Source organism: Anopheles aquasalis, chromosome Y, assembly GCF_943734665.1.
Source record: "Anopheles aquasalis chromosome Y, idAnoAquaMG_Q_19, whole genome shotgun sequence".
Taxonomy (NCBI): Eukaryota; Metazoa; Arthropoda; class Insecta; order Diptera; family Culicidae; genus Anopheles; species Anopheles aquasalis.
In genome coordinates, this window is record NC_064879.1 from 1,223,106 (window position 1) to 1,363,334 (window position 140,229).

General features: G+C 49.4%; 9 protein-coding genes across 14 annotated transcripts in view; 5 read left to right on the forward strand and 4 right to left on the reverse strand.

The window, feature by feature from the left end:
* The window catches only part of LOC126579651 (branched-chain-amino-acid aminotransferase, cytosolic), a 6,651-nt gene extending 4,404 nt beyond the window's left edge, over positions 1-2,247 (forward strand). The window contains exons 7-8 of the mRNA XM_050243154.1: positions 32-186; positions 282-2,247. Coding sequence (XP_050099111.1) covers positions 32-186; positions 282-470 — 344 coding nt within the window. The 3' untranslated portion in view covers positions 471-2,247. The remainder of the gene's footprint in view (positions 1-31; positions 187-281) is intronic.
* A 63-nt stretch (positions 2,248-2,310) lies between these two features.
* On the reverse strand, positions 2,311-5,686 carry LOC126579654 (ethanolamine kinase). The gene is made up of 5 exons (XM_050243159.1): positions 5,371-5,686; positions 5,041-5,261; positions 3,677-4,140; positions 3,116-3,586; positions 2,311-3,030 (listed from the first exon to the last, which is right to left on the reverse strand). Exons 2-5 carry the CDS (start codon positions 5,158-5,160, stop codon positions 2,958-2,960), a joined length of 1,128 nt encoding a protein of 375 aa, XP_050099116.1. The 5' UTR covers positions 5,161-5,261; positions 5,371-5,686; the 3' UTR covers positions 2,311-2,957.
* A 918-nt stretch (positions 5,687-6,604) lies between these two features.
* On the forward strand, positions 6,605-14,620 carry LOC126579646 (AF4/FMR2 family member lilli). Its single transcript, XM_050243143.1, has 4 exons — positions 6,605-6,661; positions 7,993-8,656; positions 8,886-9,025; positions 9,261-14,620. Exon 4 carries the CDS (start codon positions 9,456-9,458, stop codon positions 12,633-12,635), a length of 3,180 nt encoding a protein of 1,059 aa, XP_050099100.1. The 5' UTR covers positions 6,605-6,661; positions 7,993-8,656; positions 8,886-9,025; positions 9,261-9,455; the 3' UTR covers positions 12,636-14,620.
* A 10,767-nt stretch (positions 14,621-25,387) lies between these two features.
* LOC126579647 (neuronal acetylcholine receptor subunit alpha-7-like) lies at positions 25,388-65,532 on the reverse strand. Of its 2 annotated transcripts, none has more exons than XM_050243145.1 (14): positions 65,517-65,532; positions 61,661-64,399; positions 60,405-60,892; positions 49,341-49,480; positions 48,525-48,569; positions 35,804-35,913; positions 33,239-33,419; positions 33,025-33,100; positions 32,699-32,893; positions 31,979-32,065; positions 31,772-31,881; positions 29,824-29,957; positions 29,409-29,748; positions 25,388-29,238 (listed from the first exon to the last, which is right to left on the reverse strand). In XM_050243145.1, the coding sequence occupies exons 3-14, from the start codon at positions 60,838-60,840 to the stop codon at positions 29,086-29,088; spliced, it is 2,007 nt and encodes a 668-aa protein (XP_050099102.1). In that variant the 5' UTR covers positions 60,841-60,892; positions 61,661-64,399; positions 65,517-65,532; the 3' UTR covers positions 25,388-29,085. The 2 variants fall into 2 exon arrangements, with proteins under 2 accessions (XP_050099102.1, XP_050099101.1); XM_050243144.1 differs by having other exon boundaries at positions 25,388-29,241.
* Positions 65,533-68,985: 3,453 nt separating this feature from the next.
* On the reverse strand, positions 68,986-69,687 carry LOC126579659 (uncharacterized). The gene is made up of 3 exons (XM_050243166.1): positions 69,556-69,687; positions 69,328-69,451; positions 68,986-69,206 (listed from the first exon to the last, which is right to left on the reverse strand). Exons 1-3 carry the CDS (start codon positions 69,685-69,687, stop codon positions 68,986-68,988), a joined length of 477 nt encoding a protein of 158 aa, XP_050099123.1.
* A 1,649-nt stretch (positions 69,688-71,336) lies between these two features.
* On the forward strand, positions 71,337-73,974 carry LOC126579657 (E3 ubiquitin-protein ligase MARCHF5-like). 2 transcript variants are annotated; one of them, XM_050243162.1, is made up of 4 exons: positions 71,337-71,376; positions 71,684-72,068; positions 72,200-73,017; positions 73,124-73,974. In XM_050243162.1, exons 3-4 carry the CDS (start codon positions 72,278-72,280, stop codon positions 73,566-73,568), a joined length of 1,185 nt encoding a protein of 394 aa, XP_050099119.1. In that variant the 5' UTR covers positions 71,337-71,376; positions 71,684-72,068; positions 72,200-72,277; the 3' UTR covers positions 73,569-73,974. The 2 variants fall into 2 exon arrangements, with proteins under 2 accessions (XP_050099119.1, XP_050099120.1); XM_050243163.1 differs by lacking the exon at positions 71,337-71,376 and having other exon boundaries at positions 71,577-71,939; positions 72,029-72,068.
* A 19-nt stretch (positions 73,975-73,993) lies between these two features.
* On the reverse strand, positions 73,994-75,252 carry LOC126579658 (neuferricin homolog). The gene is made up of 2 exons (XM_050243164.1): positions 74,859-75,252; positions 73,994-74,770 (listed from the first exon to the last, which is right to left on the reverse strand). Exons 1-2 carry the CDS (start codon positions 75,142-75,144, stop codon positions 74,262-74,264), a joined length of 795 nt encoding a protein of 264 aa, XP_050099121.1. The 5' UTR covers positions 75,145-75,252; the 3' UTR covers positions 73,994-74,261.
* Positions 75,253-75,808: 556 nt separating this feature from the next.
* On the forward strand, positions 75,809-89,102 carry LOC126579660 (tumor necrosis factor receptor superfamily member wengen). Of its 2 annotated transcripts, XR_007608458.1 has the most exons (6): positions 75,809-76,222; positions 79,819-80,315; positions 80,415-80,604; positions 83,287-83,442; positions 87,282-87,636; positions 88,865-89,102. XR_007608458.1 is itself a non-coding variant. In XM_050243167.1 (5 exons), exons 2-5 carry the CDS (start codon positions 79,905-79,907, stop codon positions 87,488-87,490), a joined length of 966 nt encoding a protein of 321 aa, XP_050099124.1. In that variant the 5' UTR covers positions 75,809-76,222; positions 79,819-79,904; the 3' UTR covers positions 87,491-89,102. The 2 variants fall into 2 exon arrangements, 1 of the variants encoding a protein (XP_050099124.1); XM_050243167.1 differs by having other exon boundaries at positions 87,282-89,102.
* Positions 89,103-97,437: 8,335 nt separating this feature from the next.
* LOC126579661 (uncharacterized) lies at positions 97,438-114,570 on the forward strand. Of its 3 annotated transcripts, none has more exons than XM_050243169.1 (5): positions 97,438-97,965; positions 97,996-98,043; positions 110,961-111,421; positions 111,529-111,654; positions 113,738-114,570. In XM_050243169.1, exons 3-5 carry the CDS (start codon positions 110,961-110,963, stop codon positions 114,288-114,290), a joined length of 1,140 nt encoding a protein of 379 aa, XP_050099126.1. In that variant the 5' UTR covers positions 97,438-97,965; positions 97,996-98,043; the 3' UTR covers positions 114,291-114,570. The 3 variants fall into 3 exon arrangements, with proteins under 3 accessions (XP_050099126.1, XP_050099127.1, XP_050099125.1); XM_050243170.1 differs by having other exon boundaries at positions 97,438-97,876; positions 97,944-98,043; XM_050243168.1 differs by having other exon boundaries at positions 97,438-98,043.
* The last annotated feature ends 25,659 nt before the right edge of the window (positions 114,571-140,229 follow it).

The window sequence follows — 140,229 nt, forward strand, 5'->3', positions numbered from 1 at the left end:
ATTGCATTATCCCTATTCCATTCGTATTTAGAGCGCGAGCTGCTGACGCCTCCGTTGGATGGGATGATCCTGCCCGGTATAACGCGCGACTCCATCATCCAGCTGTGCCACCAGTGGGGTGAGTTTTCGGTACGTGAGGAAAAGTTCACCATGTCCATGGTGAAAAAGTTGTCGGAAGAGGGCCGGGTAAGTGTGGTGCGCTTTCCATCGTTTAGCCCAGCCGCCAATAGCTCTAATAACTCATTCACCCTCTCCTCCCCCCGGGTCATTCGTCCTTGTAGCTGCTGGAGATGTTTGGCGCTGGCACAGCGGCCGTCATCAGCCCGATCGAGTGTATCGCCTACATGGGCGACGAGATCTTCATGCCGACGGAAACGCACGATAATCCGGTCTACCGGCGACTCTACACCACACTCACCGACATCCAGTACGGCAAGCTGCAACATCCGTGGGCCTACGTCATAGACTAGAACGGCATGCCGAAGAGTGTTCTGGGCCTGTTCCGGTCCGTGCACTGTGCATGCCTTGTCCGTTCAGTTCAGTTTCAGGGCACAGCACCCCAAAACCCTACTAGGAGGCCGGGACAGAAGGACTGGAAAGTCACTTCTTCAGCCACCGTGTCACCATGGTTGGATCCTTGGTCGATCCTTCATATCCAGCATTCCATCATCAGCAGCTCCATCTTGATGTTGCGCCCTACCTCTACTCCATTTCCACACACACACACATTCACTAACCCCTTAACTCCCTCCCCCTATTTTATACAGCGAAAGTACGATTGGAAAAGGAATCGTTTGTACGATAGGTGGATCCTGCCGCTCTGGCGCAAGCCCGTAGTACTGAGTATGCGTGTGCATATGATGGGCATGATGAGGAGATGTGATACCTTCGCGGGTGGTGGAAGTGGTAGTAGTAGAGGGCCAAGCGCCAACTTCGAACCGTATGCCACACGGGGTATGGAACGCAGCGCAGCGATCCATGAACGACTCCATGAATGTAATTTAATTTTCTCTTTGTTTTGAACTTGCCATTCAACAGAGCGCCAACTCTTTGCCAAAACCCCTTATTCTCGTGCTCGCCACTCCTCTTGGATGGCGACTTTAAAAGACATCGAACTTAGGTTAAAATAGACGCTAGAGCGTTTTTAGACAAGTTTCCGTTAGATCGTTATCGTACTGTGGCTGAACGTGCATTTACTAGTATCTAAGGCTTAAGGACGGTTCGGACGGGGGGTGGGACATGGCGGCTCGAAGAAGCCGATTTGCCATATTTTCGATTTTCAAGCTCTCCGTTTTTCTCTCTCTCTCTCTCTCTTTCTCTTTTCCTCTCTCTTTTTATTCCTCTTTGTCTTGTATTTGATCATCCTAGTGGCAGGGAGAAACCTAGTGGCAAATCCAGGAGGGAATTTCTCTTTCACAAAGCATAAATCGTGATAGATTGTTGCTGTATTGTTGGCGGCTGTAAAATGTATTAGATTCTAAATATTCCGCAACATTCCAAGCCTATCTTCGTTCAATATGATTGCTGGAGTCGGATTTTGATTGGAAGTGCGATCGCAAAATGAAAATTTGTATCACTTACTAATTACATATGTGCAACTACTCCTACCGCCGGTCTCTGCCCCGTTTTAGCTGTTGCTTTCCGTCTTGTGATTTATAGGCCCTCCCTAGTTGTATAAACTAGTTCACCTTCTCCTACATTTGGCTTCCCCAGAAGATAAGAAAAAGAAACCAAACTGCCCCTGCCCCCTGATATCGGTGTATACATTAAAAATGTTTTCTCTAGTTCACGTACCTTCACTGGTTTCATCATCCTACTTTTGATTGGGTGTGAGCGTTGAGAGTTTATTTTTTTTATTAGTAATAATTTCATCTCTACTTTCCTTTGTTCTGAGAGAACAATGTTGTGTCGTACAAAGCAAGAAGAAAGTGCATTTCCTCCCAATTTGATGTATCTCTTTTGTACATATAGTGAAAGAGACAGGCTAGTGGCTGGTAGTTGTGAAAGTTGCTGTTAATGCTGCTGCTGCTGCTGCTACTACTGCTGTGTCGTGTTCGACAGATTACGCATATGTACAGTAGAAGGTGGTGACTGCAGCATATTATCCTATTTAGGCGTCACTAGATGCCTTTAGTGACCTAAGTTAATTTAAGCGTATGTGTCATAAATGTTGCTGCGCGTGAAATTGCGTTAAATAGGCAGCGGATGTGTCATAAATCATGATGAAAATAAATTACGGAAACCTAAGTCTCGCAACCTTGCCCTTTTACACCCTCGATGACGACGAACAGAGCTAATTCACAGAGTGCATCGGATTTGTAACAAATGCGTTATTGCAAGTTTATTCAACATATCTTGCGCTGCGTGTTTTCATATTTTCTCTAACAATATCGCGTATTTTCTCGTCTTTTTTGTGATTGACAGATAGGCACGAGAGCCCCTTATAACCAGTGCTGTGCGATAATTCAAATGCTCTCGGAGCCAGTGGCTCATTTCGTCCTCGATTAGACGAATGGTAGTGTCGACCGGACCGAGTACGCTATATTTTTCTTCGCGACACGAAACATAGGAATAAAGGAAAACAAATTTGTCGAGTAGAATAAAATAATCAACGATCGTTTAAAATTTCCTTTTTGACGGAATGGTTGGAATATCGCACGAGAAAACCGGACACGGTGCACACGGAACAAATAGTAGGCTCTAGCATTAAATTGGAATTGGAATTAGAGTTATGTTGGAATTGTGTTGTGGCCAAAACAAGCAACAAGGAGAATGAAAAGGCACCGTTAGGAGTTGCCTGTTGGAATTCTAAAAGCAAAAACAAAACTAAGACCCAGCTGGTATGTGGTTGACAACAAAAAAAAAACAAAAAAAAAACAAAACAAATTGAGGAATGAGTTTCAATACGCTGCCTGTTGCTGCTGCTAGCAGGCAGAACACCGACCCAGGGCGCCACCCTACTCCGGGAGGGTTAGTCGGAGAAATTCGTCCTTCTTTCGGCGGTACTCAAGAAATCGGGTCGCGCCAAACCTGCAAAAGAAGCAACAAGATAGATGAGCGCGATCGCGTAATGAGATTGGCGTGGCGCAGACGCAGACGCCGAATTTATACGCACCGCACAAAATCGAAATCGATGGTCGAATGTTCCGCCTGCACGAGTGCCCACACGGCCCACAGAAAATGCGACGCCAGGGCGTACTGGTTCACCTGCACGTACAGGCGTTCCACCGCGCTCACGGTGACACTGGGGGATGGTGGTGGTGCGTCATCAGTCGCACCGTACTCCAGCAGGTACTCGCGCAACCAACGCTGCTGGAATTCCCGCGACGGATAGCGCTCGTAGTCGATCTCGTCGACACCGGCGAACTCGGTAAAGTGGTTGCCGATATCGAACGCCTGATGATTCAGTGCCGCATACTCGTAGTCGATAAAGGTCACCTTCGCATGCGCCTCGTTGTAGATCACGTTCCCGAGCAACAGATCGTTATGGCAGAACACGAGCGGGCTGCCGAGCGCGAGGAGCCGTGCATAGAGCGCATCGAACTCGGCCCGGAGTTCGCTTGCACGTGGAAACGTCTGCCATACCCTAGCATGTTAGAAAAGACAGACAGTCAGCCAGATCAGAGATAATTTGGACGCAGCGCAGGTCGTCACGGCTGCATTTTCACCGACTAACCGATCGTTGATGGTGGGATCGCTGAACCGCTCCGGTACCAGCTGGAGGAACTGATGCACCTTCGCCGGCAACGCTGGCCCCGGGTTGGCCGGTTCGGTCGGACGCACCTTGTGGATCTGCGCCATACGGCGGGCCACCAGTGGCCAGACGCGCTCCTCCTGGCAGGTTACCGGCGTCAATGTTACTCCCGCCTCATACGCATACGCCAGCCCGTTGTCAAAGGTCGCGTACAGGGCCGGTGCGTAACCGTGCTGGTGGAGGAGCAGTATGTTCTCAACCTCCTTGCGCCGATCGATCAGCAAATCCGTCTTGTTGCCGTACACACGCACCAGCACGACATCCTTGTCTAGGGTCGCATCTACGGGGCTGCCTTTGTTTTGCTTGGAGGGCGCTTGGCCATTGTCGTTTTGATTGGGTTGATTGAAGCATCCGACCAGCTTGTTCGTGATACCGTCTGTGAATAGCTGTAGCAAATCGTTTGGCGTTAATAATAATAATAGAAATCCTTCAAAGACGACCAATCAGGGTGCTGATCAGTGTAAGCCAATTGAAGGAACGCATGATTCCACGACGATGACGGTGTTCGTCGAATTGGAGCCAGCCCGCAAGCAAGCAAAGTATCACACATCACATCACACCACCACCTCCACTCTCTGCTTTTGCCAATCGTGTAGATCATGTCAGATCATGCGAGCAGAGTGGAAGCCGCCACCGTAATCGCAATCTGGCAACCCGAACGCGATTCGGAGCCCTCGGCTCGGCGACAAGGCGCTCGCTATTTACATGTTCAATTTTGTCTCATTATCATCATTACCTCAGCCGGTTATCGCTTGACAGCAGTGTGACTATTGTCGGTTGCCGCGTAATGTGCACACTACTATCGCGAGTCTTTTGCTGCGGTTTCATCCTTTTTTGTCTCGAGGAAAAAACAAAACAAATATTTTTACTAAAAAGAAGACAATCTAGCAAGATTAGAGACTGGTGCTGGTGCTGGTGCTGGTGTAGAGGCCACATGGCGTTCCCCGGGATGTGCACATTGGAGATACACGTTGTGGAGCGATAAGTTCCATTCAACCGTTCATTGTCCAGTGCTACATGTTTGGTCTCCGGCAATAATCATGTCAAGATAACGTCTTACTGAGCCGCCCGTGAGCGACAGATCGCTGTCTTGAGATAGCTTCCCTTCCTCATAGCGCCTGCCAGACGCTTTTCGCTTGAAGCAAAATTGGAGAAATTGGGATGCACAAGCGAACGTCCAATACACTCTTCACATGACTGCTGCCGATAAACTTTCCCTTACCGTTTGCCAATCGCATGGGTTTACCTTGACGCTTATGGGGCCTACTTAAAACGGTTTTACTCACCTTAAAACGAACATCGCTGGTGTGCCAGTTCGGTCTGATAACCTTCAGTATCTCGAGGGCGCCTTCGTTGACCGAATGCTCACCAATCGACAGCGATAGGTGCGGTACCGCATTGGCCATCCTCTTTCGCTGTTCACACGTACTATTTTGAGCAAAGTAGTGGCGCTGCGCTCCAAGCTGGGCAGGCTGGGCTAAAACATTCACGAAACAAACGGGTCAACCTGCAAAACAGAAAACGATCGACGGTTGAAATTTCGAAGGCACTACCGGTCACCGCAGGGCTGATTGATGCCTTTGCCCAGCACGAGCGGGGCTGAACGATGAGCGTACCACAAAGGAAAGCAAGCACACGTCTGCTCGCCCCACTCTAGAGAATCGAAGACGGATGGGTTGCTGCGAAGCGGTTGAAGCAGTTCAACCAGATAGAATGGCTCGAGGACGGAAACTGCGATAACCGGTTAAATGGTTCGATGGCCCAGCCGATGCGTGCGGATGTGTGCGTCATGCGTGCACTTGTGTGCACCTTTTGGTTTGTGGAACACTAATAATCGCTTACCAGGTAGCTTAAGACTAATCACTGGCTAACTTGTATTGCTTTTAAATAATTCCAGCCGAAAATTTGGGCTGAAAAAAGAATCCGCTGGGATCGGTAGCGATGGTTTCTCAATCCATAACAAGCTTCCTAGAATGCGGTTATATGGCTAACAGGGGTGTCAACGGAACAAGCTCGAATTAGAGGTTTTTCGCATTTTTTTCATTCGGAGCTCGAAGGACCATTCGCGATTTTCGACATTTTCAAATATGTGCGCGGGCAATTGGCAGGCAGGTCAGGCGTAATTACCTTTTTCCCTCAAAACGTATGACTTGCCGCTTAAACCCTACTCATTACCTCAGCCGGTTGACCATCACTACTGTCTCCCATCAGAGAGCACAAAACGGAGTTTTTTATGTTTAGGTGAAATTTAAATTTCCTAAAATAAAAACAAAAAAACTATAAAAACTAATTGCCGTTTATTAGATTTCATCAAAGTAAAACGTGTTAGGATGTGGTTGCTAAATTGCGTAAACAAAGTTGGCGTCGTGGACGAGCATCGGAAATAACGTGTTTTTTTGTTGTTATTGATATTACTGGCGGTGCCGTATTTATTCGGAAAGATATAAAGGGAAGAACAAAGTAGAGAGAGCAGGATTTCCTCGTGCCCTGGAACCGTTATACTGGGGGGACTCGGTGAAATGACGTTTTGCTCAACTCACCGGTGAAGTGATGCAAAAAAAAGATCGGATGTGCTTTATTCTGCGATTTTATATTTTCTGATTTTATTTTTCCAAAATGTCTGGGTCCGGATGGTGTGCGATTGTTTGTGTCTAGCGAGAATCACAACAAAACAAATATAATTCCTCGTTCAATACAGCGAGCCAACGGTGATTATTGTCTGGCGCAATTTGAATAGGTCTGCTCGAAAGTTTGTCGACCGCGCGCGCACTACACGCAATTCGAACATTGGATTCTGCTGACGAGGCAAGTCTCGTTGGTTGTGTACGGCGTGTGGGTGTCATTATGCTGCAAACGCCCGTTGGATGCGGCAGCATTTTCTGCCGTTGGTCCTGTCGCGTTGGTCTAGTAAGTACATATTTCTCCCGTTCTCTCTCCACACCTCGCTTGTCCCCCCCTACCCCCGCCCTGGCCATCAGCATCAGAATTACGTGTAAATGTGTTGTGTGTACCCGTGTAGTGCAAGTGCGCGCGCGTACACTGTCGGTTTTCGTGTTTGTATCGTCCCCACACGAGACAGAGAGAGAGGGAGAGAGAGATACGCTGCCATGGTTGGTCCGCTCTGTGTGGGGAAGGGGGCAGGAATGGAATTGGTACGAAAGTTCAATAGCCACCACCGTCCGCCGTCCGTCCCAGATGTGCGGAAAAATGCATTCGCCGCCGGAACCGCGCGCGTTACTCGTTGGCTGACCGTTGCCGATGGAAGCTAATCGCGCGAACCACCGCATCCTGGTGGTGGAGAAAAACCTGGGGTATTTTTTGGGTGTTTCTTTTATTGCGCACCTTCCCATTTCTCCTTTCCTCGTGCGCACTTGACGCGTATATCAGGTTCAGGCGGCGGCGGCGGCGGCGTCGCGTCGCGTTCGCCTGCTCCAACCTACGCCTACCGCCCCAGCAGGACAGCATCCGCGCACCACGTTACTGTGTAATCGCGTGACGCCATTTTGTAGTCGGTCGATGTTGTTGGTTTGTTGGTCGGTCAATTCATCGCCTCTTGTTCTTTGCGCAAAAAAGAAACTCTTCCTGGCGCGGAGTTGTTGGTAGTTCGGAACACCGTTGGCGAGCAGCGTTTCCCAGAAGTACGCCGTTTTGTTTTCTTTGTTGTTCGCTCCCGGCTCTCGGTTCGCCCAGCCGCCACGCCAGACGGCGGCGCCAGCGATAGCCACTAGCAGCTGCCACTTGCTTCCCTCTAATCTATTGTCCATCGCTGTGGCGCAACACACATACATACAGATACACATGCGCCATCGTCATTGCTGGCAACGCGGCAGCAGCCTTTTTTTCTTCTTGTTCTTTGTATGCGTACACGTTGCTCCCGTCCTTCTCCTCCTTTTCCTCTCGTCTTCTGCATCTTCCCGTTATCCTTCCCACCGCTGTGGTGGTTAGTTTCCGTTCGTGCTCACATGGATGTGTGTGTGTGCGTAAAGTATGCGTGAGCTGTGACAAGAGGAAAACGGGTTTTCGTCGCGGTTTGTGTGTAGGTGTAGCTAATGTTGCTGGCGGTGAAAGCTATGCAAGCACACTAATACCACCGCAATGATGCTCTGATTGCCGTTCGGTGGAGGTGCTGATGCTGCTGGCTATATCGTTCCCGGCAGAGAGGCGCCTGTTGTGTGTCGCACCGTCTCGCGATCGCCGTTTAAGCTGTGTTTTAACTGTTTGTCTTTTCTTACTTCTAGTCGCTCGTCGTTCGATGTACGCGCGTCGCGTCTATACAACAACCCCCGTTGGCCCTCGTGACATGATTGGGCGACCGTGCGATTTGATGTGAGCGATGACGAAGACGACGACGTCGAACTGATAAAGAGTGGTCGTCGCGATTACCGACCACCGACCGCCGTCGCCGCGTATATGCTGAGTGGTGCGCGAGCAAGTGTTGAGAGTGTGTTGGGAAAATTGTGATTGTAAAGGCGACGTGGGGAAGGCGAAGTGCACTAACGAAAGAAAAAGAAGAAACGAAACGAAAAGAAAAAAACGCCAAAAGAAAAGACCAATCTGAAAAGAAGACTCCAGTGAATCCGCGTGCGTGCGTGTGAGTCTCTGTGTGTACGTGTGTGTCGCAGTGTGTGTTTGCGTCAGGCGACCTAACATACTGAATCGTAGGACGGCGGTCCTCTTCACTCTTCTGTCAGCAAGCCAAATGCAGCTCAACTCCCGATCAACATCAATCACACCACGGCAAACCGTACGCTCCACTATCTGACGACCCCCAAACCTCCCACTGACGGCAATTCCTTGTGTCCATCCACCGCCATACCGGGGAACAGGCAACATTATCCGAAACACGGCGGCGACAGCAGCAGCAGCAGCGTCCTCATCAACCCGTCGATCGATTGTGCCCGGGTAAGTGAAGTGGTCACCTGGGGCGGGAGTGAAGGGGAACAGGCCGTACAGGACAGTAGAACTCCAGCACTTTTATTCCACACACAAACACAGACACAGCCAAGCACACACTCGAGCGCGCACGCAAACACATAAACGCACACATTCAGAAGCACGCGCACACGCACTGATTCATCTCTTTTTCGTTCTCTCTTCCTCTTTTTTGGTTTTTTTTCGGTTGGTCCCTCAGCTATGCCCGTACCGTCGCCCGTAATATTATACACACCCGGTGGTTGGTGAAGAAGGACACAGGGCTCTAACCACCGCCACACCGGTGCTTCTGCGCTGCCACTGCTGAGCATCATCTCGAGATCTCGAGATAGAGAAAAAGTACGTACCCAATACTGTGCATGTGCACGTACGGCTTGGGGGAAGTTGGGGTTTGCCTAGCGTGAGGAGGAGCAGAAGGAAGGTGAAAAAAGTAGAGCAAAATGGTGGGCCTTGCTGGCCCTGCCTGGCACCTGCTCCTGCTGCTGCCGCCCATAACCGAGAGTCTCGCTGCCTGGGATGTTTCTAATCGGAGCTGGTTGGATGTTTGTTTGTTTTTTTTCTTTGTGTTTTTTAGATTGTTCTTTTGCGAGGCCTAGCTCTGGTCGCTAGCCATCATCCGGATGGGTCTACGCTTTCGTGCGAGGCACTTCAGTCCAGCAGCTTGTATTGCCGACGTAACCAGCTTCCCGGTAGTGCATATGCAGCGTCCCCGCCGAACGCTCACGTCCCGTCCTGACAGCCCGATTGCGTCCTGTTTGCCATTGCCGCCATGCGAAAGCTAAGCCTTAGCACCGGCACCGGAATGTCACGACCCTCGAAAGCAGTACCGCAGATGAAGAAGGTGATGCCCCCCGCCGTCCCAGAGATTTACGGAAAGGAGCGAAACTTGAACGGCGTCGGTTGCGTCGGTACGGGCGACACGGGCGACCGGGATCCGGTTGCGGAAATCCTTCCAGCGGCAGTGGCCGGCAGCGATCTAACGGTGATCGACGGTGGTCCTGCGCTCGGCGCCCGAAATGTGTCACAGCAAGCAGGGGCCGGGACCGGCACCACCAGTATACCGAACTCGGTCGGCCACGGACACGGAGGACGGCACGGGACCAGCGACGGTTCCATCACGACACCGACACCGGCCGCGACGGCAACACCGTCCAGCTTGGTGCTGCGCTGCACATCGGATGCCTCGGGGGTGCTGGATTACGCCCTGGACGACCAGGGCATCGATTTAACGCAATCGCCCGGCCGGGACAGCCCGGTATCCCTGTCCGGTTCGGCCGGATCGGGCTCACGTCATTCCACTGCCAGCCTGGATTCGGGGCGTGCCTCCTCCTACCTGACCGGAGCCTCGAACCTCTCGAACCGTAGTGTGAGCGGCGTCGGTAGCTACGGTGTGCTGTCTTCGCCCCGCTGCTCGGTCAGCTCCTGCTCGATCGGTTCCGGCAGTGGTGGTGGTAGTGGTAGCAGCAGTGGCGCCGGTGGCGGCGGCAGCCATCGCCTGAGCAACCACTCGAACCGCTGCGATCATGACATCATCTCCGAGTGGCTGATGGAGGTGCACTTTCACGAGTACACGTACCTCTTCCTGGACGCCGGTTACGATCTGGCGACGATTGCACGCATGACACCGGAGGATCTAACCGCGATCGGCATCCGAAAGCCGAACCACCGTGAACGACTGAAGCGGCACATCGACGCACTCAAGCTGCCCGACTCGCTGCCCAGCTTCGTACCGGGCTCGATCGAAGAATGGTTGCGGCTGCTGCGGCTGGAGGAGTACGTGCAGCCGCTGCTCGCCCAGGGCTACCAGACGGTGCACGACGTAACGCAGCTCACCTGGGAGGATCTGGAGGACATCGGTATCGTGAAGCTCGGTCACCAGAAGAAGATCCTGCTGGCGATCAAGCGGGTAAAGGATATTATCAGCGGAAAGATGATGCAGCAGCAGCAGCAGCTTCCGTATTACGCTCTGGCGGCGAGTGGTGGCGGGTCGCCCACGTCCACCACTGCTGCCATAGCGACCAGGGCACCGCCCCCGCTGCCTGGCACCGTTGGTGTACGGTGCGCACACTACACCGACGACACCGGTATCGGGTTGCGGTCCGATTCCGCGCTCGGCCTTCCTGGGCATCAGCAACACATTCCATCTGCAAGCGCCACAACTGGTGGTGTGGTTTGCGGCAACTACAGTACATTCCTACGACAGCATCAGCACCAACAACAACCACCAATCGCCCGGGGACCGGAAGACGACTCGGGTTCCGAAGTGGTCTATTACGCCCAGCAGCAGCAGCATCATCATCTTGCCCAACGCAGCAACGCGCCTCGTCAGCAGCAACTGCAACAGATGATCACCTATCCGCATGTGCATTTCGATGGCACGCAAGCCGTTTACCGGCGCAGTTCGTTCGACGACAGTGACATCACGCCGACGAACGACGACCTTTCGCATGCGATTATACCGCATCATCATCATCAGCATCAACACCATCACCTGCACCACGATCAGCAGCAGCAGCAGCAGCAGAATTGGCTACATTCCCAACACCAGCAGCAACAGCAACAGCAGCAGTACTTCCAGGGCGGTGGAACGCTACCACGACAGTACCAACGCGGCAGTTACGGTACCCGGTTAGCGTTTCTCGGTCCTTGCGCCACCGCTGGTGTGCCCGGGGGCCCGGTAGCTCCACCGCAGGGACGCCAACGCCCCATCGCCAAGATAGTCGCCAACAATCTGAAGCTGCCTGGTACGGTAGCAGCACCCACTGACACCGCGGTGGCGGATTCGGCGTCCTCTTCGGCGTCACCTTCCGCTTTGTGCTTCCCAGCGGGTGCCACTGGACTGCCCGCCTCCTTGCTGGGGCACATCGAGAACGTCGAGATGGCGACGGCCGCCCTGGATGCAATGCATTTCTCCAATTACAGTAGCGCAGCAGCTGCCTACACGACAGCCGCTCAGTCACCTCAGCAGCTCCTAAAGTACGGCATGAAACCGGGCGTGGTCGGATCATCCCAGATCGAGCCTAATGCGGCGATTTCACAACTAATATCGGGCTCTGGTGGAGAGGCTAGTCAACAGCAGCAGCAGCAGCAGCAGCCGATATATCATAATCAATTGATATTGCAACAGTCGTCAGGCCATGGTGGCAATAATTATCATCACCTCGGCCCTCAGCAGCAGCAGCAGCAGCAGCACGGTTTTACATCATCGACGCAATCCACACCTTCTCCACCGAACCAGCATCATCATCCGCTCGGTGGTGGTTCCATTCCATTCGTTGGCAGCTGCTTTACCGCCTGCCATACGCACCAGACCACCGTCGAGGTGCACAAAGTATCGACGCAGCAGCACGACAACAAATCCAACTCGAGCCTTGAATCCATCGATCAGATACCGTTCGCGAACGAGAATGCCGGCACGATTAAGCAGCGTTCGTCGCTCAATCGCCCGAGCGACTATCATCATCATCATCAGCAGCAGCAGCAGCAGCAGCAGCACCACCACCATCATCATCCAGCATTGCTTGTCACTCTATCATCGTCCTCCGCTTCATCGTCGTCTTCCTCCTCGGCGTCGACTGGATCGATCACGACGACAGCAACGACTTCGGGCGTCCTACAGAAGCAACAACAATCCTCTCCGTCGTCGTCGTCATCCATAGCCGAGAGCATCGCCAGCCCCAATAGCTTTTCGAATGACCAGACCAGCAGCTCCACTGTGCTAACAGTGGCCGCTGGTAGTACCGGTGGCGGAACAAGCGCCAAAGACGAACACCGCCAGTCGGAGGTAGCCGGGAGTGGCCAGGAGTTGACGGTGGCGACTGGTGGCGACGGTGACATTTACGGCACCAATGTGCTCAATGACATCGGCCATATGCTGGCCAATCTGACCGACGAGCTGGACGCCATGCTGGAGGATGAAAAATGCGCCGGTATCAGCGACGCGGACTGAAGGAACGTAATGCAACGCAACGGTCGTTCCTGTACCCGTTGAATGGCTCATCGTGAAAAGGGTGGGAACGAGACGGCTCCTGTTGGATCGTCCGCCCGGTAATCTCGTCTTCTCTCCGTGATCGCGATCTGCTGCACGTGAGGTCCAAATCCATTGATTGATAGAGCATTTGTTTCCCAGCGCGCGTGTTATATACCATTGTGATAATGATAATGCAAGAAAGCAATGAGAGCAAACATGGCTTTCGGGAGTTAATCGAGAGAGAGAAAGAGATGGCAGGTTGAAGGCAAAGAAGTGGCAGCTTTTATGGCGAATAGTTTAGACCCTTTTTTTAGGATGTAGTAGAATGTGTAGAATAACTCCATACATGACCGGAGGATGTTTGGACTGTTCCGTTTGTCGCTGTTTCAGGCGTTTCATTCCGTTACGTCTCCGGAGAGGGGAAATTGAAGGGAAAGCGAGGTGTGTGGGAAAGGGGAATTAATGCCGCAATGTTTTTGGGGTGCGCGTGTACGCGTCGCTAATGCTGTGACACGATCGTAGGTAGTCTCGCCTACATTTTGCATACCAATACCATTTTATTCTTCTTTTCTTTTTTTTCCCCCGAACGTTATTCTATTCGGAACATTATTCATTATTCCGTTTGAATTTTAGTCGATGAATTTTTTACGCTACGTTTTTATACTTAAGCCCAGGCTTGTCGTGGGGGCACAACAGGAACTTGTTCAGGCCATTTTTTTTTGTTTATCATTTGGATTTCTGGCAAAATGTTCACTGTCAATCTAATTTTGTCTGTCACTTTCTATTTTTCTTGTTTACTACACTTTCTATTTTTCTTTCTGTATATGGTACATACATACATGGTATTTCGCAAAGTAATCAGGACTTGTTGCATAGGAAAAATTCTGGTGACACTATCTTATCGTTGGTTTTTTTGTTTGAAAAATGCATCCTTTAGGGACTTTCAGTCCAAATTTCATGGCATGGGCATGGTCTGGTACAAGCCTTCTGAACGGCCATAAAGCAAGTATCAAGCACGTTATGCTGACATTTTGGCCATTTAGAAGGCTTGTACCGACCGCCAACCCAACATACTGTCGCTTCATGATCCATAACTTCCAGTGGACCAAATGCTATGAAATTTGGACTGAAAGTCCCTATCTTTCTTTCAAACAAAAATATCCAAATTAAGATAGCGTGACCAAAAATTTTTCTATGCAAAAAGTCCGGCTTACTTTGCGATAGACCATGTCAAAAGGAATGAAGTAGAAAAACCAAAACCCAAAACAATACACTACACTAAGGGAAAAAAAACGGATTATATGATAATTTTATGTAAGGCAATGTTTAGATGAGCGGCAGCAACAATTTCGTATGTTTTGGATGACCGTTCAATAAACACCGAGGGTTTACACCAGATTTCTCATTAAATGGAAACATTTCGCAGAAACACCGCTTCCCCCTCTGGTTTCCCTTTTGTTTTGGGAGCCGCGCCCTCTCCTCTGGTCATGTACTCTCGTGTGTGAGCACACTCGCTTACCTCTTCTCAGCCATTAATATAGATAGCTTCTGCTACGGCTGGTAGCAGGCTAATTAATAGTTCCGTAACTCCAAGTGGGATTAGATTCGGTAATCTAAATGTGAATGAGGAGCCCAGAAAATGGAAGAAAATGGGAGGATAGAAGCAGAAAGGTTTTAGAGGATACTTCTCGCTGCGGATTTGCAACGGTTGACTGTAGGAAAATGTAAAACCGTGTAGGTAGGACGTAAACCGCCACAGGAAAGCGCCCCTGGTAAGGATGCGAGATAATATTGTAATCGCGATTATGAAAACAGAAAGAAAAGAAAACAGAAAGAAAACAGAAGCGAAATGGTAACAAAACACCTCCGGGGATTTTGACAACAAAAAAATAAATGCTGCTTGGTTCTGTTTCATTGTATAATATATTGAACCATAACGTAATAAACATTGATTACAAAACTGACGAGTACTTGTCTGACTCCCTTCGTTTTACTTTTATTCGTTACTTTTATTGGTATCCGTTATTGTTTCCGTGCATTTTCTTTTTGCATTTTCCTCTATCAACGGCAGAAGCGCGTGAGCTTTTAGGGGGGGGGGGTCTGACCTGTTTTTTTGTCATACTAAACTACAACTTATCAAGAACATTTGGTTGTATATTGAGGACGATTGTGGGAAGTAAACTTCACTAACGGCTTCAAGTTTTAAGGCATGCTGGATCACTTGTAATACATGTAAAATTTGCTATTCCTTGGATAGATTATAAGTTTATACAGGTAGTCCCGTCGAGTTTTGGTTGAATTTTCCATATCAATCTTTTTGTAAACCTGGCTCATCAGGAAAATGCAAATCAACATTCTTTTCATAGATAATAAGTTTATCCAGGTATGAATTTAAAGTTTTCGATTTTAAATTTCGAGAATTTTGAAGTTGAAAAAACGAAGCTTTTTTCGAGTATACCGTAAAAATCCACGTTTTATATAATTACTTAAAAAACACATTTTCACGAAAACTCGAAGGGGTACCGGGGTAAATAGTGTCCGGATAACGCATAGTGCCGCGTATGGTGTGCGGATTTTCAAAAAGCTGTATCTTTGCCAGTTTCTGTTAAATTAATAGAAAAAAATGCACAACACTCTTGAACTGTTTTGGCATTAATGGAAAAATGTATAAAACAAATGTCACAATAAAAATTACATTCCCTTGAGCCCCCCCCCCGAAGCCATGTGACATCGAAATGGGGCCTGCGGCGGTGATGAGGGGTTTTCGGATACATGGGTGTGCCCGCGCTACGCTGTAGGACGAATGCCAGAAGAGGGAAGAGCAGTTGTGAAAATGATTGAATAAATTTATTTCGAACGATAATTATTCGTCTCGTCTTGTAAGTAGTGTCGTCTTCGCCCTTCGCTATCGTGCATGTTCGCGCGATCACTTTGCTTTTCTGTTGTGTCAGTTTGCGTATATATATATGTGTGTGGGTGTATGTGTGTATGTGTATGTATGTCTGGTTCACTTTTAGTTTATTTATTCGAAATTCAATTTAAATCCATTCATTTAACTTCACCACATCTTTTCCATTCCTCGATCCTGTCGGCCTGTTTTGCTTCTCTCTCTCTCTCTCTCTCTCTCTCTCTCTCTCTCTCTCTCCCTCCCTCTCTCTCTCTCCCTCTCTTTCTCGCTCTCTCTCTTTCTCTCTCTCTCTTTCTCTCTCTCTCTCTCTCTCTCTCTCTCTCTTTCTCTCTCTGTGTAGTCTACTTTTATACTTTTCATTTAACTTCAACCGTTTGTGGTTCCGGTTAGGTTTATGCTGTTTTTTTGTTGTTTAATGATAGTTATTAGTTTTCGGTTATGTTTTTTGTTGTGTTTGTTTAATTATCCTAATTGGAAAACAAATACGTTACAACCATTATTGAACGACTTCGAAACGCAATGATTGATTGTTGCTCTCACTAGATTTCCTCTATTTTTTTTCCTCTTCTTATTTGCTATTAATTTCCTATTCGCGCTCCCCTCCCCACCCCCGCACAACCAACACCGCTGTGATCAACCGAACAAATTGTAATTACGCCGACCATCCTCCGCTTTCCCGTTTATCGCCACTAGCAACACTGGGTTAGTTCGCAAATTGTTTGTGGGTTGCTTTCCACCGGGCACGCGCTCGCGCAAACTGTAAGATATATTTTGTTTTTTAGTATTCGTCTTCCGAAAACGTGGGAATAACAGTACTATAATTAGAAGGAAAACTTCAAAAAAGTAGCGCATATTGATAGTATTGTTGTTTATGATAACTGCTTTGCTTTGCTTTGCCGCTGTCGCTGTTTGCGGCTGGTTCCACCGAGCGCTAAAAATCGAGACAACATCACAGCGGAGAGGACACTGGAAGCGTAGCGATGCCCTGTTCTCAAAACTCAACGAAACCAAACGAACGAAGAGGAAGAAGGAGGCGCACAGGTGCCTACACCCCGCGGGGGGAATCCATAACCATCTCCTCCCTTCTTCCCCTCTACCAAACCCCCTCCCGACCCATTTCCCTCCCTCGTGCCAATTTCTTGTTCCAGCCAACTGCCTGGCTGGCCTCACTCTCCACCCTCAGTCCCACCCCACCCCCGCAATGCGTGCGGGTTTCGCTGAACGCGCCGCGATCAGTTTTGCAGCGGGAAGACTAGTAGTGTATGTGTATGTTTTTTTTATTCTTTTGCGGGGGTGGGAAAGGACACAGGAGGTGGAACTGAGGCGGTGCCGGCGATGGATTCGCGGCTCTTTGAGCGATAGCGTTGGGGACTCGCTTCAGTAGGCTGACGCTAGGTAGCTAGCTGCTGCTAAATGCATTTTCGTGCAAGCATCAAGGGTGCGCACAACTATGCTGCCCGATCGTTGAGTAGTGTGTGTTTTAATGCTGTTGAAACAAACAATATGGCTCCTAATACAATCAGCAACCCTTTTCATGGGATAAAGTCTTGTAATTCCGACAGAGGACGCATTATAATGGTTTTCCACATTTGTTCTTGTCGCAGCAACGGGTGCAGCTGTTTTAGACGAATGAAAGCTCGGCATAAGGGTACCGTTTTTCGTGCCTATTTTTTTTTTTGGGCATGGAAATCATCATCCTTTTGTGATCCATAAAAAAAGCATTGCAACAGCAAAGTGTAGGAAACTCAATCAATCATAGTGCGTTGGCGCTGATTACTGCTGGAGCGTTTCAATTGCCACCACACCCATCTACAACCCCTTTCATCTCGACAGAAAGAGGGATACAGAGAGACAGGGGGAGGGAGGTGGGGGGATGGGGCTGGGAACCATTTAAACACAACTCTACTCTCTCAACACCCCCTTCCCAAAAACCCTCTCAACCATGCTTGCTAACCTAGGGCTTTAGTCATTTGATTATTCCATTGAGCCAACGATCAGTTTCTTTTGTCACGGTGAAGGTTCACCGATCGTTGTTGAGGTTGTTCCGTGTGCCTCTTTTGCTTTTGGCCTCCTCCTGCTGCTGCTGCTGCTGCTGCTGCTGCTACTCCTCCTCTGTAGCTGCTATGTGGAAATGCTTGCTAAGCGTGCTTAGATCCTTCTTTCATTGTGTTCGCACTGTGGTTAGGCGTTTTTTTCTTGTTCTTCTTTTAAGTATGCGTTTGTATTGGCTTTTTTTACCTGTTTGCTGTCTGGTATGTGTTTGAAATTGATTCTTTGTCGTCGGTTTTATATTACTTTTTTTGGTTTGCTTTTACTTTTTGACTTTACTGTTGAACTTTTAAGCTTTAAATTTCACAATACATGGGCTGACGCTTTGCTACGCTGCGTAACTTTTTACTGTCGCTGTACTGCATCGCTGTGGCATTCCGACGTCGCTTACAAAACTAGCGCAGTAACGCTACCGCTGGTTTATTGTTTTCGAGTTCTCTCTGTTCTCTCTCTCTCTCTCTCTCTTTCTTTCTCTCTCTCTTCCTATCTTACCCCATCTTAACACCTATTGGCCGCCTTTTCCCTGTTCGTCGTTACATTCTTGCTGCGTACTTTGCTGCACCACTTCGGTGACACAACGCGCCGTAACGGAGGTGCAGGGGATTTTTTGTTAGGGTGGGTGGTGGGGGTGGGAGGGGGCTAGTGGCAGCGAGCTGCGGCTGTTGCTACCATAGTTACAGGCTACTGCTACTGTTTCGAAAGTTGTTTTTTTTTTGGTTTTTTTTTGGCGGAATACGTATAAAAATGTAACAACAGTTGTCAATTGATTCCGGCAGCTCCCGGAGGCTACCCATTATGTTGCATAGCTGGTGTATCTAAATAGATTTATGTATATCTTCCTAGGTCACTTCAGCTGCCCGTGCCATCCTTCCTCTGCTGCCTGTCAAACCCGCAAGCCCGCCCCCCCCTCCCCCACGCCACAAAAGCGCGTCAATACGCCCCATCTCCAAATGCAAATAGTTGATTCATTCATACTCCGCTACCACCCCCCCCTCCCCCCTCCCCCCTCGAGTCGATCATGCGGTGGAAGGAAAGGAAGGGAGAGGCGGTGGCAGGGTGACAGGATGGCTGCCCGTTTTGCAACCAATGGATTGCCTGGCCTACCTCCTGGCCTATCTATCGCTCCTGTTAACCGCGCGTGCATGGCTCGCTTCGCTCTCCACCTGCATCGCTGCTCCTTGATTGTATCTGCATGCTGTTTTCGTGTATTGTTTTTTTATCCTTTTAGTTTCTTACTTCAAATGTTTTTATGCTTCTCCGTCTTGTATTTCGTTTTTACTTATCATCGCCTTCTTCTTCTTCTTCTTTTTCTCTTCTTTAATGTACGTTTCGTTTTAAAAACATTTATTCCATAACAATTAACTTCAGTTTTAGCGTTTTGTTTTGATTTTTTTCTTCTTGTGTTTAATTTGCAGTTAATCAGTATTGTTATTATTAATATTATTATTATTAGTATTATTATTATTACTAGTATTATTATTACAGGAGCGCGCACCGATGAGGGGTATAGAGCTATAGTAGTAGTGGTAGTCATACTAACAATCATAATAATAACCGAACTAATAGTGATAATGATAAAAATAGGTGTTAAAAAGATATGAATTACGTTCTCCCTATTCGTGTGCGTCAGGGCGGAAGTGTGTCGTTCGCAATTTTGCGTGCGTGCGTGTCTGTGTATGTGTGTGTGTGTGTGTGACAATGTTGTGGTTTTTTTTCTTCTTCTTTATCACAGCATATGCGTGTGTTCTATTCGTTTACTGTTTCTTTCCGTGTTCTTGCTCTTTTGTCCGCAAACGAATCGTAGACCCCATTTGCACGAGTTAACTCCGCTGCTGCAACCTGAGCCGTGCGGCATCTCTTACCTCCTTCCTTCCCCCATTCCCAATTCCTCGACAATGTGTAGCAATAAGAACAGTCTGTTAGAGACCCTCATCAGGAACGGTCACCCGTGTCTAGTAAATAAAAAAAATATAAAAAACAACTTAAGTAGATGTTTTAACTGGCGCCCGAAAGCGAGGACCCACTCCTACAAAACGTCATCAGTGTACAGTATACAGTAAAAGAAAAAAACTGTACTAGTGACTTTTGTGAAGTAAAGTGCATCACTGCAGACCTGTCGACATATCTCCAGAGGAGCGGCTGAGGACCCTTAGTAGGCAACTGAACGGGAAATCTCCAAAGCAGCAACGCGGTGACCGGCACGATTCGATACCTGGACAATGTGGCTACTGTTCCTGTGAGTTTTAAGTTAATTTAGGCAATTTTTTTTTAAAGTGAAATTACGTACTACTTATATATCAAGTTAGTTAGTGAAGCGTTAGAAAATAGAAAGTGTTAGAAAGTGATTTAGTGAAGATATCGAAGAATTGAATTTGTTTTGGTAATTTAAAATTCACATTTTTGAATCAGCTTAATCACTTAATAATTATCAAAAAAACATACATTTCAATTTTTTAGAAAAAAAACATTCCCATTTTAATGCTACAACCTTCAAAACTACAAAAAATGAATCATCAAGAGTTTATTGAAGTTGGAAAGGTGCCGGACTATGTAAAGGAATTGCCCATTTTTGAGGGGCATGCTCCCAGTCTGAGTCGATGGATTTTAGAAGTCGAAAGCGTTTTAAAGCTTTACGAACGCCTACCGAAACCATCGCTCGAATATTCAATTTTGGAAGGCACTATTAGAAGGAAAATAAAAGGTGAGGCAGCAGACGTGCTAAATTCCAATTGCGTCACGGGTGATTGGAACACAATCAAAAGAACTCTTCTCCTTTATTACAAGGATAAAAGAGATCTTAAGACACTTGATTATGAATTAACAATAATCAAGAAAAAGCCGTCTGAGTCACTTAGTTGTTATTTTAGCAGGGTTAACGACTTGCAAACAGCTATCGTGACGCAAATTCACGCCGATCCTAAATATGCCAGTAATTATGTAGTGCACATAAATTATTTCAGAGAAAAGGCTTTGGATAGTTTTATTCGTGGTCTAGATAAACCACTCAACTTTTTATTAAAAAATTACAACCCCAGCTCCATCAGTGATGCTTTTAATTACTGTTTGGAATTTTGTAACATGGATGCGCGATCCGCTCCATTCCATGACAAGCCTTATCAAAACATCCCTAAGCCGAGGGATTTACAGCAACAACCTCATCAACAAAAATATAAAATAAACATTGGTCAAACAAATCCTAACTATGTACACAACAAGCCAGGGCCATCTCAACATCAACATTTCTCCAACCCGAATGCATATCAACAAAAATCTTGGAACCAGAAAACAAAACAGCAAACATCTTGGAACCCTCCAGGCAATAACGGCCCGGTTCCTATGGAAGTGGATCCGTCTATGAGATCAAATTTCAATCCACAGCACGGTCCGCAATTCAGTGCAAAACGGCCTCGGCCATCATCGTCACAACAACGATATCCACAGCAATGCCATGCTGTTGACGATAACAATATTTTTCAACCGCTCGACGCATATGCTGACAGTAGTTTTCAACCGCAAAACACATACGTTGACAATAATATGCAACCGCCCAGCGCATATGCTCACACTGGTTTCCAACAACCAAATAAACATTCTCAAGCTAATTTTCAACACCCTGACAACAATCGGTTACATTATGTGCCATGTTCAAATCCCTTGAACGAAACACATATAAGTGGGCAAGAATATTTTAATGTTCAGCCTAATCAATCCGAAACACATTTTTTAGATTGGAACGCAAATTGGTAAAACCATTCCTCCCCTATATCAATTTGCAAACAACAAAGGGAGAATTTCCATTTGTAATTGATACCGGTTCCAACATAAATATCATTTCAACGAAACTCGCACATAACTACATTTTAGCTAAACCGTATCCAATTTCGCCACATAAAATAGGAAGTGCAAGTGGCAATTTTAATGCCAATACTGCTATAGACATAAAATTTTTTGCACCAAAATGCATACAGTCGTTCCAGTTTATAGTTCACGATTTTCATCCATTTTTTGTGGGCATAATCGGAACAACCATCTTAAACAGTTTAGATGCCGATATTTCATTTCTGAATAATACAATGAAAATTACGACAGATAATGGAACACCATTGATAATCCCTCTAAAAAAATATGAAAAGGGAAACCAAAACAATATCTTAGATTTTCGAACTGATCACCTTGCAGACACTACTAAGGATAGGTTAATAAAGGTTTTAAATGAAAACAAATCTGTTTTTCATGAACCTAACGCACAATTGACGTGTGCAACAAACATAGAATGTAGAATTAATACTACTGATGATATTCCCATACATCAGCGAGTGTATCCATACCCTGCAGCATTCGTAGATGAAGTTAACCTTCAAATAAAGCAGATGCTACAGGATGGAATAATAAGACCATCTAGATCTCCCTGGACGTCACCTGTATGGGTCGTGCCAAAGAAAAACGATGCGTCCGGCAAGCCTAAATTTAGATTAGTTATGGATTATAAAAAACTTAATGAAAAGACAATAAGTGATCGATACCCGATCCCAGAAATCGAATATGTCTTAGAACAATTAAAAGGGCAAACATATTTTTCAACCTTAGATCTCGCATCAGGTTTCCACCAAATAAAGATGCATGAACGAGATATCGAAAAAACCGCTTTCTCAGTGAACAACGGTAAATACGAGTTCACACGAATGCCTTTCGGTTTAAAGAATGCTCCGGCAGTGTTCCAAAGAGCATTAGACGATATACTTAGGAAACATATTGGTAAAATATGTTATATTTACATGGACGATGTAATCGTGTTCGGAAAAACGATTGACGAGCATCTTAACAATCTACATGTGATTCTAAAGACACTCAATTCAGCAAATCTGAAGGTTCAGCTGGATAAGTCAGAATTCATGCATAAGGAAGTAGAATATCTTGGGCATATAGTATCCCACGAAGGAATAAAACCCAACCCCAAGAAGATAGAGAAAATTAAACAATTTCCTATCCCAGTAAGTATAAAAAAATTAAGGTCATTCTTAGGAATGATGAATTACTATAGGAAATTTATTAGGGACTATGCTAAAATAGCGAAACCCTTGACAAACCTTTTAAAGGGAGAAAACATTCCATCTAGCAAAAAAATTTCACTTTCGTCAGATGAGATTAAATGCTTTGAAAAATTAAAATCCATATTATGTTCATCAGATATTTTAATATATCCTGATCATAGTGAACCTTTTATTTTGACGACAGACGCTTCAAATTATGCGATAGGAGCAGTACTATCGCAGGGACAAATTGGAAGCGATCGACCGATACATTTTGCATCCCGCACATTGGATAAAGCGGAAGAATCTTATTCAGTCCCTGAAAAAGAGATGTTAGCCATCATTTGGGCTTTGAAAACATTTCGAAACTATTTATACGGGGCAAAATTTAAAATATTAACTGACCATCAACCACTGACTTTTACTCTCTCAGCTAAAAACACAAATGCGAAATTGAAAAGATGGAAGTCTTATTTGGAAGAGCATGATTACGAAATCATATACAAACCAGGAAAAACTAATGTAGTAGCCGACGCTTTAAGCCGCATAGTTTTGTCTATGACTGCTACTCAACATTCAGCTGAGGATAGCGATTCTTTTTTTATACCATCAACCGAAGCACCTATTAACGCTTTTCGGAACCAAGTCGTCTTGGAGGAGGGAGAGGACGCTGTACTTGTCACTCATCCATTTCCATTGTACAAACGGGTGCATATTAAAATTCAAGACACTAGTCCTCAAAATCTTTTGCATATTTTAAAAACGCATTTTGATCCATCAAAATTAAATGGACTATTCACCAGTGAGTCTTTGATGGGTAAAATTCAAGAAGTATATAAACAAAACTTCAGTCAGCAAAATATTTTGAAAATTCGATTCACTCAAAAAATGCTAGAAGATGTTGAATCCTCATCTGATCAAATGGATCTTATAGCCAAAGAGCATAACAGAGCACATAGAGGCGTCGAAGAAAACAAACAACAAATTATAAAAAGGTTCTATTTCCCAAAGTTGACCTCAAAATTGAAAGGATTTATAAAACATTGCCAGATATGTAACGAATGTAAATACGATAGAAAACCTATCGATTATCCATTGCAAAAAACACCGCTCCCGAAACAACCTTTCGAGATAGCACATATCGACATTATGTTTTTGGAAAACCACTATTTTTTGACTTATGTCGATAAATTTTCGAAGTTTGCACAAGTGAAAGAAATTAATTCACGTGCCACTGTAGATGTCCTTCCGGCTTTATCGGACATTATTTTAAAAAATAAACCACCCGACATATTAGTCATGGATGGAGAAAAAGCTTTTAGCTCGGGAGAAATTATCGATTTTTTCAATCGTTACGGAATTAAACCGTATGTAACGGCCACTGGAAGAAGTGAAATGAATGGAGTTGTTGAAAGGTTCCATTCTACTTTATTGGAACTTTATAGGATTACAAAAACAGAAAATCCAGACAAAGGGGTAATTGACCTAATCAACATATCGGTGCACAAATACAACACATCGATACACTCTTGCACAAGATTCACTCCTTTGGAAATAATTACACCTTCTGCAAATACTACTTCAATTCTTCAGCAAGTCACTTTAAACTTAAAAAAGAAACAAGAGAAGGATATAGGATTTCACAATAAAGATAAAAAACCTGCTACAATATCGAATGACGCCGAAGCGTTTATGAAAACAAAACGTAGGTTAAAACAGGCAAAACCCTATAAGAAGGTAGAAATTAGAGAAATTAATAAGACTACTGTAACTACCAATCATGGAAAGAAGATTCATAAGAACGATTTAAAAGTAAAATAATAATTGAATATATTTTACAGATACCTTCCCATCGTCATAGGCCAAAACATAACGATAACCAGCGTTAACAGAACACCTATCCTTGCTTTTGACAAGGGAGAAGGTAGGATTTGTATAGGAAAAACATATTATTTACACCATTTTGGAATAGGTGACATTCAAAATGCCATTAAAACACTACTCTTAGAATTTGAATCATTTGAAGAAACACAGTTTACCTACTTAATTAAAGAAGAGTTTTATAATGCTAATCAACTACTAAAATCAACCATACCAAGCTACAGAAGTAAACGATGGGACACATTAGGTACCGTATGGAAATTTATTGCCGGTACTCCCGATGCGAATGATTTGAAAATAATAAATTCAACGATGAATGACCTAATTTCTGGAAATAACGGTCAAGTTATAATTAATAAGGATCTTACGAAAAGGGTTAATCAAAATCTCGCAAACGTACGAAATGCTATAGCTTTGTTTAATAGTACGTCTGTTGAATTACATGCACTAAATATACTTCTAAACTTAAAATATGTAACAGAAAAATTAAATATTATCATAGACAGCATCAGCTTAGCTAGGTCGTCGATAACCAACCCGAGAATATTAAGTAAAGAGGAAACGAACATAATACTAAATGATCTTAAGGAAAATAAGATTTTCGTTCACAGTACAGTTGAGGCATTCCAATACACATCAACTAAGGTCGCCGTCAATAAAGACGAATTGATCTTAATCACAAGCGTTCCAAAGTTAAACAATGATGTTTACAGGAAAGTCCAGGTTTATGCAATAAGGAATAATAATAAGAAGATTCATGTCCCCAATCCTTATTACCTTTCCTCTACTTCCCAAAAATGGATCGTGACGACGCTTGATAAATATGTATACGACACAACGGAGATTCAGCCCGACGAGTCATTGTGCATACCGAAGCTCCTGGAGAAACAATCTGCAATATGCGACCATGTGCTAAATCCCGCGAAACTCGAGATTATTTCTCTAAACAATGACCATGTGTTAATCAACACGGACGAATGGTTTCTGCTGAATGGAACTTGTGGCATCGCCCAAAGAAACTTAACTGGATCGTTTCTGATATCGTACAAGAATTGTCAACTTTCGGTCAACAGCACTCCGATTACTAATGAAGAAAAAACCATGCCAGGCACAATGATCCACTTGCCGTTGTATGGCGTACCGATATCAAACAGATACAACATAAGTAACTTAAGCTTGGAGCATTTGCATGATCTACATGCCGATCTAAGAAAGCAAATCAACCACATTAATTTGCAAACCAAAAGTATAACGTGGTCTTGGACCTGGTCACTAAGCAATATGATCGGCACACCAATTATTGTCATCATCGTGTTCGTCGTTGGTGCATTCTGGCTTAGAAGAAGAACCACCATAAACATAAACGCACCGGCACCTACACCTGAAACACAACAGCCCTCGTTCGAGTTACCAACGATCTCGGACGCATTTCGGACGGAGCCTCAACAATAGAGGGGGGCAAGTTAACTCCGCTGCTGCAACCTGAGCCGTGCGGCATCTCTTACCTCCTTCCTTCCCCCATTCCCAATTCCTCGACAATGTGTAGCAATAAGAACAGTCTGTTAGAGACCCTCATCAGGAACGGTCACCCGTGTCTAGTAAATAAAAAAAATATAAAAAACAACTTAAGTAGATGTTTTAACTCACGCACATTGGGCATCGGCATGCGCTCCGTTTCATCTTCTTGGTTGCGTGTGGTGTGTCTGTATGTGTCTGTGTTTGTGTGTGGTATGTTTGATGTGGCAGGCGCTTCGATCGCATCGCAAAAAAACCCCCCCAGTTCGCCGCCCAGTGTCGTCATTTAAATCTATGGTACAAAATCTAAAGCCCGTAGCGCCGTATGTCCTCTCAACCTTCTCGACCTCCTTTTCCCTCCCACCACCCCTTTTCACGCGCTGGCTGGCTGGGCTGGCTGGTTGGCTGTCTTGTTTTGAATATGTACTCTGTTAACTATCTACGGAGCTGACGCACCCGACGGAAATGGGATCTGCGAGAGAAAGGGGGGTCGAGAGGAGGTGGGGGACTTGGGTTTTGAGGGGGGGGGGGGGGGATGAATCAGGAAAACGAGAAGGGAAACGGAGGGGGCAGGGGTCGTAGAGTTGGCTAACTGGGTTGCTTGCCAGTGTTGAGATGCCATCTTGTGACACACCGCTTTTGGGACAGATCCGATCAGTTCCAGGCGTAGCGAGTGCCCCCTTCCCCATCCCCTTTCTACCTAGTGTGTGTTTTGGGGAGATGTGTGGCTTTTGTGTGGGTGTGTTTGGCGTGCTTGGTTTGGAGTATGATTTTATTGCAATGCATAATAATAATAGTAAACTGTCTATTCTAGGTCTATATTCTATGCCGTAATTGATTCCTTCGCTACATCACATCCAAACACTTCCTTCCAACTTCAACCTCAACCCCTCTACCTCCACTAAACAGCACTAACATGAAAATGGGCTACAACGCAAAAACAGTACCCGTAACGTACGTAATAACGAAACACACCTCTTCTCTTTCGCTGTGTTCTTGTTGTTTTTTTTTTTTTAGAGTTTCCATATGTGTTACTGTCACTTCTGCTTTGCTCCTACTGTTCCTCCGTTCTTCCGTCTTGTTTTTTTTGTTTCTCTAATATTTTCTTCTTCATCTGCCGGTTTTTTCTTCTGCATCGCTTACAAATTATTCTCACTCGCGCTCGTCGCTGCTAGAATCAACTGTTTCACTACGGTTTTTTTTCGTTCTACGCTACAACTGGGCTACACGTCTTTCTTTCCCACGACACGACTCCTTCCCAACGCTACAACTGGGCTACACGTCTTTCTTTCCCACGACACGACTCCTTCCCAACCCATACTTTTCTCTTCTTCTTCTACTTCTTATTCGTGTTTTCTCATATGCTCCCTTCCTTCGTTCACTTTCGCTTTCTCTTCCTTTTTATCTAAAACATCTGCTGGTCTGCTCGGAGCAATCGCGCGAGTCGTATCGCCTGTCTCGTGTCGACAGCGCGCGGTAATTACGCCGTTTGAGCCATTTCGGGCGGTGCAATGCAATGCAAGTTGAGTTGTTGCCGCTGTAGTAGGGGTTTTAAGTGTTGGTTTGAGGCTGAGTAGTGTTTTTGATAGGTAGTTAGTTAGCAGTTTGAGTAACTAGACTTAGCTGCCATTAACGGCGTTAAACAAGTGGTTAGTAAGTTTGCCCCGTGACAGTGTTGTTAGTAGTTTGTTGTTATAGTAGTGGTAGTGGTAGTAGTAGCAGTACTTGTTGTTTGCAGTTTTAGTAGTGGTTGTAGTAGTTTTAGTGTTATTTGTTGCTGTGGTTTTTGTAGTGGTAATCGTGTTTAGTTAGTTCCTCTCGAAATCCAACCTGCTGGCAACGACAAGGTGAGTGCCGCCAGTCTGTCTGTCTGTCTGTGTAGGAAAACGTCACGATGGTACACTTAAGCCACCGCTAGCGCTGCTCCCTTTAACGACCTTTTCCTCACGTTGCCTTCTCTCATCTCGCAATCGCTTCTCTTTCACCCATTCCTTCACTCTCTCTCTTTCTCTCTGTCTTTTTATCTTTCTCTCTCTCTCTCTCTCTGCTTCTCTCTCTCTCACTCTCAGGAATAAGAAATAGAGTTTGATGAAGATTATCGCCTTCATCATTGGGTTTTCGACCGGGATTCATTAGACGAGCGTGTGTCTCGTGGGCGTGTGCTACTAGTATGTGTCGTATTGTTTCTCGTCTTGTGCTCCTTATTTTGCTTCTTCTTCTTTTTCTTCTTCTTCTTCTTCTCGTCTTCTTCTTCTTCTTCTTCTTCTATGTATTATGTTTTTATTCCCTTACGTTACGGTACGTAACGCTCTTCGCTTATTGCTTTACTAGTGTATATCAGTGCGTAAGTGTATGTGTGTGTTGTGTTGCCTTTCGCGTGGCGTTAAAAACGAGTTCTAATAGTTAAACCAAACCCGCCAGACCGGGTCAGACAGAGCCGAGCGAATTTTCGCGCAGCTTCAGGTGCTTCAGTTTTCTTTTATTCTTCGTTACCGTTGTTCAGAGAAAGCGTAACCCAACGATTCGATCAATCGAGCTGCACCATTTAAGCCGTTTCTTGTATCCGCGCTCTCCGGGTCTGGCTGTTGGATATGATTTGTGCAGCGTACGGTGTACAGCTGTTGGTTGGGACGCTGACGGCTTTTCATCTGGCGCCTAGCCCCGACCGAGCACGGTGTCGAGTAAAATTAGTGAGCAGTCTCGTGAAGTGCGCGCGCTTCGGTTCTATTGCTTCTGTCACCTCGCCGACGCCGAGGCAGAGCGCCTGCTCTGGATGCTGCTGCGTGTTGGCCACCGCGATCCACAGTAAGAGTAGTGTAAGAAGAAACAGTAGTAGTAGTAGTAGTAGTAGTGGTAATAGTAGTACTTGTTGTAGTTTTGGCTGTAGTAACTAGTAGAAGTGGTAGTAGTAGTAGTAGTAGTAGTAGGAGTAGTAGCAACGCCACTGGTAACAGCAGGCAGTCAGCAGACAACTGTGCTCTTGTTGCCGTCGCCCATCTCGTCTCACCCCCGCCGGCCCCGGCTGCAGCGTTTTCGCCGATGGTTGTTATGAAACGATAAAGTGCGGCGCAGAGAACAGCACGGCAAGGGTGGCGATGATCGTGAAGAGGGTGAATATGATAAGGCACAGACGATCGACGACCATGGCGGCAAACTTCCATTCCCGCGTTACCTCTCCGCTCTCGTCCTCCTTGCGCAGCTGCTTAAGGAAGGGCGTTCAGGTTCAGCAAAGACAGTGGAGCAGAGAGAGAAAGAGAGAGAGAGAAAGAAAGAAAGAGAAAGAGAGAGCATTAGCTGTAACGGCTGATAAGGCTGGCGTGTGCTGGGTGTAATCGTCGGCGAGCCGGAAGTTCGTTTTCGAGTGGCTACCTGGTCGGTAATGTAGCGCAGTTCCTTGAGGATCAGAGCCAGCTCGTACTCGGCGGACGAGCTGAGGCAGGTGTGCGACGAGACGGTCTCGTGTAGGCGGCCACCGCCGCCGCCGCCGCCGACAACGCCACCACCGCCACCGGCCGTAATCGTACCGAGACCAGCGCCGGCGCTCCGGCCGATCGTATCCGTGGCACCGATCGGTCCGACCGACCCATCCTCGCCCTGACGGTACATCGTCCGGTAGTAGGTGGGGTTGTGGGGCAGTGTGCTGCACCGATGGTTGCACCGAAAGTCGTCATCGATGTCGAGTACGTTCGCTAGCAGCGACTTGGACGATCTGCAAAAAAGGGAACGATCGAATGAAGGGCATGCTGTAGCAGGGAAGCAGCAACCAGGACGCGACTCGACTTACCGCTCCCGCATCTCCACCTCCTGCAGCTGCTTGTTCTTCTCGTCGACCGTTGGGCGGCAGGGATGAGGATACGGTTCGCCGGGCCGGCTCATACGCAGGATGAACGGTAGCCACACCAGGAACACCACGCGAATCTATGGCCACAGAGAGAAAAGAGAGAGAGAGAGAGACAGACAGAGAGACAGAGGGTTCAAAGGGAGGCTAAGGATGTTTCCCATTTCTTCTTTTTATCCCATTTTAGTTTGAGCATTTTTTCACGAATTCCGAATGCCTTTCCACAAATTCCTATTGTGTAAAATCTCCGCCTCTGTGCCTTTAAGCTAGCATTTGCAATTTTTTTTTAGTAAGAGCATATCCACCATAAGCTAAAAACCTTAATTTTTAGAAGCTGTTTTCTTGAAATGAAAAAAAGTTTTTAAAACTTCCCGCAAAATGGACTTTTCCGAGCCAAAACTCGACATTTTCCACTCGAGAAAAAAATATGTGATAGTTAATATTAGGAGCAGTTATTTATTGCATTTTAAAGGTATTTAGTTATATTTTAAAACGACATAACGGACCCTGTAAACATTCCCCAAACAAAAAGGCGGTATTTTGATTTTGAATCGAAAGAACTATGTCCACCAGGTTATCAAAGTCCCGGGTGCCCATCGTAGCATAAACACTACTAGTCTGGTCGATTGTGAAATTTTGAACACATAATCGGTACACTATTTGCCAAGTAGCCCCTTTGAATTTTCACAAAAAATGTTGATATTTTTTTTTAAATAATTATGTCTTCTTCTTGATTATTAATAATAATTAATAATTATGTGAAATCTGTGTTTTAAGGTATAATCGATAGAAAAGCATTTTTTAACAACTTCAAAACGGCTGCCAAAAATCGAAAAATTGTAAACTAAACAAAAACTCAATAAATAACCTTATCTCTCTCTCTCTCTCTCTCTCTCTCTCTCTCTCTCTCTCTCTCTCTCTTATGGTCTCTGGATAGAATGTTGATTTGCATAGTTCTGTGGCATACATGTACCATAATGTACAGAGATAAATATATATCACGCACATGTATACCAATCTCCAAGCCATCCCACAACAATGCAATAATGCAACAGGATTATTACAAAGTATCACATCGCATAAATTCAAACCGTAGGGCAACATAAACCAAAATTGATTATCGATGAGCGATACGCGATGCTGCGCTAAGCCAAGCGTCAAGTGTCGCAATCCAAACATACACAACAAAGTATATCAACAAGCAGAACAGAACAGAATGAGAGAGAAATCATAATCAATCCAAAAAGTTAATCTCATTCTCGCTCACAGGAACTTAGATTAAACAAATCTGTAATTCAGTATAAAAAGGCGATGAGCGCCAAATAAAGTATGATTCTTGATCTGGACTTTCATCGGAATACTTTTCCTTTGGTCCTCGCTGGTGATAACCTTCCCGGTTCACCATAGCTTGGATACCAATTGTCGAAAGAAAAGGTTGACAAATCCACTCAAGCCGGTCCGGTAAATCGCGCGTCCACCAATGCCGGGAACAAATATCACAGTTCAGATGACCCATTCCACCGCTACGATGGGCAGCGTTGTTTGGTCCGAAACAAAAGATTTGGCCCGTTGAAGCGACGAACCCGGTTTGATCAATCCGTCTCCTGTTACCATCAAGTGTGTGATCATTTTTTCAACTTCAAAATGCTGCCAAAAAAATGCTGCTCAAAATTGATGGCATTAATGATTTTTTTTTAACAAATCTTCATCTCAAACTACCTCCAAATGTCACGTTGAAAGCTTATAGTTGAATATGACATTCAGTTGGAAAAATAAAACGGAATGACTTATTCTTACAAAAAAAAAAAACACCGTCAAACCATGAACCATTCTTTGACCCGAATTAAACTTAGCTTGAGCGAAACGGATTCGAATGCGGCACGGTTATACTTACCCATTCGGACATCTCGTGCGTGTCGGAGTTGCGGTGATGGTAGTTCAGGATCAGGATGGTCGACACCACCGATGATGCCACCATGAACATGATGCAGTTGAAGTACGTGCCTGGTGAAGGTGAAGGCGGCCCGGTTAGGTTAGGTTAGCCAGCGGTGGTTGACGCAAGTGTGCGCCATAATAACACCGCCGCTCCTTCCTTACTTACCCAGCAGTGGTACGGCATCCGACGTTGCCGGCATCGTTTCGGCCACCATGTTTAGGAAGACGGTGAGTGACAGCAGGATCGTTACACCTGTGCGATCAAGAAAGAGAAACGGGGAAAGGGTTTTTTTTTGTTCTTAAATGTGTTGCTTGGGTTTTTAACTTGCTGTATCCGTCCAAGGGAGGAAAGTAGTTCGTTAGTTATGATGAAATGATCCGATTCGTTATCCGATAAGTTACCTGGGGAGCTTTTAGTTTTAAAATAACGAATAGTTGCTTTTTTTTAAATAATGCTTACACAGTTTTGTGGACAAAAATGGAATATTTTAACAAATAAACAAAAATATGCGTACTTTCCCACCCATCCGGTGGGTGGGCTCTTTTCTGTGGATTTTCAGCTACATGAACCGATTACTTTTGCAAATCTTCTTCTTTTTCGTCGGGGCCAGTCGTTGGCGGGGGTCAAACAAACTCAATTAACCAACAAACACCCATCATAACAGAATAGAAGATGGACGTTGGGCGACAAGGACTAGTCTTTACAGGCAGTGACCGCACGTGTCGTCAGAGAGGCGTCAGCTGGGCACACTAATCGAGATCATTACCACCTCGCGAAGTTTGCCGCGAGTCATCGTCATTGATTGCCCTCCGCGACCACCACGAGTCCCGGGAGAGAGAGTGTGAGAGAGTCCTTGAAAGAAAGAGGGTGGGGGGGGGCACCTACCGAGGGAAAGCTTTTCACCGGAATCGGGTGGTAGCGTGAAGCCCAGTAGCGCCATCGACGCAATCAGCACGCACGGTACGATGAGGTTGAAGAAGTAGTACAGCGTCTTCCGACGGATCAGGATGGCGAAGGTGATGTCGATGTACGGTTCCGGGCAGCAGTTGTAGTAAATCTCGTTCCGCTTCCCCGGCACACCTGCACAACAGCGTGGAGAGAGCACAAAAAAGAGAGAGAGAGAGAGAGAGAGAGAGAGAGAGAGAGAAAATATTGGGATTCCTCGTCAAAAGATAGGAGACGCAGCAGCGGCGGCGGCGGCGTCAACTTACCCAGCAACTCCCATTCGCCGTTGGTGATAAAGCTGCTAATGTCACCACCACCCTCATCCTGTAGCTGTAGATCAAGCTGATGTTGTTGTTTGGTGAAAGGATTCGATACCAAAAAAAAAAAGAGGAAACGAAAAAGAGAAAGAAATGGAAAGTTGAATAACGTTAAAGGTGACGTGAGTTGAGTGTAACTGGGAGGCATTGGTGGAAACTTTACCTGGAAACCGTCGTACGTCCAGGAGCCGAACTTCATCTCGCAGCGCTGATCGTCGAACGGGAACCAGGTGATGTCGATCTTGCACGTCGACTTGAAGATACCGGGCGGTACGTACAGGCACGAACCATTGTTGCGCACCACCACGTTGGTCGGGTACGTGCCATCGAACCCTTCGTCCGCGCTGCAAGGTGTCGATGTGTTTGTGTGGACGAGAAAAGCGAGTGAGTCACAAGCAGTTATTCCCAGTAGCAAAAGCAGCAGCAGCAGCAGCCCAAAGGACGTCCCCAAAAACCTCCACCCCCCCGTCCCCCTTTACCATGAACCCGTCCATGTTCTGCCTGCCCCCCCGAGACTTCAGCCACCGCCACTCTCATATAGCCTCATAGAAACCATCGCTTATCTTGCGAGCTTTCCGGTTTTTTCAACACAATGTGGACAACAAAGACGACGGAACTAGAAGCGGTAGATAGAGGGTAGCCAGGGAGTAGATTATGGCTAGCAGATTGGATTTCAGCCCCGGGCACAGCTTGCCGATCTCTATATAGTTATATATTGGGTTGGGAAGAAAGTAATCCATTTTTTTTAGTAGTAGTAGAACACTTTACTGTTAGATATATTGTTTAAGTTTTTGGAACGCTTAGCTTCCAATAAAAATGCTAAGCTTCGGTCCCTTTTTGCCCATCCTGCGTCCGTGTCATTTTCAATGTTCAACATGCATCTTATGCCGGCTTAAAACTCCGAATGACGAAAATAGGAATAGTCTAGCGCTTGTAAGGCACACCTAGGGTTTCGATGAAATCTTCCGATGCATCGGAATTTTTGCACAATTAAGGCACTGAATGTTTGCCATCCCATTAGCACATAGCAATTCTGTCTTGATAGCAAGAAACTGGAATAAAAACAAATTCTGTGGTTTAAAAAATTTAAAGTAGTGATATTGATGTGAGAACCAAACACCGAATTGAATTTGTTGCAAGTCATCAAATTGCCGGCCTTGTTGGCCAAAACGGTTATTAATGACCATTAAAAGCAACAATTAGTCAATTTTGACCGAGACTTGTGGGAAAAATCAACCAAAATATCAAAAACGACAAAATTGTCCTATTTTGCTGCCCCAATATCGCCCAAGGACACGGTAAAAGCCACAATTGGTAACAATTACCACTTGCGGCTAACTCACCAGTCTTGACTCTATCAGATGAACATTCACTTGCATCGTTAGGACAGGTAATGGTGAGCCAGCGTTTCCTATTTTACGAGCATATGAAAAAATGGATGGGTTTAAAAAAAATGGTACAGATTGGTGGTTTTTTTGGCAAGGCATCCAACAATTGTCTAAGATATTGTTCAAACGTGTTGCTAACGATTGCCATTACTTTGGAGAATAATTTTTGCTCCATTTTCCATGAATAAGCGTTTCTTTCGCAAAACAAAAAGCACAGTTTCATAGCGCATACACCTGGTAATCAATGCATTGAACTTCACCCAAAAAACTAATGGATTACTGTCCCCACAACCCAATATATTGGGCGAAGAATCGAGTTTAGACGGTTGAAGATGGTTATGGGTCCATCGATGGTTGAAGATGGTTATGGTGGAACCGAGCAGGGGGGGATTTTTGGATTTTCGGGTCGGATTGGAAAGCCTGGCCCGTGGCGTTCCGGAGTCTGCGGAGAGGGGACAGCAATATACACCCGCTGTGGCACACCTGCTCGTAGCCATTTAATTATTCAGCTCCCTTCTCTAAAAACATCCCCCACATACACACACACATACTCGAGCAGCACAAAAATCCAACCACCACCACCACCACCACCACCTCCTGAGCCCATTGCCGCATACGGTTCTCCGGCCCCGTCCGGGGGCTTACCCGGACACAACCGGTCCGGTTCGTTCGATTATTTACTCGGGGGTTCTAGGGGGAACAGGGGCTCGAAGGGGGGCGAATGGAGACATAAACATCCGCCCTTTATCCTCATCGACAACGGTGTATCGGATTACACACAAAAAAGAGAAGAAATCGCGGACTTCAAATGGGTTTTGAGGGCGCGAGCGTGCGCGCGAGAAAGAGAGAGAGAGAGAGAGAGAGAGAGAGAGAGAGAGAGAGAGAGAAGCGAATTGGAAACTGATAGAGCTTATCCACAAACACATACACAGTAAAGAGGGTAAAGCTTCTGTTTCTGGTGCAAGGATTACACCACACCGCAACAGCCCAATGACCCAATGGTCAATCGGTCGTTGGGTACCGGACATTCAATAATTCGTTCGGAAATGGACCATTTCCTTACGTCCGGATGCCGGACGAGTGGCCCCAAGAGGAGGTGTGACAGAGAGACAGAGAGAGAGACCGTCGAGAAGGTCCAGTGTCCGGTCAAGGCACGTTAGTAGACGTTAACTCAATACTCTACGAGTAGACGCACATCGCCTGCCCACTCCCTAATGAAGTGATAATTGGAGGTGTAGATGGTGGAACCCAGGGACCATCGGTTGGGGGTCAGTGACCTCATAAAAAAAACGCCTGGTGGTGCTGCCTGCTGCGGCCCTTTTCTTCTCTCCAACACTTACCTGTTGTACATCAGGACATCCGGTTTCCAGAGGCGATGCGGCGGTATCCGGAGGTCACGTACACCACCGTACTCGGTCGAGTTCCATCGGACGTTCATGTCGTTCCACTCCTGTTGGCGACAAAGTAAGTGGAAAAAAAAACACAAGTCAGTCACAGGAACACCCCTTCAATGTACTCCTCGCTGTGAATAAGTTGTGTATGTAAGTGTGCACTGAGTGAGATGATGAGTAGGTCCCTATGGGTCCCTGGTGGAAAGGGAACTCCAGGTCAGTCCGTGCGCATAACGCTTGGAACACCTTAACATTTGGCCGCATTCTTTTACTCACTGTAGCGCTCCTAGTGGTCGCTTTGCTTCTCTGTTTGTGTTTTTACTTTACTTGTCATAGTCTTTTCTTTCGGTGATAAAAAAATGGCCATAATCGAACTATACCTCCAAAAGTTATCGCCAATAACTTCAAAAGTAAGTTAAGATCGCCGATGGAACAAGAAAAGGCCGTGCGAATAATTGTTGACCGAATTTGAACAAAAAGCATCACTTTGTCAACTTTAAAAATCTGCCAAAAATAGGAAACTCAACAAAAACTCAACGGCGCTGCCTGGATAAACTTATAATCTTTCAAACGAATATCGATTTGAATTTTTCTGATGACCCATCGCGCAGCTACGATGGGCACCGGAAAAAGTATTTTTTCAAAGACACGACTGCCTAAATTTGATACCACGGATGAAGCTCTTATTAAATCTTTCCCAAAATAGAACTAAATATTCATCAAAAGTTGTAGTTTAATAGGCCATTCATTTGAAAAACTAAAGTAGAATGGTACGTCACAAAAAATCGTCCTAATGATCCTTGTTTTGGTGAAAAATTACCGAAGCCCCCTCCCTTGAGAAACATTTTTTTTCCGGAAGTTCCGTTTTTGTTTTGTTCAGGTCGTCGGCCGGAAATTGAACCAAATGCACAAATCACTGGAGAAATTTTTAAAACTTTGGAGAAGCTCGAAAAACGACTGTTCACTCTCGCGTTTGTCACCCAAGTCCACTAGGTGGTTCATGGAATCTTCTAGATTCCTTCCTCTACTCCTCTACTCCGCATAGATAGAGCTGGTTCTGCCTGGCGTGTGTCCCTGATAACCGTTTTCACCGGTAGAGAGGTATCTAATTCTTATCCAACAGCAAGGCTTTATTAGCAAATAAAAAAAAGGATAAATTTGATCATAGTGGACTGCACTCTTGTCGCCAGCTGAGCTGAGTTGTTTTTAGGGTACCCATTTTTTCCTATTCGTCGCAGCTGCCATTGATATTTTATTCATAGTTCATACAGTTCATGCCGAGTTTTTTCAACACTTGTAAACCAGTTCAACGTTATTGACAGACAGACTCTGGGAAAAGGGGCCCATTTTGGGTTATTATAGAATCAAAACTAAAGAAAAAGTGTAAAATGATTAAAAATCCAGCTGTAATGTACTAATGGTGGGGAAAAAAATGGCCAATTAGATCTCTTTCACTATTGTGCAGCAAATGATGTGTCGCTTAAAACCAAAATGCGTACGTAAATTCATACGCAACTTGGCCCAATAATTTAATCGCTATTTAATATATACAGCTAGATAAAACACCTACAAAATGACACCGTTTTCCATGTGTTTCTAGCTTATTTCTGGCGGCCAAATATGAAGTGTTCCAAGCTTGTGTCTCGGACTGCAGGGCCACACAGCATGAAAAAATGATAACGAAGCGAATGATCCTGCTGCATCGATGCACAATCGTGAGCATCGTTGGTGGAAGTAGGAAAGCGTCAGCGGCGCCCACTTCTACTGCTGCTGCTGCTGCTGCTGCCCCGAGGAACGCGAACTGCGCTTTAACGAGAGTCCAATCGGAACAATCGGGGTGTGTGTGTGTGTTTTTGACACTTTGAGGATGAAGGTTTAGCTTGTTAACTGCACGCGAGAGCCTCGAAAGCTTTCGAGAGGTTACGGTCGTGTACAGCCAACGGTGACGGGTGACGGCTATGTCAACGGATCGTCACCAGTCGTCACCAGTCCGGCCACCGGCGCCCATTGCAATAATGTGTGTGTGCGCACGTGTGTATGTGTGTGGAGCTGTCAAATACAGTTTCGGGTGGCCGGGAAGCCGGGAAGGCGAGCCAAGTAGGCGCTGCCACATTTCATTATTTAATCTTAACCACCCCCCACCAACCCCTCACCCCCTTTCAATCCCACACACACACACGTTGTAAGCCTCCACCAGAGTGACAGAGTTGACGAGGTGATGGGGGTGTGTGTGGCTCCATGCGACCACCCCCCTCCCTTTCCGATACACTATTCTGCTCGATTGTTTGAACGACGACGACGACGACGACGACGTGGCCCATGGCAACCGCAATCCCTATCTCGGGTTGGTTGGCGGGGCTTTCTGACCTTCATCCCCCCCCCCCCCCCTCCACCACCCGTTGTAAAGCAATTATGACGTGTATGGGGTTGACGGAGCGCTGCTTATGCGTCATACGTCACTTCCGATGGCGGAGCCCCCAAGGGGGGGGGGGGTCCGGAAGGGGGGGGGGGGGGGGGGGGGTGCTTATTGTCTCTTAATGTGTATGTAGTCGGATCAGTAACCAAGGACTCGAACCGGCAGCAGGCTCTTGCCGTTCTTGGTTCTTGTTGCGTTTCGCGCAACGCGCTACGCTCGAGCGCCATTTTGAGCGCGTGCCGGGACGCTCCCCTTCCTCCTTCACATCCTTTTGGCCCCGCTGGAGACCGTTGCGGGACTGCCCTGTGGTCCCGTTGGACGGAACTTTGATTTACGATTGGATCCGGGACGTCGTCGTCCTCGTTCAGCATTTGGGCGCCTCTTCTCTGCAGGCAACTGCAACCATTGTGTGCACGCTCGTGTGTGTTTGTGTGTGTGTCGATGTCTGTAAGCCAAAGCGTAGTCCGGCGTAGCGATCTCCGGCCGCCGATATGCCGGTGATAATTCAATCCGGAACCTCCCCTTGGGGAGGGGCCCACTCTTGTGCCCGTTGTGCCTTTTGCTGTATATAGATATATATATAAATACAAATACATGTGTGTGCGCGCGCGTGTGTGTGCACGGAAATGTTGGTCCCCAAACAGGTCCCTGGACCCGGCGCCCATTGCCAATGCTCACTGCGGCACGGTACCTCGTCTTTACTTCCCGGTTTTTCCTTCTATACTTTTTCCCCCTCATTTTACTCGCTTTTTCTTCGATCGGAACTTTCGACCATAATACCGTACAGACACATACACGCACATACACTAACAAGAGACACAAGAGACAAAAGAGACAGAGTTTTGCAGAACGGCAGCGCAGTCTATAAAAGCACAAGCAAGGCTTTACCAGCAGCATCCAGAGCTCAGAGCTAGAGCACCGCCAGAACGGACGAAATTTGCTCTCTCGCTTCCTTTCTCTCTCTGCCTCTCTCTCTCTCTCTCTCTCTCTCTTTCTCTGTCGGCTTCTCGTTCTGTTTCTCTGTCCCACTGTCTTCAGCGGAGACCCACTCAGGAGGGTCTCTCGAGTACACCCTGTTCCTTTTTTCCATCCCCCCCCCCCTTCCAATTTTCCAACCCACCCGGCTCGGGGAAGGCAGGAATGTTATTACTTTTCCGCATGCTGGCTTGCCGGGGGGGGGGGGGGGGGAGGTTGCCGCTTTTCTAGGAGCGGGGTGGGGGTGGGGGTGGTTCGTGTGGGAGGGCTCGGGGTGACTCGGTCGGTACGGTACGGTACGGAGCCGCAGTGCCGCACCGGAAACTGGTGCGCAAATGGTGCGAATGGTAAATCTAGCGGAACTAATATATACGGCGCTGGTCGCGGCCCCGGGTGGCTGGCTGGCTGGCACCCCTTGGAATGTGCGCCGCTTCCCCCCCTGTGGGCCACCCTTCCGAACTTGCCGTGTGCGGGGTGTGGTGGTACAACTTTTGGACAACTCGCCACTCCGGAAGATTCGCTGCTGGTGCTGCTGCTGCTGCCGTTCGTGGCTTTTGCTCGGTGCACGACCACAAGCGGGTGTTTGGGTGTGTGTGTGTGTGTGTGAGGGTGGTTGCTGCGTGTCCTTTTCTAATGAAATTCCTCCATTTTGGTCACATTCGGCAGAAAAACCACCCCATCTGGGGTGTTAGGGGTGAGTTGCATCGGGAAGTTGGCACCAACCGCGCACCGCACCCACTTGAACCCCACACGTCACCCGCGTCATCCCTTGCACCGTTCCTCATCCCCTCACATCCAGTAGCTTGCGCACTGGCCGCAGAAAAGCTTGCAGGAAGCATTAACCATTGATAGTGACACAAAGAGAGAGAGAGAGAGAGAGAGAGAGAGAGAGAGAAAGAGAGAGAGAGAGAGAGCTCTCAGAGTATGTGAGCGTTTTTTTTGGGACGCGTTGCAGTTCGAGGTTGCTGCATACGGTCGCTACTGCTGCTGCTGCTGCTGGTGCTGCTGCTGGTGCGGCTGACCACTGACCATGTTGGCGTGCGATGATTAATGATCCACTACCACCTAAGCTGGCTTACTGCCACACCTTCATCACACACATGCACGCGCAGACACACTCGCGCGCGGCGTGATGATGATGATTTATTGGGAGCACCGGAGCGAGCGATTTGTCATCGCGGCCATCGTCCCAGGTCCCAGCCCAGATTGACCGATGGCAAACTCAAACCAAACAGTGTGTATGAGTGGCGCAGCGACGGGCCCTAGCCCTTTGAGGCGACCATCTATGACTTTCGAAATGATTCGCCGCCTTGAATTTGCTTCAATTGAGCTTTCGACGTGGAATTGATCCTCCATCTTTTAGTGGCGTTTGGCGTGGCGTGGTGTGGCGTTTGGATCGTGTGCACAAGTCTAGAGCGCTGTGGCGCGTTCAGTTTGACGCCGTTTGAGCCTCCTGGGGGACCAAACCCAGCTAATCCTCGGTTATAACATTCATTTCCCGTTTTTCGTGGCGCGATCCGTCCGGAGTGGCAGTGGCCATCAGGTCAGTTGGCCAGTTTAATTTCCGACGCTCGAGACGTTTCTGCGGGAAATTCCGTCCAACTGAATCCGGAGCCGCAGTTCCGTTTTTGGGGGGGGAAGTTTTTTTTCGCCCAGTTTCTGATACTTCAGTCTGTGCCATTTTAAAAATGGATCACTTCACGTTAAAAGAGTGGACTGAAATTGTCACACTTTACATTGAAAATAATCATTCAATAGTGGAAACTGCGGTCGTGCAATGGATAATGAAATAAATGGTGATTTCCTCCTTTGCCTATTGGAGCTGAAATTGCCAAAATAACTTCCTAAATGTTGTCAACCACAATGCAAAATGCCCGAAAAAGGGCCGCTTTTTGTATGACGACTGAAGGCGGTCATTTGATTGATATCACATTTTGAGCATGGCACAATAAATAGCACAAAAACCTTAATAAAACTGGTTTATTTTCTAAAATCGGTAGAAAAATGACAGAGTTATTAAACGTTCAAATAGGGTACCGCCTGATGGCGCACCCTGTATTTTGGAGACGATTTATCAAAAACTTCATACATGGCATTAACTTTAGAGTTTTTTTGTAATTTGTTCTCGAAAAACTACATTTTATGGGGGGGGGGGGTGTTTAATTTTTAATGTGACACATATTTTTCACATTTCCCCTGAATGCTGATCCTTTCACGAACATTTTTGAAAATTCGCGCTGCATAAAACGCTTCATGTAGCTCGCTACTTTGAAGAGCGTTTCCCTAAACCAACGTTTTGAAAGGTATCGGAGCCCATCGTACCGTAAAAACTACTGGAGTGATTGTTTTGAAATTTTTAACACATAATCTGTACACTCTTTGCCAGGTAGCCCCGTAGAGATATCATGAAAATTGTTTATATACTTTTCCCGGTGCCTATATACTTTTTTTTTAAAAAATTCTTTAAAAATCCTGTTTTTAGGCAAAATGACAAAAAGCATCACTTTTCCAACTTCAAAAGTCTGCCAAAAATTGAAAAAAAGGAAATTTAATAAAAACTCGATGGGGCTAGCTGGATAAACTTATAATCTTTCAAACGAGTATCGATTTGTATTTTTCTGATCACCCATCACGCAGCTACGATGGGCACCGGGAAAAGTACCTTTTCGGCGACACACTTTCCTAAATTTGATGCCATGGATGAAGTTTTTAACAATTCTTCCCCAAAATAGAACTTAATATTCTTCAAAAGATGTAGTTTAATATGCCATGCATTTGGAAAAATAAAGTTGAATCATTAGGTCATAAAAAAATCCTTATGGATGATGAGGATGCTGGTGAGATGCGGATTTCGTTCAGGGTTTTCGCAGAATAAAAAAAAAGCCAAAAGATCTAGGACTAGGGCGGATATGCCAGAATGAAGAGAAAAAAATAACTCACACAACAACACCGAAACACATATTTACCATCGATTAACCCCCGGTCGAATCGGTATTTAAAACTTTAGGGTAATTACTTATGAAACAACGCCTAAAACCGCTTTTTATAGGCTAATGCGTTGATGTACAGTCACCTCACTCTCCCCTAAGTTGAGGGCGTGTGTGCCCTGTGATGGCCCCTTTTGGGAACACGCAACGAACAACAACCGACGACGACGACGATTGTTGCGCTGTCGTGGCGCATCAGGCCGCCACAGCGAGGTGATCTTCCGCTTCGTAATTGATTTTGTGAGGAAGGCGCCTAGGGCCAGTTCGTCGAGACATGAGCAGCAACATCATCATCATCATCGTCATCATAACCATGCTTCGCTTCATCACCCCATGAACATCTTAACATCACAACATCATTGTGATCATCGTCGCGGGCATCGCATCTTCTCGCGAGGTGAGTAATTAATGCTGCGCGCGCGTGTAAAAGCCCTCGCCGGGCAAAGGCAAGCGCAAGTCATCGCGCGTCCCACCAAAAGCCCCAACAATAGTATCTGCGCTTGGTGGAACAGTGGAGGTGAAGCGATACCTTGAGCATGGGCATGCTGCTGCTTTGTTGCGTTCCTACGTTGTGTGTTCTGCATTTTCCTAGCTGGCTCGCATTCATTTCGTTTCATTCTTTTCTGTTTTCCCACATTCTGCTCTTAAAGAAAACAAAAAAAAAACGGCAGTTTCAGAAGAAGCAGGGGTGCTTCGTTTACTACCCCCCTCCCTCGCTATATCATGCCGCGGTCATGATGGGGGCGAGGGTGGCAATGTCAAACAATCCCGTTCGCTCCGTTTCGTGGAGGAGGGGGAAGGGGGAGGGGGGTGGTGGGACTCCTCGAACTGTTAACTGAAACCCATCCCCTCTCCCACACACATAACACCGCACTTTTGCAGTCAAAAATGGCGGCGAATGGAGAATGGTTGCCTCCCGGTATGTGTGTGTATTGGTGGGAGTTAGTGGGTGGTGCCATGGTGGCATGGTCTTAGCGCCGGAGAGTTGTGGGAGTTCTTCAGCGGATTATTTATGATACTGTGCGGGCTCGCGCACCACCACCGGGGTGGGTAACCGCGGGGAGGGGTAGCGGAGTTTTGCCGGTGCTGCCGGCATGCCGTCCATGGTGGGTCGTCCGGCGTAAGAAATCGAGCATTTTTTGGGGAAGCCTCTTGGGTGATAGGGAGGGAAAAGGGGGGGGTGGGTTTGGTTAGGGGTAGCGATGAGAGTGCTAGGCGCTGCTGGCGTAATGCTGTAAGTGCCGCAAGCGGTGGGCGGGCACGAAAGCATTTGCTGAAATACGCGCTGGCGTCCGGAAAGCGATCTTCTTGGGTATCAACGGGGCAGAAAGAGAGGGAGAGAGAGAGAGCCCTGCCCTACCTTTCCACCCTGTGTTCCACCTTCCTTTTTTCCACTCGCAATTCGCGCTCGCGCGCGCTAGCATCGAGAGGATAATTCTAAATAATGAATACCGGGACCAAAATACCGGGCTCCTCCGTGTCTTCCCCCTCGTCAGCGTCTGGTGTTTCACGCCACCACCAGGGGAGGGTACTCATTGACCAAAAAGTGGAAAAGTTTGACCTGACAGTGAAGGCACCACGGGCTCGGTGGCTGACACACGGGGCACAAAACAAACCAACCATCCAAGCCTGGTTAGTAGACAGCAGGAAAACGTTTCCCTGCTTGACACCTCACCCCTCCATCCCTTTTCCACCTTTCTCTTCTTCTGAGAGCTCGACTCAGCTTTTGGGACCCCGTCCCGTCCCCGTGTTCCCTGGTAATACCCTGTCCCTGGTAATGTGTTTGTGTTGATCTCTCTCTCTCTCTCTGTCACCGTGTTGGTGGCGCGATTGTCGATAGTTGTCCTCGTTGTTCGCTTACTGCCTGCCTGTAAAATCCTTGGTTTATATTTCATCATTCTCAGGACCCTTCCATCACTCCCACCCTTATCTTCATCCCCGCAGGCAGTACGGGTGCCATCAGCGGATTTCATGCATTTTTTAAAGGGCCCCCAGGTTGACGCCCGGCTCCGCGGTGCCCAGCGTGATGCTAGGTGGCGCGCGTGGCCAATTGGCCTTCCCTACCCCTTTCCCGGTTTCCCATTGTGCTTCCCATTGCGTGCGCACGGCCGCTACGCGAATGGATAAAAAATTCCACTTTTAATTAACAGAAACAAAACAGAAAACAAAAAACCAGAAGAAAAAAAAACACCAGGATTGGGTGTGTGTGTGTGTGGCTAGCGCGGGTGTCACAGGATGATGACGATTGGCCTCATCGGCCTCTCCAGCACCCCCCCCTCCCCGGGACCTCGTTCTGGGCCGATTTAATCGAGTGAATTTGAGGACGAAGCAAAATTGGTCGCAAGCCGAGCCGAGGACGCGAAATCCGGAAAATAGGATATAAGCGTGCGTGCGTATGTGTGTGTGTGTGTGTGTGAATTGGAGCATTTCGGTTGGAGCGCCAGAAGCCAGATCAATAAAAGCCAACCGTGGCCACCAGCGGCTTGAGCGTCGCCACCCTCACCCTAGCATCGGCTCGGCCTTTAATTAATCGAATACATTTTCCGGAACTAATTTCATCCCTGCCTGGCCCTGCCTCACGTCCACCATCAACACGTCGAATACACCATCGGTCTCGGAGGACTCGGGATGCTGCCGCCTGGGTGGACGATAATGAGGAGCGTTTTCTCGGGAAATGAGCTGCCCATCCGACCAGGGAACAAGTTAAGGATTGGAAGGTATGATGGGGCTGGTGGGGGAATTATTGTTGTTTTGGATGAACGCCCCCTGGAACGAACCGACCGGTCGAACGAAGGCAAACGAAGCAAAGCGTTCACTGAGATATGAATCTGGGTGGGTTGGCAAGTGAAGTGCGCCACTTGAGATTGGCCACTTTTCCCCCGTCCCCTCGCACCCTTCCGGTGACACTTACAAACACACACGCACACATAGATACAGGCGCACGTCGCACAGAGGGATATTTTTAGCCAAAAGCTGACCAAAACCCCAAAAATTCTGTTATTTGTTATAAATATGATTGATATTCGATGTACACCTTAACAAAATGTTTACTAGCAATTCCAGCACAAATGAGCAAGAAAAGGTTTTTTTTGTCATGAATCTGCTCTTCTCTTACTTCTCTAATATCTGTAATTTCTCTTGGGGGGTCGCCCATTTTATTGTGTTTACCTTATGCAAAAAATCAAATTCACTCTAGATTGCAACCATTTATCATTGGCAACGTTGAAATCATCCAGTTGGTATCGGAATAATTGCTTTGAATCTCCAAATTCGCTTGAAATTTGCTTTGAATCTCCGAATTTCCTTTCAAACAATCTTCATTTTGTCGGCCTCTGACGGTTACTCCAAAAGTTGTGCTAATTTCTTCTCAGAATATTGAAGCATGTCATCCATAAACTTCTTGAGGCATTTGTCAAATATCTCTCACAAAAATATCACCGTGAAACAGCTGAAGAATAAAACGCAAGTACAACAATTGGACGAAAATGTTCTGAAAACCCCATATTTTACAAAAACATGAAAAAATCGGTGAAAAGGAACCGAGAGGAGGAATCATTTTGGCAAGTTTTATATTCTAGAGACATTACTCTTTCAAATGCTACCTAAAGTTTTGCGCGAGCATTGACGGACTTTTGAGAAAACTGAAGCTGAAATTGTCACTTTTTCATACGATTTTGGAGAGGTTCAGGTTTTTGATAAAAAGCTGTGATTGTTTTTAAACTTCACTGCAAAATACTCTACTAACCTCGTAGATGTTTGTGCATACCAAAAACAGGCTGTTATCTTGAGAGTAACTACTTTTTTTTTTACAAGAATCGCGTTTATTTAAGAACGCACCTATTTCAGCTATTTGTATTCTTCCACTTCACAGCTAATATTGATAATAGTAAGGCAATGTAAAAGATTATTAGTAAGATAATGTTTGAAAACACAAAAAGATCATACTCAGGAGTTTTGACCAGCTTTTGGATCAAATAGCCCTCCGTGCGTCGGCTCGCTTTTGCTGTCAACGAACGTAGCAACGATTCTGCCTCAAATGAAACTCAAAAGGATAATACGAGAGCGAGAGAGAGAGAGAGAGAGAGAGCCGAGTTGATACGAGAGTCAGTCAGCCGACATCCCCCCCTCCTCCCTGGGCTGCGTCAAGGGTGCCTTGATTTAGATTTTTCCACATTTTTGGCATTTGGCGCTCCGGTAAGCTAGTGTGTATGTGCGTTGGAATGAATGGAATGTCTGTGCCGGTGCGTGCCACTGGATCAAACCACCAATCAATCGGGCACAGCACCAGCGTGTGTGTTCCGCTCGCTTTCCCCAGTGTTCCAGGACGAGACGACACCGTTGCCCACCTTTTGTGCGAACGATTGGTCAGGCAGAGAGAGATAGAGGGAGAGAGAGAGAGAGAGAGAAAGAGAGAGAGAGAGAGAGAGAGAGAGAAAGAAAGAGAGCGAGAGAAAGAGAGAGCCAAGAGCGACACGGAACCCACAGCGCCTCTCGCCTCTTTGTTAAATGCCCGGCCGCACCGGCTTCCAATCCCTAAACCACCGCCCCCCTCGCTATCCCCTTGCTTTGTCGAAAGAAGAAGAAGAAGAAGAAAACGAATGAAAGGACCCCAGCCCAGCCGAAATGCTTGGAATGCCCTCCCAGCGTGCTGGTGGCCCTTGGGTTTGCGCCAGCGAATTGAATACCTCATCATCGTCATCTTCGTTGACGGTCATGCTAGGCGGTGGTGGGGTAGGGGGTTGGTCGATGATGCGCCACGGTGAAGAAGGGAGACTCTAAATTATTGGCCTCCGGGCTCCCGGGAATGTTGGGTAGCCTTCCGGCATCAGACCGAACCCGGGAGGCCAGACCGGGACCGGGTTTGTGATCAGCTCTCTCTCTCTCTCTCTCTCACTCTCTATCTTCCTACAACCCCCTCCTGCGTGACCCACCCTTGGGGCGTTGGGCCCGTCGTGGGGTCCCTGCGAGCGGAATGAAGAAGCGCTAAGAAGAAATGCCGAGATCGACGATAGGGCCCGACCGAGCCGGCCGGCCGGCCGGCCGACCAACCTCCTGCTTCCTAGCGGTTTGCTACCCCTCAACCACCTTATTCATCCCATGCTCATTCCTTCCGGCTCCTTTCCTGTAAAACGCGACGTGCGTAGAGGGCTCGGAGGGATGCCGCAAAAGTCGAACGCAGCAACGGTGACGCCACATTCGACAAAGCGAGTGACGTGCAGACCCCTGTCTGTCGGTCTGTGTGCCTGTGCGTGCGAGAAAACGAGCCAGATAGAGGTAGATAGATAGATGAAGGGGGGTGGATAGGGTGCGGACCCAAAATGGTTGATTGATTCAGTCCGTGAGCTAACGAGCTTCTCGTTGAGTGATAAAGGCCTCCCCCCCCCCCCACACACACACATACAAAAATGGGGAAAAGGATGGTGGTGGTGGCGATGGGTTAGTGAAGGGATCAATTCACGGAATCAATTCCATTACAAAAGGTCATCGATCATTAGGGTCGGCCGTTAGGGGCGCAACCCCAAAAGGAAGGAAGGTAGGAAGGGAGAGAGAGAGAAAGAGAGAGAGAAAGAGAGAGAGAGAGAGAGAGAGAGAGAGAGGAAAGAGAGAGAAAAACAAAACACAAGCTCACCCTTTCCGCATCCCGCATCACGGGAGTATTGCGTAAGCAGTCGCCGTGTCAGCGTCAAAATGGACCCACCAGCCATGCCATGGCAATTGTCACCGCCACCGTCACCACCACCACCACCACAACGACAACGGCGAAGCCGAAACCTTTTGCGGCCGAGCGACGGGTAATGCGTTTACCATCACATCGATCTGCGGGCGCCACATTTATGGCCGCCCGACTCACCTGCCTAATGTGAGTGTAATGCGCGCACCGGACCCCCCTCTCTTCCCCCCCCCCCCCATTTACCCTTTCATTCATACGCCATCTTCGTTATTTTTTTTCTTTTATGGCATCCTCACGCCATTCGGCTGGACTTCGAATCGAATTCCCTTTTTGTTCGCTGGCCAGAGTAGTTGTGTTTATGTGTGTGAGAGAGAGAGAGAGAGAAAAAGAGTGACATGGTAAAGACGAAGGAGAAAGGGAAGGGTTGAGCCATTAAACACTAACAGGTCGTCGAAGTAGCAGCAGCAGCAGCAGCAGCAGCAGCATTCTTATACATAAATAAACAGTCGAGGGAATCGAGTGAGTGAGTGGATGCGGTACAACGATGCAGAGACGATCGACAGACGGCTTCGTGATGAAAGACGGTTATAGCAGGGCACGCTACTACCACTAACTACTTACCAGCTTCAGCCAGATATTCGTGATGAGCAGCTGATTCTTTTCGTCCTGCAACGACACGTAAGAGAACACCATATGAGAGACAGGCGGGGTACGTGGACCCGTTCTTGTGACTTTCCGTCGCCGATCGAACAATTAATACATCAAAAACTAACCCAAAACTAACACAGCGCGATGGCGCTTCGCACGCTCGCACTCGGATCATTAATATTCTCCGTTCCGTTCGCCTCCCCCGGTCCCCACAACGTGCCCGCTGCGCGTTACATCATTATGCTGCTCATCAATCAGTCACGAAACATGCCACAAATTTTGGCTGTGAAAGAAGACCATTGACCATCACCCCGTCATGCGTCTGCTTCGCAAACAAAAAGTAGAAAGCTGTCTTAACCACTCAGCGCTCAGCAGTAAACAGACGGATGGATTTTGTTGTAGTAGATCAAGAAAAGAAATTGGAAACAGAAGGTGAAGGTGGCCAAAGAAGGCGGCAAATTTGCGCCACCGCGAACACAGTGAAGTGAAGTAAGTAAATTAAAGCTCATTAATCACTCAATGGCTACATCAAAGAGAGAGAGAGAGAGAGAGAGAGAGAGAGGGGGCGCGAAGCGAGCGAGCGAGTGAGAGAGAGAGAGAGGAAGAGTGGCAAACATCCGTGAAGGACGTGCCCTAATCTCTAGAACCTCCACTCCGTAGCGGGGATTTGGATTTGGATTGGTCCATCAAAGCAAACTAGCTTTGCCTGGGGACAGAGGGAGGGGGTTGGGCGGAGCGGACGTTCGGAAATCCACCAAATCCGAAGCGGAACCGGAGCGGCGTACTTACCACGTCGATGATTTGCATCAGCGTTAGGCCGAAGCTGAGCTGCAACGGATCGGACTCGTTAACCACTGGCCGCTCCAGCACGTTGTAGTTGTCCAGCAGGTGGTGCAGCAGCCGTTTCTCGTGATAGCCGGCATCGATTACTGTGCGTGGATGTGTGGTTGTGTGTCAGACAGAGAGAAAGAGAGAGAGAGAGAGAGAGCAGAGAGAGCAGAGAGAAAAACAGAGAAATAGATAGAGAGAGACAAAGAGAGAGAGAGAATTATAAATATGAAAATAGATCAAGAGAGTGATTGTAAGCAGTGAGTGAATTGTGCAAAGCGATATGGCTACCATTGCTGGATAGGAATGTTGGAACCCATTCCGTGCCTTTCCCCAAAGCACCCACCACCGCCTCCTCCCCCTCCCGGCCCCCGGTCTCATTATGGTGGGTAATTTGTGCAATCATGTGCCATCATCGCCAATGTCAATGAACCAAAGGGATGCCAAATAATGGGAAAAAGGGAATGGTTTTACGTCATATTTACCACCCCAACCCCACTGCCCCCCCTCCACTCCACTAGGCACCATTACATTTTTATCCCGCTTACTTCTACCCTCCACCCACCCACCCCCTTTCTGCACTTCAAACAAAGTGCCCTTCTCGTGCGAATCAAATAGTGACGATGGTGGCGCACAAAAGGGGGTGGGGTAGGGGCGATAGAAGGCGAAGGAGGAGTAGGAGGGGGGGAGGCTGGAAGAAAACACATCCACCCGGTCCATTCATCCAGCCGGCCCAAAACAGCGCCGCGTTTGGGTATCGTTAATTTTATTTATGGCCGAAACAACAGCCTTAACCACCTCCCTCCCTCCGTCCCCCCCACCTACCCTCAGTTCTCTGTAATAAGAGAATATAACAGTGGGGCAGGCGGGATGATGGAACAAGAGAGTGTGGGGGAGAGGGTGTGCAGATCGTTAGCTACCGAGGAAGCAACACAAAAGTGGACCGGAAGGTGATGGGGAGAAAGGAACGGAGGGGGAGGGGCTTTTTGGTGAATTGGTTGGGTGGTTGGTTGGCATTCGCCTTCGCCTTGAAATTGATTTTTGGTGGAATTGATCGAGTGTCGAGGGTTTGGGCGGTTGGTTTCACGAACCAGATGCTGCATCTCGGTCTTGGTGCCTGGTGGTTGCCCACCCTCCTTTGTGTATGCGTGTGTGTGTGAGTGTGTGTGTGTGTATGTGTGAATCAAACCGGACCACACATACGGGCGCGCGCGCGCGCGCACACACAATACCTTGATTTGGATTTTTGTGCATAGAGACCGCGATCGACGATCTACACACGTATCGAGAGAGAGAGAGAGAGAGAGAGAGAGAGAGAGGCTTCCGGTTTCCGGATTTTGCCGGGATTGGTCGGGAAGAGGTTGCATCGTCCGGTGACCATGCGTCTCCATCGAGCACCATGCGTCTCCATCGAGCACCATGCGCCTTCATCGTCACACCACATCAGCCACCGGCACCGTTGGCGTTTTCACCCCATTCCACCAAATGAGTGACCTTGGTGAACAGCCCATCTCCATCTGCCACCTCACCCTCCCTACCCCGCCCAGAAGTGTTATCTCATCTTTCGTGGAAATTTCACCAACAACCATGCGCCTCCATTGAGCCCACCAACGGTGCGTCATGCCCCCCCCCCCCTCCCCGTTGCTGACGATGTGGGACAGGGGAAGCAACGTGTCACGAACGCAGAGAACAGAGACAGAGACAGGGCAATGGGAGGGAAAGAGGAGGAGGAGGAGGAGGAGGAAAGTTTGATGAACTTTTATTTTACTGCAGCGGGGGGAGTTTTTTTTGTTTTGGTTGCTCGCTTCTTTTTCTTCTCTTCCGTTGGTTCGTTACCGCTAGTTTTTTTTTCCTTTTCTTTTTTTTTTTGCTATCCTTTTTACCACGGGTGTCGCCGCGAATTCCCTCTTCCCTATACCGAGCCCGCTTGCTGGCAAACATTTTTCACTTTCCGGCAACTGCCGCCACCGGGCGCTGGGGCCGGGGGGGGGGGGGCGGGGTGGTGGGAGGCGAGACGACGGGACAGCCTCCACAATGTCCGGCCGAAGGTTTTGGAAGGAAGGATGGATGGATGGTGGTGGGGGGCGGATCGTTAAAAAGAGCAAAGTGCTGCAGTTAAGCGCTTGAGCGCTGGCCACACACCCCATCCTTACCCACACCTAGACGGGCCCTTAGGATCGGGCCCAGAAACTCCAGGCATCCGTTGCCTAGCACTTCTGTTCCTGTCTTTCTCTCTCTCTCTCTCTCTCGCTCTCTTTTCCACCCACACGCGGGCGCGCGCGCGCACCGGAAGAAGATCAATGGCGTCCAATTCCTGCTGTCAACAAAGAGAAGGAACCACTAGCAGGAGAGTGTGAGTGTATGTGCACTTTAACGGACCTCCCGCTACCCCCCCCCCCCCCCCCTTCCCTCTCACCCCTGCCGCCACAACAAGCGGGATGGTGGTAGTTTTGAAATTTGTCGACTCTCTTGCCGGTAACGCCCCCCCCCCCCCCCACTCAAAAAATGGTGAATGTGCGCGGATAACTCACCCTCTCCTAGTGTTCGGTGGGGGAGGGGGGGGGGCGTTGGGGCAATACTAGCCCATAAATCAAGGGCACACCTGGGACACGAAGAGATATTACTACACAGGTAAGAGGAGTGGGAGCGGTTGAGAGTGTCACTTGCAAGCAGCACTTCCATTAATATATCATCCGGTGAAGCGATGGGAGGGGAAGGGGGAGGGAGTGTCTTCGGTACCCAACACCTTCATCGCAGCACAGGGAGGGGAAGGCTTCATTGTTCGCGCCAAAAGCCAAAGCGATCCATAATACCCTTATCGCCGGGTTTGCGCCAGTCGAGTCGCCACCGCACATCTTCGACCTGTGCTTGCGCCCTGCTTGTGCCCTCTTCTTGTCCACTCACCACAGCCCTGTCACCGCACCGCACCGCACCGCACTTCGCTTCTTGGCAAACAACAAAATTTGTGGTCGCCCAGCCACGGTTCCCGACTTCCCAGCTCCCCGCAATCCGTCACTGCGATGGATCACCGTTACTCCCTCACCCCCTTCTCCCTAGGCGAGGGTGCTGTGCTGAAGATGCTGTGGCCAAACAAACAAACAAACAAAGCGGTCCGGGCGGTTGAGATCGATCGGTCGGTGGGCACCTAATTCACGCCGACAGGTGTGCTAATACGCACCCCCTCCCCCGGGGTGTTTGTGAAAGGCAAATGGGGTGCGGGGTGGTGGCCACCGTCACACCACAGTCACCGTCATCGGTCACGGGCACGAGCAACCGAAAACGAAAGCGAACGTCTGCTGGATAAACATGACTACACCCCTAAGAGGGGTGGGGGGGGGGGGGGGGGGGCGGTGGCCTTTATGGGCTTTCGGTCCGGATCCGGGGGGTTTCCGGATCCTAAAACAACACACGCCCCCTCCCTGTACCTCCTCCGCCTTCCTTCCTTATCTCATTTGCTAGGCAACTTCAGACAGCGCGCCGACTGATCGATCATGTGGGTGGGTGGGTGGGTGGGTTGTTGTGCTCGTGCCCGGGGATATGTATTACTTCATTAGATTTCGCCGGATCAGCATCAGCGGTCAGTCGGTCGGTGTGACCTAGAATCGTTCACCATCCCTTTTCCATTCCATTCCGGTGGCGGCCATTGCACCCCCCCCCCCCCCCCTTCCCGCCCCCCCCCAAAACACCCGAAATGATGCTCCATTCATGATTGCATGCTGCTCTTTAATGGAGGGAAAGTGCCACGGAGAGGGCAGGGGAGGGAATGAGTGGGGTGGGGGGGGGGGGGGGGTACTTTTGGCAAATTGAATTTGACAGCGGAACCCCCCTTTTGTACCCCCGTCAGCTTCCAGCATCCCCTTCCACCCCAGGAGAGCGTTTGATCGGTTTTGACAAACGAAGCCACCCTGACGTTCCGTCCGCCTGTCTGTGCGGGCGGTGGGGGTTGAATGACCTGTGCTGGTGCCTGATGGTGGGACCATCCCCTTATGATTGGTGTGTGTGCAGCGAGCTGCTCTGCTGCGTTGCAATTCAATGCACTCTCCAGGCTCTCTCTCTCTCTCTCTCTCTCTCTCTCTCTCTCTCTCTCTCTTTTTCGCTCATCGAAGGAGACCACACCAGACCAGACAGTTTTTGGTGGAATAGGGATACCGAGGGGGTACGGGGAGGGGAGGGTTGGCGGATAGTGAATGGTATGCTAATGGTGGGGCCGATTATCGACCGTTATCTTTGGGCACCCTGCTCTACCTAGGCACGCACATGCCCACCCACCCACACATACACACACACACATACACACGCACACTGAAAAGTGCAAGCTCTGAGCGTCCAGCGCAGGCGGTCCAGTGTACTATGCTGCGTTGGTGACTGTGTGTGTGTATGTGTGTGGGCGTGTGTATGTGTATAGCGGTTAACCACCACCACAATCACCCCCACCACCATCAGCACACTACGTCCCAAGGCGGTATCGTGGCTCCCGGAGGACACTCCAATGTTTGATTTGTCCTGCTCCACCCCCCCCCCCCCCCCCCCTTCATTCCCGCCACCTGCCCGGCACATTTCCATTCACCCCTCCACCTTCACCACATAAATGAGATTTAAAAGCGAAGGGAACGCGGGGGGGGGGGTGGTGGTTCCAACCCCGTTTTCCATGCTTTCCTCTACTGTTTGGTTTTGTTTTTTCCTTTCTTTTTTTTGTTTTTTTTGTTTTTGGCACTCACGATTCTCGCTCATCACGTTTTTCAACCATAACCGTTGCTACCCCTGCCTGCTCGTCCCCATTCCTGCCACCACCCCTTTCCTCTGTTTTCCCAACGCCAGCGCTTCAGCCTTTTTTTCTTCTTCTTCTTCTGTTTCTTCTTTTCTACCTCTTGGCACTTGTCTCGAGCGCCTTTCATTCGATTCAGGCTTCAATAGAGAGAGAGGGAGAGAGAGAGAGAGAGAGAGAGAGAGAGAGAGAGAGAGAGAGCAACCGAGACAGAGCGAGAAACTGAGAGATGGAAAGGGAAAAGTAGAATGTGCAGAAGCAGCGGGCGAGCGAACGCGAAACGAGCACGACTGCAACGCTGCTGGCTTCTTCTTCTTCTTCTTCTTCTTCTTCTGCTGCTGCTGCTGACGTTCCCTGCTGCATGGCGTTTTGTGTCTCTCTGGTCCAACAACGCAACGAACGGTTGGTTGGCGCTGTAAGGTCGCATCTGGTTTTGCAAAGTTGCGGCCAGCGTGGTGTGGTACGCCGTTCCTCAACAACAAGGGAGTCCGGGGGGGGGGGGGGACCAGCGACCGAGCAACCGACCGAATCCAGCAGCCGAAGCCAAAAGGTGACTCCAGGCGCGCGCAGAGAGAGAGAGAGAGCGAGAGAGAGAGAGAGAGAGAGAGAGAGAGCGAGAGCGCGTGCAAGTGAGGCTGAGTGTAGCTGTGTGGCTCGGATGTCGATGGCACACCGACGATGGCCTCATTTTTGTTGCAAAACCCCTTTCTCGGTTCTTTTGTTTTCTTTTTTCTCGCTTTTTCGCTTTTTTGTTTATGCTTCTTGTCCTTCTGACCAGCAGCGGCTGCAGCCACCACTCCTCTTGTACAGTATTCACAGCATCCCCCTGCGTTCGCGACCATTTCCAACCACCAGCATTTTCTCTTTTGCAGCAGAGGCACTACATTGTGCGGTTTGCTGCTGCATTCTCTCGCTCTCTCTCTCTCTCTTTCTCTCTCTCTCTCGCTCTCGCTCTCTCTCCATCTCGCTCTGTGGAGCTCCTCGCGAGTTTCGGAAAATCTCTTCGGCAGACGTGCGCCATAACAGACACACATATACACACGCGAATATATTGGGGATCCCGTAACAAGGGCTCATCTCCATTGACTCCTGCGGCTGCGGATGCAATGGCGCTACTGAGCATTGCAGCAACCACAGACAGAGGTTGTTGATTTCCATCAGTACCATCTATGTGTGTGTTGCTTGCAGTAGTGTAATGCTACTGCAGCTGCCGAGAATGCTAACAGGATAACTGGAACTCGTTTTGGGGAGAGCTCGTTCTGTTTTTTTTTTGGGGGAAATGTTGCTGCTGCTGCTGCTGCTGCTTTTTCTCGCAACTCAACTTGCCAGAACTACTTCACGTCCTCACTTTTCGCTGAATTGTCGGGGTTTGTGTGTCAGTCAGTGTCAGTGCCACTGTACAGGGTGAGGTAAGGAAAAAAACTGCAACACAGTTAAAGCGCCATATCTTTTTCATTTTTCTTTGAACTTGTTTTTTGAGTAAAACCTAAAAGTGTCGGAAATTTCATAAAATTTTCGAATCACTTTAGATTTCTTTTTCGTTATGTTACATTTTGGATGAATTATGGCCTTGAGACGATAGAAGAATGCATCGCTCGCTGCCCGCAGGGTGCTTTGTGGCATCCTAGGCTCATTCTAGGAGTAGCGTTATTACTATGTTATTTTTCCAGTTCTACCCTTGCTCTTTAAAACACCACAAATGGAGAATTCCTGCGCTTTTTACGTCCATACATATTGACAGCCAATCAGAAGTGGAAATTAAGAGTGGAACGTTCTTTTTCCCCCCAAACCTCATGTCTCTGTCGCTTTGTAGGAAGATACAGAGTCCCGTTGGAATATCCCGGGGCGTTCACATGAATTGTTTGCATGCCTAGGATTACAATGAAGCTTCTTATAGAGTTGGCAGATGAATTTGTTGATTTATCTCAGATCCACCGTACAAAACTATGCGAGGAGTGCGAAAAATTACGTAATATCCATTAGCAAACCGACTTATGCGTCCTGGTGGCCAACCGCAGAGGGTGTAAATCATCAGCTGATCTCGCTGGCAACTAAACTCCATAATTTTTTTTTTTGTTTACAAACTACTGGAGAACAAATGGTTTCTCATCGAAGAAAACCAATTAAGACCCAAGTAAACAAATAAAATAGACACCCTTGAATTATATCACGAACATAACATTCTTTTCTGACAAATTCCCCCTAAAAAGCTTCTATACGCTTCTATAAACAATATAACGAGCTATCACTGGGGCGAGTGGTTTAGAAATGGCAGCAGTTTGAACTTTGTTGCAGTTTTTGATAGAGTCACCCTGTAGTTCGAGTTAGTTATTTCACTAAAGTGAAATGGCAAGCGGCAGCAGCACTAGCAGCATGCGTTGTTCAACACGCCTTTGCCCTCTTAGCGAGTCAAAAACGATGCAGACAGATCTCGCGAGCCACGATTTTGCATACAGGTCCTGGGGATGGTGGCAGCGGAGGGGTGGCGGTTGGGCGAGGGGGTACTTGTGAATGGGTGGCGCTTTTCAGCCGACGATAAACAATTAGAAACATAATTTTCCGAGAGGAGAGAGCAAAACCGAGCAACAAACGCAAACCAACGGCGCTCGCTCGCTCGCTCTCTTCACAAACAGTTCACAGTTCTTCACTCTCCCCCCCCAACCCTCTTGAATCAACCCCCTGGAGTGCCGGAAACTGGGAACAGATTTCTATCGCCGATCGGTGTGGGTGTGTGTTGCGGCACGGCACGGAAGCAATCATCACCCAACCACCCACCCAACTCATACCCCGCATTTCGATTAGTCTCGCGGAAAGGGGATGGGGTTGAAGGGTGAACAGGCGAAGTAGAAGTTGGCAGAAGCGTGCGTGCCGCACAGAGGATTCGGTCGTGATCTGCTGCTGCTGCTGCTGCTGCTGCTGTCGTTCCGCCTTCCTGGCTTGAGCAAACAACTTTAACGACTCCAGCCACAACCGCACCAGCAGCAGCACCGGCACCAGGAGCAGGTTAGTGCCACCGACGGTCTGCCATGCGGTTGGTTGGCTGGAGGACGGACTGAAATCTAATTAAAAGCTCGACAGGCGACCACACACACCCACACACCGACAGACAATCGAAACAAGGATTCCACAGTAGGGGGAGGGGCCTTGAGAGGGAGTGTCGTCGGAGGGGTAGTTCGCCTCGCGTGGCGCTCAAATCAGTGCCGCGCCGATGATTCGGCTGCTGCTGCGATCGATGCGTGCGTGCCCTCCTGTGTATGTGTGCAGCATCACGCAAGAAGATGATGGGCTGGATTCGCGAAAGGAATGAACGAAAGTCCTGGGTCCGGGGCACTTATGTAAGAGCCCGGGCGCGACCGGGCGCGTTTCTAGGGCGCGCGCGGCATTCATCGATTGCTTCCAATTGCCAACCGGCCAAACAGTATGTGTGTGTCCCTGTGTGTGGGGCTGCTGCATAATGCATCGCATAATTGATCTAGATCGGCCAAACCGACCGACCAACCGACCGTAAACGAGCCGGCCACACTCCAGCTGCTCCACGCTGCCATATATTTTTTTTTTCATTCAATATCCGGCACCCTCACCCCTCGGGGGGGTTGTGGGGCGCGCGCGCGCGCGGATATTGATCGGAGCGGAAGCGAAATGACATTTAATATTGCATTTAGCGAACGGTGGGCGTCCTGCTAGTCGTCGTGGTTTTGCTGGTACCGCTTGGTACCTGTTGTAGGTACCAGGGGCAAGAGCCGCCCCCGAGACGACCGAGGTTTAGAGGTTGTTGGGGGCCGGGGCACCCCGTGTCCCCTTCGGTGCCGCCTAACAAAACAAAAAAAAAAAAAAAAGAGCGAGAAACCCGGGAAGCGAAGTGCAACCGCGCGGCTCTCCACCAAACGAACCTCCGACGAATCCGACGAAAATCATTGGCCATAATTAATTCACGCTTGATGACCTACTTGTAGGGAACGGATCTCCGGTTCACTGGTTTCTGGTCCGCCCCGTGTGTCCGAGAAACGTTGTCGATGCTGTGATTGCAAATCGATTCCGCCACACGGTTCAATCTGCTGTGCCCCCTGTGACCTGGCGTTAGCCTGGAACACCTGCCGGGGGGGCACCAAGAGCAAAGGCGTCCCCGGCAGTGTCCAGCATGCAGCAACTGGTCGCCAACCGGGGCCTAATAACTGGCCTGGACTGGGGGGGGGGGCCTGGTGTCTGGTAATTACTCCCCCCCCCCCCTCCAGCCCGTTCACCCTAACCCCAAAAATCGGCACCCAGTGCGCGATTGACGCGGATGGCCTGCGGAAAGCGATGTGCGGTGGGATGGGCCCGCTGGTGCGCTCAATTGAATTTTAATAATTCACGTAGAATCACTCGAACATCCCACCGGCCGCTCCCGGGTTACCCCCTTCAACCCCCGTTCAGCCCCTAGCCCGAGGGGGTGTGTCGGGGGTTGCTGCGGGGAGATTAGAGCGAACGGGGTTCCAGCAAAACCCAAGTCGCTCAAGTGGTCCGGTACATAATTGAATAACCACCGACCCCAGGACCGCCGGCCCCGTTCGTCGGCTATAACAGCTAAAATCAAACATTCATTGCCACGTTCCTTAAGGGGCTTAAGCGGTGGTGGTGCACGAGGAACAGCAGCCATCGAGTCGTTAGGGCGTAATGAGCGAAAAGACAGACCGCTTATGCCTCCCAGGCACCCTTCAGTGTATTAGTTCAGCAGGAACACTTGCTCGCTCGCCCGCCCTCGCTCAATTAATCTAATTAGCCTACGATCCACTGGGTATCCGCTCGCCATCTCCCTGCCGGCCGTTCAGTTCCAGTGTGTCAATGTTAAGCGGCGGTTGTCTAATTATTAGTTTAACCGCGGTGCGGCGCGCGCGGTCGGGTCTGTCACTCCAACTGACACAATTGGTAATAACGATCCTGTCCTGTCCTCTGTCCTCTGTCACTCTGCCACGGCGCACTTATCCCGATACCTGTCAAACCGGCGCAGCTCGCGACTAAACCCAAACTTTTCCTTTACCGCGTTCCGCACCCGCTGTGTGCCCTCGCACTGCCGCACGCGCCCTATGTGCTTTTGCATTTACGCGCGATTGGCTCGGCAAAACTTTCGGCAACCAGTTTCCGTTTCGTTTCGTTTCGTGTTTTGCTTTGCGGTGTGCTGACTGTTGAGGTTGCTGAGCTGGCTGAGTAGTAGGATCCGGAGCAGACCGAACGGAGAGCAAACCGAAATAGGGGTGGAGGGAGAAGGGTGGAATAGCTAACAACCCCTCCATCCTTGCCAGCCCACCCCGGAGAACACCATCGGCACCCGGGGGTGGTCCACAAGAACAACTTTGCCCATTGTTGTTGATATCCCCCCCCCCTCTCCCACTATGCCAATGGGGGGGGTGGATGGAGAGTGAGAGAGAGAGAGGGTTGAATCTAGGTTTCCGTTTCCCCTAACACACACACACACACACACCCAGCGGTTACACATACCACTGTTCACCGTCTGTTTCAGCCAGCTATCAGCTCCCGGAAGTTGGGACACAGCATTGCTTGGCTGGTTGGCTGCTTTAACCCCCCCCCCCCCGGTTCCAGGAGGTGGGATTGGGGGTGGTGGTGGTGGTGGTCCACTGCAGGAAGCTGGGACCAGGGCCTGCAATGCCTCACGGACTCCAACGGACTGCGCCAATGCCGTGCGCCCCGCCAGTGACCACCGCAATGGTGGGTTCCACCAACACCGCCCACGTGTTCACCTCTAACATGCACCACGAAACCAGTAGCAGCAGCAGCAGCAGAAACAGATGCCTGTCCTTGATTGGTTCTGCAGCTTGTTGGAGGGGGGGGGGGGGGGTTGCCGGGCTCGCAATCTCGCAAGCCAATCGAAGATGCACCAACCCCCCAGGAACGGAAACGGAAACGGAGAGCGACGACCACGGCGACGACGACGACGACGACGACGACGACGAGCCCCTACTCTGCTGGCATCTTAGATTAGGTCCCTTGCCTTTGCCACCGTGCATGTTGTTGTTGTTGTCGTCGACCAAGATAAACAGACATGAGGCTCTCTTTGTGGCTGTCTGCGGGAGTGCTGCTGCTTTCGTGTGCGATATGTCCATTTTGTCCCCCACTTCCGCGTGTGTGTCTGTGTGCGTCGGTGGGCTTAGCGCAATTGCATAATTCCTCCGTAAGGGGAGGGTTGGGGTGATGGGGTGATGGGGGGAGCAAGATTGAGGCATGTGTGGCATTGAACAAAAGGCAGAACCAATAACCTGACTCACCTGGCAGAACGGTAGCAATTCCTAGCATCAGGGGTAGTAGCAGGTGCCGGATGGGGCGCCGTATCGCCGCGGACATCAGCATCATCACCGCGGGGAGGGTCGGCCCGCCGGCTACCGGACCACCGGACTGACCGGACAGCCCCGGGTGCGGTGGGTGATAGTGGTGGTTTTCGTGTGGATGGTGGTGATGGTGATGATGGTGACGGCTGTGGTACCGCCGATGACGGTCGCTCCACAGTGCCAGCATCAGGGTGGAGGTGGCACCGATCAGCACCCCTACCCCTAACCAGCTGCTGCTGGGTGGTACCACGGAGTGCTGCTCCTGCTGCTGGTGGTGCAGGGTGTGTAAGGCCTGGGATGCCACGGTCCCTACCACCGCCGCCGCCACCGCCGCCCCCAGCAGCAGCGACAGCATCACCACGTACGTCGGATCCATTGCAGTGGTACTGCCGGTGGTCTAGCACTGGTGCCGTTCCACTGGCATGCGGCTGTACGATCCCGTTCACGACACGACACGCACGCACGAGATCACAGTTTTGTTGTCGTCGTCGTCGTTGTTGATTTGTTGTTTAGGTTTTTTTTTTGTTTTGTTGTGTTTGTTTGTTGCAGGTTTTGTTGTGTTTGTTTGGCAAGTTGTTGTTTCGCTCGTGGTTGTGCCGTGAGGGGCCAACCAGGGGGAGGGAAAGAGTTTCGGTTCGACGTTTGTTGTTGGAGTGTTGTTATTTTTTTTTGTTGTTGTTGTTGTTGTTATTTTCGGTTTGTTGTTTTTTCGTTTTGCGCGACCCCGATGACGAAGGCGACGAAGGACATAGGTGATGGTGGTGGTGATCGCGGTGGTAGTTTGCGATTGTACCACGACGGTGACGGGGGGGATGTTGGTATGCAAAAGTGGGAGGAGAAAACAATTTCGATGTATGCCAAGTCGATCTAGCGGAAACAGCGGCGAGGAGATGCAGCTGCTGCTGCTGCTGCTGCTGCTGAGGGGTTGTTAGTGAAACGGGAGGAGCGGGGGGTGTGGGGGGTTGGAGAGTGGGAAATGGAAGAGTGGTTTAGTGTGTTTGTGTGTTTTTTTTTTGTTGTGGGTGGATGGGGTTCAGGGTTGGTTAGTGAATCGTTAGTAGCTTTAGCTTGGTTTAGAATACTTTTGTTTAGATTTTTTTTTACGCTAGGCGTTTGCAGTAGTAGTAGTAGTAGTAGTAGTAGTAAGGGAGTTTTAAGCTAGCGTGTACTAGTGGGTAGCGATGTGGGATGTTTACCTCAGTACGTTCCTTTTTTGCCTTCTTCCTTCGCCTTCTGTCTACTGCTCTCTGTTCCCTTCTCCTGTAGCTGCCTGGTGCGCTTTCTGCGTTCTGCTCCCCGTGTCTTCTCGTTCTTCTTTCGTGCTGCTTCGTCTGGTTGCGTCGGCGCCTGCGGAAGTCGGCGGAGCTGACTGCGCTGCTCTGCAACGCGCTCTGCTGCGAGTCGAGTCCGTCACACTCTGGGGTGCATGTTGTTGCTGCCGCTTCTCTCCTAGTAGAACTCGCGTCGCGTCGAGTTACCCCGCTTACCCGCTTGCTGATGCACCGCTGTTGCTGCTTCTGTTGCTGTCTGTGTGCATGCGCTTCCCGTTTCCGCTTCCCGAGTCAGCAGACTCCCGGACAACCGGCACTGTAGCACACGTCCATGCACACTAGGCTGCTTCTGATTGTACGCATCCCGTACGCGCGCTCAACCATCGCGCTCTGTCGCTGTGGGTGTACGTGTGTTGTTGTGGGATTATATGAACGAAACGGGTTTGAGAGCGTTGCTGCGGCTGGCTACGGCTGCTTGCCGATTGCTTTACTTCTGCTTTCCGTTCCGTTCGTGAGTCCTGCGCGAGGCCAGCCTGCCTGAGGTCAGGTGTCAGCAGGAGTTCAACAGCTGCGGGACCGCGGGGTTGGAAATCGGGTGTGTTTCCGGTGCAGCGTTATGGTGTTGGCCACAGCCACTTTCTTTGCAATCCTCGGCTCGGACCCGCACTACCACATGCTGTCTGCTGCTGCTGCTGCTATTACTACCGCAGTTGCCCCTCTGCTCTGAGTGCCTAGTAGCTGTGTGTACCTCTCTTGCTCGAACGCCCACCGCTGCTGCTGCTGCTGCTGTTGGTGCTGCTGGAGTAGTTGTTGCCTGTTGTTTCGGTTTCGGTTTAGTCAGTTTGCTTTACGGCTTTTGACAGGTTTTCGGCTTTAAGCTCTTTGATTTGATTTGATTCGGTTATTAAAGGTAGCGATTCGGTTTGCGCTATTAGTTCGGTTCGTTTATTGTTGATTGGTGTTTACCGGGGGGGGGGGGGGGGGGGGGGGGTAGGGTTGGTTAGGAGAAGGGGTGGTGGTGGTAGCTGGGCAAACAGGGACGTGGCTTGGACGAAACTTGTCTGTGTACGTGTGCAGGTTGATGTGGGAATGTTGTGTAGTAGTGGGTTTTTTTTTCTTCTATTCGTTCGTTTTGATTTAACAGTTCGCAGTTTGTTTCGCAGTTTAGTGGCACCTCATCATGCCGGGCGATCCTCACTCACAGGAAACAGGGTGTGGGGCGCAGGTATGTGGATGTGGTTTGGTGGGGTGTGGAAGAGGGATTCGTTTTTTTTTCTTTTCTTTTTCAGAGGAGGATTTTGCGGGATGGCAAAGGGAGTAGTGAGGGTTTTGCTTTGTTTTGTGGTTTTGTTGTTGTTGTTTTTAGATTAATTTATTGTTTTCCTTTCTCTTTCGCTCTCTTTCTCTCGTTCTCTCTCTCACGCTCTCTCTCTCTCTCTCTCTCGCTTACTCTCTCACTTTCTTCTTCCTTCTCGTTCACGGGTTTTAATGGCTTCTCCAGCGAGCGTTTAAGTGTGCAGGGAGTTAGAGTTGGTTTTTAAGAGCACGCATTGCCGCTTTTGTTGTTGTTGGTTTTGGTGGTAGTAATAGTAGTAGTGGTAGTAATAGTAGTAGTAGTAGTAGTAGTAGTAGTAATCGTGGGAAAATAGAATGTTTTTGGGGGGGTCGGGGGTTGGTGGTGGTTTTGTTTGGAAGTTAGAAGAATAGAAAACGCTTCACTTTACTTCCTTCTTCCGGTCGGTTCCGCTTCCGGCGCAGACCATCGTGGACGGTGATCCAGTGGCAGTGGCGCACGAGTTACTCGTACACATCATCAGGCTCGTTTTTCTTTCCTTTTTCTTTTCTCTTTCTTTCCTTCTCTCTCTCTCTCTCTCTCTCTCTTGCTCTCTCTGTTGCTCTCTCTTTTTTCTCTTCCTATCTATCTCTTTCCTTCTCTGTTTTTTCTGCTTTTCTCTTCCGGTTTTACGTTGATTGATCGAGTAGGTGAATCGATACCAGCTGGTTAAGCTCGCGCACTGTCGGATCGTTCGGAACCGCGCGCGTCCGTTGCCGAGGGGAGGGGGCGAGGGAGCACCGCGGAACAGAAACGCACACAAACACCGGTCGTTCGGAGGGGAGAGCAAAGTTGAAGTGGTTCGCGTTCGCGTCGATCGCGCAGAGGGCAGGACAGGAAAAGGGTCCAAGGTTGGCACATGCGCGCGCGCGCGCGCTCGCACACACGCAATAAACACAAACACTGTTACACTGACACACACACGCACGCAGCCGGAAAGGAAGGACGTTAGCGAAACCAAAAAAAAGAAACACAAGCAAACTACTCTTTACTCACACACGCGCACATACACACATACAGGGTCGAGTTCGAGCACTACTGTAGCACGCCAGTGTTGAGCAAGTAGTAGTAGTAGTAGTAGTAGTAGTAGTAGTAGTGGAAGCCGTTCTTGTTTGCTGAGAAGCTTTAGTAGACCCTTATCCGGCAGCCACAGTGTAGTGGTGGGTAGGAATGGGTGTGTGAGTGTGGGGTTTGCGGCCTGCCGCTTCTCGTCTCGTTGTTTGTTTGTTGTTACGGTTACTGTGTGTGCATGTTCTGTGTCCTGGCCTGGCAGGCTGTCGGCTACCGGGAGCCACTGTGAGGTGTGGGTGTGGTGCTGTAGGCTGCCTTGCCTGTCAGTGGCCAGTTGGGAAGAGAAGAAGAAAGGACGTGTTAAGTCAATTCGATTCGGTTTTTCGTTTGTTTGTGGCCCTGTTCTGCCTTTAACAAAAAAAAAAAAACAAGAACAAACAACAACAACATGAAATCTGAAATCACGCACAAACACAAAGGCACACCGATACGGATCACTAGTAGGTTGGTTGCTGTGCGACCAGTGCAGCTGTTGTTGTTGTTGTTGTTGATGGATGAAAATGGTGATGCGTGGTGCACATGCACACCTGCGCGTTGCACTCGTGGCTAGGCGCAGTTGTTGATGGCAGAAGGGATGTCAAGGGGGGTGGGGGAGCGGGGGGGGGGATGAGGGTGGATGGGCACGTAGCAGGTTGATCGTAGCGGATCATTCATCGTGCGCTAAACCACTAAAACACTCCGATGCAATTCGGTCTGATGCGGGGTATCACTTCTTCTCTTCCCATCCCACCCCACCCCACCCCGCACTGTCTCTTCCGCTGTGTATGTGCACTTGTGTGTCGACGTGTATATATGTGTGTGTGTTGCGATGGTGGCAGGATCTATGCCAGTGGCCCCAAAACATGCGATTCACACATACATACACAGACACACATACACGCGCACAGACAAACAACCACTAGGTATAGCACGCACGCACGCACGCACGCACAGGACGTGCGTCCTGTCCGGTGAAGTCCCATTTTTGTGGCCAGCGTAACAACAACCACAACAACACGACGACGACGATAGAGGACAGATGAATGGGGGTAGTGCGTTTGTCAAGGGATGGTGGTGGTGATGGTTGTAGTGTAAGGAATGAGTGAATGCTCTAGGTGTAGCGATGCACTTGTGTCTGAAGGGAAGCTTTGCTGCTGCTGCTGTTGTTGTTGTTGTATGTGACGAAGCGACGACCAACGCGTGCGATGCTCCGTCCTCACTTCACCGTCGCTTCTGCCCCCAACCATCTTTCTCCTCCTTCTTCTCCTCCTCTTCAAAAAAACGTTTAGTCAGTCGTCGTCGGGTCGGGTCGGTCGGTCCGCGCCGACCGACCGAGATACCCAAACATCAGGACCTGATCAGGAGTAAAAAACAAAACGGAAACAGCCCGCGCGTTACCGGTAGGATCGAAGGGCTACGATTAACTGACGTTCGTCGACCGGTCGCGCGCTGCATCAACCTCCGAAGATGCTGCTGCTGCTGCTGCTCCTGCTCTTGGCACTGCTGTTTCTTGCTAAGCTGCTGCTGCTGGCACGCTTCACGCATGCACACAACGGCCGTGCTCCATCGCTCCACTTCGACAGCACTTCGGACGCCCCAATGGAGAGAGAGAGAGAGAGAGAGAGAGAGAGAGAGAGAGAGTGCGCGCAAGAGCAGCATAGAAATTGAGAGAGAGAGAGAGTGCGAGTGGCAGTGTGGGAACGAATGAGATGCGAAGAGAGCGAGAGAGAGAGAGAGAGAGAGAGAGAGAGAGCGTAGCGAAGAGAGATGATGCCGCGATACGCGCCACGGCCAGCATCGCAACATCGCATCGCTAGCACTAGCCCGATCTCCGATGATGATGATGTTCCGGCGGATGCTGTATTGGGGGGGAAGGTTTGGGGGAGCGGAGTGCACGCTACGCCGAAGCGTGCCAACGCGGCGCGAAGGGTGCGAATCCGGCGTATGCGCAGCCTGGCGCTGCTGCTGCTGCTGCTGCTGCTGCTGGTGATGCTGGTGATGCTGTGACCAGGAAAGGAGCACGAGCGATGCGAGAGCGAAACAAATGCCAAACCGGCCGTGTATATGGCCCGCGGGCACTACGTAACACCGAACAGACTTGGAGACAGTGGTTCCAGGGATGGGCGGTTGGGCGGAAGGGCGGAACCGGGGGGCGGTTGCTTCGGAAGGCCCCGATGACGACGATGACGATGGTGATGAGAATGATGACGACATAACCATCCATTTGCCTTGCCAAAGCGAGGGACACACGAGAGAGAGAGAGAGTGCACGAGAGAGAGAGAGAGAGAGAGAGAGAGAGAGAAAAAAAGGGAGATGGGTTGATGGGCAGGCAGGATCAATAACCCGAGGGGTCGCTGCAGAGGATGCGAAGGGAGGCTGCACGGTTTGTGTGGTGAGGGTGCGTAGGGGGGGGGGCGGGGGTTTGAAAATGGCGCAAAACGATGACGTGCCGCAGAATCCTCGTTGGAAGGACTCCTCGGATCGGAAGCTTCGGAAGTCGCCGCCGCCGCCGCCGCCGACGCGTCACTGGCGAGTAGGCGCTGACCAGTTTGTTGAGGAACCAGCGGAGGAAGCGGTGGTGGCGGTGGTGGCGGTGGAAAACGGCCCCCACCCCCTCGGTAGCCGACCTCAGCACCCTTTTCTCACTGGAACTGCTCGATGGTTCGCTCGTCGATGCCGCCATGTTGTGTACGCGCAACATCTCACCACGGTCCTGCGATGTGTGCCCGGTCGGTGTTCCGGGTCGCCCGGGTGGACCGGGTGGTTGTCTGGATCCGCTCCGCTAGGCCCGAAAGGGGGGGGGGGGGGGGGAATGGTTCCGGACACAGATGCTTGCCCCCGCGCGTCAGGGGCTCTCCGGCTCTCGGCCCGATAATTAGCACCACCTTAGAGAAATTGAACTGGCGTGCCTTCGGGGCCCACAGGGAAAAGGTGGCCACTTCAATCTTGGTTCCCGTCCAACTTCCGGCCCAGATCCCACAGCGAAGAAGACTACATTAACATTGCCATCAGCAGCATCATCATCATCATCATCATCATCATGTTGGCCAATCGTCGGCGCCTAGGGGGCGCCAACGAGGAATCGGTGGCCGGCGGATTTGCCGGGCCGGGTGCTCAAGGGTGGGAATTGGGGTGGAATGCGGGGAAGGATAGTTGCACTCCACTCGAATCCCAACCTCTCACACAGACACATGCACACTTCGCTGGAGATGAAAGTAGAACAAACGAACCAGAGATTTGCCACAAATCTCGTTAGGGCTCGGTGCCAAAAACCTACCCCCCCCCCCCCACTCCCATTGCACCAGGTTTGCTCGGGCCCGGGAGCTGCAGAGATTGCAGAGCGCCACCGGATGCAGGAAAGCGGGCCTGGGCCTGGCAGCGGTGGAAATGGAGTGGAGTGGAGTGGAGTGGAGCGGAAGTTGGAACAGGAATTGGTTGGATCTAAATCTGGGCGGAAGGCGAATTGGTCGGATTGGTGTTAACACAACCGACTCCCACCCTTCCCCCTTCTCTCCTCTTCGCTTCGCCCCCCCCCCCGTCGCGAACCAATTTGAAAGCGGTAATGTGTGTGAAAGGGAAGAGGGGGTGGGGGTGGGGGCGGTGGCATTTATTCAAAAACAAAATCATCAATTCCTTGCAGCGGCAGCACTGTCATGCCATTGCTCTCCATCTCACCTCCCCCACCCACCGTCCGTCCCTGCAACGGTCGCATTCCGCATTGTGCACTGTGTTCAGCATCCTTGCCGCAGCATTTTGCGTTCCACCGCGGATCCAACCCCTGTTGGCATGCTGCACGCGGGGGGAGGACAGGAGCGTCTAATTGCGTGGCTCAATCGATGGGAAGCCCAGGCTACCAGGCCCCGCTTACTACCAGCCGGGCTTGCTGACTGCTCCACCACGACTCCTCCAACGACAGATCCAACATGGCACCCACCAGGTACCCGTTTTTCCTTCTCTCGACGTCCGAAGGGACGGTTCCGCAGTGGTGCACCGGAATCAGCAAACCAGATCCCACTCCCATGGCCATGAGCGCGATCGCCTTTTGTTGGTGGATGAAGGTTACGGGGACGGGGACGGGAACGGCGACGTGGGTGGATAGGGGCAGTGGATAGAACACAGCGCGTCCGCGCGCGCACACACACACACAGACACCGGAGTGCACACCCGGGGGCCAAGCAGCCAAGTGCGCGGCAAGTGCCAAAATTAAGCAAATATTTCATTAGCAGGCAACCAGGCAGGCAGGCAGGCAGGCAGGCAGGCATATCACGTACCTTGCCAATGGCCCGGGACGGATGAATGGGGGTGGCAGGCGAAGGGGGTGATAAATTGCGAGGTGACAAATTCCCCATCGGGTGCACCGATGCTTCCGAGATTCGGTGACAAACCGCCCACCCGCCTTGCCATCGCTACGTCCCACGGTGCCGGCCTGGGCTTGGTGGCCTTGCTGAAGGGAGTGCCAAGGGGGGGGGGGTGGGGGGGATGAAGACACAACACGGGCGACCTGCATTGCTACAGCCTGCAAGGGGGTTCTGCAGCAGCAGCAGCAGCACCTTTGCGGCACCCCAGGTGCTCGGTTTTCGGAATGTACGATTGCATTCTTCGCCCTTTTTGCCAACCGCTAGATCAGCCAGCCAGTGCTGGAAGGCGGGGGTGCAAATTTCATGGCGGAGGGTGATGTGTATGCAACGGGATAACGGGTGATAATGGTATTTCACACATTGAGCCGTTCGTTCGTTCGTTCGTTCGTTCTTTTACTTCCTCTTATTTATCCACAAACACACACATAGACGAGGTGCTACACTGGGTACTGCTACTACTACTACTACTACTACTACTACTACTCGTTCTATACGGCTGCTGGCGTTCTTCACTTGCGCTCGCGGAACGTGAAGATGGTGTCCATCAGGAAGATGACGCCGTTGATGATGGAGATCGAACCCTTGGTGATGGCGAGGTCACGCGTGCGGGTCCGGAATGCGTGCTCCCACGCCTCGATGATGAAGATGCCGGACGTGAGGAAGGTGCTGCAGCCGAGCAGGCTGTAGAAGATGCTCAGCCGGCGGTGCAGATGGGCCTTGATGAGGTAGCCTCCGGGGTTTGCGGGTATGTGGATGCGCGTGTCAACGCACAAGGGGTGACACGGGGTGGTGGAAAGGGGTAGAGCGTTAAACGGGCACGGTGCTGGTGGAAGGGTGCCCAGGGTGCTTACCAGCCATGATGGTGATCAGGATGACGATGAAACCGCAAAAGGTGCCGGTGGCCAGGAAGCCGGTCACCAGGTCACCATCGTCGAAGCTGTAGTAGTGCAGGGCCGTACAGGTGATGGCCAGCGACTGTCCGAAACCGGCGAACCGAGGTGACGAGGTAGAAGCACAACAAGCAGAAGGAGCAGGATTGATTGAAGCTGTTTGACTGCTAGCGGCGCCCACGGGCTTACCAGCTCCAGGAACTTGATGATAGAGAGCGGTGGCCGATTGCCGGCACCGGTCGGCTCGGGGGTGGTACGCTGACTCGCGATCGGAATGGCCGCGTGCAACCGTGGCACCGGTACGGCCACGTTCTCCGGCATCGTTACGGATGCGGTGGATGCGGCGAACAACGGCTCCAACGCCTGGATAAACGGGCACACAGCAACCTGAACCGCCTGCGACACAACCTGCACCCTCCAGCGAACTCACCAGACTAGCGCTAAGGCGAAAAGGCGATGATCATCCGCTGGTCCGCTATCTGAACTGCCTCAGATCGAAGACAAGCTTCGCCTTCCACCGCTCCACTGCGACCAAATCGGGGCGCTTGCGTCCTGGATCTAGCATAACAATCCATTGAGTAACGCGCACACTACAGCCAGCAACCTGATCCCGGACCGGGGCCTTGGATCGGAAGGGTTGCGTGAAGCGATGCTGCCACATTGCCACACATTCCTTATCCGCTGTCTATTTTCTGACTTTTTATCCGATCCACTGTCCCACCAGCCCGCGCCTAACCTTTCGACGCTTCACGTTACCCACCAGACTGCCTCAAGTGCTCCAAGTGCTCAAGATTTTCGATCCATCCGGTGTGCCCGGACCGGACGCTTCGATCGAGCTTGCTCGCTAATCTTTAATCGACGAACACCACCAGCGGCGCGGTTCCTCGCCACCCAAACCCAATTGGTTTGACGGCGATGGACGGCAATTCGGCAACGCTTTCGACATCCACATCACTTGGGCAGCTGTGTGCCAACGTGTGCTGGACTGGCCATCTGGTAAAGGGGCGAACGCGAGCCCGTCTTGCGCGATCTTTTCGAGGGTGATGGCGGACCGGGACCGGACCATTCGCGAACCGTCAACAAGGGACGAAACACAGATCACCAAATTGACGGGGTGATTGGGTAACTTTCCGAGTGGTGTGATGCTATGTCATGATCAGCATTGCTTGTTTCCCTCATTTTGAAAGCATAATTGCTCCCGGTTCCCTTCAGTAGCTCCCCAGGCCTGATTCTAAAACCCCGATTGGGCGATGATCTGCGCGAGCAGCAGCCCAACAGAAACGATCCTACAGTACCGGGCCTCTCTGTGTTCCTTGCATTGCATACGATAGAATGGATGCGCTAGTCTCGAAATAACTTAAACTGAATAAAATACATTTATTACTTATTCGTTTGTCTTCCATTATTGCAGTTGATCCCGTCAGCCCTGCCAGTCGCCAGCCGCTGGTCGCTTTCTTTTACTTTAGATCCTCGATCAGAGCAATAAAGCCATCTGATTTCAAAGGAAAGCAGCCTAGGCTGCGTGTGTTTATCGTTTTTGAGCAGATCCAAATTTGCCTAAAACAGAATAGCGTATCTCCTGAACTTTCGTGCTTCCGTGTGGGTAGTCCTGCTGCGTCCACACTACAATGATTGAAATTCATACATTATATTACTATTGTATGAATTTCTTGACTGGTATAAAACCAATATCTACAAAAATAAAATACTTCTAAGTTTCTAGCCCATTTAATCTGGCATTTATTATTTATATGGCTGGGTATGCACGTTGCTATAGATGTAGATATCGGTATCACCTCCTTTTCTTCTAATCAAGCGAAACCAGAGAGGAATCGAACTCGTTTCAGCTATTGAGCAGCTATTGTTCTTTTTTTTTTAATTATGATCCTGTGGAAAAGAGGAACACAAAATATCACCCGGGACCACAGAACGCTTCTTGCTGCAGGGTCGCACCGTCGCGTGCGTACACATTTATGGACAGGACGGAGCCAAAGTGTATGGAGGAAACAGGTAAGGTCACCAAAATGAATTCCTGCATGTAGAGAACACAAATCTATCGAATCCATCGAAAACCACGGGGAAACTGTGAAAAACAGCGGAAAATCAAGTCGTACCAAGTAGTACCAAGTCGTACCAAATTCCAAATTCGGTGTCAACGCGGTACCAAGCAGTACCAACCAACTATGCTACATGGGTGATTTTTTTGGGTGTACTTATGGTGTTGGTTTTAAAATCGCCGCTAAAATCCCTCTTTCCGCGTAAAATCACTTTAAAAAGGGGGAAAATGCTCACATTTCTGTTCTAATCCATGCGCTAGACCAACAAACTGCACTGTGGTCGTGGATGCCGTTGGAATGGTAAGCCAGGAATGTGTGCAAGACGCCTGCACGCAAAGCTCCCCGAACAGACGAGGTTGAAACTGCGAAAAAGGGGTTCTAACTCCTTTTGCAACGCTCCGGAAACCAATCAACCCACTCACAATCAACTGCAGCGAGCGCGCCAGAAGGCAGGCCGAGGAATCTGCGGCCGAGGCACACGGGTGGCTTCAAAGGAAACCATCGGAAAACGCACCGGCAAGTGGAAAGGTTCGTGGTTCTGCAAGGATTCTGTTGCATTAACGTTCGATTTCTCCTTCCACCGGGCAACTTCTCCATCGGAACAGCTCAGATCCGATAAAAGCTATTAAAAGGACGCCAAACAAGGTAGGCTTTTGGTGCTGAGTTTTTCGTGCCCGAAATTCTCTTTATTTTCGTTAAACATACGGCTCGTCCGTCCTTATATATGTTAAAAAAAAAAAAATTCTCTTTATTTTCGTTGATAATTCATTGTTTAGAAGGAGAAAAAGTGACAAGAATACGGGAGCAGCCGCCGGATTAGCCGCCGCTGTTGCTACTGACCACAGCAGGACAGGATGGAGTCGAATGATGAAATGAGCGATTCGTCGGAATCAGCAACATCAGCCATCTCGGTGGGCAGCAGCGAACAGGAGCGGCAGCGTCGGTGGGTGTCTACACTGGCACAACATTTGATTTTGGAGGTGCCGGACTCGGTGGAGGAGGCTGCTGCGGCTGCGTTGCCGGCACCAGCACCAGCACCAGCACCGGCAGAACCAGACGAACGTTACTGTTGGGTGTGCTTCGCGACCGAAGAGGATGATCGGACTGCAGCGTGGGTGCAACCATGCAATTGCCGCGGCGCTACTAAATGGGTGCACCAGTCGTGCCTGTTGCGCTGGATCGATGAGAAGCAGCGAGGCAATCCGGCCAGACAGATTAACTGCCCACAGTGCCGGGCCGAGTACTTTGTGATCCTGCCATCGATGGGTAGCATCGCGATGCTGCTCGAACGGCTGGACCAGTTGGCGAACCTGTTGAGCCCGGGGCTGGCGGCAGGTGTCATCATCTGTTCCGTCTACTGGTCCGCCCTGACGTTCGGTGCAATCACCTTGCTGCAAACGATTGGTTACGAGCAGGGTATGACGGTAATGAGGAACGCGGAATCGTACACACTGATGCTGTGCCTGCCAACCATACCGGTCGCGCTCATCATCGGTCAGATGATACGCTGGGAGTCGGTTGTGTTGCGATTCATCCAGAAGCGTCAGGATTGCCTCCGCCAGTACCCCGTTATATCGCTTGTACTTCCAGTTCGGTAAGGCAGATGAGAGGGGACGACATCCGGAACCGGATGATCGGAAATTGCACTCCCCAGCCGATTCTAACAACCCGTACCCGTTCCGTTTTCCATCTCGTTGCAGTAACGAACCGAACCCGCCTTACCCGAATCCCGGACCGTTGCTGGCCAGCCCGATACACTCATCGGATCCGCTCTCGGTCACGCGACTGTTCTGCGGTGCCCTCATGTTACCGACTGTTGCCTCCATGATAGGCCGAGTGTGTTTCTCCTCGGTCGAGAACCATCTGCGGCGCACCGTCATCGGAGGGCTCGTGTTCGTCGCGGTGAAGGGCGTGCTGAAGATTTATTACCACCTGCAGAAGTATAGCCGAGCCAGCAAGCGCTTCGTTCTCGATTTCACGCCCGCTAGCAGTCGCCGGGACAAACCGCACACCGTACCCCCCCAACAGCAGCAGGATCCGGAAGCGGAGTTGATGCAAAACGTAGACGAATCGGGCGAACCCGACGGAACGGAGCCACAGCCGCAGCAGCGTCCGCCGCGGGGTCCCACGCACGGAGACAGCTGAATGCTGTTACTCCTTAATACAGATCAGTACTGTAAGCCCGATTTCGTTCATTTCTGGACAGAAATACGTGTGTGTGTGTGTGTGTGTGTTGGCACACGCGCACGGCGCTATGCATACTAAACCTACAACTCCCCCCCCCCCCCTTTTTATCCCCATATAATTCTTTCGCTCCCGGTCCCCTTTCGGTCGATGTAAGACCTGCGAACATGGAGCTATTATTCATTTTATCCCATACTATAGCTGCTCATTTCTGGACAGAAATATGTATAATCTAATCACCTTCTTTAATTTCGACGTTCTTTCGCTGCCGAACCCCTTTCGGTTCGATGATAAGACCTGCAAACACCTAGCGATTATTCCTTTTATCTGACACCGTTAGAAATTCTTGTATAAAATAAATGATGAGCATACAATAATAAACGCTCTTAGATTCATAACTCCTCTCCATTTATTGCTTGTTTGCCGCGTCCGACGCCGAGGTTAAGAGGACACGAACTACGGTGCTGATTCCTGCTCGCGTTTAAGTCTTATCGAATCGAATGTAACCCTCCAGGGCTTAAGGCTCGCATTTCATACTCGCGGTGAATCTTTCGAATACTGTCTGTTGCTAGTGTGCGTAGAATGCATGTAAAAGGACACTACTAATTGCACTTGGGTCATGAGTAAGGCATGTTAATGGAAGGTGGAATTCTTTCATTGCTGATCAGGTATGACGCAGGATTCTGCGTTTTCGTCGCAGTTCGGAAAGCGGACGTACATCGCCTGGTCCGTCGCATCGTCTGGCAGACAGGCGCAAAATTGCATCGCATGACCAGACTCGTTGAGACCGGGCAGCACTTTCCGGGGTCGGCCCACCCACGCCCGCTCTTGTCCGGTGCCGCTGCGATTGGAGCACCAGACGCGCGTTCCGACCTCGACTTTCCACTCGACGTTGCAGGACGGATATTTGGGGCCATCAAGCGCGGCCTGGGCGGCCGCTTTCTCCACTCGCGCCCGTACCAACCGCAGATACTCGGTCTCCCCGCCGGCACCATCGAAGTACCGGCCCGCCACCTTCCCTAGGTACGGGTATGTTTTGTCGTAAAACTCTTTCCACGTGAGCAGCTGCTGCAGCTCGGCATCGGTAAGCCCGGACACGTCGCTCAACTCGTCGCTATACCGCTCGAACTCACCGGTCACAAAGGAACGCGATGCATCGTGGCCTGTTATGTTTTGATGAAATAAAAAGAATGGTAATGAAATTTTAGCTAACCCAAGGTAGCAAGGGAACCGGTTGCTGTTCCTACATACCTACGAACATGTGGTAGGCTTCGCCGGGACCATAGTGTTTTGCGCCTTTCGTTACGTCGTACACGTGTCCCAGGATAACGAGGTAGAGCGACTTGCTAGTTAAACCGTTGTGCTCCAACAGCTCAGCCTCGCTGAACAGCTGCTCGGTGGTCTGCCGTACTATTTCGGGCTGACGAAAGTAGGACAACCCACTGTAGGTAATGAGCAGATAGCAGAAGATACTCCCAGCCACTGCTAGAAGGATGTGTCGGTAAAACGGTCTCCTAGTTGGTTCAGGAACCGCCATTCGAACGCCGGAAAACCGCGGTGGGTCTCAAGAACAATCCGGCGCCCTGGAATGTTAACAAAATGGTAAAACAATAGGGTAAACAACAGATCTGCCCCCATTCACGTCTCACTGCGGGATTTCGCTGCCTAAGGTTGGCAACACTGTTCAAACTGCTTCGGGTTTTCACTTCGGGTTTTCACTTCGGGTGTTGTTTTATCGTTCTTAACGCGGAAATCTGAAAATCTTTAAGTAAATATTTTTCAAATGTTTAAAAATAAACCAATGAAATTAAAAATGAGTATCCGATCGATTAATTATCTTTCATTTCATTTATTTCATTTGTGTCCGATGTTACTGAAGCATACGAATAATATTGATAAATTTCAAATAAACCACACTTATCTAGTTAATAGTCTTCAGCTGATACATCATATGAGCACAATTTGGTGAGCAATATTTGGTATAAACTGTGATAACATTATTTCATTTCATTCAATTTCTTCTTCTCTTCGGGAAACCTTATACTGTGTAAAACGCGTCCCGTTGTCCTTGTGGTTTAGGGTTTTCTCTCGGCCCTGGATACAACGTGAGTTGGCGGAGGAAACGAATGCGCAAACGGCTGATTCAAAATTTAGCTACAAGAAGTTTAACGCCGGTCGGAGAATCAGTCGGCTCGCCGAAACGAAACGTCGCGGTCGTGGTCGTCGTCGTCGTCCTGCGTCATAAGCACGCATAAGCATAAGTAAATCTCCCTTTCTTCACCATTCGCTTCGTGCGCTCGTTGTTCGTGTGCGCTGAGATGCAGGCTCCTTAGCTCATTCCATTTAGCAACGGCCATTAGGTTCGCTTGATTAAGCGTGGCGGTTGTGGTGGTGCTGTGTGCGGCTATTATACGTGTGTGGCAGAACTCGTGAACTCTTTTTCCCTCCACTTATCGAGAAAGCGTCTGGTGCAATCTTTCGTCGTCGAGATGTGAATGCCGCGCGCGGGCGTAACCCACCATACACACAACAACAGCCGATTGAATTCCCGCTACAGAAGAGGATATATTGCGACGAAGTACTAGTGAAGTGACGTGTGCTGCAGCAGTACCGAGGTGAGCTGATAAACATCGCCTTTTGCCAGGGGATCGCCAGCATCCAGCAGGAGCGTCGCTTTTCAGCGAAAGAGTGTTCGGGATCGGCACCACTATCCAGGAGCCGCTCTCTGCGGTAGCGTCGCGACTTCAATCAATCCCGCCCGTCCATTGACTGTCTCGCTTGCCACTTGATTGATGCGTTGCCGCGTCGCCACCCATCAAACGTGTTCTACATGTCTCCACGATCAGCCTCCCAATATGCATTGGTCCTTGAATTTCCTGCAGCATGGGCGCGTGAGCCTCGTGAGTTGAGTAGCATTGCAGCGGCGTCAATGCCACCGTTTCTTCGATGGTTCACAATTCGAAGGATTAAGCCAGCTGCAGCTGGCGTCCTCTAGACAGCCGCTGTACCAGGTTTTCCGGCTTTCAGGATCGTCGGTTTACTGCCTGGTTTTGCTTTTGTGAAAAGTACTCTCGTGGTGTGTGTTTTGAGTGCATACGAACCCGCACACGTATTGTGGGCAGAGGGTCCCGCTGCTCGAGAGAAGGATAAAAAAAAAGATAGAGGGAGAGAGAAAGAGAGAGAGAGAGAGAGAGAGAGAGAGTAAAGAGAAATAGGGGAAAAGAGACAAGCAGAAAGACAAAGCAAAACAAAATCGGAAAACAAACAGAAGAAAGCAACAGACAAAACCCACAAAACTGGTCAATCAAGCTCGTCAGAGAGAAAGCCGAGCTAAGCACGAAGAGAGAGAGAGAGAGAGAGAGAGAGAGAGAGAGAGAGAGAGAAAGAGAGAGAGAGCGAAAGAGGAAGGATAAGAACCGGCCGTGGGAGTAGGGGCGCAGCATTGTCACGTGGATTATCACAAGCCACAGATTGGAATCCGTCGTACACCAGACAGTGGAGCGCTTGAGCGTGAAATGTCGCGGTTCCTTGTTGCATTAGCGTTGTTTTGGGTTGTCCATGGGCGCGCGTGCCCGCCGGCTCGTCGGTTTAATCACTGTTCACGGTGTCTGGATGCTACACGCTTATCACGCGCGTTCCTGTAGCGGTGTGGGGGGTACAACCAGCAGCAGCGATTCGCCATCGTGGTGGGAATAATAAGAATAATAATGGAGCAATTGGGGTGGGTGGTCGTGGCTGTTGGAGGTGCTGGTACGCACCCGAGACAGCGTACGGACGCGCGCTAATCGTCCGATGACGCCATCTGTGTCCGGACCAGTCCCGAGAGGACCAACAGGGATGGAGGGGTACTAGCTGCCCCATCCCCCCCCCCCCCCCCCCTCTAGGAAGTTGAGATCATCACCTTCCTGCTTTGGACGGGATCATCGTCGGTCAGTCTCGCATTTCTATCCCATTTGGGCGAATCAAGTACCGTAGCTCTAGAAAAAAATTCTAGATATATTGCTGTCACTTTTTCTTATGCTGCTTCAATTGGTTTTGAACGTGCTACTATCAAATCGGATTCCTTTTTTATCCTAATAACGTACGATGGAGAAGTTGGCGGAAAATAATCACCAAAAGTTTGCTTCGTCCATCAACATTTAACGTGTTAAAAGTTGCTGGTGCCGCTTCCTCAATTCTATACCATCTTAATTAATTGCTCATTTCAAAAGATTCTTAACTCACAGTTCGCTTTGGATTCGACCAATTTCTTGGTCTAAAGTTTCATAGTTTAGTAGCTTAGATTCTTATAGGGCCCTATTCCAAGAGTATGTCTGTTAAAAGGGACTGCTTTACAACTCTTGAAAACACTCAGCATTCCTGTTTTGAATTTGTGAATGAGCTGCTAATTGTTTTGTAGTCCAATTACACAACAATCTGTAAAAAAATTCATAAAAATCACAAAAACCTCCAAAAACCAACAGAAATAGTTTTTTCCGGAATTTCCGGATTTATTTGTGTCCGGCTCGTCGTTCGGAAAATGAACAAAATACACAAATCATTGGAGAAAACTTTAAAACATTGGAGAAGCTCGAAAAACTACTGTTAACTCGCGCGTTTGTCACTCAAATCCACTTGGTGGTTCCTAGAATGTTCTACATTCCTTCCCGCCTTCCAGTAATCACTCCGCGTAGATAGCAACTGGTTCTGCCTGGCGTGTGTCCCTGATAACTGTTATAACCGGTAGAGAGGTATTTAATTCATATACAACAGCTAGGCTTTATTTGCGAATAAAAAAAGAATAAATTTGATCATAATGGAATTCCCTCTAGTCGCCAGCTGAGCTGAGTTGTTTTTTGGGTACCCATATTTTCCTATTCGTCACAGCTGCCATTGATATTTCATTCATAGTTCATAAAGTTCATGCCGAGTTTTTTCAACAGTTGTAAACCAGTCGTTATTGACAGACAGACTCTGGGAATAGGGTCCATAATCTGCCAAAGGCCTAGTAGCATCCTACTACGTAGCGAACGAGCTACGAGCTGCTGCTGCTGCTGCTGCCACCTGCATGCGTCAGAACGCACACGTCGTTTCCCCTCGTACGGTAGCTGATGAGAGCTGCATTTGTGCAACAATTTGTGCTCCACTGCTGCTGCCCTAATAATAGGACTGGTGCGGGAGCAGCTAATGCAATTTGCGGCGCGTGCAGCAGCAGCAGCAGCCAATCAGTGCAGCGCCGCAACCCAACCTGCCGTACATCCAATCCTTTATCTACACCCGTCCCTAGAACCCCGCGTCTCCTTTTTGGTTGATTGGATGATCGTATCGAACGGACTCAACAGAACCACCGCGGAGCATGGCTATTACTGGGTGCGCGTGTTTGCGCAAAATCTGTTTATCTGTCTTGATCATACCTACCCCGCGTCCCCATTATAGATGGTGAGGGTGTGCGGAGAATGAAAGGGGTGAAATTGACGGCCGGATCCCCGCCATGGGTGTGCCATTCGGATTTGGAAAGGGATCTGCGCTGCAAAACGCTCATGAACACTGCGATTTGGTTGAGCGTGCGTTCGCCACACTTCCGCTGACGCGCGAGTGAGAGAGAGAGAGAGAGAGAGAGAGAGAGAGAGAGAGAGAGAAGATGTTAGAAAATAGAAATAGTTAATCGTTGACCCTCTACCACCGCTACGATCGCCTCTCGCTCATATGGTCAAGCGCGATCGATTCTCCATCGATACCTCATTCAATCGCTCCATTGTGCTGCCACTTACGTAAGCCCTCCCCATCTCCAAGCTCTTCCGGTGTGGACCGATGATTGCGGCTCGAAACAGGAAGTGGGGCTCGACTTCGTTGCCGTCGTCGTTGCCGTCGTCGTCGTCGTCGTGGTCGTTGCAGCCGTACAAGGCCAACCCTTCCATGTGATTGAGTACGACACGCGCCATCACTAGCACCACGCCAGCAGCTTGGGAGTTCTTGAGCTGTCCCCTGATTGCGCCTCTCTCGTTGCTCCAGCTCCCTTGTTTCTTTGGCTAATCAATGTTCGTTCGACCAGCGTACCAACGAGTTGGCGCGTGCCGTTCCGGTTGCCCTTTTGTCTCCTTGGCTCATTGCCCGTACCTGACCTGGTGCTGCTGCTACTGCTGCAGTGTCCTCTAATGAATCCACGAGAACCATCGGAATCGTTCATCTCTTTTTCTCTTCTTCTTCTTCTTCTTCTTCTTCCAACTTCTAGCAAAACTGTTGCTTTAGTTAATCTACTAGACTAGACACTAGATACAAACACACATAAAACAAACAGAAACAGAGACGCTTGTCGGTATGCCACCGGAATCGATGGCAACACAGCAGCACCGTGGCAGCAGCCGCTGCTGGAGCTCTCACATCCGGCCATCGTTGCTGGTGCTGGTCGTCGCGCTTTCGGTGCATCTGCAGTCGACCGCGGTGCTCGGTGCCGCCTGTCAACCGCGCCAGACGCGATGGGATACGGTGGCGGGCGGTTGCGTGCCATGCCAGGTGTGTGCCGATCACGAGATCGTACTGCGACCCTGCCAGGACTACATGGACACGGTTTGCGGTACGATGAAGGATTTGGCCGCCAGCAACCGGCACCTGCGCTCACACCTACCGCTGCCCGATCTGCCACCGTCGCCGTCGTCGTCGTTACCAGAGGACGACTCCGCCAGCTCCGACGGTGTACGGGCCGTGCATGGTAACCACCACTGGAAGCAGGTAGAACGCCGCCACCACTCAATCCAGACAAAAGTCCTTTTTTTCCTAATCCCCGATATCAATCTCTCTCCCTCTTTCTCTCTCTCTCTCTCTGTATAGGAGCGGCGAAAAGAGAACGGCGTCCAGCTGCACCGGAAGCGCACCGACACCGAGGAGATCCTGTGGGATTGGCAGATCGCCTCGCTACTGCTAGCCGTCGTCGGTTGCCTGCTGTTCCTGCTGGCGGCTGCCTGTGTCGCCCTCAATCAGAGCCGCCAGTGGCGCCGCATCGAGAAGCACTTTGACGCAGGTAAGCGCAACGGTTGACACACCCAACCCCCATCAAACACACACACACGCACACATTCCAAGGGGTTTTGAACTCGCCGGATCGCCGGTGCGCGATCGGTGCCGCCCAGGTGCAGAGCGGCTGTCCGGCTGCGGTTTCCGGTGCCGGCACGTGATGCGGAAGTGGCAGAATGAGAATGCCGCCCGCACCGCTGCTGGCGGTGAGTGGAAGGGGAAGGGATGGTGCGGCGGCCGAGTTACAACGCGCGTGGATGGCACGCGCACCACTTGCAAGCCCGTTTGCTCTTCCGGATAGGGGTTTCATCGAGTGTTTCGGATTACTCGCTTTTTTTTAAATTTTTTTTTTATCATATATAATGACGGACGAGCCATTTCCTTCACTATCCATCGCTATTATCCCGGGCTCGGTTGACTCGCTTTTTCTTCTGCTGCTTCTTCTACCTTTGTCGGATTTTTTAACTCAACCCCCTTCCCAGTGCGATTGACCCAGTTCGAGCGCGACGTCGCCACTTGCCTGTATTTGGAAGTGAAATGGAAATGGATCATTGTGTGCTCCGTCTCCCCCCCTCCCCCCCCCCCCCCCCCTCACACGCGCACACATAAACTGAAGTGAAATTTCTGCAAAAAATAGAAGGCAACTCTTGCCTTCACTCTTCCAGTGCGTCCAAGAGCCCCAGAGCTCTTATTCCAGCCCTTTATTGGTATCTGTGGTGCTGACGTCGCAGCCAAAGCCAAATATACATGCCCCTGTCGGTCGGTCAGGTCAAAGCGTGCCGTCGTGTGGGCATAGAGACAGCGCGCAATAACGGGGCCACCGGAAATCAGTAATATATCAACTCGTAGCAAAAGCATCGAGGCGGTTTTTGATGATCTTGAGCCCTGATGCATCACGTGGTTCGACGTATGCTGTCTAGATGCCACACACTCGAACGGTTTGCATTACACTTCTTGTCTACATTTCGTTTGGTTTGGGCGCGAGCGAACTTCCGGTTCCGGTTTTTGGGTGGGATAAAAGATCTAACAAACAGAGAATCAACACTAGAAGACGACTGCACGGAACACGACGTGAAGGAACGTCTGTAAAATAGTTCTTTGTAAGTTTTACGGCTGTTGGAAAAACAAGGAATAAGAATAGAATGGTAGGAAATGAAAGGGCACAAGGAAATATCGGTGTACTTGTCGCTGGTATACGAAGGTACAGTTTTCGGACGTAAGGACGATGTCGTTTGCCAGGGACGCTGCCAGCTGGTGTACAGGGTTACCAAATTCACGTTGCTGTATTTTTCAAACCGCTCGTAATATCGACGCCAAAATTGTTGTAGTTGTAGTTTAATATAATTTTTGCAAGCTACCAAAAGCATTTGCGCCTATGTTTTGTAGATTTCGTTTTATCGTGATGTAATTCAAACATTATTATTATTAAAATCACAACCTTCAGCTATACTTCGTGAGCTTAGTCACCTTAAAATGATCAAAATGTTTGTGCAACGCTCCATTAATCGATACAATGGTACTGGTAGCATTACAAAACGCTATGGAAGTGGACCAAAAAAAAAACCGCAACATCGCCAGAAATGATTCGGAAAGTGAAGGCCACAACTCAACGAAAACCGCGGCGCAGTCCATAAAAACCTCGCAAAAGATATGAAAATTTCACTCGATCCTATGCAACCCATAATGAAAAATGAACTCAAGGTTGAGCCTTACAACTTCCAAAAGGTTCACAATCTTACACCGTGACAAAAAACGTTCGGTGCGAACGAGCAAAGGAGTTGTTGCACTTGCATGAACGTGGCGAATTTTCGAAGGTTGTGTTCTTCGATGAGAAAATTTTTCAAATAAATCAGTTCATAACCTCTAAACACGATACTTGCATTTGAGCCTAAGTACGGTCACTCGTAGCAATTTCCCATCACAATTATCGGCTTGGACCGCTTTGACCGCTAATGGGAGGTCTTGAAGTGTTTTCATCGATCCTGGAGTCAAAATGAATGCGACACGTTATCGACAATATGTTTCAGAAGGTGCTTTAGAGTTGTGGACACGTAATCATTTCGGTCGCAGACCACGGACAATCATACAACACTCGGAATCGTCTCATAAAGCTCGTGCGAACCAAGAATGGTTAAAAAGTCATTTTCGATTTCGCCAGACGCATATACGATGGACCATTCCGTCTGGTCCAAGTTAGAGAGCAAGGTGAGGACTAAAAAATAAGCCAGAATGGATGCGCTAATGTAATCGATTGTACAAGAACAAGCCAAAATACCGCAAGATCATATTCGTGCAGTATTAATTTTTTTTCGGACCGTTAGAAGGTTACAGTCGAGTCAAATGTAGCCACATTGAGCTAAAGCGAATAGTTTCTGAAAATTTGATTATTGTAAAACAATGTTGTCTTTGAAATCATTGCAAAATCATTCCAAACAAAAAAGTTATAGTGTTTGAATAGGAAGAACTTCATGTCAGTAATCCGGTACATTCTAATTTTTTTTATGGTACACCCTGTACATAAATACGGGAATCCCAGTAGAGTAAGGATTTAGGACGAGCTGTTCGTTATGATGAACATCCGTCGTGGATGGGAGAATATTGTATTTTAACGGGGCATCCTACCGTTAACTCGCGCTTTAACGCTCCTGAACTTAAAGGTGTCCTTTTCTTCTTCTTTTCTGTATCGCAGATATGGAGGCACTATCGGTGCAGCTGGTGAGTCACCTGGCGAGCATGCAGCACCTCGAAAGCGGCCCGATCATGCTGGAAAACTTCGACAACAAGCGGCTGCGCCCGGCCAGCCAACCGATCGAGGTGCGCTGCGTCTATCTGGATCAGTTGCTCGGTAAGTCGGGATCTTTTTATAATTTTTTTCTTTGCTGTCAGTACATATCTACGTGCCGGTTTTCGGTACTTCCGGCCCCCCCCACACCCAGTACCCCTTTGCGTGGTAACCACGCAGTTGAACCGGGGCGAAGAGCGCAAATTTTAAAAATAAGCACGCCCTCCTTGAAGTAGTAGCACGGAAGGAAGTGATGACCACACACTTCCACACAAAAACCCGACTGCTACCCCGTCTCGTCTCACCCGGTACTCGATCGCTGCTACCACCTTGCGTAGAGCACATTGCGCTGCGGTGCGGTGCGCTGCGCTGAGATTGGATAAAGTTACGACACACGCAGGCACACATGCATGCCTGCGTGAGGCGGATCCTGTCGACCAACATGTTCACACACTCTCCCTCTCCCTCTCCCTCTCTATACCCTATCCTTCACCCCCACGCTCTTCCGGACAAGCTGTTTGCGCTTAGCTCTCTCTCGGCCCTCTGTAGGTGGCGAATAAAAGCAGTGCCAGTGCAGTATGGGGAGAGCCAGATCAATAAAATTAATTTTACTAATGTAAAACACCTACATCCCCATTCCGTACACAACCCCGTGCCGGTGCTGTCATCGCACTGTGGGTTCGGGTGAGGATGAAGAGACCGGCCCGCAGTTCGGCGCGATGACAGGCCCGCATCGCCCGGTCATCGTCAGAGTAAAACCTCCACAAACTGGGCAATGAAGGGAGAGTAACGGGAACAGGAGGGCGACGCGGTGGCGGTTTGTTGCGGAGAATACGGAGCACTAGCGCCAAAAGAAGTAAATCAAAGGCGTGAGGGCGCGTGGGGGCGGGCGCGCGCGCGCGCTCGCGATACAATACGGCAAAGCGGCACGCGAATCCGCAATTGCCAATCTCCCGGGAACGGGCTGTTTGTGTGAAGATTCGGTTCCCACTCCGAAAGGGTTTAGGCACGCGATGCACGCGATGTTGTGTCGCCCGCCCTTAAGCTGGCCACTGCTTTGTTGCATAATGTTTCACGCCTCCCCTCTATTCCATCGCCCCTTCTAGCCCTGTTTCGGTACCCAAGGTTCCTCGGGGTCATCCAGCTAGCGAGCCACGGCCGTGGCGTGGTGGCGATACAGGTCAGTGTGGAGCATGGTTGACCGCAATGCGTCACACACCGTGGCACCCAGGGGAACTTCACCTTACTGGGGTCGTAACGCAATCATCACACCCGTGCAAACACACAGACGCACGCTAGCTGTTAGGTTGCAGAACGCGTTGGCCAGAGGAACTAGGCCAGAGAGCTCTAGCTCGCCCTCCAAAGCGCTAGAGAGTCCATGCCCACCCGCCCCCGGGGGACGTCCGTGAAAATGTTCCCGTGGAGTTTTTGATTTTCCATTTCAACAACACTCCCTTCCTTCGGAGCGCGCTGGCAGTGTTGCCCTAAAAATAGCATTTCAGCTTGGCGTACCGCTGGTTGTGCTGCTGCTGCTGCTCGTGCTGCATGCCAGCTGCTAGCGTCGCGCAAACCCTGGACCAATGGTTGGTAACGAGACGCAGACGTCGGTGGGCCGTCCGTTTGTCGCTTGGATCCTTGGATTGACGCAGCCTGTGGGCAGCTCATGGCACCCGAGAGACACCCGGCACCCTACGTGCAGGTATTTGCATCGGTTCTTCGGATTGGATTTTCTAGCGTCCCGCTCTAAGCTCTGGGAAACCCCCCGCGGAAAATCGGTCGACGTACAGGGTTACTGATAGGAAGGGTTACAGAACATGTTTTTGTGTTAAACTATTTCTTATTGATTTGAAAGACGAAATTGTTTTAGAACAATCAAATTTTCAGAATAGTTTCTGACTTTACTTTAGCTCGATGTGGCCACCTTTCGTCTTCACTATAGCCTTCAAACGGTCCAAAAAAAAAGGTTGCTGCTGCACGAATGTGGCGAATTTCTGAACGTTGTGTTCTATGATGAGAAAAAAATCCCAATTGAGCAGTCCATAAACTCTCACAATGGTCGTGTTTACATACCCGAGGGATCATACGAGAAATTGAGCGTACGTACGGGCCATTCGTAGCAATTTCCCATCGCAATAAATGGTTTGTGGCGCTGTGACCGCTGATGGGCGCTCTCCAACTGTTTTCATCGATCCTGGTGTCAAAGAGAAAGCGACACATTATCGAGAAAATGTTTCAGAAGCTGCTTAAGACCCGTAGACACATGCATTTTTCGTTCGTAGATCGTGGACGTTCCAATAAGACTCGGCACCATCTCATAGAGCTCGTGTGAACCAGCATGGATGAGCTGAGAAAAAAAAAATTTACGAAAGTACGATTGTACGAGAAAAGGCCAAAATAACGCAAGATCACATTCGTGCAGCATCAACTTTTTTTTTATCCCATTAATTGCCATCACAATCGGGGGGAATCTCGAAACCACATTTTTGAGCAATGTTAACACACCTGATCCAACTTCCCCTTTTCCAATACACGACATTTCATTGTAGTGGATCGTAGAACCAAATAGCAATGCGGCACGATGTAAATGAACCACGGGAGGATTCGCATTAGTTCCACGTATGGGATTCTGATCGTTGATTGCATTGCTGCCTTCGTCTTTCGCTATCATTAATCCTTTCTCGTTGTTCTTGAGATCTTGATTTCGATTTTCAGACATACGCAATTGAATCTGTAAACATGCTTGATCCCGTTGCTCAAAGGTCTGGTTTCTACGGATTATCGCCAGTCTTTTTGAATTTCGACTGCGCACTCCTTTACTTGATCTTCTGATTGCAGGCATTTTTTCTGTCTATGAAATGACTCAACTAAAATCAGATAGTTTTCTATTTACCACATATAGTTCTTGATTCAATCCAAATTAATTTCCAAACTTAAATCACGAATCATCGTTGGTTTGCTCAAACCAATCGCTCTTTGGTCTGATGGAACTAAAAAATTAGAAACTGATTTTGTGGACACTAAAGAAAGTACCACAGTACACAACGATGATGATCAAATTAGAGCAAGAATATCGATATCAACGCAACGCCTAATATCGAATCAAGTAGGCTGTGAGGTGGAAATCCGGTGCAAAATTGAGTTCCAATTTACCATTAAAGGACACAACTTACTCAAAATGTTTAATCATATAAACATAACGTAGAGCAAGACTAATTCATCGCGCCAAGAATAAGTGAAATCGGCCCTTCCGTTCTCAAGTTATGGGCGTTCAAACTTACGAGATTGATTTTTATATATACAAAGATAGTTTAACACAAAAAAGTTATGGTGTTTTGAATCGATAACACTTCAAATCATTTACCCTGTAGAGCCCAGAGTATAAAGCGTCTCTGTGGTCGCAGCCATCAGTGCAGCCCCACCTCACTCTTGCTTTTGTTACCCGCAAAACAATCCGTTTTCTTTTTTCGAATCTTCATCATTTTTTTTTTTGTGGGAAAAGCCTGCAAAGAGAGAGAGACAGCGAGAGAGAGATGCACCAAGGCGATAAAAAACAAACAACAACAAATGTGCAAAAAAAAAAGGCGGCGAGCCAAAAATGCCAAACTGCGGAATGGTACGCCACTGTCAGACCTTGCGTGTCGTGATTGCAAATGCATCTCAGCCACCGCTCAGGGGACTAACGGGGCAAGGCGTGGGCATGTGATGTTGCAATGATGGACGGGGCGGGCCGAGAGACACGAACAGCTAGTGCCAGCAGCTCACGACATGCCCCGAGAGGTGCGCTGTGCATCCTAATGGGCCAGCAGCAACTGTGCAGTCACTCCCTCGTACCTCATACCTCACGTTACAATCCTCACTCTTTCTCTTTCTTTCTCTCTCTCTCTCTCTCTCTCTTTTCGCAGACGAACACTGTTGCCAAAAAGTGTGCGATCGGCCGTTGCTGCGGAGCCCGGCAGCTTGCGGTTCTAGCAATGGCAACAGCAACGGCAACGTGTACATCGAGGATTCGATCGATCCGCCGATTAAGCAGCCGGCCCAGCCGACCCTGACGGTGGCACTACCTCCTCCTCCGCCATCACCGGCATCCTCACTCCCGGCACGGCTCTACTGAGAACCTGCGCTGACCGAATGATGAGCGCAGCAACCGCGATGCGACATGCGACGAGCGCGTAGAAGCAACAGCAGCAGCAGCAGCAGTAGCAACAGTACTTCGATCCCGACATTCGGTGTTCAAATCCTGTTGCAATCGGGTTAAAGGTAGGTTTTGGGGATGGTGCGGAAACGAGAGGTTATTTGTTTGCCCTTCCTTAGAAGTTGTGCATGCACGCAAAAACACAAACTGTTGTAGAAGCCGCCTACATTATGTACAGATTTGTTTAAGCCCCCAAAGAGAGAAAGAGGAAGAGAGAGAGAGAGAGAAAAGAGAGAAAGAGAGAGAGAGAGAGAGAGAGAGAGAGAGAGTGAAAGAGAGAGAGAGAGAGAGGAAAAAAAATATAGAGAACGTAAGAGATTGTCGAATCGAACGATGTCCTAGGCACCCCCTCCCTTTATCCTCCCTCACCACGTAAATGGGGGAAAATTGTGTAAGTAAGTGAAACGCCATGCATTGTTAGCATGTGCTATATATGTATATGTGTGTTTGTGAGTGTGTATGTGTGTGACTACTCGAGTGCCTTCACTCACGTGCCTTCGAATTGTATTGTGTATGAACTGTGTAAATACTAACCAAGTGACAACGAGGAACGAATGAACGAATGCCGGAGCATAGGAGAACGCATATAAAAAGATGAAAAAGCAAAAATAAAACCAGCACAGTAGCAGAAAGTTCAAACAAAACCCACTAGCAGACAGGTGAACGAAGGCGACCCATAGAAATGTCAGTTGACCGGTAAACTCAAACGATGATAGAAATGTAAAGCAAATGTCGAAGTACAGTATAAGCAAACGATACTAATCCAGTCCACGCAAAACGCAAAACCGAGCAAAGAGGTGGGCAAAGAAAAGCATGGTGCAGCGGATGACGAATACGAAGCGTAACCGGAAGATAGAAGATAGATAAACAGATAATGATAATTCAACCGAAAATGGCGTAAGATGACAGGAAGCATAAGAAAATGAGAAACCTCAGACGATGTGAAAGGAGGAAGAAGGAAAAGAAAGAGCGGTGGAGGGAGGGGGGGCGAGGGGAGAGAAAGAGTCGAATAGTCGATAAGTTCCTTGCTGTCGAAATGTCGCACCGTAAGACCCTGGTAACCGAGCGCGTACAAAATGAAATGGTGTTTGGCATAATAATTCTTCGCTGCGTTGTTCTGACATTTTCTGTCTGTTTTTTGTTGTTGTTGTGCGTGGCAACACCCGTACGTTACCCGAACCAGTCAGCTCCCCTTTGTCTGTCTTCATCATTTTTCCATTCAACTCCCCGAACTCGCGGTGTGTATATTTGCTATTATTTCTCCGTTTTTGCTTGTTTTGTCAACAAAATAAGGAAATATCCTATTTCGAGGGAGTCGTGGGTCAAGGGGTACACGCAAAAGCCAACGACGAACCACCCGTCCCCTACATCGCCATCACCCTTTCCGATCCGACTGCTATCAGCGCGCATCACTGTAACCGAAGGAAGGAAGAGATGTTTAAGATCGCGAACCATACAGTTTCTGTTGTATAAGTATGCTAGAAATGGGGGAAGGGGGGCGGGAGGGTATCAGTATGGGAAGCTTAATAGTTTAACAATAAATTAAACAATAAAACAGCAAACGCAAACTGTTATGGCGCATTGGAGCAAGGAGCGCTTGTTTTAGTCTAACACCCCCCCCATACACACATGCCCTTCTGTGGACCCGTGCCATTCAAGACAGGTTCCTCCGAAAATGTTGCGGAACAGGGAAGGGAAAACTGGGTAGCATCACACGCCAGGTTGCGTCAGTACGCGTCGGAATTCTTCCAGCGCGCTTTCAGTGGCGCGCTTCCGCCACTAATCTAGATTTGGTCACGGATGACGGACCGCGTCGGCCGCTAGCATGAATGGGCGCACTTGTTTCCTTCGAGAGTGTTCGAGCCGCACAGTACAGTAGCAGCAGCAGGAGAAGGTATGCGTGTGGAGAATTCGACCAGACCATCTGCCTGGCCCTGGCGCGGTTTCGGTTCCAGCCAGCACTGCGACGAACACAAGGGACGTGATCGGACTACATGAATCCAGGGCCGGTGCGTGACCGCGGCACACCTGCCCAGCTACCTAACCAGCATCGGCAATCCATCGGTTTGCTGGCGGTAACTTACTCGGCGGCTGTCCGGTGCCAATCGTTCACAGCAGCTGTAGCACGTTCTCCGCCAACGACAACTGCTACACTGCCTACTGGTGCAGTGCTGGTATGTTCGGTTTTTTTGCCCGTTTGATCTACTTCTCCTGCAAAGAACATGAAAGTGGCTACCCACTAACACTCCAGATCCAGATCCTCCAGAAGAGGAAGTTCGATCATGCTAGTCTAGCGAGCTTCCGGGCAGAATGGAGTAATTTGTGTAGCATCTCTTCCTCATGGAGAGTTTCCAAAACCTTCCTACACCAAGAAATGCAAAGAGATAGCTGTTGCTGCTGTCATTAGAAGTATCTTTTCTCGTCTTCTCCACTGCCGGGCAAAACCATTGCGCTGTTGTTGTTGTTGTTGTTGTTGTTGTCTCCTGGTCGTTGCCGAGGTCGATAGCCGCACACAATGCTCTCGCTTTTCACGAGGAGGGCAACTATTTTCGTATTCTTTCGGGGAGGGATTTGTGCCTGTGTATGTATGTGTGTTGCATTAATGTGACCGAAAATTGACAACGAATGCGTCACGACACGATTTGGTTGCATCTGCGCCCGCAGACTCTCAGGCTGCAAGCCGCACCAGTGCGCTCTGCAGTGTGCTCTGTAGCTAAATGGCTCTGCTGTTGCTGCTCGCACTGGCACTGTCGCCGCGCAGGGAGCATGATCGTAAATGAGCTGTGGTACGGTGCGGTGCATGTACGTAGTGTGGTGTATCATCGCTCCGCATCATTTCTCGTCGTCATCTGCGCTGTCAAGGAACTGTTTGCGCGAAGAGAAGAAACATCTGGCCGGCTGCGTTGCTTTCTGTGTGCGGCTTTTGGTGTGCACACGATCTATATGGCGTGGCGAACCGATTCGGTGGCCTTGTGTGCTGGGAAATGGTTGGCGGAGACGGAAGGCTATGGCAGGGGCAGCAGCATCGCAAGACGCAACTTCATCGCTGCGTAAAAGAGGCTATTAAAGAAAAGAAATAAAGATAGTGAGAGCGAGAGTGACAGCAAAAGATATTGGGTATCTCAAGAAACAATATCTAACCTTGAAAAAAGGTGATCAAAGTTATCTTACTTCTTGTACATTTTATAAACTCATGCTTTGCAACTTGATTATATGCTACGACTACCGTATCATACCAGAGCGCTGGTACAATTCTGCTGAATAATGAACAATTTCGAATGGCGAGCGTTCATTGGTTGGTTTCCATTTTAGAACAAAAAATCACCAGCATTCTGCCAGCTTAGATGCAAGTTGGGTGGTATGGATTTTATGTTGCTTTCAACTCTTCTTCCCGTACGCAACTCCCATGACAAACGATGACACAATGACAAACGATGCTCCTATGAAAGTGTTGCGTGTGTTGCAACATGCACAACTGTGGCAGTATATACGGGTGCTTTTGCAGCAGTTGAAATATCTCGCGAATATCTTGAGAATAATTTCGCATATCAAAATTTTGGGTGTGAGCTGGCAGCATCCAAAGATATGACCTGATTTAATGCAAGAGAAACTTATGCACAAGCTTGCACTTTCAGCATAGCTAGCATGCAATGTTCAATGCAATGTTCCCATTACTGCCATGTGGTATGCAATGTGGCCGTTTCAACATTGCATAATTTTTTTTTGTTAAAGGGTTCAAAATAACTGTTTTTCCTGCCGGGCAAATCCCATACAAAAAGTCGCAATTTTGTATGGGGGCGGGGGAGAGGGGTCACACTCGTTAGTTGAGAAACTGTTAACCCTAATCCACAGTGCCGGGTCTGGCCAGACCGCAGCGGTTTTGGTTGTTGTTTTAACTCATTTCTAATCAACATAGAGACCTGAGCTTTCGGGTACCCTCCTAAAATGTCATTTTCTATCAATCTATCTTTAAGTTTTTTTTCTTTAACCGTTGACAAAAGGACATAAAAAGGACTTTTTAAAAATACACTCGTACGCAATATCTCGTCATCTCGGCTTGTATGCTTGTAAACTAGTATGCATTTTGTATGCAAACATATGTAAAAGCATACGGATCTGGCCAGACCCGAGGGGTGCGGAATAAGGTTTTAAAATAGGAGTGCGAATGAGGGTTAAATTATCTAGTGAAATATAATTACTACTGTGTCCATCAAATAATGGGATTTGCGATTTTTTGTTAAAATGTTCCTGCTTTATTTCTCCAAATCAATTTCGTCACCTTAGAAGTGATCCTCCCTCGATGTAATGCACCTTGCGCCAACAAATTTTCCAGTTTGCCAGTTCCAGTGCTTTCAGGATGGCCTTCTGCACCTTCTTCGCAGCGGCATGAATCGGCTCTATCGTTTCAAAACGGTGTCCCCGGAGGAGTTTTTTTAGCTTTGCTAATAATCAGGAGCAACACGATGTCAAATCAGTCGAATGCGAAAATGTCATTTACGAACTGAATATTCCAATATCATCAGGAAGATTTTTAGTTGTCAATTTTCGACGGTTTTTCAACAAGAAATTTTTGATTTGTGAGGCGTGAGCCTTGCCAATTGGCGATGATGGTCGCCTAGGACGTTCTTCGTCTTCAACACGTTTCTGAGCATCCTGGAAGTTTTTTTTCCCACTCATAAATATTTTTATTCAACTTAGCGGAGTGACCAAAGCCTTTTTGCAGCATTCTTTACGTATTCGCAAATCAAATTTTATGAAAATTCCTTGTTCCCAAAATTTCCTCATAGATAAAAACGAAAAATCTAATCTCAAAAACTAATCATTACTTGTGATGAATGTCAATCACAGTACTGACAACCTACAAAAAATACGAGATTTTTTAAAATTTATTAGCACTAGCAAAATGAGTATTGTTGATCACCTTATTTGATGGACACAGTAGTATATGGTTATGTCTTTGGAACTCACAGATTCTTCTTAAAAAATTAATTTATTACTAGTGATGGTGACGAACTGAGCTGTTGCTTCCTGGTTCTATTTATATTATTCCAACCCTTGGCGTCATCCTCATCTGCCCGTTGCCGATGACCTAATTCTTATCCGTAAGAATCTGCGAATTGAAACGCGGGTCGGGTTACGTCTGGAATTCTTTCGTCGCCTGGCGTTCCTTAGGCTAATTAATCTGATTCATGAATGTTACGTCCGTGTCAAGATCGTCGGATGCGAAACTGCTGCGTAGCGTCTAGACGATCTTCGAGTGAGCATTACTCGTGAAGATCGTTGGATATGCTGCCGTGGAGTGACTCCGTCCGTAACTATATGTTTATTCTAGCCCTTAGGTTTACGATTACTTCTCAATTGCGGAAGAGACTCAAGTTCCGCTTGAAACGCGGGATGGACTTTTCGATGGAACAGTCTAATTATATGCAATGACCTTCGGCTTTGCCCTGCTTTTCTGCAATAATTGTAACAAGCAAAACACGGATCCCTCCATCCCTATTATCCAGAATAATTCATGGCAAATTACAAAACCAAAAACATGAATCGGAGTGAATGCTTGTTTCTAACTTTTCGTTTGTTTCTATAACCAATTAGGGTTCTATAACCCGTAAGTCGTCAAAACGGTACCCTTCGAGAGACTCGAGGGCATCACTGACAGGATGCATTACAGGACTCCCTCGCCTAGTTCGCGTTCAGCTCAGTTTCTCCTCACAATCGCACGCTGCCGTCAACCGCCAGTGGTAGCTGCGTAATGTTTACCGCGTTTGTCCCATTCTCAGTCAAATCGCCTTCACTAATAATGAAGCAACGCGAACCGGCGAAGCGAACAAATCCAATTCGTCGGGAAAAGTCAACGATTAGTCGCACTCCGCACCCGCAACCACGGTGGCCGTACCTGCGCTGCGTGTGAACGCTGGCTGCCCCCCCGGGTCGTCCTTTTTTAAACCGTTCATCCCTCCTGCCGAGGCAGACGCAACCGTCCTGGTGGGACGGTTATTATAATGGTAAGGGCAGCACCCAAACGAGGCTCACCCTTGCTCGTGTCGTAAACAATTTGAATAAAATACCGATTTATGACACAGACAAACGCGCCAAAGTGCGATCGTGCGTGCTTCCGTGTGTGCTCGTTGTCCAATGCATATCCACATGAGCAGCGGAGAAGCTGGGGTGGAAGCTGAGATTGAATGGAGGTTAAATATTAATTAGAGCTCATCAAGCGCTGTCCGCTACAGTGCGCCCAGTGGTCTAGGGATGCTTCCCGGGTTTCCCCGGGTGCACCCCTTCGGTAACTGACTTTCCCGGCTGTCATTGCCTGCGGTCACACGGCTAGGGTTTCAATGGCAATCCTCCGAATCAGATTAACTTTTCTTTCTCTCTCTGTCTCGCTTGTTGTTTTTTATCTCCCTTGTAAATGACGTAATAGGGGTTGGCTTGTTGGAAGGATCAGCAGCTTTTCTCTCGTTCTGCTGCTTCCAAAGGCCGCCCTCAGGTGTCGTCTTTCCATTTCCGTTAGTTTGTTTTTTCTTTTGTTGAGTTTTGGCGCTATTTTTTGTAGTAGTAGCAGCAGCAGCAATAGTAGAAGGTATGTACAAACACCTACAGTTCTTCTAGCAGCACGATTCAAGCATTCGATCCCTTTCATATCCACCCGTAACCGTCGTTAAGCTCGAGATCGACCACTCCTCGCGTGTCCTTGTTCTGAGTGAACGTCGTACCCAGAAGTGTTTGTGTTTGTGTCCACGGCGTTGTCCCGTTGACCAAATTAACCATCATCAATATTCATAAGCATCTTTAAGTGGTGGCAGTGCTAGGGTGCCTACCCCTGCCTCCTTCCGCCCCCTCACAGCCTCTACCATCTTCCCTACTCTGTCTTGCTGTGGCTTTCTCTACCATCCTCCTCCTCCTCCTCCTCCTCCTCCTCCTCCTCCTCCTCCTCGTTCATTCGGTGTTTTTGGTGAGTTTCACTTTCGCCGGGCACTATCAGCGGGCTGTCAACTCAACATTTCGATTGACATCCTGGCCGCTGGACGTACCCTCCTACACCCCTTCCATGATTGGGCTCTTTTGTTTTTGCGCCCGACGACCGGTCCTTACCGGCAACATCTGCCGGACAGACGGTATGCCACCACCACCACCACCACCACCACCGGAGGAGGCTGAAAATCATTTTTCATTTTTTGCCGTACCCTCCAAGGGGTCCTGGTGCCAAGGGATGGATGATGAGAACAACAACAACAGCAACAACAATGGCACAAAACGATCGGAGGCGAGCAAAGTGATGTTTTAATTTAACTCGATTGCTAGCGATACCCTCCAACTTCCCTGCCACCCTACCTACCGACCTCCCCGCCCCCTAGAAACACCCTTCCTAAAAAAAAAAAAGGGAAAAGGAAAACCTTCCCTGCTTGTCAGATTTGACAGGCCCACCCTAGGTGAGGGTATTCTCCTTCTCCGTGTATTTTACCGATATATGAAGCCGGAGCGTTCTGGAATCCAGGGGGCGGGCGGGCGGGCGGACCAAGGGGCGCAGTCGGGTTCCAGGATCCACCACCCACAACTGTCACCAGCAAATGATTGGCCTCCTTGTGCTCCTCTTCACACACACTCACGCACTCACGCTGAAAGTGAAAGAGTGTTTTGTTGGGAATGTCGCGCGAGTCCTGGGCTTCTCCTTCTTCTTCTTCTGGGAATATAGCCGCCGCCATTGAAATTGCCACGACATAAATAATGTTGATAAAGTCGGCCAGGCTCAAAAGTGACAATAAATCATCGAACTGTTTTATTGTTACCGCCGCCGTCGCCGGTCCCCCATGACGCGCTGTACCCCCGTGCTCCTCTCTCTCTCTCACTCTCTCTCATGCTCCCTGCTCACTCACTCGCTCCAGTTTCCTTTATTCCTTGAAGTGCGACACTGGGGCCTGCTTTGTAAAAGGAAAAAAAAGGGAAGCCACAAACCTCAAATGATGATTTTATCGTTTGTTACCCCTGCCTGTCTTATGTCCCTGCCACCTCCCCCCCATTCCCACCCGTCGGGTCGTCTCTATGCCTTTCTCAGTTCATTTTGCTATTCGCCTCGCCACCAGCCAGCCCGGCAATCGCGCTCACCTAAACGGTAGTCCTTCGCAGCGTTTCCACTCGCCGAGCAATTGGTTTTAAATCAAAGAGAGAGAAAAAGAGAGACAGAGAGCGTGGCAGGCGTCATCAGCCTGGTAAAGAAGCGCAATCAATCCGAGGCAAAATGCGTAATGTGATGTCACCTCGTTCCGTGGCGCAAGGAATTGGCCGCAATTCTAAAGGTGAAGGGGGGGAGGGGAGAAAGGAAGGGCACGGGATACGCGGGGCGCGGTTTCTCCGTTTCACTGCACGCTGCGCCGCGCCGCGCCGCGCTGCTCGTTTCATCCCCTAACCGGCGGCTTCGAACTGACACGCGGCCGCGAAGGATTGCAGACGCGTGGCCAAGCGAACGTCGACGCCAGATCGGACTCACTGATAGGCCTAGCGTGGCCACGCGGATGCAATCGATATACCCGGCTTCCGTGGTGAGTGCGCTTGGTTTGGTGTCACCGGGAGGCGGCAGTGATTGTGCGGATTGTTATGGCCCTTCGTGGTCCGGGTCGGGATGTCGTTGTTTTCCTCCTGGTGGCGGTCAATCCGATCTTTACGAGAGAGGCAGGGAGGGAGTGAGAGAGAGAGAAAGAATGTCGCCCTGTTCCCGCTGATCCGATTAGTTTTGAATAGTGACATTAAATGCTTGCGATCTCTCTCTCTCTCTCTCTCTCTCTCTCTCTCTTTACAGTTTTCTCTCTCATTTACTCTGACTCTCTCAGCTGCACAGCATTTTCGCGATCGATTGATCAACGTTAAGAGTTGTTTTTAGAGATGTAGATATAGTTTGTTTTTAAACGAAAAAGTGAATTTTCACACAGCCCGAGAGGGAGAGAGAGAGAGAAAGGTCACCTCCTGTTATGGTCCTGCACCCCTCCCCGGCATTCTCCCTATTCCTTTCAGCTTCCAGTCCCCGGGGTTCAGCTCGACTCACCGACAGCAGCAGCAGTAGCACCCCTTCCTTTGCGGGGGTTCCTAGGCGCGCCAGCGAATGCCAGGACACGTACGCCGCCGGTGCGGTCCGGGGGGTGGTCCGGGCACCGTCCTGCCTGTCACGGATTAGCTGCGGTGGTGGTGGTCGCTGCAGCCGCACCGTGAGAGCTGCCAGCCGCCATTCAGCGGCACGTTTACTGGCCGCTTCAAAAAAGGGCCTCGCGTGGGAACTGTGCTATGTGCCAGCTTGCAGGGTGGCTACAGCATTTTACGATCGCTTGCGGGCCCATTCATGGTGGAAAACCGAAACAATTTTCCGCGATCGCGTAGCAGCAGCAGCAGCAGCAGTAGCGGCAGTAGCGGCAGCAGCGGTGGATTCGGTTTCGGAAGCTAGAATATATCCTCCCCGTGCCCATGCCGCCGACGACCAACCGAATTGGCCAATGGTCTGTGTGGTGCGTGCGCATCCACCGCCAGCCAGCAACGAGAGACCACGTGGGTAACGAATGGGAAACGTTCCGGGAGCGGTGGCGCGAGCGAGAACCACCGACCGACCGACCAACCGACCCAGCTAGCCTGGGGAAAGTGCTGTGTGTGAGCGAAAGGTGACGCTTCGGTGTGAAGGTGCGAGAACGGGCGCACACGATGCGCTCACGCGTGCCTGGAGCGCGCGAAAGGAGGGACACACCGGCAGCTTCCTCGTCGTCGTCGTCGTCGTCGTCGTCGGTGCCGCGTTCTGCATCTTATCATCGTCGGCGTCGTGGACGGCAGCATCCGGCAGCATATTCGGGTTGGTTGCCATTTCACGTTTGATCGTTGACCACATCGGACGTGTCCCTGTCGTGTGCTAGCTCGGAACCGACGGCGCTCGAAAGGACGACGACGACGACGACGACCAGGAAGGTGGATTTTGTGATCGCTCTTGGATTCTTGTGCTTGTTGGTGCCCATTTGAACGACGTGCAGTGCAGTGTGGCGCGTGTGGGTTTGGGTACGCCTGTACGTGTGCACCGTGAGCGACTAATTGCGAGTGTGTGGGTGCGGGGTGTTTTCTCGCTGCGTGTGATCCGCTTCCGGCTTCTCGGCACGGGTGTCTGTGAATGTGTGCTTTTAGTGCTGCTGTCGGTGATTGCCGGTGTTGTGTAGCTGTGAACAACAACAACAACAACAAACAACAACCAACGCAACATCCGCGCGGGTTCCGGTTCGTCCGCTGATCGTGATCGACGACACTGACGGAGGAAGAGGAGTGCGAGAGGAGCAGAAGGTAAGGAGTGAGTGACACCTTTGCCCCTCCCGCCACCCACAAAAGGCTTCATCATCAACAACAACAGCAGCCACTCCAGCAACAGCAGGAGCAGCAGCAGCAGCAGCAGCAGCAGCAGCAGCAGCAGCAGCAGCAGCAGCAGCCTGTCGGCGTGCCGATTTGCCAAGGTAATTTCGGCCAAAAACAGCCAACCACACCACATGTCACAGGTCACACACATACACATCAACGACGACTTTCGTCTGCTATCAAAACGCGCGAGCTGCGCGCGGCAATCAACCACACCAAAACCCCCCTGGGAGCTGCCTAGCCGGACATTCCGAATCTCTGAACGCGCCGGGTGCAATCTAATGATCCAGTGGTGTCAGTGTGTGTGTTTGTGTGTGAGTGATTATGCACTGGTTACCTTTCGATTATCTATCTCTCGTTCTCTCTTTCTCTCTGGAGACGATCAATCGCGACCGTGATCGCACTTAACCCCCACCCCTAGCAACACTGGCATCCCTGGCACCCCTGGCACTCCGAGCCATCTAGTGTCAGGACGTGTAGTACCTGAGCTTGTATGTGTGCACGTGCCTGTGTCTATGTGGTCCGTCATTAGTCCTGGCACTTACTGGATTTAATGAAATTGCAATCAGTACTTGGTGAAGTACAGTTGTTCTGTACGTGAGTGAGTGAGCTCTGTTCGTTCGTCTACTGCGGAGTGAACCATCTGGAACAGGACCCTGGACTCTGGACCACTTCACCTTCATGCGCCACACACCATACTTGTCTTGAATTTGAAATGAAATCGAAACAACAGCAAAGCGATCGCTCGAAGTCTAGGGATGCTTCAGGATCACCAGTCTACGAATTAGAGGCCTCCCTGTGTGGGCCGCCTGTTCTTCTCCAGCAGAACAGGGGAGGAAGTTCGGGATCCCGGGGACACAGCTTCGCGCAGTAAACCGGTTGTGGAGGCCTTTTTTTTAACCCCCCATTATTGCCCGATATTACTTCCTGTTCTGTCTGTTTTTTTTTTGGTTTTTGTCCGGAAAGGGTCCTCAGATGTCCCCGTTTTTGTTTCGCTCTCTCTTTCTTTCTCTCTCTCTCTCTCTCTCTCTCTCTCTCTCTAAACATACATTACCTTTGCATCCTGGCACATTTTTCTGTTTTTGCTCTGCTACTGAGCCGCCACCCAGGATCGCCTTCTTGGGTGTTCCGGGCCCAACACCTGCGTTAGCCTAATGCGCAACGCTTTGGGTTCGTTGGCGGTTTTTTTTTGTTTGCTTGCCCGTTGGCCCACCAGAGTCGAAATGTTGGACACAAAAAAAAACGTTGCGGTGCATTCTTCTTTCCTTAAAAAAAAAAAAAAAGGTTGTATCCGCGAGGATCTACGCTACACCTGTGCTCAGCGACGGACATCCGCTACGTGAACAAACGTGTTGGAGATGGAGGCAAATTCCAAATTTGTGGTGTAAACGGCAACCCCTTCCCCCTCCCCCTGCTGTCCCAGACCCGCTTGTTTGCCAACTAGACGCCGTGGCAATAGACATTTGTTTGGACTGGATAAAAGAGATATTCCATGGCACCCTGGAGAGGCCCAAACTGAAACGAAATTTTTATAAAGAAATTGTACCTCCCCTGTCACCGAGTTCTCATGCAACAAGTGGGGTAGGGATCGGGGCATAGTGGACGGGGAAAACTGGATACGGTTAGGATTCAGCGATAGATCTCCTGTAGCTTGCGCTCCGTGTATTCTTTTAAGCCTATGATAGAGGTTTAGCACGGGGCTTTGGTCTGGGAGATCGTGCGGCAACGTGGGGTTCGTGAGACGCTGTTCAGGTTTTGGGTGAAGCGAGTCAAAAGGCAGGATCTCGATGATCTTCGCCTTGGGCCGAAAACTCACAAGACATGCACACCTCAGCTACGCACACACCAAAATTGCGCGCCACCACATAAATTGCACGTCCGAGTGCAAGTGGACGTGCTCCTTCCTATGCAATCCCCGACGTTTATTGCGCCTGGTTAAACAGCATTCCGGCGGTGGCAGCGGAGTCTTGGCGGCTGACCACGCGTTCCCAGAGGATGGGCAGAATCCAAAAGAATTAAGCAACAAATGGAATTAAGGTTCAGAATAATGATTACAACGGGCTTCCCTGGAAGACCTGCTCGCTCTCTCGCTTTCTTTCTCTCTCTCTCTCTCTCTCTCTCTCTCTCTCTCTCTCTCTCTCTCTCTCCATCTGTCCGGTTCACTAGTCCGGATTTCGATTCGATCAAGGGTTAATTAATCGATTGTCCAAAAAGGCAGTTTTTTTTAAGGATTTCTCTTGAAGAAACAATTGAACTTTTTCTTATTTTAAAAAAAAATGTTTCATCAAAGTTCAAGTGTTCAAGAATACTTGGATGTAGTTTGGGGAAGATTTGTTGAAAATTTCATTCACCATTCGCAGTAAAGTTTAAAAAGGTTTGTTTGCAAAAATTCTACCGATGTCCATCGTAGTTGCGCGATGGGTGATCAGAAAATTACAAATCTATATATTTTTTTTCATAGATTCAAAGTTTACCCAGGTAGTCGAGTTTTTTTTGTTGATGTTCCAGCTTTTCGATTTTTGGCACATTTTTGAAGTCTACAAAAGTGATACTTTTTGCGATGCTGCCGAAAAAAAACAGCGTTTTAATTAATTATTTTTAAGAAAAGCATCGCCATGATTATGAAATCTCGATGGGGCTCCCCGGGCAAATTGTGTACAGTTTATGTGCTAAACAGTTCAAATTGATCGGTGCAGTAGTTTTTATGCTACGAGATGGGCACCGGTTGGTAACGGTAAACCGCAGCATTGAGCCTCGAATAAAGGGCCAATAAAAATCTGTATTTTTGCTAGGTTCTCTTCGATTGATCAAACATGTTTATGCAATATTCTTCAAAGGATAAGCATTCATACAAAAAATATAGAAAAAGGTCAGTAAAAAAAAAACCTAAGCCCCTCATAATAGAACTAACGCTAGTTTTTCTAACACGAGCGCTTCCACCCACTGATGTGCGTGACACATGTGTGTTGTATGTGTGTGCCGATGTTCTCATCCCAATTCCCCTTTCTCTTCTGCTCAACTGGCTAATCCTCCCGGTGGTAGAGCGCATCATCGAACTTGATCTCTCACTCGCAGAGGCAAATTTACGTCTTTCCGAAGGCGTCTCTTGGCAACGCGCACCAGTGGCTACCCAATTCCAAAAACACCCCAACAGATGCAGGAAGGCAGCACAATTGGTTACTTTTCTTTTTTTTTTGTATGGGACTGATCGTCAGCAGCTTTTGCCGAGGGGCATAACACTCCACATAAAGCACTAAACTAAACGCAGCTAATTTATGCAATCCGGATTCGGTGGCTGAAAGCACACACACACACACACACACACACACACACCCATGGTGCGCACCCTCACCTGAGGCTGAAGCTAATCGTTGATCGTTTGTCGGGCGCCAAACGTCTTCATCATCAGGGGCACACCTTTACATCATCTCAAGGTGAATCTTATGAGGTGTCTACGGTGCGATAATTTATGTTCCAGACCCCCGCCGCGCGCCACTCCCCTCGGTCGTTCGATCGATCGATCGAGGGTATCGACGAAATACCCTCGGCCACCGGCGGTGCTCATAATTCCGATTTAACGGCTACCCATTTTTGAATGATAACTGGCTGAAGATGATCATGATGATGGATCCGGGCGCTATTGATCTAACACCACCTACGCCCGGGTGGTAGCTCAGGTTTCGGGCGGACTTTCGGTCCACGATTCCAGAGGTGGTCCGCGATCCGATCCGTCCTTGATCAGGCTTTATATAATTACTGTGTGCTTTCTTCTTCTTCCTTTTCTTCTTCTTGTTCTTCTTCTTCGAGTCTTCCCCGTGTGGAAGATGAAAGATAAGATTCTCCGACTCCGAGTGATCTAATGTCGTCTGTCGCCAGGAATTGGATTTTTTTTTGTGTGTTCTTGTGCGGGGGGTGTTACGATTTGATTCGTGGATCATAATGCACAACCCAAGCTACTGGGGGAGTGATCTGTGACGTCTTAGATGATTCCGAGATTTACTTGACTCCTGGGGATGCGGGCTGCTGGAGGAGGAAACCTCCACCTCGAACCGAATTGCTCCTCCCCTTCACTCTCTCTTTCTCTCTCTCTCTCTTCCCGGTTTCGGTTCATCTACCTTTGGGGGGGGGGGTGGTAGATGGGGGTCGAATGTCCGAAAACGGGCAAAAATTATAAAACGAGTCTTTTTCGAGAAGATTTCTGAGTGTTTTATGGTGTGGATGCAATTTGACGGTACACGCGCGGGCATCGGTTCCGGATATGGCCAGAAAGCCAATTAACCCTGTCCCGGGCTCGGATTCCCCGGGGGGGGGGGGGGGGGGGGGTTGTAGCCATTGGCGTGGGGTGCGAAACGCGAACCGCACACTCTCCGTCCGTCTCCGTCCCTCGAAAAAGGTGAGATCGATTGACGTGCCGACCCCCCCCCCCCCCCCCATGCGGTCTTTTCATCCCCCACCACCACCCTTTCTTCCCTCCTTCAACGCAGCTACATTTCCACGTGACGACATTGAAGGTTGTTTGGTGGATGCTGGTGTTGCACTGCTATCCCACGCGAAATGCAACCCCTGAAGCACCCCCACCACCACCCCCGCCCCCTTCCCTAAACATTCCTTTTTGTGCAACGAGTACCTGTGCTGTGTCCTCAAATATCCGATTTCGGGTGGTGCGTATGCGTCATTCGCGGGAATCATAGAATCTACCGCGGTCACTGGTTGAACCCCCAACCCATCCACCCCCCCCGCAAGAGGGTGCAATCGAGACTTTTGGCAGGTTTTAATGGGTTTCACGTTCCTCTTTCACGCAGCTCTCAGGCGGCGGGCTGTGATTTGATCTCCCTTTACCATCACCCCTTCCAGACACTCGTTGTGCTCGAGGATGCACCCCCTTGCACCCCCAACACGATCGATCGACTCGCTTGCAGCGCATAATTGAAGGGTTTTTGAATGTTGTTTTTTTTTTGCTTCTGCTCGCTGGCTAGCTGGCTGGCTGGGCTGGCAGGATGTACCCGGAGCCCACGGTCGCGAATGATGACGGGGATGATGATGATGATGATGATGATGATGATGATGGTGCACGCATCCCTAGTGTACCAATCATTTCGGTTGCAATCAGATCTGCCGAGCTACCGGAGCTGGCCGATGCTGCCGCTGCTGCTGCGTAGCAAGAGCTGTCGCAATTTGATCAACCACGATACACGTGGCGTGTGGGCACAGGCAGTTGATGATGGTGACACGATGAGCATGACAAATGTACGTAGTTTGATCCTTTTCCGTGCCCGGTTCCGGATGTCCTTCGGCGGTTCAGGTGGACAAGAGCCGTCAGGAGGTGCAGGAGGAGAAGGAGGAGGAGGAGGAGGAGGAGGAGGAGAAGGAGGACGGACATTTACGATAAAGTCCACTGCTGAGAGTATGCGTTACCCGTTTGACACAAACATACAAACTGATAACTGAAAATTAAAAAAAAAAATTATAAAAAAAACGAGAAGACGAAAGGACACATAGGGGGCTCGAGGGCTACAATCAAAATTCACCCACCCACTACCCCCAAAAAAACCGCTCGGGCCGTGGCTGGCCCCGCGCCAGTTCTCTCTGTGTGTAGTCGGCTGCTAAGAACAGAAACGCAAATTCGCGTCACCTTCGCTTCGCACCACTGAAGAAAAGAATAGGATCGCCTATCGGCCCCGTACGCACGGCGCGGTTACGCGGTATTGGCATTAAGGAAGAGGGAAAGGAAACGAATGCGTTGGACTCTCCACAACCACCTTCCAACCCCCCCCTCTGGTGAGTGGCGTGCCTGTCAGCAATTAATGTTCTGTGTGCCTCGAAGGGTGAATCGAAGAAACGAGGTTTTTATGGGGGCGATTAACAGTCCTGCCTTGCCCCCGTGAGAAGGGAGGGGGATAGGATTGGGGAGGTAGGGGTGACGGTTTGTTCTAACGAAACTAAACCACCCCGCCCACCCGCTCTCTTTCAGCCAGTGCCATGGGGTGCACTATTCCCTTGTAGAAGGGGATGTTTTGGGGTGTTTTTCGGGGTGCCACTTGAAGGCCAGGCCAGCAGACGCAGAGAGAGAGAGAGAGAGAGAGAGAGAGAGAGAGAAACACCTCACAGAGGGCTAGATTGCGTGCGTTACAAACACTTTGAGTCTAATTCAAACAGAGAGAGAGAGAGAGAGAGAGAAGGTAGGAGGAAGCATAGGTGTTGGTGTGGTAGGATTCTTAACGTGGTGAAGTGCTGCTACTGGTGACGATGTGGGTGGCGCTGTGGGTAGCCCGGTTTGTGGTCCCGGGGTCTCGAGACTGGTGAAATGGTTGACAAATTTATAAGACTCCAAACCAACGACCACCCACACCCCTCCGTGTTCCCCGTCGCGAAAATCCACCCCTCTCCACCCTCCGGCCTCTGCTGCGATCTGCTAATCGCCCACAAAACGCCCCTGTATCCCCTCCCCGCACCCCCCCCGCCCCGCCTCCCACACCAAACATCATTGTAGCACCGGAGCGGAGCTAATTAAATAAGGGCAAAAGAGCCGCACGAGCGAGAGTGTGTAACCTGTTTTCCGGTGCTTTCGCGTATTCAGGCGCACGCACGCACGCGGCGCTACCGAAAGGACCTCCTACGGTGTGTATGTGTTTTTAGGCAAGGCAAGGCACGGCGGTCCTGGCACGACGCTCGCCATCAATCGCTTGTTGTGGCGTGTAACGCAGTGTACGTTGGTCGAATAGGGTCGAGAGTTTGCGGGCGCGCTTGTTCGCTTCATCGCTGGACCCCGTTTCCCTCTTACACAATTGCGTTTTACTATCCGACAATTAAAGTGAATGCTTCACTGTACTGCCGTAGTTTTAATGTTTGAGAATGTGGTTGTGTGATTGTGTGCACTCGATTGGTTGCCCAACCAAGGGGGGTGATATAGTGTGTCGGCCCGGCATGCCCTCGAACGTGCTCACACTTTAAGTGTGACGGGCGTGGAATGCTGGAAGAAATCTAAGCTCCAGGAAAGACCCACACCCCGTATTTTGTGGACCCGGCCCCGGTTGGATGACATAAAAAAATCATAATCGCACCCCTAGCACACACCCATACACACAATCAGTGCTCTCTGGGTGTGACATCATAAATCCGCGTAGAGACCATGGTCTCGGTCTCGGGGGTCCACTATTAGAGTGCGCGCGAGGAGAAAGGAGAGTGAAGGAAAAACGATGAAGAAAACAGAACAATAAAACATCCCCATCCCGCTCCGCTCCGCTTCCAAAACCCACCTTCTGCACTCATTATCGTACACGGAGTCGACGCACAGGCACTTGATGGTGATCGCGACGCGTGTTTACTTTGGGCTACCGCAGCAGCAGCAGAAGCAGCGGCAGCGCAGAACGCAAACAAATCCGACGTGTAACCCCCTGTGCACCATAATCAACAGCATCATCTACTTCTCATCTGCTCCCATCATCATCATCATCATCATCATCACAATCACCAGCAGCAGAAGCACTGTTTGGTCTCCTAGAATCTTACAAATTGCTTCATGTGTGTTGACACCGTGTCCAATATATTCTCATACCACTTCAATAATTTATATTTTCTTAATGGGTGGACCATCAGATCCTTTCCATTAGAGCGTTTTTTATATAAGGAATCATATAGTAATCAATTTTAAAATATGTTTCCGAGTAACTCCCAATTTACCATTCAAAAAATCTGGTTAAATTGTACCTGCACCAGTTTTGAAGCAAAATCGCTCCTCCGAGCGTACTCGGTACACAATTTGCTAGTGCTAAAGAGTTTTTTCATTCTCGATTTTTTTGGTAGGTTGTCAGTTCTGTTGTTAACAAGCTAAGTTCCACCACTTTCTTTAAAACATCTGTTTTATAATACATTGAGTTACATCCTAGACCATAATCTATCATTTGGACATCACAACTTTGCTCTAGAAAAATTGCTCTTCATCTGAGAACATAAGTCTCGCCCAGCGTGCCGCGATAGAAAAAGAGGCCCACATGCAAGTATTTTTTCATAGCCATTAAAATCGGATTATTAACAGAAAACCGACCAATCCAACTGTCAAAACATTCAGTAAACACTACAATTTGACAATAAACAAATATTAAAACTTGATCTAGGTGTCCAAAGTGCTAGAATCATTTTTGTATGAGAATATATTGGACACGGTGTAGATGTTTCCGTATGTGTGCGTGGGACGGAAGTGTGTTTTAAGTGCCTTCTACTTCACTGTAACAATTCGCTATGCCCTTTGCGTCACCTCTGAATGTGAAAGAATGCCCAAGTGTCTAATTGCAAGCGAAGCGAGCGAGGGATGGAAACCGATGGAGAAAGGGGTGGAGATATGTTGGGAGGTCGAAGAAACTGCTGGCCGGAAGTCTCTTCGGGGGAAGTGAAATCAGAGAGCCAAAACATGCGACCTAAAAGGCGACTTACTAATCATCGTTCTCAATCCCACATGCCCGGGCATGTTGTTGCCAAGCACCCCCTCCCTCGTACGTCCTGAGAAATGATTCCAATCGGAGAATTATTTTACGAGCAGAACCGTTTATGGCCGTAAAGATTTCGTTTCAGCCCCAGGCCAGCTACCCAAGTGTTAATTCGAGCTAAAACAAAAGCATATTTTTGATGATTTCTTGCAAGGAACTTCATTATCCACTTATTTTGTTTTGAATATTTGGAACCGCGAATTATGAAAAACCGCGTTTTACATAACTATAAAAAAAAGTATCAACATCTTCTGTAAAAACTCGACGACTCGCCTCACTGGCAAATAGTGTAGGTGTTGTGCTAAAAAAAAATCTAATCGATCGGTCCAGTCGTTTTTTCTATGCCACGATGGGCACGCGACATTGAAAACGTTTCGGTTGCGGCATTCAGATACCAAGCATTGAGCCTCGTATTACAAAACATCTCTATCTTTGCCAATTTCTCTTCGATTGTGCTAAATTTGTTTGCACAACACACACTTTGAAAGGCGTGAACAAATGTTACCAAATAAATTGAGTTTCAAACATTTAGCCCCACCCGTAATAGAAAAGCATCAAATAAAGGTTGTCCACTGCCACGAGTGCTTTGTAGTAACTGTCGATCAGAACTAAATGACAACAGATTGCAAGCCAATTTCCCAAATCGAACTGGAGATCGAGTTACTATACTCTTAATCGAAAGTGAAAGTTACTAGCCGTAGGTTTGGAGAGTTTTTTTTTGTCACTGTGATCTGTGATGCCAAGCCAGCTGCAGCCGGTAGTGCAGTAATAGTGTAAGGACCCCTGGTTCCTGGTGCCCGGAACACCACCATATCCCGCACACAACAAATAAAACGGCCCGGTTCCAGAAGGTCCGCAGCGTGACAACGCCACGACGTTAGCGGAGCTCCTTGCATCTCCTTGGAGATTTTCTCTCACGGGCACGGGGGGTTGAATTAGCATAATCTCTTTATAAATTACTTCCATCCACCCGCGGACGTGGACGCGGATGTCGCCCGCCTTTCCGTCTGCTGTCGTGCTGTGACTGGCGCTGGCGTCACGCCCACAAGCAGCAGTAGCATTTCGGACATTTCGGACCTGTCCGACGGACCACGGACACCGAGCTGTGTACCGAAATCCCGGCCCGGGGCTCCAGTACGGTCCCTGGGGGAGGGGGGTTGTAATGGGGCCATCCAGGATCTCTCTCTCTCTCTCTCTCTTTTTCTCTCTCTCTCTCTCTCTCTCTCTCGTCGTCCTCGTAGTCCTCGACGAGCACGCGGGAAGGTAATTTGAATTTTTGTGCAAGGAAAGGCACGGGAGAAGAAAAAAAAAAAGTTGTCGTAAGTTTGCTTCCTCCGTTGTTCCTCCTCCTCCTCTGCTTCCTCGAGCAATCACCGCTTGGATGGTCGATTCGTCTTCCAAATTAACCACATCTAAGACGCAGACGTATTTTATCCGGTCCTCCGGCTGGCAGCCACGGAACGACCATCTCGGATTACTGCGAGCAGCGGTAAAGGGCGGGGAATCTGCCAGCAATCTGCATGCCATGTTCGTGTGTGTGTTTGTGTGTGTAATGATGCGAAGATGAAGCGGTTTCCCCCCTACGGGTCCTTAGTGCGGCCGCCCGGTCTGGCGCGCTCCCAAGTTCAAAGATGGAATTTTACGAGACGAACTTTCTCCCACCCCACATAGGAAGGGGTGGAGTAGGGCTGCGTAGCTACGTATCCGAGTGGAGGAGCGCGTGTGTTTACCTTTGTATTAAGCGTTTTATCGCCCACGGGAGAGAGGGAGGAAGGGAGGGAAAGTGCGCACAGGTCGCTCGGAGACATCCGGGGAATTTCATCCCTTCTCCAGCACCATCGAAAACCCTCGACAACGGGGGCAAGGGGGTGCAGGGGGTGCTGGGGGTGTGCAACTATTTCTAGCGTCTCTGGGGCGTCCGCGTGCCCGCAGGGCTGTTTTGCCAAATCAATTCGTTCGCGTCAGGGCGCCCATCCTCCTCCTCCTCCGCCATTCTTCTCCCAGAAGCGGTATGCTCAACCGCAGCCCCTGCTTCCTCCGCTTTAGAATCTAATATCACAGCTCACCTACGGCACACCCACCCACACATTCGAAGATAGTTTCCTCACTTTGTTGCAGATCATTTCTCAATTTGTTGGATGGGGTGCAGCAAGAGGAGGTGAAACAGGGGGGGGGGGGGGGGTGTGATCGAAGCATGTTGGATAGCGAAGGACAGGGGGTGGTGGTGGTGGTCTGTGAAATTGAAAATTACTACCCTCTGTTGCACACACATGCGCACAGGTACGCAGCCACTCAGCCACATATTCACAAGAATGGAGCAGTGAAGAAAAGACACCCCCTCCCATCGGTTGTGGGCCAATTTTGTGGGGGGGGGGGGGGGTGTGGGGGTAGCAAACCCCTGGGAAGCAGGGTGGATCGCTGGGGCTGTCTTTGGTTTGTCTTTAGTGCCCCCCCCCCCCCCCCCCCCCCCCCCCCCTGGTGATCCTCCGATAGGGCAACCAGCAAGCAAAAGGGTAGCAGCGCGACGCCTGACGGACGGGGCCTGAAGGGGGTGCAAGGTGATCCGATGGAAGAGATGTGTCCTGGAATGTCCTGCGGCAATACCACTAGCAGGAACTAGTGGCAACAGCAGTAGTAGTGGTGGTGGTAGTAGCATCGTTAAATATTGATGAGCGGTGGTTTGAAAATTGGGAAATCGCTTCTCCGTCGGAAAACCCACCCGTTCCGTTCCGTTCTGGCCCCCAGGCAGTCGGCCCCGAGGTGAATAAAAGATGATGATCCAGAGTGTCGTACGAGATGCTAGAGTTCGTCCTCGCCGACAGATACTCGATGAAGCTATCAGCTAACGGTTTGACTCTTCTCTTCCTTTTTAGCTACCGATTGACTTCAACACTCGAGACGGCGATGTCATTTCCTGAGAGAGAGAGAGAGAGAGAGAGAGAGAGAGAGAGAAAGAGAGAGAGAGAGAGAGAAAGAGAGAATTAATAAAAAAAAGCGAAAAAAAATGGGAAGTGGAGGAAAAATCAGGGTGAAAAATAATTATCGCCACAGTGGTAACACACACAGACACCACTAATTGATACCCTTTTTCTGATTCGCCACCCCCACCATCCCTTTTTCTCGCTATTTCGCCACCGCCATTTTCCGCTTCAAAAAATGGTGTGCCACCACAGTGGCCGTGTAACGGGACACTCGTCGCCGTGACCGTGGTGGGGATGTAGAAAACCGGGTTGTTAAGGGGTTGTGGCACATTCGACGACATACGTCGTCGTCGTCGTCGTCGTCGTCGTCCGGTCGGGTCCGGCTTTAATTTGGTGCCCCCTTCCCCTCTTCTTTTGGTGGGGACTGTCATGTTCGCTGATTGTTCCGCTTGATATGACGTGGCGTGCAGGGGTGCGCACCCCCTTCTACCCCTTCCCGAGAACTGGCGGGAAAATGCGGGCTGATATCCTGGTACTCTGGTGGTGGATCCAGCCTGTGGACACATTCGCATTCTCACATGCAATGCAAACCGAGTGTGCTTGTTGCCTGATCGCTGCTGTCTGGAGCCGAGATGAGCGAAGACACCTCTATTTTTACCCATTGAAGACAAGGGGGCCGCACCGAATGATGCCATCACGATGATCACGTTGATCACCACAAAACCGGCACCACGCGAGCTCCCTCGCGTTGCTAGCGAATGTGCAGCACCGTCTAGACGGCCGGAAGTGATCTTTTGATGGTTTGGTTGTAGGGAAAACAATAACAAAACATGATGTTGTTGTTGTAACGTGCCGCTACTGTCGTCGGGGGGGCGTTCGAACAACAACGAGTAATAGTGTTGTCGTTGCGTGCTGCATGCATGTGCAGTGTTGTTGTTTGCAGTGCAGCTCGCTCGATGTACGAATTTAGATCGTGCACTGGACGCCCTGGACTGGCAGATGGCGCGACGTAGCGAAGTCTCGTAAAACGTCGTACAGCAGCAACGCGAATGGTGCCAAGATACCGAGCAATGTTGAAGGTTCGGTGCTGATAAGCAAGCAAACCGCGCATCTTCACGCCGAGGACCGGTTGTGGCGGAATGCATTTCGTACGCTAGCGACCGTCAGGGCCGCCACTGTTCTCTCTCTCTCTCTCACTCTGCAATGTCTCAACAGCTCCATTAGAAGGATTGGAAAACTTTTCTTCACACCTGTTTGTGTTTGTGTGTTTTATTTTGCGTCTGAGACCAAAAGTTGTCTCCCGGTCGCGGGTCGAAAAGCACGCGAAGTAGCACAAAAAAAAAGAAAAAAAGAACGGAAACGAACGGCACAGACCTTTAAGGAAGCGCGCTTTAGTATCAGGTGCGCGGCGCAACAGCAGCAGCAGCAGCAGCCATCATGATCCAAATGACAGCGCGATAGCAATTCATTCTGCAAACAAAACTTTTCCCCGCGGAATGGTGTATGTGTCGGTGTGCCTGTGAATGTGTGCCTGTGTGCCTGGGTGTAGATGGAGTGGACACGGCAACGATCGGATGCTGAATACGCTTCTCCTTTTATTCGCATTTCTAGATGATGACAATGGACGTTTCCAAACCGGAAACGGCTCCAGTCTCAGCCACTGGCGGTGGCGGTGGCGGCGGCGGTGGCGGCAGTGGAGGCCCCGGTAACCAGGGAAACGGTTCCCAGTCCGGTATGGCGTTGAATGGGCTCGTACCGAACGGTCAGCAGCAGCAACAGCAGCAGCAGCAGGCCGCTCAGCTTAGCACCATCAGTCACCAGCCGACGAATGGCGTCGGAGCGGGCGGTCCCGGTCCCGGTCCCGGGCAGCAGCAACAGCAACAGCAACAGCCACCCCAGGTGTGCGCCGGTTGCGGCAAGATCATCCAGGATCGGTTCCTGCTGCGCGCCCTCGATCTTCTCTGGCACGAGGATTGCCTCAAGTGTGGCTGCTGCGACTGTCGGCTCGGCGAGGTTGGCTCCACGCTCTACACCAAGGGCAACCTGATGCTGTGCAAGCGCGACTATCTGAGGTGTGTCTGTTTTCGTGCGCCCGCGTGCCCGCCAAGTTGAAGCCAAGTCGATCAAGTTTGCTAATTCGCTTTCTTTCTCTCTTTCTTTCTGTCTCTCCCTTTTGCAGGTTGTTTGGCAATACGGGCTTCTGTGCCGCCTGCAACAAGGTGATCCCGGCGTTCGAGATGGTGATGCGGGCCCGGAACAACGTCTACCATCTGGAGTGCTTCGCCTGCCAGCAGTGCAACCATCGGTAGGTGTAAACCCTCTCCCCCCGGCTTCAGCTCATCATAAACGTTGGTCCCCTAAAAGGGCAGTGGGGGAAAATCCTCCAGGGAAATCAAAAAGCCTCGACGCCAGTGTCCATTGTAGCAGTTTTTTTCCGTTTTATTAAAATGTTCAACTTACGAATGCGCATGAAGGATTGGAGCCGTTGGGGTTTCTTTGGATTCCACCATGGTCCCGCCATCCGAAGGAATGTCCAGCCACCTGAACCCCATCACGGGGACTCCTGGACCACGGCCAACGAGTGTGCGGTGATGCAAATGATTGATTGTCCGGATCAGAGTCCCACACCCCCCCCCCCCCCCCCCAAAGTGTGCCGGGCTAGTGGGAACAATCTCCCGGAACTCTCTCGACCTCTCGATTTGGATTCCGACTCCAGACAGGCTGAAAGGGGGCCCGGGCGGGCGAGATGATGACGTTGGTTTTTGGTGGGGGTGGGGAGATGATTTCAACTAAACATTGCGTGCCTGATTTATGACCTTATTTTGGAGCTTCGAGACTCCTCGCACCATCTCACCCCGCTCACCGAAAACAACCGACCACCCTCGCCATTGTGGGGGAGGGGTGGGGTTGAAAACTCATCCCCTGCGAGCAGCGTCCGGTCCGGCAGGCTGTCATGAATGCCTGCTGCCCGTACCAGACGACAAATCTGTCAAAACCACCACCACCACCACCACCGCCACCTTTCACCACACCTCCACCCCGTAACCACCCTTCATCCCTCGATCTAGTGGGGTTGCTTTTTGGCGTGGGGAGCCGTTGTCGGGGACCAAGCTTGGGGTCTGGAAAATTATAAACGATTGTCTTCATAATTACGCCCCCGAATGGTGGCTGCGGGCTGGGGTGGGAGTTCCTGACATTTATCTCGCCACTGGCAGGCCCAATCCTACCCCCCCTTTCCGGGAGGGTAGGTGGTGGAATGATGCTAATATTAGCTCAAGCATCACTGGCCCCGGCTCTTATGGGGTTGAATTCTACACGTCAACTGCAAACGTGCCGTTGGTTGGTGTGTGTGAGTGAGTGTGTCTGTTTCTGCCAGCGAGTTTTATCTCTGGCCACAATACGCGTTGCACCAGCGCGTAGACCAGCGTTGACGAGCGTACAAGCTAGTAGCAGCAGCAGCGGCGTGTTTCATCAGCATCTCACCGCTTTTACAAGCTGTCAACCATCGTACCCTGGCACAGCGCCATCCCTCATCCCTTTTTCTGGTCAACTCCCCCCACAACAATGGGCACAAACCAGAGACCAATTGTACCCGGGCAAGCGAGCGAGCGAGTGAGCGAGTGCGCGCGCGCGCCAGGCATTAGGAATTATTATTTTAATTTGATTTATAATCCCCATCCAGGGCGTATGTGTGTGGCGCTCTGCAACCCCCCCGCGTGTTGGTAAAGGTGGAGGATAGGCCAGAGAGGTCACACAGGCAACGGGGCAAAAACGAGAATCACGTGGCACTAGAGCACAATGAAAACGATCCTGTTCGCTGTTCGCTTGTTGCTCCCGGGATGTACATTGTTCGAGTGTGTGTGTGCGTGGGTGTGTGTGTGTGTGTGTTTTGTGGTTGTTCTAACTAGGGGGCTCTGCTTGAGATCGTACCAAACCCCGAACGTAACCGATGGCGCCCGTCAATGGATCTGCTCTGCAGTCTGCGGGGTGTTTTGCGCGCGGTTCGGTCCAAAAATTCCAAAACCAGACACAAACACACACAAACAAAAAAAACAAATCAATCCATCCATCAGCAGAGGGATGCTTTCGGGTTGGCGGCGGTCGATTGACCTGGCGAGAGAGTAGCACGGTTCGGTTTGTGATTTGAAATTTCCGAGCAGCCCGGCGGGCACGGCGCACAACTTTTTGGCAATTATTCCCTCACAAAAACAATACGTACCATTGTGTGCATGAGCTAGCACCCTTTGCCCACAGTAGCAGTAGCAGTAGCACCAGATCAGATTCGGCGCAACTAACGCAAAACGATTGTTCCCCCCTTCCTTTTTGTTTTGGGTGGGGGGGGGGGATGTTGTTCTCTTTATGTTGTCTGCTTTGTGTGTTTGTTGCAGTTTCTGCGTCGGCGACAAGTTCTATCTGTGCGAGAACAAGATCCTGTGCGAGTACGACTACGAGGAGCGGCTGGTGTTTGCCTCGATGGCCAACCATCCGATGCTGAAGCGCCAGATGTCGCAGCAGGGTGGCGGTGGCGGCGGCAGCGGTGGTGGTGGTGGTGGTGCGATCACTGGCCCATCGCAGACACCGCAGGGCATGCAGAACGGTCACGGTGCCAACGGTCATGGTGGCGGAGGTGGTGGTTCGCAAGCCCCCGGAGGTATCCACACCTCACCCCAGCAGCAGAACGGCGTCGTGGCCAACGGTGGCAATCCGATGATGGGTTCATTGCTAGGCCAGCAGCAGCAGCAGCAACAGCAGCAGCGCCAGGGTGGACCACTCGGTTCCGGTGTCACGCCGAACAATGGCGATCTGAACAACAACAATAGCAGCAACTTGCCCGTCGGTCTGGCCGGCGGTCCGTCTCCGTTCGGTTCCCCGACCCACCTCAAGTCATCACTCAACAACAACAACAACAACAACAACAACAACAACACTGCCAGCAGCTAAGCTGCACGCGGCGCAAGCAGAGGACACGCGATGATGGTGCGACGGGGTTGCTGCGAGAGGAAAGTAGAACAACAGGTGAGGAAAAGGACGAAGGACATAGAGAGAGAGAGAGGGAGAGAGAGGGAGAGAGAAAGAGAGAGAGAAAGAGAGAGAGAGAGAGAAATAGACAAAGAGAGGCAGTAGACATCGAATGTGACGTTGTGCAATGTTAATATGCAAGCGTTCTTCCAACGGCAGCTTCATTTACAATTGTTTCCTTTTCTTTGTTGTGTTTCTTTTGTAGGAGGATGGGGAGAGGGGTGCACGGGGGAAGGGAGAGGGGGTGGGTGTTTAAGAATTGACTCCGTACTGTTTTTTACGATTTTATTTTATTTTTAATCACATTATCTTCGTATATCTTATACTAATATGTAGCGTGTATGACAGCGATAGAGAGAGAGAGAGAGAGAGAGAGAGAGAGAGAGAGAGAGAGAGAGAGAGAGAGAGAGATAGAGTACCCCCCGCCGGGGAGTACGTTTGTTTATTTGTATATTCTATCGCGCCGCTGAGAAGGCTTCTTCAGTGCATCCCGTATGACACGCTTTTCTTTCGTTTTTAAAGTTTGTTTCCTCACAACTAGTTGACGATATTGAGCCAACTCATACAGTGTTTGGTGTTAGTAGGCCATGATAGGCCATGGATTTACTACTGTGTCCAAAACGCAGGGTAACTCGGCATTCAAATTTGCCCGCCTAAAGGAATATCTTTAATTTCGTATTTTTAGTAGGTTGTCAGCACTATTATTGAAAACCATGACCAATTTTACGTTAAAATAATGACAAGTATTTCAGATATGCATTTTTTGTGCGCTACTAAAGGCGAATTCTTCGTTTTTTGATATTTCGAAATTTGTTGAGCAAAGAGCATGCACAAAATGCTTTGCGGATAGATAAATAATGATGCACAAAGCCTTTGTTAAACTTCGCTAAGTTGAACAAAAATGTTTCTAAATGGTAAAAAGACTTCCAGGATGGTCAGGAAGGTGTTGAACGGCCAACAAATCAAAAAATCAATTTCCTAAAAATGAGAGGAACTGTTGGGTTGTTTCATAAGTGATTGAAGGGGTTTTGAATGGAAAGTGAATGCAGATTTTCACCTGACAGTCATTTTCCTTTACAGTTATACGTATATTGATACGAGCATAGTCCAGCGAAGATTTAAAAAATGACAATCTCTTGGTGAGAGGTGAGGACAATACAATGGATGCATCATAAGTTCCTAGCGAAGCTCTCTGGTTTTTTTTTTGTTTTTCGGGCATCGTTCCACAAACATCTATCTACAAAACCGCAGTTACTTATGCATTACACGAAGCACCTCAATGCATATCAAAAATAGGATGAAAAATAAAAACGAACCACACTAATGCTTTACACAAACAATCGGGCCATATGGGGCCAGTCAAAGTTTCCGTTTGCGTGTGATAGAAACCATTTTCCACGTGCGATAGAATATAACAAATGACCTATTGCTTAGTTGCCTTTAGTTGTTTAAAACATTTCGTTTCGTAGTCGATAGAGAGGGACAGAGAGGGGAGAGAGAAAGTTAAAAGATAGAATGAAAGGGAGGGAGAGGGAATGAAATAATCAAATAAGAATCTTTACAACTAATTGTGCCAAACCTGGGTGCCGGCGAGATGGGGCAACACGCAGCAACAAAACATTGAATCGGTCGAACGGACCGCGATAGTGCGGAACGGATAAATGGAATGAAAAAGAACTCAGAAAAAGAAAAGTCGAAAGAACTCTTTCTTCCCGGAAACGATAGAAAGCGATAGAAAGCGGAGGGAGAGATGGAGTGCAATCGGGGGGAGGTGGAGCTGGTTGGTAAGCAATGTTGTTAGTAAGGGTCGCAAGTTCGCAATTGTTGCATTGCCATTGGTTGTGGCCAGATACTAGACCACCTACTGATACACAACCCACACACATACACACTACACAGCCACCTTTACCCACGAACACAGCGCAGTGAGTGGAGCCTGGGTTCCGCGGTATCCTTATTATTCTTATTGTCATTATTATTGAATATTATTAGACTTATTGATTGATTGATTGGTTAAGTGAGCAACAACGATATACCCCCGTGATGAGCGAACGAGCCACCAGCGAGAAGTGAGGAGAAGGACAGAGGAGGGAGAATAGGAGGCGAAAAAAAGAATAGATTTAGAGTGGGAGAGTGGGTTTAGTGCTGGGGCTCTATTTGTTATTCGGAGATTTGTTTTGCAGCCGAGGAGATCCGTGAAGTTCTTAGGTGCCATATTATATATATTTATTGTGCAACTTGTGTCTAGCCGCCGCCGCCGCCGCCGTCATCCGTCAGCAGCTACGCAGCAGACCGTTGCGGTTAAGGGTGCACACGCCGTGCGGTGCCGGGTGGTCTAGTTTGACATAACTAATCGAAGGCACGTGGCCACGAACCGTTGGTGCACTAGATATGAGAATTCGGGAGGGGTAGCGTGGATTATTTTGTTTACCCGGGTGGGGGGGGGGGGGGGGGGATAACGGGAATTTACCATTTTTCACTAGACTAGAGCTAGGCTAGAGTACGAAGCTGAACCGACAACTGGCGACGATCACGAGCACCAGCTCCAGCCTGACATCATGGAACGTAGACTCTCGCATCATCTCTAAGGCAATTGGGAAGCAATAGTTAACGCACACTCACCCAAACACACACTTCCACAGTGGGCAGTAACAGAAAGAGATAAAAAGAAAAAGAACCGTACGTTGGTCGGGGCCACGGCTTCAAAATTAATCCTTAAATTTCCCAAACCAACCGATAGCCGCACGTGAGAGCGACGTAGGCGACGCGATTTGGTTGCGCGAATTGATTTGTTAGGGCCAAAAAGTCTGTCAGCCATCTTGCGGCTAGCGCCCGTCGCGAAGAGGTGCACAGGGGAAGGAGGAGGAGGAGGAGGTTAAGTTAAGATGGATTAAGAAATTAGCCATCCGAGAAGTTGACGGGAACGCAGAACAGGAAACCAGAGTTGGAAAAAATCCTAGGAAAAAAAAAAGATGGGATTGTAGCAACGGAGCGAACGGATTAGGCAATTTATTATTGAAAATATATATATGTATATTAAAAAGCGCCATATATATATGCATATGTGAGCATATGTGTATATAAATACATGTATATGTATACTTATGTATGTATATATATTTACGATTTATATGAATAAAAATCGTGATACTATTAAAAGCAGAGCGCGCCTCAAAGCAGCAACGGTTGCTGAACGATTGTTTGTTGGTTTCTCTGTGCTTTCAGATGCATTTACCGTTCACAGATCGACGAGGTTCCGGTCGAGCAGCAGCAGCAGCAGCAGTAGCAGTTAATCAGTGCGCAGTCCTATGTCGCAGGATACTTGCACGCTTTGCAGGACCCAACCGAGGCGCCTGCACGCAGGCGGAAAGGGCGGATGGACATCGGTTTCAGCTTTTGCACTTACACAGCGATTGCGATTGGCAAAAGGGGATTGGAGCAGCAGCAGCAGCCATTTGCGGATTTAATTGAAGTTTATTGCGATATTAATTGGATTCAATCAACGGCAGGGCGCGCCGTGTGCAGGTGGATGCGGCAGGTGCTCGCGTGCGTGTTACATGCGCCGCTCCTAGGGCACCCCGGTGCACCCCTCAACCCCCTCAAAAAAGGTTGAGCCAATTTGTTTCCCATAATTGGTGCGATTAACTTAAATCCATTCCAACCTCGCTCGGTCCTGGTCCGCTGTATGCGGGTGTGTACGCATCAACTACGTATATCGCTTCTCGCTATTGTAGGGTGTGTTGTGTTTACGGCAGCTCATCGCAAACCATCCAGACCAGAAGGAATAAGCCCCGGCCTGGCTCCTGGCACGGTGCACGCGACGCGACGTGAGGAGCAAAGAAAAATGGCACAGATTAACGTGCGTTGCCCGCACCCGTCCACAATCACAATCGGGCCATCTCGACCATTCAAGGGTGAGGGGTGTTCTTGTCAGAGGGTGGTGGGTGTTTTGGCAAAACTTTGCTAAGCGATTTGATCCAATTTCGATCCGAAATCCGTGCAATGCGACGCGCGCGCGAATGCTGATGGATCACCAATTTCCCATTTTCTCTCTCTCTCTCTCTGCTCTCTCTCTCTCCCTGTCTGCTCTCTTTCTCTACCGCACCCCCTCCCCGGTACGCGTATCCATTTCTGAGAACGTTTGACGAGAAACTCTTTCTCTGTGTTGGAAGGGGTGGGAGGTGTTGGTTACTTGGCGAGGTTTGGCTGGCTTGAAAACTTGAGCATAAGTTGACACCCTCATCATCATCCCCTCATCTCGATACCGGTGATAGGGTCGCCTGCCTGCCTGCCTGGGCGGGTAATCCTTTAAGTATTTTTAATGAAACTTGTCACTAGAAGCCGAACGTGGGTTCGGTGCCAGGCCATGCAAAATGCGCGAACGTTCGGCCCGTGATCCACCCCTCCCGCGCTAGTACCACCCCTAGGGTGTCGCTCGTTCTCGCAACTCGTTCTCGTTCTCCGGTGAGCTAATTACTAATCGGATTTTATACTTTCCTGCGTCCTGCGTTCCGGGTGCCGGTTCTCGAGGGGGTAAAAGGGGGGGGGGGGGCGGGGGAGTGAAAGAGGATGGAGCAGGGCGAGAGGGTTCGCTGGTTTTACACGGATACCGATAAAAACTTTTCCCCTCCGCGGTTCCAACTGCGTTTCGAAAGGAAAGGAAGGAAAGGATTGACGGAGCGCGAGCGCGTCTTTCGCCCGATTTTCGCTGATGAACCGGGAGCGTGGATCGACGTGAATCCCGCTGGCTGCTGCTACTCTAACCACTTCCACCTGGTCCCTGGTGGGAGAGAATAAGGGTTGTGGTGGTGGAAGTTAATTGAAACATTTAAATATATAATCACGAGCACTCACGGCACCACTCTCTTCACTCTCTGCCCTCTGCAGCTCAGCACTGTCATCTATCTATCGAGAGGGCTTCGCGTGCGCCTCCCCTAGCGACCCCCCTAATCCTTTTTCCGCCTTCTCCAAGGCCGCGCGCGCGCGCGGTAAGTAATAAAAAGTTATGCGAAAAGTTTCACCTCGACCACCCACACCGCCCACGGGAATTGAGGGCGAAGCTCAATCAAAACACACACCCACACACAGTTCGGGGTACGAGAGGACAAGACTTCTCGAGACTTAGCGATTGACTTAGCGCGAGAAGACGGGCCGCGCGAGCACCGAGTGGGAATCGAGACAGTTGTGTCGCAGCGGTGCACCTAACCTCGCACTTAACCGGGGATGGGTTTAAGATGGGGCAGGAGCGGGCAGTGCGGCAGCAGCAGCTTCAGCAGCTAATTCCCTGGCTCAATCTCAACACTACTCTCGGGGCTACTCGGCTAGAAGCTCCTGTCCCGGCTCTAAGCCGCTCTCAATTAGCCAAAGTGAAGTGCCTTTCCTCCAGTACGGGGTGGAGGGAGGGAAAAAAGGGGTGCAAACGCGGGGAGGGGGGGCGGTACTTCGGGAGTAGAGAAGAAGGTTGCCTGGTGCTGGTTCTGCTGTTGAACGCCGAATCCTTGCGAGCCAGATTCCATTGCGTTCCATTGTGGTGTCCGGTGCAGCATGTCCAGTGGACCAGTTTCACCATGGCGCTGCAATCCTTTCTTTTCTTTCAACCAACACCCGACCGGGCAAATGCGCATCGTTGATCCTCCATTCCCGGGGCCAATGCCATGCTATTAAAATGCCAAATTAGGTCACACTGTATCCAGGGTTACGTTTTGTAATGAATCAAGGCAGAATTCCGTAGACAAGACACCAAATGGATAAAGGTTTCTTTGGGGGAAGAGATTGTAAACAAGCAACGTAATGGTGGAGCACATACACTATGTTTCATAATGATAGCCTCACGCTACAAAAAAATTAAATTAAGATGGAAAGCACTTCATTAGGCTATCAATGTTATTTTATTTATAATCAGTAACTCCTCCATTACTTTTAATTGCCTGGAAATGCGGGATGGCATGTTTACAGCGAGCATGAAAAATGTTGCAGTGCGCAAGGATCGCCTGTGGCAGTTCATTTGATAGATATTGAGTGTTCTTTAGGCCCAAACCCAAGTCACGTTTTGGTGACACTGTTAGCTTTTATAAATGTTGACAGCATTATGAAACTGTAAAACATGTACAATGTTGGCCAATAAAATAGGTAACAGTGTTTAAGCCGCAATATTTGGTCATTTTTTTAAATGACCGCGCTCGTGAGGGCCCCCAAATCCCTGCGAGTTTGGATTTGCCTTGAATATAATTCGAAGGCAACAGAATCAAAGTAGATTCCCTCATTTTGCCCGACGCATTTTTTGAGCCATGCATTCCCAACTTTCGTAAACTAATTGGCCTAACAGAGAAGAAAATTAAGTCCAGAATTGAAGTTAATGCAATCCAAATGAAATTTCACATCCTGGTTTTTTCTAAACTTCCTACAATGTTCCATATCACTAATTTGCGATTCTAGATGGTGTATCATAAACTGACAGTCATACAGTAACTAATCTTGGAATTTAAGGAAATCAGAAGAAATCAGAAAGAGAACAACATGCCCTATTGACTTAAGGTATTCAATGTGGCCCCTAATGTTTAATGTACCATTAAGAGGCCAGATTTCTAGATCTGCCATACAAAGCGGCCCCTTAAGGGACTTCGGTATTTTTTTTGTAAAATTTATTTTAAACATTTTTCCTGAATACTGATCTTATTAATAATATTGTGTAAAATTTTTGGATCAATCGAAGCAAAACTGACCAAGTTATAGATTTTTGAAAATCCGCGTTTCATATAAGGTTCCATGCAGCACCGTACTTTGAAAAGCGTTTTCCAAAACCAACGTTGGTGCCCATCGTACGGTAAAAACTACTGGACCGATTGATTTGAAATTTGAACACATAATCTGCACACTCTTTGCTAGATATTCTCGTTGAGATTATATGAAAATTGTTGATACTCTTTATTAAACAAATCTTTAAAAATCGTGTTTTCAGGCAAAATGACAAAAAGCATCACTTTTCCAACTTAAAAAATCTGCCAAAAATTGAAAAATACGAGATTTAACAAAAAATCGACGGGGCTACCTAGATAAACTTATAATCTTTCAAACGAGTATCAATTTACATTTTTCTGATGACCCATCACGTTGCTACGATGGGCACTGTTTTTGGTGCGAATCAAAAGACTTGACCCTTAAGAGTTAAGCGACGAACCCGGTTTGATCGCTTTTACAACTTCAAAAATCTAGCAAAAATGGAAAAATAAGAAATTCAAACAAAACTCAACGGGACTACCTGGATAAACTTATAATCTATCAAAAGAATATCGATTTGTATTTTTCTGGGTTCGAATAAGGTCGAACGAAATAACAGCGTATACACCGAAGTACGAATTATTTTGACCAGACTGCTATCACAGTAGGCGGTAATGCACCTATCACTTTTAAGTAAACTATCACCAAGAGGTACACAATGAGGATGGTGAACATTGCAAGTGCAGTTTTTAGAGTACGGTTCAAATTATACCAGCTTCACACAATTACCTATTTAATTGACAAGCAGTGTACGATTTTGCTTAAATATAAACAGCTTTGTTTGATAATCGTCACAAAAAAATAAACCTATCAACTCACCTAGGGAGAAGTCCAAGTAAAACCCCTGTTGGGGTGAGGGAGGGGGTAATCTATCATTAATGCTAAATTAGTTCATTATTCAGCTGACCACTAAAAGAGAGAGAGAAAAAAAGAGAGGGAAAGAGAGAGAGAGAATGAAAGAAAGAAGAACCCATTGGCAGACGGGATGAATCGGTCCGTGGCACATATTGGGCGGGAACGCTGACTTCCTGATTTCATTCCCGGTACATTCCGGTCTCCCCCTTCCAAGCATCTGTACGTGTGTTCGGTCGCCGAATATGCCGTTGCATACCAATGCATACCTCACAGCCCTCCACACCACCAGCCAGCTTTCGGGTTTGCTCCCGCGTAAAAAATTCCATTCCGTTGCCCTGGCGCCCTTCCCGGTGGTGCAGTAGTGCTGCCCCCCCCCCCTGGAAGGCTGTTAAGTATCGCGTGAAAATGTGTTAATCTCGGGCGGTCGCGTGAGCACCAAATCTGTGCGTGTACCGCGCGAAAAAACCGGCAACACCGAATCGAACACCGAAAAGCAGAAACGGGGGGTGGAAGGGAGGGTGCGCGTGCACGCTCACAAATCATTAATCCGCACCGCGGTTGACGGTTTTTGGGTACGCGGACCACGCGAGGTTGCCACGGAAATCGCAGTTTATCGCCGCAAACAGGCGACGAACTGCACGAAAGCGCTGCAGCTGCAGGCAACAACAATAGCTCGATGCTCGATGATGGTGCGGTGCGGGTCCGGTGTACCCAGTTTGGCCGCCCGTAATTAATGTGTAATTAATTTCGCACCTCTCCACTTCTTTCCCCAGTTCCCCCCTCCGGGGGTTCGGTGCCCGGTCCCCGTGTCCGGTGATCCGGAGCGCAACATTATCATTTTATCTGTTGCGTATAATCTGGTTTTAATTATAAAATTGAAAATTTATTAACAAAAACATTGTGTCCACCGCAGCACCGGAAGCACCAGCAGCAGCAGCAGCAGCACCAGCAGGCATGCCAATCGGTGACAGTCACCGGTGTTACACCCCCGCCCGGTTAGCTAGGGGTGCGTTCTGGGTTCGCGTCCCGGAGTTACCCCATTCATCCCCAACTCGGACGCTCGCTTATCTCGTCGCGTATGTGTGTATGTGTGTGGCCGGTGAGCAGGATCCGTTTGCTGTCGGGTTTCCGGTTGCTTTATCCTACAGCTACACCCTCACCACAGCACCCCCGTGGCGATTGTGTGTTTTCGCGACGATCGCCTTTCGCGCCTGGCTGCTGTCCTGGGGAGCGACGGGGGAACGGGCCATTATTTTTATTATTATTATTATTATTACTATTACAAACACACATACGTAGACACGCGGGCACGGTCGCGCCATATCTTCGCGATCTGCGAAGCGCGAGCGCTGAGCATCTCTAATGTCCTCCCCCTCTCTGACACTCACCCCAACTCCCCTACCAAAAAGGGGTAGCCCGGTACAGCAAAAGCAGGGATGGGGGTGGGTTGGCAGTGTAGGGTTGGGGGGTGGCCAGCCAGATTTAAATCATCTTCCACCGTTGACCAACTGGGATCGACGGATGAGAGCCGACAGGGGCTGTATGGTGCGTGCGGGTGTGCGTATGTAAATGATACCACTCTACCACCCACGTGACAGTGCCCCCTCCATGCTCCTATCCCGCAGCTATTACCCCCTCCTTTTGGTTTGTAACTGGATTACCTTCAGGCGTTCCGCCGTTTCTAACGTTCAACATCCACCAGCATCCCGGGCTAAAACACCAAAACACTCACCCTCGACCCCCCCCCGGTGCGTATGTCATTAATGCAGGTGTGGCGGCTGGCGGCTTTTGATGCCTTCGGTTTCGTGCCCGAAACGGCCTAAACAGTGACACCAACGAGCGCGCGTACTTGTGTAGCGGAAGGAAGGTGTGAGGAGCAGCAGTAGCAGCGCCAAACCAAGCCATACCACCACCACCACCGTCAGCAAGCGCGCGCGCGCGCACGTCAGCGTTGTTGTGACAGAAAATATTGAATTTCGCGATTAAGAGGTGTACGTGTTTAGTAGAAATAATAACTATCATCTGCCGGCGACAGCGATACACTCGACGCACCACCACACAGCCACGACACGCGTACATTCAGATACGCACTCAGAGCTTGCTGGCAACCAGAGACAGAGAGAGAGATCGAGCGTGAGAGAAGGGTGAGGGGGAGATGTTTGAAATTGCATCCTTACGCGCACCGGTCGAGTGTCCGGCACATCATCAGCACCGTCAACGAACCGTTTCACAGAGGGGTAGTTGAATCAAAAGCTGGACAAAACCCCCTAAAATTATGTTATTTGTTATAAATATCATATTCTCGATTGCAACCATTTATCATTGGCAACGTCGAAATCAGCCAGTTGATATCGGAATCCATCTATTTTCGCTTGAAATTTGCTTTCAATCTCATATCTTCGTTTCAAACACCTTCATTTTGTTTACCATCAGAACGTCACTCCAAAAGTTGTGCTAATTTCCTCTCATCATATTGAAGCCAATAAATAACAGGACAGGAATTTTTTTCATTTTTTTTTACCAAAAATAGGCTGTTATCTTGACAATAACTATTTTTTTTCAACAAGAATCGCGCGACGCACCTACATGGTCTGTCGCAAAGTAAACAGGAAGAAGAGAAAATACCGCACTTTTTTTATTTTTCGAGGCATAATCTTGGCTTGGCAGACATGAATGTCGTTGTTGATATTTTTAGAATCGGTTTTGAAAAGCGTATATCACTCATAAATTCCGTCACAGGATAGACAATCATCACCACACAATTGTTGCATCAATTCGGTAAACGTTTTACAGAGTTTAAAGGCTAAGTCGATAAAAGATGTACCTTTCATACAAAAATAACCACATTAATGTGCTGTTTACTTTGTGACAGACCATGTATTATGCTATTTGTATCCTTCCACTTCACAGCTAAAAAAGGTCACCTTGTGGAGGGATGTGTAATCATTGTATGAGTTCTCTATGATAGTGCTGATAGGTGTTAAATTTATTAGCCAGGAAAAATTTGAAAACATGCAACAAACAAAAAACAAATCATGCCCCTGCAGTTTTGTCCACCTTTTGGCTCAAATACCCCTCTGTGCGTCTCCTGACCAGCCTGGCCAGCCATAGCACCGGAAGGGAAAGGGATAATGCATCCACCTTTTTTGGTGGAAACCTGATGTGCAATTAGTTTTTGGGCGAAAGGCGAGCGAGCGAGCGAGCGAACGAGCAACCGGCGCGCATAATGTCCTCAGCCAGGCGCCAAGATCCGACACTGAATCGATTTCGGTTCGGGATGGCGGCCCATCCTGCAATGGAAGGTCGCGGGTGTCCTCCTTTCATCCTTAACTGCTTCATTCCTCGATTATCCGAATCCCTCCCAGGTCCAGCGAGGGGTCCAGCGAGCTGGAAACACCGCGATAAGCAACATTATTATCAGGCGCAACAACAATGGCACCAACGGGTGGCTCGCACACCGTGCACACATGCATGCCGGTGCGGCATAAAAGCATAAAAGAAGGACATGACGACGATGACGATGATGGGGCTGGCTGGTTGTCGAAGGACGCACGAACGAAATCATGCTAAATGGCGTGTGTTAGCAGCAGCAGCAGTGTAGCAGCGTGAATTGCGAATGCGTTTGCGGTTTGCTGGTCTGTGGCGTGGAAAAGCGCGGCACACACGGCTGGGCCCTCCCTGCCCACGCCATCATCTCCGCCCTTCCGAAGGATAGGAAAACAAATTTTCCACAAAACGTAACGCACGCAACTTCTTGAGCGGTGTGGCCGCGGTGAGGAAGAGAGCAGGTATGGGTGGCAAGGAATGGACGTGGTCTCTCTCTCTCTCTATATATCTCTCTCTCTCTCTCTCTCTCTCTCGCAGGAGCAGCAGCAGCAACAGTGGAGGTTGCTCGTTAGCGACGCTCGTTGGTGCCGCCAGCATAATAATGCTCCGGGCCATCTGCGTTTTGGGGGGGGGGAGGGTTGGGTTTTCGGACCGCGATAAGGCATCCTCATCTCCCACCCCCCTCGGAGCGGGTGGCCAAAGGTCTTGCAAGCCAAACCAACCTGTTCGCTCTCCTCCTCCTCCTCCTCGTCGTCGTCGTTCGTCACGCACGCACTCAAAATTGACACAATCCCATATCCCGCGCATCGCTCCCCCCCGTGTGTCCATGGAACACCCTCCCGGTGTGTTTTTATTTTTTCTTCTTTTAAACGACGACGGGACAGCTCATGAAAGCGAAACCGGTGTGCCTCCGGGGAGGAACGTCGTCGCCTTTTCGTTGCCGAAACGATTTTAAAGTCCACCACCGCCGTTTCCACCCCTTAGCGATTGCTTGCCCCTCTCTTCTTTATAAGCGTGCACCATTGTGTCCATTGCTCGTCTGAACAAATCCCTTAAACGGTGATCAAACCGCCTTGTGCCGAAGATTTCGATGGGGTCGATGGTGGTGGTGGTCGTTTTCTTCGATGGACGAGCACGATGCTCGTTTGTTTGGCGGGCACCCCGCTTTTCGACACCCCGACATTTTTATTTGGTTTTTCTTTTTCCTTTTTTAAACCCGAAAGGGTTCCTTTTTCCCCTTTTTGTTCCTTTGCGGTGGCAACGGTGGCGGATTATCGCGATTCGTCGCCGGGGTGCGGGGAGCACGACAAGACAGGAAAACCAGAAGAAAGCCACAACATCGACAACGAAAAAAAAAAACCATGTGGAAAAGCTGGCAAGTGAGCGAGCGAGCGAGCGAGCGAGCGACCGCAATGCCGCGTGGTCGTCGCCTTTGGTTGAAGTTAGGGTGCCGATGCCGATACCGATGACAAAACCACGATAAGATGAGGGAAGAAAACGAACGAAATGGACAAGGTGCAAATGATCTGGCACCTCGTTCACTGGTGCCCACTAGCCCACCATGATGGCGATGGGTTTCGGGGGATGGGTGCGGATGTGCAACAATGTGGCACACGCACTGCCCCCACCACACTCAAACACCCATGGAACACGCACCAAAGTGGCAATCAAAGTAATGGTGCAACGGTGTCTCGGTTGAAGGGTGTATGGACCCGTGTGTTTGGTCTTACTATTTAAATTGTGACGAAAGGGGTGAAAACAGGGGTGCTAGGAGGGGGGAGGGTGGAGTCCGGTGAGTGCCTTGTACAGGGCAGAGGCAGAAAAACTGCAACCAACTTCAAAATGCTGCCATTTCTAAACCGCTCGCCCGATAACCGGCAGATTTGCTTCCAGCGGTAGCTTATTGTATTGTTTGCATGCATACAAATGCTTTTTTTTTTTGGTGGCAATCAAAAGTTATTCGCGATGGAATTCATAGGTTTCAGATTTTTTTTATGTTTTTGATTGGCTGCAAAACCACAAGTCGCTATCGTTCGAGCGCTTCCAGCAGTTAAATGTGAATAAATCATTTGGGTCTCGGACCATAATTCGTTACTGTGATACACTGGCAGTGGTGCCAGACGTCCTGAAAGTCGACCACAAAAAAAAAAACCCCGCAACATCGATTAACAATGTTCGTAAAGTTGTGCAGCGAATTGAAAATTTTTGAACACACCGCACTGCTCCACTCAAAGGCGCTGTAGAGTGAAATGAATATCAGCTCGAATCATTTAACCAATAGCTAAGAATAAGCTTTGAAATTGATTAATTGTTGCTTGTAACGATCATAAGTAACCGTTTTGCCCAATAAGGTCTGCAGTTTTATGATTTCTAATAATTTCGCTGGTTGGTGGTTCTCACATCAATATCGCTACTTTTACATTTTTTAAACCACACTTTGCACTGTGTTTCAGTGAGAGCATGCCCACCGTAGCCTTCAATAAAAATTTGAAGCAATTCGGCCTCCGATTTTTTGAGATGGAGGCAAAAAACGAGCGATGTCCGCGAATCGCAGTTTTTGAGAACGGAACTTACCATTTTCATCGCTTTCATATGCATACACCTGGTAAGGTCTCAAGGCCATAATTCGTCCAAAAAGTAACACGAACGTAAGAAGTCTAAAGTGATGTTAGAAAGTTATGAAATTTCCCACAATTTTCACACTGGTATTGTCTAAAAAAAAATCACACAAAAGTGTATGGCATTTTACTTTTGCCCCAGGTTTGTTTTCGCCTCACCCTTTAGTTTTATTTTTAGACTCGTAGACTTGTAGACTCGATCGAAAGGAGGCCCGGAAGAGGGTGGAAAGGGGGTGCGGAAAGAGCTACTACTGCTGGCTGCCCGTAAGGCTGTAATCGAAGTCATAAACACGCTCATAAATAAAGACCACCGACCACGACCATATGCCTTCTTCATCCATCCCTTCCCTCAACACTTTGGATGATATCCGGGATGTCACCACTACGCATCCTGGCAGGCCTGGCCCGGCCTGGTATGTATTGTTGCTGGGGACGTGTTGATTGCCACTAATCGTTGCGCCAAAAAGGGTGGGGTGGGGGCGAAGGGATGACACTGGAAGGGATGATGATTGCGACGACGACGACGACCGGCACCCGGGAGGAGGGGGGGGGGGGGGGGTTGGATCGTAGATTTGATCACTGTGGATGATGTGTCATGTGCAGACGCGTCGAGGCTAATCGCGTGGTAAAGATAACCCAACCAACCCCCTTTCCCAACCCCCAAAAGGGGGCTCCTTCTTCGTCTCGGTGCATAATGCATAAATGGTGCCCGGATGATGGTGCTGCATCGCATCGTCTCGGTAAGAGGATTGGATTGCAAGTCCACCGTCCCGACCCGACCCGACATGCTCTGTCATTTGCATGTCCTTTCATGACGCTGGTCACGGATCGCTGGCGGAGGAGCTACCCTTTGGTTGGATTCTCGATAGGGTGGGGGGCAGGACTGGTGCGATGCGTGACGAGAAGAGAGGAAACCCCCTGGTGATGGCCGTTTAGTCTCGCGCAAACAGCTCCTTGTTCGTGATCCTTTTCAGGTTTAGGGGATGATTTGGGGTTGGGGGGGGGGGGGGGAGGGAGACGGGGAGTGCATCCCAAATTGGCTTTGGCATGATGACGATGACGGCGACGACGATGACGGCGAACGTAAAGGATGCCATGTCGGATCCGCATCCGGTGTCCGATCCTTAGACGCGTAGGGGTGCACTAACACAACCCCCCCCCACCGGTGCGAGTGGCGTGCTGTCTGGATTGATAGAGCTATAGAAAGAGAGAGAGAAAGAGAGGCGACGGTTTTTTGTGGCGAGTTTGTTCATTGGAGCCGGCAACCCATGCACGGTCCAGCGCGGGCAGCCACAGAACCGAACACCGAGACACACCCCAGTACAACACAAGGGGATGATTGCTAATAGCCGATGCGGAGCAATGATGCAATTATCGTTTCCAACAACAACAGCAACAACACACACGGAGCGGAGGAGTGTGGTGTTAGCGTGCCGGTGCCTAAAATTCATTAATTCAATCGCAAGCACCAACACCACCACCATCACCACCGTCGTGTCGTTCAACAACAACAACATCACATCACGCACATCCTGCGGCCTGCGGTTTGCGGTAATGCCTCGGTGGAGGGCGGGGGGCGGAAGAGGTGGTACACCAGGACACCTCCTCAACAATTTGTACTATCTCTCTCTCACACACACCAACACACTCACGTGATACGTGGTCCGAGAAGGATAGTCGTTAATTATTGTAATACGGATCTGGCTCGGATGGTCGCCGGACCTCTTCTACAGCAGCAGCAGCAGCAGCAGCTCATCAGCAGTTAGCACATACACATCCTTCTCTTCAACCCTCCCATTTGCCCTTTCCCATCACTATCTCTCTCTCTCTCTTTCTGAGAATTACGTCGTTAAACTTTACGAGCATCTCAAGCAGCTCCGGCTCGGTGCGGGGCTTCGGTTGGTCCCTCGCCCCGGTACACCTGAGTGCGAGCTCGCCCGAAAAACCGACGACACAATAACCGTTCGTCACCGGTTTTTGTGTGAGGGTGTGGGTGTGCGAGCAAGTAATCAGTTCATAAAAAGAAATCACCGTCCGGCGCGGTTGTTAACGGCGCGGTTTACGGTTACTGTCAGGGACTGTCTTGTCCGTCTGTCGTCACGTCATGGTCGAAAGGAACGAACGAAAAAAAAAAACACTCACACCACGCACACACCGCAACACAACACAAAAGGACCCTTTTCGGGGGGGGGGGGCTACCTTTTTGTCACCTTAATCTCACTCCCCCCTCCTCACCGCTAGCTCGAAAGGATCGAAACAATTGTCATTTCCATTCACTTCACCCCAAAAAGGATCTCTCGTGCGACACGGGATTATCAAGAGGGGGAAATGGGGTGGGGCTCAGGGGAAAATTAGTTATCCTGCGTCCGTCCACAGTCGACAATGCGACGCGCGAGACAACGCTGCGGCACAATGGTGGCTGGCAAATAGTTTGCTTCGTTTGCAAACAACAAACACAGACGGCGATGCGCGCGCCCCTAGCACACACCGACCGAGAGGGTGTCATCGAAGGATACACCGAGCAGCAGCAGCAGCAGCAGCAGCACCGAGCTCCAAGAAAAGCAAACGCGGCTGACAGCGTAGACGAGGTGGCAAAGCTGCCGGCAAGCCGCCTACCGCCTCAAATCCCTGGCCCTGGCATAGATTAACACGCGAACGAGACAGGAAACAGCGGAAGCGTGTGCCGCGCTCGGCAAAGTTAAACAAATTCGATTATAATCTTTAACAGCGGCAGCGATTTATCCCGTAAGCAGCAGCAGCAGCAGCAGCAGCAGCAGCAGCATTAGCCACCCTCAACCCCCCCTTCCCCGTTGGAAGGGATGGTTTTGAGCCTGGGCCTACGCCGTGATGGGGGGGAATGGCGAAAGCCGAAAACGATTGAGTGTAATTTTTCAAAGAGATTATGGCGAGATTTGCTCAATTTTTAAACACTTCAAACATGCCACCCCGTTCCACCGCTTCGGGGCCACCGGGGCTCTTCATTGTCTTGGCCCATCCCCCTTTCATCCCCCTTCCCTCGCCCGCCCGTTATCCCCACAGGAAACTATGCAGTCGATTAGTCAATTCGGGCCCGGACCAGGGGGGGGGGGGGGACTTTCTTGGCCGCGCGAAAGTCCGGGACATCGTTCACGCCGCACTGCCGTCCGTCCTCACCATCCTACCTACCCCCCCCCCCCCCCCCCCCCCTTCGGGTCGCATCGCACCAAGGCGGGCAATCCGCCGGTGCTTAACGGAGCTGTTTATTCATTTACATACATAACGATATGCTAGACGCCTGGGCCCGGACCACCACTTACAGTGTCGTCTTCTCCCCCCCTCTCCCCCTCCCCCCCGGCTCCTGGAAAAAACGGTGTTATCCTGCGGCCTATCACCATCCCCTTCCCGGGGGGGGGGGTGGTTTTGGCGAAGCAATAAAACGGCCTGACGGTCGGAGTAATACGAAAAGAATTAGAGAGACAGCGAGGCCCTGTCAAGTGTGCTAATGCGAACGGGATTGTGTTGCAGGGGTGGCGGGGGCTGGAGGGGTGTTGTTCGCGTAAAGCGGATGTGGCGCAATTTTTCATGGTTTTAGCGCGGCAATCACGCGCCCCTCGCCCCGTCTTCTCGACGCTTTACCCAGCCCACCCAAGAAGAAGAAGAAGAAGAAGGAGTCCACCACTCCACGCGGTTCTTCCTACCATGTCAGGAGTTTTTCACCGGTCGCCACTGAACGGCGAGCTGCTGGCGAGCAATTTGTCAAGTCGTGGCGTGCGCGTCGCCCGACTGCTGTCACGCCGTTGCCGTTTTTGTTTACTTTTTAGCAAGTCTCGCGAACTCTTCTCCACTCTCCACTCTCCACCACTATCCTCGGCCAGAAACGACGGGACGGGGAGGGGTGACTGACTGTCGGAATCGATTGCTTAACCTCAAATCTTGAGACGCTTGCTCGGTTGCGCGCTGCGAGCGAAGCAAGCGAGATGAGCGGCGTGTTTACATGAATGTTTAAGGAGCCGTGTCGCGCCGTGTCGACATTGCTTGCCGCTCATTGTTCTGGCGCGAGAGCAAACAGCCGCCAAACAATGGACTGCTTAAGAGGAGCGTGATTGCGGTGCGGCTGTCAAAAGGACGTCAACTTCGGACTGGGTAGAGATTTGATATTGTCGCTCGTCCCTCTCCCCCTCCCTCCCTTTCCGGTGCTACCGTTGCTCCGTTAAGCAAATGGCTCTCTCTCCCTCAACACACAAAACCAAACACACAGACACACAACTAGGGATTGGAACGAGAGCGAACCGTATGATTAATTGCCAAAAAGGCGGTAAGCAGCGGCAGTAACTGTACAAAAGGGATAACGCCACCGGTCAGCCGGTCTTTGCTGGGGTTTTTTTTTCGAAAATTAAATCTTTCAAACCTCCCCCACACACACATACACGCCACAAAGCACCCCTACGATAGAAAGGAGTGGTGCCGGTCCGATTACGATTTCTCATGATAAATCATAACGAAAAAGAGAGAGAGAGAGAGAGAGAGAGAGAGAGAGAGAGAGAGAGGAACGGGACCTTCTTCAAAAAACCCCGGGCCTGGACATACAGTGGTCGGCATAAGTAAACGCCTACCTCGATCTGGTCCACCACAATTTCGCCTGTAAATTCGTCATTTTCGGTCGCAAAGGCCTTGTGAAGTTTTTTTTTGCTAGAAGCTCTAACTTTCTTCTTTCCAAATCACTTGCTTTGAGCTTGATAGGTTTGATAATCTTTTTATGAAAATTCTTTAACTGCGAGATGGTCGATCACGAATGGGACAAAAGTAAAAGCCCACCTGCAAGGAAATATGCTTATCAATTCATATGGGCCACTCATAGCCCGGATTTTCATTTCTAACTATTTTGACATGTATTTCACATGGTTTCAGTTATGTTGGGTATTATTGTCGTGACATGAACTGCCCTCCGATTGATGATAATTATTCTGCTAATATATCTGTTGAAGTACTTGGTTCAAACAATGATTAACAAGTAGATTTCTGATGAGCATAGGGTCTGCTGTCCGTTGATACACCCATACCACGTGCATAAACCCGCGCGCAATCGACTTTCTACTGGAGATGCTAGGATAAGTGGATTTAACATGTGTAAACAATAATGGAGGGCACGTAAAACATTAAAAGAGACGTAAATAAAAGCCCTATTAAAGATACAGTAACCACAGGGGTCCTAATAATATTTATAGCAAAGTGGGCTTTTACTTTTGTCACATTCGCGATCGACCACCTCGCACTTAAAGAATTTTCAAAACGAGACTATCAAACCTATCAAGCTCAAAGCAAGTGATTTGGAAAGAAGACAGTTAGAGCTTCTAGCAAAAAAAAATTACAAAGCCTTTGCGACGGAAAATGACGAATTTACAGGCGAAAATGTGGTGGATCATAGAGGTGGGCTTTTACTAATTCCGACCACTGTATGTGGTATACAACAAAAAACAAACAAAAAAAATTCCTTGGAGTTTGTGGAGTAAACGATCCAAGTTTAGAACAACCTAGTAACAACCAACCTCCAGTCGCGCTCTCTCTCTCTTTCTCTCTTCTTTTAGGGCATGTGAATCTGAAATAAATCTCTTTGCGTTGATGTCCTTGCATATGTGAGTGTAGAGAGTGGGGGAGGGTGGAGGAGAGTGTCCAGTAACCCCTTTCTACGCGAACAGAGAACAAATAATGTAATCTACCTCGACTCGGCTCGGCTCGGAGGGATGAAACGTGCATCCCTCATCCCAGCATCCCTTTCCCTTGGTGGGGAGGGGGGGCCTAGGGGTGCATTAAATTATAAAAATGAATTTATGAATCTCGTCCCCAGTGCGACCACGAGGCAAGGTCGACGGTGTGTGTGGACCTCCAACTGGACCTCCACCGGCTCGGCTCATCATCATCATCGTCGTCATCATCGTCGTCGTCGTTTGCAACCACAACCCCACCACTGGAGCTCCATTACGCTCTCTAGTGCTCTTGCCCTTGGAGCTTCCTCAAACACTAGGGCGAGCTGGGACCCCTCTCCATCCCCCCTCTCTCTCTCTCTCTCTCTCTCTCTCTCTCTCTCTCTCTCTCTCTCTCTCTCTCTCTCTCTCTCTCTCTCTCTCTCCCTAGATGAACCGTCCCTTCACCTTCAGGTCGGTTAACTCTTTCGCCGTGTGCATGCATGGATGTGTTCCCAAAGGGGGGGGGGTTATAGGAGTAACCAATCGACCATCCATGGAGTGCGTGCTGTGCTGGCCTGGGATGGCGTGGGGGGAGGGAAGGGGAATCGAAGGCTGTGGGAGGGGTTCGTGCAAGTGTTGCATATTTTTTGGTCATTTAACTTAACGACCGTTTAATAGCCGAAGGATATTATATCTAAATTAAACGCCATCTCGGCATCTCCTCTGCTGGCGCGTCCTTCGACCGCTGCCCAGTGCCCCGGTCCCGTCCAGTCCAGTCCGGATCCTTCCCTTCCCCCAACAGCCCGTTCTCTCTCTCTCTCTTGGACTGCTAAGGCAAGTGTCGCTGGCGTTTGTGTTTTGTGACTTTTTTTGTTTGTTTTTTTTTTCATTTTCAGTTGGTCGTTGTTTGTTGTCTGCCTTCTCTTTCTCATTGTTTTTGCTGCTTCGGTTGGCCGTTGGCGTTGGTTTCCGCTTCATCCATCCCTTGGCTCCCATTGGTAATTGGTAGTGGTAGTAGCCCGAGGACGGATGGTACCGAGATTATTATCTAATGCGGTGCCAGACCAATTTCATAAGCAGGCTGCATCCTTAAGTGAAATTTATTTATGAAATAAAGTGAGAGAGCGAGCGAGAGTCCTTGTGTATGTGTATATAGTTGGGTAAAAGGGCAGAAGGATGTCTTAATTTTCAATTAGTGGCGCACCCTCCCCCCCCCCCCCCCCTTTGCCCACAGCGACCACAGCGTGCGTATTGTGATAAGCAGAAGAGTACACAGCGATGCAGCGAAAGGCTGGGAGTCGAATCGAAACAGTAGAGTCACCGTTTGCTGACCAGCAGCTGCAATTTGGAGCCACTAACCGAAAAAGTCCGGTTACACGAGCGGCGTATCAAATATTGCGCTTTGACTAGTTGTCCCGGCAAACTTAGTACTGCTCTTGTATTCGAGTCTTGAGGCTCGGAACGCTTGGCTGTTCCACACTTTAAATTTGGCCGCACTCTTCTTCTCACTGCAGCGCCCCTACTGGTTGCTTTGCTACTCTGTTGGTGGCTTATTAAAGGTTATAGTATTTTCTATTAGTGATAAATAATTTGCCAAAATCGAACCATACCATCAAAAGTTATCGCCGATGGAACACGAAGGGTGATAAAAAATCTGCTCACTTTCTATGAAATCTAAATTTGATTGGAGTAAAAACCCACGTAAAACTGCATTTTGGCAAAAACCAGCCGACAAATTTGCCTTGAGCAATCGTAGAGGGAATACGATAGGAAGGTGCTATGGATAGCTAGATAAAACACTTGTTCATGTGTTTAGCTTATTTCTAGCCTGAGTTGTGTTTTGTTTTATGTGGCCAAATTTTAACTGTTCCAAAATATGCTTTGCTTTATATTGAAGATGTTCGATGTATATTTTTTTAATGCAATATAAAAATGGTAACGGTTTTTACTGTACTGATGCTTCCAATGATTCGGATGACCAACATTCAATAATTGCCATGCTTGATCCCGTTGCTCAAAGGTCTGGTTTCTACGGATTAGTGCCAGTCTTTTTGAATTTCGACTACGCACTCCTTTACTTGATCTTCTGATTGAAGGCATTTTTTTCTGTCTATGAAAAGACGCAACTAAAATCGCCTAATTTGCTTTTTAGCACAAATAGTTATTGATGTACTCACCGTCGTTTGTATTCAAACCGTAATAATTTCCAAACTTAAACCACTTGAGTTGTTCGGGGAGGATTTGCAACAACAAAAAAAAAACACTTGGTACAGGGCATGTATTTTTGAAAGGCATGTTTGCAAAACTGGACTTCTTCTTTCGGTGGCCCACCGTAGCCGTGTGATGGGTCTTCAGCAATGTGCAAATCAATTCGCTTTAGAATTTCCCTTTTTTCGATTTTTGCCAGCCTTTTTGAACGAATTGATCAATGATCAAACCGTTGGGGTTCGTCGCTTTAAACGGGCAAGTCTTTTGATTCGGACCAAAAACGGCTTATTTTCGTTTTTGTTTTTGACGGTTTATTCTTACAAAACTAAGAAACCGACCAATGGTTTGGCAAGTGGCATTTAAAAAAAATAACTACAACTAATCAAGATTTATTCCAAAATTCTATTTTGTGGACGATTTATGAAAAAGGTCCATCATCCATGGTCTATCAAGTTTAGTGCAGTGCATGCGTCAGCAAAAGTGTTCCTCACTTCGGTGCCCATCGTTGACTCTTCCCGGCGTCCCGAAAAGTTGATTGGAGAACGGATATAGCTTGACTGACTGGTGAGGTGACTCTCTCAGGTTGCACCGCTGCAACGCTACTCTAGGCACCACCTTGTACTTAAATTTGCGTGAAAATCCGTTAAATGCGGATTGTGCAGACTGCTGCTGCTGCTGCTGCTGCTGATAGGCTGCCAGTTGACGAGCCAGTTGAACGGCCAGGACCGGCACTCCCTCTCTCCCATCACTCCCACCAAAAAGATGATGTTCCGGGTAGAAGATAATAACCGTTGGGGCCTCGTTTGGGGTACGGGAGATGGGCTGCCGTGGTTTGAGCTTGATAACGACATACGCGACGGCCTAGCGTCCACACTCTTTCTCTCTCTCTCTCTCTCTCTCTCTCTCTCTCTCTCTCTCTCTCTCTCACGGTTGGGCGTGCCGTGCCAAAACTTTGACATGGGTCCACATGGGATGTAAACGAATGAGCTGTGTGCATTTTCGGGGTAAACCACAGTGTGGGGCCCAGTGGTCGCCCCCCCCCGGGAAGAAGAGGGGCCCGGCGCTCAAGAAGTCTTCTTTAAGCTTCTTAGCTTCACTTTATATTTAAATAACATGCCATGGTCTCCGCCACCCCCCACCACCACATAACCACCCCCTTCCACGGAGTCGTCGACCGCTCAGTGGTGGACGGGTAACGGGGGGGAAGGGATCAAACGAGAGCCGAAAGGCAGCCCCAGAAGGGTTTGCTTTGCTGGGAGAAGGTTTTTTGAGGGCAGAGGGATGTGACAGCGAAGAAAGGGATGGGACGCTCATCCCCTTCCTTCAAAAATCTGCCCCCAAAAACACATTAGTCAATGTTCACGGATCGTTGCTGGCGCTGCTGCTGATGATGTTGTGGCAGCGATGTGACCATCTGGTGTGAGGGGTTTAGGTTAAGTGTGTGAGAAAAGGGCTGGCTGACTGACTCGCCTCTGATCCGAGGATCTTGGCTTGATCTTGGAACAAACCCCAGCCCCAGCTCCAGCCCCCTGTCTTTGTGTGTGGTGAAGTGAAGTGTCTTGTAACGGGTTTGAAGGGTCCATCCCCTGTAACCCCCCTCCCCAAGGGAGGGGTGGTCCTCCTATAGTGGACTCCTCATGGACACCTCATCCGGATCCGGGCGACCTACGACCCCACGACCACGGCGACCCGGTAATCGGAGACACCGTCGGTCGGCCGCAGTGGCCGTCGGGGCCAACTTTTGTCACTTTTCTTACCTCTCGCCTCTGTGTGTTTGTGTGTGTGTCTTTTGTCTTGCGGGGGGGGGTGGGAGTGGTGAGAGGAATGAGCGAGAGATAAGTGGAAAGTTAATCTTTTGCTTCGCTTCCGAAAAGGATGCGGAGCTAAACTTTTTTGACATCCACCTTTCGTCACCATCACCGGCGCGCGGCCCCAGCAAGCTACTTAGCCTTTTGTCAGGAGACTTAAGACAAGAAGACCCCCCCTCCCTTCTCCTCCTTTTCCACCACACACTCTCTTGAAGACGACGAAGTAGTTTGTCGAATTGTTTTAATTTAATTATACGACAGCGAGAGAGAGAGATAGGGAGCGACGGAGGCGCCTAGGACGCTGGTCAGCTTTACCGCTGGCTCGGACGGGGCCTGGAGATAAGGGACCACCGGACCCCCCCCCTCCCCCCCTCCATCCCTCCTGGCACGCGATACGGGCGCCATTTAAACGATCTGCCGCATCTCATCCCTCCCCCCCCCCTCAAGGAGGACCCGCCGATCAAAGCCGATTAAGTGCCGCCCAAAGTTTCCTAATGAAAAATAAATAAATCCACCCCCCCCCATATACCAAGCGGGTAAACATCGCACATCCACATGCAGGCAGTTGGCTAGATGTGGTGGACGGGCGAAGGCGCGCGAAGCCCAAACGAATCAAGTGACAGCACCGCACGCACACTGTCCCTGCCGTCGTCGGTTTGACGTTCGCCACCGCCATCTCACACTTAGGCGGCCCATACACGCATCAATTTTATTTATCAATGTTTTTGGTGCAAGTATTGCGTTGAATTGACGGCTTCATTTTTTTTTTATTACTCGTCTGTGGGAAATAACATTGGCATAGTCAACAATGTTCCATCAATCAGGGCCACGCATCGCATCAATGTTAGCCATTCACCAGTCCCTGTGCTAATTTTCAAGACATTGGTAGTTGGTGCGGTTCGAAATAGTCAGATAAAAAGGGATTAAAATGGAAAAAGAATTGATTTGAAAAAAATAAAATTTAAATTTAGATAGGCCACAATTTGTCCAAAATCATTTACAAGTCTCGTTTATTTAGTTTTAGGCACCACGCGATGAAAAACGTGCGCCAATGTGGCCCATGGACGATGCGCAAGTTCAGCCTCATCAATATATTTTTAGCTTTCTGAAAATCTTCAGTATTTTTTATATTAGCATCATTGTAGCCCACACACGTAAGGGGGGGTGCTTCGGTAATTTCTAGCTAAAAAAAGGGACATTCAGTCAGGGTCAGGGAGGGTCAGTTTTTCCTCGATTGATTCAAAACTTTTACGCAATATTCTTGAAAGGATCAGCATTCAGAGAAAAATGTTAAAAATATGTGTCACAAACAAAATTAAATACCAAAGCCCCCCTTTAATTTATTGGCGTCAATCTACTTACATTCAAGCATCGATCGACCCCCCGGGGGGGGGGGGGGGGGGCCTGGAGACACCTCTTCCACTACTCATTCGTTCGTCTTCTTCTTTTTCTATTGCTGATTCAGTCTCGGCGAAGCCAAAAAAAAACCAACCAAGAAACCGGCATTGACGCGGTCGTCCGGCTAATCTTTCCCGATCCCGATGCCCACATTGATAGCGCGGGCACATATGACACGCAAGCGACATTCCACGTCCGGTGTGTCGCGGGAAAAGCACGGGAAAGGGGGAAAAAAATCCCGCGGGGTAGAAAAACAAACAGCGCATTCCACAAGCCAACCCAACCCAACAGAACGCAGTCAACAGGAAAACAGTTTTTCCTACCAATAGTCGGCCCCAACACGCACACGGTTCGCAGCGGGCCCGTAAAAACAATTCGAAACACTCCCCGCCTTCCACCATGCTTTTTAGGGTGCGAGGGTGCTGTGCGGTTTGAAAAATGTATAAATATAAATTACATGCTGATAAGACAACAGCCAACGACGGCGACGACGACGGAGACGACGTTGGCGCGCGCAAACTTTGTCCTCAACATAGCAAATACATACGTGCCATCCAACGACCGTGTGTGTTAGTGTGTACATTTCCGGCAATCATAAATAGAGAGCCAGCCGCGTGCACACTTCGCCTTCGCCCGGCGTTTCATTATTTTTTTTTCTTCTGCTCTCCTGCTGCTCCTCTGTTTTTGGTTTGCTTTGTGTTTTGTGCTTGAATACCCCCCCCCCCCCCGCGGGAATGTGGTTGGGGGGGGGGGGGGGTTCTAATGGGGCACAAAACCACCCATTTTGGTGTGGCCCACCTCGTCAAACAAAAAAAAAAAGAGCCGAACCCGGAAAATCCAGCCTGCCGTCCAGCGCGAATGCCATTCGAATCGCCACATTTGTTTGGGTGCACCACCACCCCCCACCCCTTTGGGAGGGTTCACGGGATTTCTACTTTTCTTATTCGTTTTTTTTTGCTTCATTTTCAGTGACTACAAAAGCATAAACAAAGAGAAGGAGAAGGAGAGAGAGAGCAAGAGAGAGAAGGAGGAGGAGGAGGAGGAGGAGGAGGAGGAGAGGATAAAAAAGTAGATATGAATATGTTAAAAAGAAACGACGAGGGAATCACACACTGACCACCACCGATTTGCTTTCTAGGGGATGGGAAGGGTGGCTTTTTGATCCTTCCACGATCCTCCTCCGACGACGACTGTCCCCGGAATCGCC

Bases quoted from the DNA above. Each gene is read 5' to 3' on its own strand.
- LOC126579661 (XM_050243168.1), top strand. From the start codon at position 110,961: ATGATGACAATGGACGTTTCCAAACCGGAAACGGCTCCAGTCTCAGCC. The intron at 111,422-111,528 runs GTGTGTCTGTTT...TCCCTTTTGCAG, and splicing joins TGCAAGCGCGACTATCTGAG to GTTGTTTGGCAATACGGGCT. The intron at 111,655-113,737 runs GTAGGTGTAAAC...TGTTTGTTGCAG, and splicing joins TGCCAGCAGTGCAACCATCG to TTTCTGCGTCGGCGACAAGT.
- LOC126579657 (XM_050243162.1), top strand. From the start codon at position 72,278: ATGGAGTCGAATGATGAAATGAGCGATTCGTCGGAATCAGCAACATCA. The intron at 73,018-73,123 runs GTAAGGCAGATG...ATCTCGTTGCAG, and splicing joins TCGCTTGTACTTCCAGTTCG to TAACGAACCGAACCCGCCTT.
- LOC126579646 (XM_050243143.1), top strand. From the start codon at position 9,456: ATGCGAAAGCTAAGCCTTAGCACCGGCACCGGAATGTCACGACCCTCG.
- LOC126579660 (XM_050243167.1), top strand. From the start codon at position 79,905: ATGCCACCGGAATCGATGGCAACACAGCAGCACCGTGGCAGCAGCCGC. The intron at 80,316-80,414 runs GTAGAACGCCGC...CTCTCTGTATAG, and splicing joins GTAACCACCACTGGAAGCAG to GAGCGGCGAAAAGAGAACGG. The intron at 83,443-87,281 runs GTAAGTCGGGAT...CTCTTTTCGCAG, and splicing joins CTATCTGGATCAGTTGCTCG to ACGAACACTGTTGCCAAAAA.
- LOC126579654 (XM_050243159.1), bottom strand. From the start codon at position 5,160: ATGGCCAATGCGGTACCGCACCTATCGCTGTCGATTGGTGAGCATTCG. The intron at 4,141-5,040 runs GTGAGTAAAACC...GATTTGCTACAG, and splicing joins CCAGCGATGTTCGTTTTAAG to CTATTCACAGACGGTATCAC. The intron at 3,031-3,115 runs GTGCGTATAAAT...CTTCTTTTGCAG, and splicing joins ATCGATTTCGATTTTGTGCG to GTTTGGCGCGACCCGATTTC.
- LOC126579647 (XM_050243144.1), bottom strand. From the start codon at position 60,840: ATGGATCCGACGTACGTGGTGATGCTGTCGCTGCTGCTGGGGGCGGCG. The intron at 35,914-48,524 runs GTAAGTAGTTAG...TGTCGCCAACAG, and splicing joins CGAATATCTGGCTGAAGCTG to GAGTGGAACGACATGAACGT. The intron at 29,958-31,771 runs GTAAGTATAACC...CTGTGGCCATAG, and splicing joins CGCACGAGATGTCCGAATGG to ATTCGCGTGGTGTTCCTGGT.
- LOC126579658 (XM_050243164.1), bottom strand. From the start codon at position 75,144: ATGGCGGTTCCTGAACCAACTAGGAGACCGTTTTACCGACACATCCTT. The intron at 74,771-74,858 runs GTATGTAGGAAC...AAAACATAACAG, and splicing joins AGCCTACCACATGTTCGTAG to GCCACGATGCATCGCGTTCC.
- LOC126579659 (XM_050243166.1), bottom strand. From the start codon at position 69,687: ATGCCGGAGAACGTGGCCGTACCGGTGCCACGGTTGCACGCGGCCATT. The intron at 69,452-69,555 runs GTAAGCCCGTGG...GGTTTCGGACAG, and splicing joins TCATCAAGTTCCTGGAGCTG to TCGCTGGCCATCACCTGTAC. The intron at 69,207-69,327 runs GTAAGCACCCTG...CAAACCCCGGAG, and splicing joins CCTGATCACCATCATGGCTG to GCTACCTCATCAAGGCCCAT.